Source organism: Moschus berezovskii, chromosome 4 (genome assembly GCF_049115385.1).
Source record: "Moschus berezovskii isolate FMDL1 chromosome 4, NW_MosBer_1.0, whole genome shotgun sequence".
In the NCBI taxonomy this organism is placed as follows: Eukaryota; Metazoa; Chordata; class Mammalia; order Artiodactyla; family Moschidae; genus Moschus; species Moschus berezovskii.
Window position 1 is genome coordinate 63,111,365 of NC_142463.1, and position 123,647 is coordinate 63,235,011.

Genomic DNA, 123,647 nt, shown 5'->3' on the forward strand with positions numbered 1-123,647 from the left:
GCCTAGGAAAGGAAAGAAAATGGCTTGTCCCAGATGTGTCTATTAGCAGAGTTATAAGAAAATATTGTTCAATAAAATCCAAATAGATAATAGAGTTGGCAAGGTAACAATTGTTTAAAATCTTTAAAAAGAGAGAAAACAATGTTTCCACAGACACAGGGTAACCTTGAAAAAAGATTTTTCTTCCTGAAAGTGTTTTGTTCAGCTGGAGGGAAAAGAAATAAAAGGAAACATGAAAGCCAATGAAAGAAAAACATGAGCATGGAAGACCATCATTAATCTTCAGATTGTATAAAAGGCATTAATAGCAATTCTGTTCAGAGATAAATGATGTACTGGGGATATATTTGGGGTGAATAAGTGATCTAATTGCACACTGATTCTGCATGGGGATGACCATAGAAACACAGGTTAAATAGTCTTTAATTGAAAAGTTGAATGTAACTCAACATTTTTTTTGTAAGTAAAGAAGTTTATAAGTAAAATGCTAAGTTTAGTAAAGTATTTTGTGTATAGACCCCAGCTGTGTCTGACTCTTTGTGACCCCATAGACTGTAGCCTGCCAGGCTCCTCTGTCCATGGAATTCTCCAGGTAAGGATACTGGAGTGGGTAGCTATTCCCTTCTCCAGGAGATCTTCCCAACCCAGGGATCGAACCCAGGTCTCTCACATTGCAGATTCTTTACTGTCTGAACCACCAGGGAAGCCCAATATTTCCATATGTTATGATAAAAATAAATTTATTTTGGAAAAAAATACCACCTTCCTTGCTTGACAAGGGTACATTCCCACCACAGTGGAATTCAGGTGTTAAAATGAGTGACCACTGCTGTTGTATAATGTCCACATGTCCTGGGTGTACAATCAACAAGGAGCACAAGTGACAAGGTGTCCAAATGACTTTGTTTCCAATTCTTCCCACTGACTTTACCAACAGTTTCTTCAGATCATTCTGAGAAGATCATAGGAAAACATAGGCCAAGAAATGTCCACTGCAAGAGGTCTTTTTGTTGATTTAAGTGTAAGCTTTACATGGCTTAACAGTTCTCCAGCGTTGAGCTTCTACATTGATATTGCAACCAGTTTCTGTTTTGTGCAGGCCATGGATTAATAAATGTCTTCTAACCCAAGAATCACTTTTAGGACAAACCCGTATTTGATGATAAACTCACATCTTTAAACGCATGGCCTCATTGTTTTACACACTCTGAAATAAGACAGCATAGTTTAAGAGAGCAAGACAGAATTTCACTGTCACTGCTCTATGACACTAATGCCCAGGAGGTGACTGTGGTCTGTTCTTCATCATTCAAGTTTATAAAAAGGCACTTTGGAACTTCAGTTCTATTCAGCCAGCTGACAGTCCTCTTTCCCCATCCACAATCGGTATTTTTGGAAGTGCTGGTCCACGCCGTTTGGGGCCCCTCTACATTGTCATTCAATATGGAGACCTGAAACTTGATCATCATCAGCAGGAGGATTTTAGTTAATAAGTATCAAGTGGTCATCACTTCTATTCCTGTAACAGAAAGGGGGAGAAGTAGAGAAAAGAGAGCAATAACTTAAAACTCTTTGAGATGGAACAGGAATACATGGTCTGTCATGTAGGCATACATAAGTTACTGACCTGCAGAGGGCAACATATAAGTGGAAGAAAACTTAAGGACAATTTACATTATTTGGGGTTTGACTAGATGCTTCTGGCAATTTTGAGGAGCTGTCCACCCTCCACCTCCATGGCTAGAATGGCAGATTTTCCTCCTTCACTATGGTAGAGAAGGGGAAAGATTAACTGCATTTTCTCAAACCAGCACACCCCTCCAGAGAACCGGACCAGAGGCATACCTCCCCACAGAACCAGAAGAGGATGCAGAGGCTACTTGTTCCACCCTGATGATACCACCGAGGGACCCAGAGGCTTAGAAAAGGTCATGGGACACATTCAGTAATTGGCAGGATCCAAAATGAAAACCCAGGTGTTCTGACCATCAGGCTAGAGGCTCTGTCAATTATTCAAGAGAGAATGAGTCTGCTTTGGTTGAAGAAGAGCAACCTGGCCATGCTCTGCGGGAGGCAGAGCTGTGATACTTGGGTTGCATGTCACGGGCACTGGAGAGGGGCCCAGACACCAACACTTGTGATGCCTTTATGATTCTTCTCCAACACGTACTCTCCAGTAATAAAATGAGTCCTAGACTCATAGAATTAAGTCATCTTCCTCAATTTTATTTCATTCTTAAGTTTCCAGCTGTTAAACACATCCAGGTGTATTTAATTTTCGATGATTTCAAAACCATCACTTGTTCCAAGGCCTCAGTACAACCCATTTCCTTCATTAGACCCTATGACCTTCATTGTTTCTGTGCAGGGTCCAGCCAGATCCCCCTGGATTCCAGGCTTTGATCTGATTATTCAGCTAAAACCGATGACTTCACCCATGGCCATCTTGGTAACAGCCACTTCTGTTCATCTTTTATATCTCCTCTTTTTTCAAAACTTTCAACATCCTGTTCTTCACTTGGTTTCCTTTGGTTGGCCCTCCTGTTCTATTAATTCTCTCATTGCTCACTATGAGCAGACTGTTCTTCACACCAGACACACCTTCTCCACAAGCCTTAGTTCATCTTAGGGAAAACTGCCTGCTGATGTTGCTCTGTTCTCACCAGCCAGACTCAATCTTATCAGTCAGTCCTGCAGTTCACCCTTTAAATCTTTCACTTGTTTCATATGGCTGCACGAGAAATAATCTAACAACCCTCTGGGGCTTTTTCTGGTACAAACCAAGGTCCAAAAATCAAGCACCAAAAGCCTATCCATTACTGTCCAGTGTTCACAACTATTTCACATTCTGAGATGATTTTTTTTTTTAATTTATGGTTAACTACATATTAGAAAAGCAACTTTCTAATTAGAAAAGGTACCTTATGTAAGGTACCCCTTAGGAGGCAGCTGCCTATTAAGAAAATTAATTTCCCTTTATCCCTGCTTCCATGGCAACACTTTAATGCTCTGAGAGGATAAAATGTGATTGTAAAAACTTAACTCTTCTCAGAAGATCTCATTTCATATTTACTAGACATTATTTAGAAGTGCTCCATCATACCATTTCAAATCCCAAGAGGCAGTATGAATTGATTAACGACAAATACATCCTGTGATTTTAAGAAGCAATTATGTTCTTCCTCTTCCTTCAGGACTCTGGTTTAGCGAATGCTTCTCAAAAGACATGAGTCGGGGATACTTCTAGCTAACAACCCCCATTCCTGACTTAAGATGAAAACAAACATGGGCACAGTTAAGATTATCCTCATGTGTCCCCCATTCTAGTCCCCAACCCACTGTGTGGAGGCTTTGCCACTGAGGTCCGGACTATTTATGTAAGTGCTCCGATGAATGGTGAGCAAAGAGCCATTGATCAACTGATTTGTGTTTGCAGCCAAGGACACACAGAGCCCCTCTCAAGCAGATTTTCTGCTCTGCTCAAAGAAGGTTACTTGTACCACCAATTGTGAAAAGGGGAAAACATCTTTAGACATTCCTGGAGCAACACCTATAAATGAAGGATTCTGGGACATAGTTCATGCCTCCTCATAACAGGCTTTAACATTCCCAAGAGATTTCAACCATGTCATGTACCTTTGTACCTTATTTTATAAGAAACAATAGATTTCTAAAGCCAAGTCCAGTGGGAGGAAAGAAAGGAGGGCTGCATTGTTTCCTCCAATCAGCTGATTTCTGAGTGCAGTGTTTGCCCTGGGAGGACTCTTTGTTAAGGCAACAGAGCATCTCATCCTGGGAGCATGGAGACCTGACTGGACACAATACTGACCTCCTCAGACAGCAGATGCTGGACAGGAAGGCTGGTGACTCTTCCTGACACTTCTCTTTGCTATTACACTCCTTCAGGAATTCCTGAAGATCCGTGGCAGGAAACCCATTCTGTTGGTATTTCTTTAAAAAGTACACAGTGTGGTTACCTTATTTATACAGCATGAGAAATTGCTCCCTTTGTCAACGAACCAAACCCACCTCTGCTAAAATAAAACTCTCCCACGTTGCAAGCTCGGATCTAAGAACTGATATTAACAATAATCAATCAATCTATGGGTCCTTTGAAAGCCAAGCCAGGACCACCGTGGGAACAGTGCACCATTCGGAGGAGAACTCCAGAAAGCAAGCCTTAGTGAGGAAAGGGTTGTTGTTGTTATGGTTCAGTCGCTAAGCTGTGTCTGACTCTTGTGACCCCATGGACTGTAGCCCGCCAGGCTCCTCTGTCCATGGGATTTCCCAGGCAAGAATACTGGAATGGGTTGCCATTTCTTTCTTCAGAAGATCTTTCTGACCCAGGGATCGAAACCCCATCTCCTGCACTGGCAGACGGATTCTTTACCATTGAGCCACCAAGGAAGCCTAGAGGCATGTTAATTAAAGGAGTGAAGGAAATAGCAGTCTAAAGCTTTTGTGTTCACTGCAAGCCCAGGAGAAACCTCCCTTTCCCCACACTGCCCATGTGGAGTTGGGCTGGGAAGTTTTATAGAAGCTGGTCGCTTAGCGAGGTAGAAAGTAGGTTCCTCCAAGCAGACACAGAGACTCTGAGAGACCCCTCCCCTCATGTTCAGTGAGATCATCCACCAGGTCACCAAGGCTTGCGGCCCTCACAGGGACACTGCCACATCCAAGGACAGCACCCACACTGAGCAGGCCTGGCTCCTCTCCCCAGGGCCAGCCCCCCTGTAGCCAACCATCTGTTCCTACAGGAACATTTGTCTCCTTCTGCACAAAATGCTCAGGGGTATTTCCAACAGACTGGCTTCTTCTGGGATAGTCTGAGAAGGTTCAAGAAGAGGACAACGCCACAGGACATGGACATGGAATCCCTGGTTGCTCAGATGCTGGCCCCAAACAGGGTGCTGGCTCCAAGCACGACCACCTGCTGTGGAGACACCACTGCCCAAGGCTACAGAACTTCCTTTATGCTACAGATCAGTTAAATGGACCCAGTCTGAAAGGACACGGGGTCCACTGAGTAGCTTAGGAAGGTAGGAAGCTAAACAGCCACAAAAGCCTTAGATTTTGTAACTTAAAGGAAACCTGCATCACATGAGTGGCATCCAGTGTTTGAGGTGTGCCCACATGTGGACAGTTGTCAGGAAGATGGTCACCCCTTATTACTGAAACTTAGCACTCAAAGTCGAAGTTCCAGGACAGGGAGCACTAAGATCCACAGCCCAACTACCTGATTTACCAATTCAGCCCATCCTTCTGGGCTTCCCCTGTGGCTCAGTGGTAAAGAATCTGCCTGCAATGCAGGAGACGGGGGTTCGATCCCTGGATTGGGAAGCTCCACAGAAGGAGGGTATGACAGCCCACTCCAGTATTCTTGCCTGGAGAATCCCATGGACAGAGGAGCCTGGCGGGTTATAGTCCATAGGGTCACTAAAAGTCAGACATGACTGAAGTGACTTAGCAGGCTTTCCCACTACACCTCCAAACCAGTCCACCCCAATCTGGGCACCAAGGACAATGTCCTAAATGCATATTTAAAATGAACCTCCAGCATCTAAAAAGTTTATTTTCTACAAAATCTCAAAAATCTAAGTAAAACTATAGTATTTTAAGTAAGTAAAAAACGATAGTATTTTCCTATGTTCCAATCTATATAGAATTTGCAATAGTTTTTGGTAGGAAATAATGATAACTGCTTACCTTAATGGTGTCATAAGAGTCTGTAATAAGTGCAATGAAAAGGCTGAGAATCATGTATATGAAAAGGCTGATGAAGGAATATAAATACAGGCGACTGAACAGCCACACCAAGTGGCTCTTCTGCTGGATGTGAGCAAAGGTCGCATACATGTCATCACCGTTGACCAGAGAAAACAGACATTCAGCAACCGTGTTCAGATTTTCAAACTGTGGAGGGGGGAGACCAAAAGCAGTCTGAGATATACTAGCCAACGAAGTAGAGACATATCTAGTTAGCTGGTTTTGTTGAAGACGTTGTTACTGCCATTGTTATCACGATTAACATTCATGTTAGGGCACCTGGAATACCATGCGTTGCAAACTGTTACTCAAAACTCCCCTCGACATTCACAAAGATAATTTCTTGACACCTCTCTCAGTTTTTTTCCTTTGCACTCTTTATGTTGTTGTTCAGATGTTGAGTCATGTTTGACTCTTTGCAACCCCATGGACCCACGCGTCCCTGTCCTCTGTCTCCCAGAGTTTGCTCAAACTCATGTCCATTGAGTCAATAGTGCCATCCAACCATCTCATCCTCTGTCGCCCCCTTCTCTTCCTGCCTTCAGTCTTTCCCAGCAGCAGGGTCTTTTCCCACGACTTTTTATATATTTGTCATGTCATGTCATCTAACAATTTTGGATCAGATTTTTCTTTCTTTTCTACTTAACATAGTCTTGTATTATTCATACCCAGAGATCATTTGTTGGAAATGTCAACTGTAACTATTTCCCTTTCACTGGACATCCTAATCATGTTTGCTATTGTAAAGAACAACGCAACACACATTTCTCGGCACTGAGTTTTTTCCTATTATTAGGTCTCAGTATTAACTTTTTTTTTGGCCATGTGTGCTCTTCACTGTTGCACTGGCTTTTCTCTAGTTGCAGTGAGCAGGGGCTACACTCTAGTTGCGATGTGCAGGCTTCTCATCGCAGTGGCTTCTCTTATTGTGGAGCAGGGGCTCAGTAGTTGCGGTGCATGTGCTTAGTTGCTCTGCAGCAGGGAAGGTCTTCCCAGATGAGGGATCGAACCAGTGTCTCCCGCATTGGCAGGCAGATTCTCTATCACTGAGCCACCAGGGAAGCCCACAATTAACATTTTAAGGCTAAAATCTGCTAAACTGCTTTCTGAAAGAACTGCAGAGCACCAGCAAAGGTGGAAGGGCCAGAGACAGAGGCTCAAGAAAATTGGTTTCTTTATGGCCTTTCCAACTATGGATTCAGATAATTTTCGAGCCTTAAAAGCTAAAGATTACCAGAGGTGGGAAAGTGCGTTTGGATGAATGATAATGGTGTGTCTTTTGAGGGCTCCCCAGCTAACAGTGGACTGGCCACTGCCAAGATACCTAACACCTGTGGCAGAGCTGGGTGGGCTGCCTAAGGAAAGTGGCCCTCAGAAGTCAGGCCTGAAAGCCGAGGTGCTCATCAGTGAGAGGAGGAAGAGAAATTTGCTCAGTGAATATGGGGGGAATGGATGCGGAGCCTAAGGAGTGGTTGGAGAGTGAGTGTGTGCTGTGCTCACAGAGCCTTGTCTGGGCTTCTAAACACTTCAGACTAATCCCACCTTCCCTGGAGAAGGGTGAAAACTTGGACAGAAGAGGGATAGGATATGCTCTCTGTTTCCATGGAACGTGAAGCTCTCCTAGAATGAGACAAGCTCAGGGGCCAGGATGTCAGTTGGACTGAGTGCAGGGGCCCAGGACTGCAAGGAATCCCGAGGAAAGTGGGGAGAAAGTAAGCCCAGGAGGGTGGGGGAGGAACCTCTGATGGACTCTGTTTCAGACAAAGCCAGTTTAAGGGGCGGGTAGAGGCAGTGACCGGAGAAGGCAATGGCAAGCCACTCCAGTACTCTTGCCTGGAAAATCCCATGGACGGAGAAGCCTGGTAGGCTGCAGTCCATGGGGTCGCTACGAGTCAGATATGACTGAGCGACTTCACTTTCACTTTTCACTTTCACACATTGGAGAAGGAAATGGCAACCCACTCCAGTGTTCTTGCCTGGAGAATCCCAGGGACAGGGGAGCCTGGTGGGCTTCCGTCTATGGGGTCACACAGAATCGGACACGACTGAAGTGACTTAGCAGCAGTAGCAGCAGAGGCAGTGACGGGAGGTAGTTAGCAAGAGGCTGACTGAACACCTGAAGCCCTGGGGGCAGAGCTGAGCAGCGGCTGGTGTGGAACGCCCCAGGAAGCTCGCAGCCCCCACCCGGCTTATGTGCTTGAGCACCAACTGCCATAGCCACAGAAAGTAAACAGCAAGTGCTTAATGAATGAAGTCTCTGAGGTCAGAGGGTTAAACATTAGATGAGTGTGAAAAGTTTCTATCTGAAGAATGATAATGACTTAATAGGCAAAAGGTGACACAGTTTTCAGAAATGCAGATACAACAGGTTGCTGCAAAGCTGTAACAGAGCCTATTTTGTCCTTAGCGGGAGAAGGGGCCAGTACCTCCATCAAGTCAGCGTGTGTGGCTGTGGGGACAAGTCCCTGTGAAAGTCTCTGGGACATTTCCAGTTGGGAGCTGTGTTATCAATATGGATTCACATCCAATACAATAATAGCTCCCACCACCTGAGCCCAGAAAATGGGCTTCCCTTCCAAATGTCTCTGTCTGCGATTCCAGCCTCCTACCAGAAAAAGATGACTCCAAAATAATCAAGTACTTAAAACTATGTGTTGTTTATATGTGAAATCTAAAATACAACACAAAAGAAAACTATCTGTGGAATAGAAACAGACTCACTGACACAGAGAACAGACTTGTGGTTGCCAAGAGGAGAGCGTTGGAGGAGGGCTGGAGTGGGAGGCTGGGGTTAGCAGATATAAGCAATTATATATAGAATGTATAAACAACAAAGTCTACTATAGAGCACAGGGAACCTCATTCAATATCCTGTGATAAACCACAATGTAAAAGAATATTTAAAGAAAGAATCTATATATATGTATAACAATCATGTTGCTGTACAGCAGCAATTAACTAACACTAAAAATCAACTATATTTCAATTAAAAAAAAAAGCAGTGTGTTGAATGAATTTATTTTCCCTGCTCTACTATCTAATAAGGATTGTCTGTTTGTATGGTGTTTCTCTAACCCACTCTTTCTACCCCTCTCTGATGTCACACTTAAATATTTATTACAGAAAACTCCAGGGAAGTCTTCCTCCCTCCAACCTCTTCAGCCTCCAGTCCAAGCTGCAGTAAAATCTAAACTTCAAAGAACATAGCCTTCAGATTGCTTCTCTTGCTTAGAATAATGCAAAGTCTGGAGGCAAAGTAAAAATCCAAACCAAGAACCCTGGAGTAAGTTCCTCGTTTATGGGGCCTCATGCCATCCCTTGAATGGCAGTGTCAAGATTGTGCATCTGCCTCCTCTCACAATACCTGGGCCACTTCTCTGTCTTTAAATCATGGGATTTATCCTCTTCATCCGGTACATCCATCATTGTCTCTGCCCGATGAAGCCAGTGTTGAAGGGCTATTTCAGTCTTACATCAAGACAGACTGCGCTGGCAGCTCTGGTTTATTCTCTACATCAGTAAGAACCGCAGAAGAAACTACTGGTTGGTCTTCTAATTGTTGTCTGCACACTTCTCTGTACCCCAACCAGCTAGCAAACTCCCAGTCCACAACAGACTCACGGGGTAAATTCTGTAACCAAGGGAGAGCATACAGACATACCCCAAATAAGAATCATGCCCATGGCTTTGCTACATCAGCAATAACTCTGAAGACCTGGACTAAGGTCACTCTCCACAGAGACCTGGAGGGAACATCCATTGGAGCAAATCACTTATTAACATGCAGATAAGCTGGGAGGGACTGGGGGCAGGAGGAGAAGGGGACGACAGAGAATGAGATGGCTCAATGGCCTCACTGACTCAATGGACATGAGTTTGAGTGAACTCGGGGAGTTGGTGATGGACAGGGAGGCCTGGGTGATTCATGGGGTCGCAAAGAGTCGGACATGACTGAGCGACTGAACTGAACTGAATTTAATAATAAGACAGGCAGTTCCCAGAGTAACTAGTTTCCACTCCACTACTAACCTTAAGACAATGTGGTTCAAGTTGGTTTCTATGAACATCAATTACAACTCTGATAGCACCATTAATAATCCATATTTCTCGGGACTTCCCTGGTGGCACAGTGGTTTAGAATCCACCTGTCAGTGCGGGGGACATGGGTTTGATCCCTGGTCTGGGAAGACTCCACATGCCAAGGAGCAACTAAGCCCACGTGGACAGCTACTGAAGCCTGTGTGCCCTAGGGGCCTCACAAGGCAACAAGAGACACCATCGCAATGAGAAGCCCGAGCATTGCAACGGAGAGTAGACCCCACTCACGACAACTAAAGAAAGTCCGCGAAAAGCAGTGAAGGTCGAGCACAACCAAAAATTAATTAAAAAAATTTTTTAATCCACATTTTTCAGTTTCTCTTGGAAACTGGCCAATTCCTTTCTTTAGTGTCAAGAACCTCCAGCACTTTGTGTTTCAAGTTCCAGAACTGCGAGTTGGTGGGCACAGGGCAAATTCATCCCTTAGTTTCCTGTGTAGTTACTTAGAATCAATTTGGACACAATATGCATCTCAGCATTAACATTATTTATCTCCCTCTTCCCTGGGCACGTGAGACTTATTTTAACCCACCAAAAAGTTAAACAGAGACCTAATAAGGTAAGTAAATGGTACATACTCTACCATTTCATACCATAAGAAGTGGCTGTGAGCTAGTTTCAGTGGCTGAGATCCACAGTATAAGTTAGCTTTAAAAATACCTAATGTGGAGAACAGTATGGAGGGGCCTTAAAAAACTAGAGTTACCATTTGATACAGAAACCCACTCCTGGGCATATATCCAGAGAAAACTCTAATTCAAAAAGATATATGCATTCCAATGTTTGTAGCATTTACAACAGCCAAGACATGGAAGCAACACAAATATCATCAACAGATGAATAGATAAAGAAGATATATATATATATATATATATATATATAATATTATTTGGCCATAAAAAGATGAAATAATGCAATTTCCAGCAACATGGATGGACTTAAGAGATTATCATACTAAGTAAGTTGGACAGAGAAAGACAAATATCACATGATATTACTTATATGTGGATTCCACTTACATGTGGAACCTAAAATACAATATAAATGATCTTATTTACAAAACAGAAATAGACTCATAGACATAGAAAATAGACTTATGGTTACCAAAGGGAAAAGGGGAAGAGGACAAATTAGGAAATTGGAATTAACATATACACACTGCTATATATAAATCAGATAAACAGCAAGGACCTACTATATAGCATAGGGAATGTATTCAATATACTGTGATAACCTGTGATGGAAAAGAATCTGAAAAAAAATACATATGTGTGTGTGTATGTATAACTGAGTTACTTTGCTATACACTTGAAACACTGTAAATCATTTATGTTGTTTAGTTGCTAAGTTGTGTCCAACTGTTTTACGACCCCATGGACTGTAACTCGCCAGGCTCCTCTGTCCGTGGGATTTCCCAGGCAAGAATACTGGAATGGGTTGCCATTTCCTTCTCCAAATCAACCATACTTCAATTTTTTAAAAATAGAGATTAAAAAAATACCCAAGGTAAAGAGAAATAAGGTCCTAATGGGCTTCCAGGCTACAAATGCATTCCTAGGAAATTGCTTTAGTTCTTGCAAGCTTATAAGTCCCCAGAAAGCAGGTACTGGTATGTCTCTGTTTCTTGTCATTCAGCAAACTTGCTGAGCCCTTACCATGTTCTATGTACCACACTCGATACGAGGAATGCAAAGAGCAATAATCCATGGTCCCTGTCCTCTAAGAATTTGGGCTAGAAGAATCTGACAGTGTTGGGGGCACAGTAGATGTTGAATAAATATCAAATGGATATCTCCATAAAGTCTCCACAGGCTCCAGGCTACCACAGTGAAAACCCAAGCATTTGTTCCACAAATGATCATTTTTCAATTGAGCCAAAAAGAACTTTCATGTGAATGAAAGCACAATTTGCAATGGCTTATTCTGCTTCATTGACTTCATTTGGCATTCATATGCCAAAGCCTTTAACTGTGTGGATCACAATAAACTGTGGAAAATTCTGAAAGAGATGGGAATACCAGACCACCTGACCTGTCCCTTGAGAAACCTGTATGCAGGTCAGGAAGCAACAGTAAGAATTGGACATGGAACAACAGACTGGTTCCAAATAGGAAAAGGAGTACATCAAGGTTGTATATTGTCATCCTGCTTATTTAACTTATATGCAGAGTACATCATGAGGAACGCTGGGCTGGAAGAAGCACAAGCTGGAATCAAGATTGCCGGGAGAAATGTCAATAACCTCAGATATGCAGATGACACTACCCTTATGTCAGAAAGTGAAGAGGAACTCAAAGGCCTCTTGATGAAAGTGAAAGAGGAGAGTGAAAAGGTTGGCTTGAAGCTCAACATTCAGAAAACAAAGATCATGGCATCTGGTCCCATCACTTCATGGGAAATAGATGGAAAAACAGTGGAAACAGTGGCAGACTTTATTTTTTTGGGCTCCAAAATCACTGCAGATGCTGATTGCAGCCATGAAATTAAAAGATGCTTACTCCATGGAAGGAAAGTTATGACCAACCTTGACAGTATGTTAAAAAGCAGAGACATCACTTTGCCAACAAAGGTCTGTCTAGTCAAGGCTATGGTTTTTCCAGTGGTCATGTATGGATGTGAGAGTTGGACTGTGAAGAAAGCTGATCGCCGAAGAATTGATGCTTTTGAACTGGGTGTTGGAGAAGACTCTTGAGAGTCCCTTGGACTGCAAGGAGATCCAACCAGTCCATTCTAAAGGAGATCAATCCTGGGTGTTCATTGGAAGGACTGATGCTAACGCTGAAACTGCAATACTTTGGCCACCTGATACGACGAGTTGACTCACTGGAAAAGACTCTGATGCTAGGAAAGGTTGGGGGGGGGAGGAGAAGGGGACGACAGAGAATGAGATGGCTGGATGGCATCACCAACTCTGTGGACATGAGTTTGAGTGAACTCCGGGAGTTGGTGATGGACAGGGAGGCCTGGCGTGCTGTGATTCATGGGGTCGCGGAGAGTCGGACACGACTGAGCGACTGAACTAAACTGACTGATGTCAGACAGTGACATAAAAATTTGATTCAAGAGTTGGTGCTAAGAGTCTCATGTAGCGTTCACATAAAATGTTTTAACAAGCTAATGGTTGTTTTGAATAAGAGAGGTGCTTGGCTAAAACCAGAGGCCTTGAAAGCAAGGTGTAACTCGGGTGCCACTAAACTTTTACCAATGGCGTCAGCCAAGACCAGTGATTTTTCAATGCTTTGTCTTTCATTTGCAAAATGGGAACAATAAATGCAAGACTGTGGTATATTCCTCAGAAAGTACTCTGGAAACGTCAAAGCCACGTTAGAGTTATGTTCTTCCAGTCCTCATCTTGAATTATTAAACAGCAACAGGCTCCAGCCTGCCATGCTCACACATTTTGAAAGGGTGTTGTTCCAATGTCCATTCAGTTCAGTTCAGTTCAGTCGCTCAGTCATGTCCAACTCTGCGACCCCATGAATCGCAGCACGTGAAGCCTCCCTGTCCATCGTCAACTCCCGGAGTTCATTCAAACTCATGTCCATCAAGTCAGTGATGCCATCCAGCCATCTCATCATCTGTCGTCCCCTTCTCCTCCTGCCCCCAATCCCTCCCAGCATCAGGGTTTTTTCCAATGAGTCAACTCGTCGCATGAGGTAGCCAAAATATTGGAGTTTCAGCTTTAGAATCAGTCCTTCCCATGAACACCCAGGACTGATCTCCTTTAGAATGGACTGGTTGGATCTCCTTGCAGTCCAAGGGACTCTCAAGAGTCTTCTCCAGCACCACAGTTCAAAAGCATCAATTCTTTGGCGATCAGCTTTCTTCACAGTCCAACTCTCACATCCATACATGACCACTGGAAAAACCATAGCCTTGACTAGATGGACCTTTGTTGGCAAAGTAATGTCTCTGCTTTTTAATATGCTAGGTTGGTCATAATTTTCTTTCCAGGGAGTAAGCGTCTTTTAATTCATGACTGCAGTCACCATCTGCAGTGATTTTGGAGCCCCCAAAATTAAAGTCTGACACTGTTTCCACTGTTTCCCCATCTATTTGCCAGGAAGTGATGGGACCAGAAGCCATGATCTTAGTTTTCTGAATGTTGAGCTTTAAACCAACTTTTTCACTCTCCTCTTTCACTTTCATCAAGAGGGCTTTTTAGTTCCTCTTCACTTTCTGCCATAAGGGTGGTGTCATCAGCAGACTTGTATTTTTATTCTCTTTCAGTTGAACCATTGAAATCTGATGTCTAACAGGAAACCCAGAAGCTAAAATGTGGGATTCCTGCTGCCAGCCAAGCAACAGGGTGAAATTCTGGTTTTTTTATACCTTCTCTTTAGAGTTTTTTGTCTGTTTGTTTAAATAGCCATTGAGCTTCTACACCCAAGCTAGCTGTGATTCTAGAAATTCTAGAAAATGCTCACTATGGTGCCGTCAAGCTTTCAGGCAATACTTGAAGGTCTTCTGACTCAACAGATAGTGACTGACTGGCAAAATCTGAAATTTTTGACCATTTGGATTGTTCTGGAAAGAGATGTGTGGGGGCAGTAAACAGTTCTAAATTTAGACTCAAGTAATATGGAGAAGAGAAAACAGAAGTCCAGAACCAAAGTGAAGGTTTTCTCTAACTATTGAGCAGTGCATCCACTGAATTAACTCTGTGTTTTCCAAATACATCAGCTTGGTTAGGAATGGGAGATAGAAGCCATAAACAGACCTGCTATACAACCCCAGAGATATCTTATCTCTCTATTCCTCCAGGGGAGAAGTGACAGACTGGCGTTAACTGAGAGACATAAACCAAGAAGTGGAACATCCACTGTGGCCACCACCAGCTCCGGGTGACTATGGAACATCTGATGAATAGCCAGTCCAGACTGAGATGTGCTGTCAGGACAAAATGCCCACCAGATCTCAAAGACTCAGTGCCTAAAAAAGGAATGTAAAATACCTCAACGTTTTATATTGAATACAGGCTGAAGTCATATTTTAAATATATTGGATTAAATGAAATGCATAATTAAAATCAATTTCATCCATTTCTAAAAAAATATTTAATGTAGCTACTAGAAAATTTTTTAAAGTATAGTCATGGCTCTCATTTGTAGCTCTCATATTTTTCTTGGATAGTGCTGATCCCCTGGACTCTTTGAAAGGACAGAACTGAAGATATGAAAATACAGTTAAGACTCACAAAGCAAAGAACACCATTTTTCACAAGGTAACCTTGACACATATTGAAAGAAATGAGACTGATGACTCGACTTTCCTCTCATGGTTGATCTCTTGAGTCGGACTGAATGCTCTTTTGTAATGATTTGTTTTAGGTAATGCCAAGAAAAGAAAAGAAGAAAAGCCTTCAGCTTATTGGTCAAAGGATGTGTATTAAGGTAAAGGTGACCTGGGTGTGAATCCTATCTCAGCCATTCACTAACTATTCAACCCCAGGCATCTAACATATTAAGATCCTTATTTTCTGTCAAAAGATAATAATATTTCCCACAGGGTTAATGGAAGGGCTAACAGAGAAAGGGAGGTAAAGAACATGGGCACCTTATCTATTTAGCACATAGCACTTGAGAATGATAGCTAGTTCAGTAAACTTAAACCAACATTTCTGAGCATCTTCCCGAACAATGATGGGATAGGGAAGATGTATGCTTGACTCTTTGCAACCCCATGGACTATAGCCTGCCAGGCTCCTCTGTCCATGGGGATTCTCCAGGCAAGAATACTGGAGTGGGTTGCCATCATACCCTTCTCCAGGGGATCTTCTGGACCCAGGGGTCGACCCCGCATCTCTTAAGTCTCCTGCACTGGCAGGCAGGTTGTTTACCACTAGCGCCACCAGGGAAGGTAGAGAGCCATTAATGGCCATAGGACCACTGGATAAATTCACCGGCCTTGGAAGAGCAGTATTTATTCCACATGGTGCAACACTGCCCTCTAGTGACAAAAATGTGGCAAAAGCAGTCAGACCACGAGGCAAGTAAGGAAGAAAAAAGTTAATTTTGAACTGAACTGAACTGAACTGAAGACAGTAAATCCTCCATATCAGAGAGATCATATCAAAGAACAATTTTTACTCATGAGTCACCTTTAAATCAGTGGGATAGAACTGGAAGAGCAGTAAGATGATCAAGATTTGCTAATAACCCAGAGTTGGTCACTTTGTTGACTATAGTTTCTCAAATAGGAAAACGGTAATTCACTTTGGACAAATTAAATGTAACGCTTAAAGAGGAGAAACTCTGGATAGATTCCAAGTTACTCGGATTTATTTTAGTAGGACAATACCAAAAGTTTGAGTTTTATGGATTGCTCAATTTTTGTGAAGAGTTTATAAACCAGATTTGATCATGGGTATTTTTAATGCAACTATCAAGGTCAAGACTTAAAGCTGAGCTGTATACCAGTGTCAATACAATCCTTTACATCTTTACTTTTCTCCTTGTAGGACACCTAAGTCAAGATGACCGTACCCTGGGCTGTTGACAAAATTAAATGAAAGAGAAGAGAGAAACACTTAGCATTGCCTCAAGTGTTAGCTGCTGTTATTTTTATTTTTGTTGTTTCTATTGTCCCAACTGCCAAAGGCCCGTGGGGAAAAAAGCTACAAGATGCAATCATTGCTTTTACTTTTTTGGTTTGAAAACAAAGCCTACCAAATTTCATTTCTTGCTATATCTTTGAATCAAACTTATCATTTTAAAACAAGAACATCTGGAGAAGGAAATGGCAACCCACTCCAGCACTCTTGCCTGGGATATCCCATGGACAGAGGAGCCTGGTGGGCTCCAGTCCGTGGGGTCACAAAGAGTTGGACACAACTGAGCGAGCATCCAGTCATTTTTAAGGGGAGGAAACAGTCTCAGGAAAGTTGAGACGCTTGCCAAAGGCCCCAGAGCTTTTGACGGCAGAGCCAGAACTATGGCTGAGGATTCCCAGCATCCTTCTTGATCCTGGCCTCTTTCACCAGAGATGCGTGTAGAAAACTAGAATCTAAAATATGCCCGAGAGCTTCCCTGGTGGCTCAGTGTTAAAGAATCCACCTGCCAATGCAAGAGATGCGAGTTCCATCCCTGGTCCGACAAGATCCCAACGTGCATTGGAGCAGCTAAGCTCCTGGGCCACAACTGCTGAGCCTGTGCTCTGGAGCCTGGGAGCTGCAACTCCTGGGCCCAGGTGCTGCAACAACTGAAGCCCGAGCATCCTAGAGCCCGTGGTCGGCAACAAGAAGCCACCACAGTGAGAAGCCCACACACAACTAGAGAGAAGCCCCTGCTCACTGCAACTACAGCAAAGCCCACACAGCACCGAAGACCCTGCACGGCTGTAAATAAATCAAATCATTTAAAAAGAAAAAACAAGAACATCTGAACATAACGTTGTTGTCCCTGAAATTATGATACTGACTGCAGCCCAGTAATAGTTAAGAATTCAGATACTGAACTTTAATAAGGCAGTAAGATGACTCTGAAATCAAAGCCCCCTGCAAAGGCAAGATGTGTCATCTTTCTAATCACAACTAACGTGGTCATTCCGGGCAGTCTTTATCCTCCTCCATCCTCCTCAATTTATCTGGATGAAAACTGTAACCCTTTGAGTTAGAAGGATTTTGAAATGCTTTTTCTTACTTAATTTTCATTTTTATTATAGTGCTCTCATGTATGTCCTAACACTTCTTATGTGGTGTCCAGCTGGGTTAACCTGTGACCCCGTAAGCCAGACCCAGACAACCATGAAATAAATGTGCTCTCTGGTTTCCTGCAGTTCTTGTTTCAATATCCTAAAGTCACTTCAACATCCAGGAAAGGGAAAGAAAAGGAAAACTAATGCAAAGATATGTGTTCACTGATGTCAAGCATATGCGCCGGAGAGAAGTGGGATGAAGGTCAATGCTAGAAACCCACTTTTTTAAAAAAAAGTTTTACTTATTCTTTTGGCCATGCTGTGCAGTACTGTGGGATCTTAGTTCCCTGACCAGGGATGCAACCCGAGTCCCCTGAAGTGGAAGTGTGGAGTCATAACCACTGGACTGCCAGGGAAGTCCTGAAACCTACTTTTAAGGGTCCCAAGTGCATTGTGTGCAGGAGGAAAAATTAGGCTACACACCTTGTTGTGATACGGTCCTAAGACAATCCAGCCGCAGAAGGTGTAACCCAGGTAGATCATACCAGCACATGCGCAGAAGCGAAGAACTTTGGGCAATGAGGCTTGCATTGTTAAAATGAGCACCTGAAAAAATAAAAAACAAAGCACAAAACGGCAGAATGGGAGTTACTGAAAAGTAGCTAATAGACCCGAAAGAAATGGACCTGAATCCCAGCGGTGCCGCCCAGGCCCCCACATCCTTACATTATATGCTTGGAAGTAACCCAAGTATCGGATGACGCCAACCCAGACAAAGAGCGTAGACGTTCCAAGCAAAATGCTGCACAGATTGTAGTTCGTGAGATTCTAGGAAATGAAAAAACAGACCTATCAGTAAAATATTCTATTCCACTCAGCTCAGGAACCTTGCTTGAAACTGACTGGAAAAGAATGGTCTGCCTGCCTCTGTCTACAGTGATCCTAAGAGTTTTTAAACTGAAGAAGAAAATTATAAGACTGCACAATTCCAAATGTCGTTCTCATTTCCTTTTAGTATTGCAATCTGTTGAACTAAATCTTTGTTCAAACAGTACTCTGAACTAGAGACTGCATTTACCACTGACTTAGGCATTAAAGCACATAAACTAATGATGTTTGCTAAATATCAAACAATGCTTTCCAGCTATTAACACTTTTAAAAGAAAGCCCCAGCATGATCTGCTAACAGTTCCTGCTCTCAAGGACTTCCAGGTCTAACTGACGCACAAGCACAATTCTAACATAATGTGCTATGTGCAGTGACAGACACAAGCCGGACTTGTCACATAGGCTCCCCCGGGCGTGACCCCAGAGTGCTGCCAGCCTGGTGGACGGGCTGGGAGAGCCTTGCAAGTCAACAGAGGCCGAACCAGGGCCTCAGGCTGGGAGCCCACAAAACAGGCCAGAGAAAGGAAGGGCGGGAGAGGGAAGGAGAGCTGGACGATGAGGACCCTGGAGACCACACTGAAGAAAGGCCACTTCATCTCAAAGGGGGTCTCTGAGGCAGAAAGGATCATCACTGCCAGACAGACACCAGAAAGATGACTCTGACGGCTGTGTGGATGGTCCAAGGGGTACAAGGCTGAAGGCAAAGCAACAAGAGGAGACCACTGTGGCGGGAGGAGGAGCTGCAACAATGAGAAGATCTAGACCAGACAGGAAGACAGCCTGGAGGAAGTGGAGAAGTTGCCATGGATGAGAGGGAGGTATTAGAGGTCAGGAGAGGAGGCCGGTAAGATCTGCTAACTGACGGCAGAGCATGGAAGGGAGGAGTCAAGACTTGGGAGACTAAATCAACCAAGTTACCCAAGGGCCAGGCACTAGAGGCACTCAAATCATCTTCAAATGAAACCTCTATCCTTCAGAACCCCCATCAGTCATGGGTGAGCACCACTGGCTCACGGCGTGATTGGATCAAGGGTCAGAGGCTGCTTTTTGCAACTTAAAAAACTAAATAAAGCCTGACCAAGCAATCAATCCTCTCACACTTCAATTCCTATTCTGAAGATGCTGCCAAGTTCCCGAGAGGACATTCATGGGAATATCACCTTTCACAGCACATCCACCTCCTCATTTTCCGCTCACAAAAAACCAGGTCAAAGAAGGCTTCAGTTTTATGGATGTGAGACAAGAGAAAACACGAGAATCACTGCATATCTTAAGAGCATGTGAGACCACCCAAAAGAATAGAAAAAACAAAAGACTTAAAATGGATTTCCCTCACCTTGGCTTTAATTTCCATTTTTAACACGGATCCACTTATTGTCAGGAGGTCGCTGATAATCACCAGGATATACCATTGGTTGATAAACTCCCTCTGGTCGGCATTACACACATGTCTCTTGTACTTCTCCAGGAAGAACTTTAGGAATCTCTGCAGCAAAAAAAAAAAAAAAAAAGCATTTCTAACAAACTGCACTGGCCTCTGGAAGGAAGATAGTGCAGAACAGAGCTCTCGCATGTCCGATGGCACGACACTGCCTTTTCCAACGTGATGGATTCTCATTTGGAGGCTACAGATAACAGCCCACACCCTCCCCCACCATCTATCCCAGCTGGAGATGAGCACGCCAGTGAACTGAGTGGACTGCAGCACCCAATGCCGTGCTCTCCCTCCAACAGACTCTTGTTGAAATAGCTAACACAGAGTCCATTCCAAACGCCTTACATATTCTCAGCACATTCAACCAGACAACAACCCTACGAACTAGGCACCATGGACCCTTCCTTCCAGAGGGAAGAACTGAGATGCAGGACAGCCGAGCCAGGACTTGAGTCCAGGCGGTCCAGCTCCTGGGTGTGGGCTCCCAGTGCACCCCCACTCTCATTGGCAGAACACAGAGCCTGGCACTGGATTTAGAATATCAAGGGACTTGGGGTGGGGGTGGGTGGGTGGGTAAGAGAACTGGGTATTCACAAAATAGATTGACACAGGTCAAGAAGTAGAAAATAGAATGAAGACTGTTTTCTTGCTCCACGTGTGGTATTCTGATGACTTCCTGCTTCCACTGACCCTAGTCTGTGTTTATACAAATGCTACACACCGGGATAAAATTTGTTCTAGAGTATATGGTCACAAGAGTCCTAAGGGTAAAAAGCTAAAAGGAACCTCAGGGGAGAATTTTAGAACTATTTTTAAAAATAGGATAAAGTATTTTATGCATCATTATAACCCATTTACCATGACTTCCTGTCAGAATGAACTCTGATCTGAAGACAAAAGATGAAACCCACACATGCTATTACCCTGTTCTTAAGATCACTCTTGAATTTAAAAGGGTCTCATTTATTTTAGAACATTCAAAATCTTGAGAAGTTCACTGCTGTGCATCTGTGCTTATTAGCTCAGGTTGAAGCAGGATAATTGTCTGATTCTACCTGACATGCCAGGAGCTTGGACTCACTCTCTGCACCCCAAGTTGATTAATGCCTTGTTGGAGGATAATCACTCAAAGGAATTTAATTTAGTCAAGGCCCCAGATAGGGCAGGATAACCCTTGGTCAAGGCCCCACTGTTTGGACAAGCTGAAGGCGAAGGTCAGGAAGGGAGGGAGGATATTCCAACACACATTTACCTTTCGTAACCTCAGCGCAAGAACAATGGATCTTGTGCACAGGATAAGAGATGCCAAGCAAATCACAATGACAAACGCATCAAATACCAGGACATACTGAGTGTTTTTCTGAACTGAGAAACAAAAACAGAGTTCAAACGTCAAACACACCTTACTTGGGAATAATTTCCAAACAAAATGGCACCTGGAAAATAAGATCAAACGATAAATGCTTCAACATCAGAAACAAATTACACTGCATTCATCCAGAGGTTCACAAACAAGGCAATCATTCCCTGATGTCAAATTATACACTGAAAAACATGTATATTCTTAACAGATATACTAAAATATATTTATAAATATTTACTGTAGAGTAGAATTCAATAGAAGGTGGTCCATTTGGACCCTATTCAAAAGAGGCAAAACTACTGACATACTTTTGAGTTCTCTCACACAAAATCAAAAACATAAGTTCTCCATTAATGAAGGAACAAATTTTTAAAGGACTTCCCTGGGTTGTGAAGATCCCCTGGAGGAGGACATGGCAATCCACTTCAGGATTCTTGCCTGGAGAATCCCCATGAACAGAGGGCTACAGTCCATGGGGTCACAAAGAGTCGGACATGACTGAGCAACTGACGAAGCACAGCACAAACATTTTAAAGCCGCCACTCAAAATCCCGTTTCTGCTTCTCGATCTTACTATGCACTTTCCCAGCAAAGAGTGACAATTCAATAAGCTCTTCTTACATATAGGAAAAACAACCACTTGGAATGAAAGTACAGAGAGTAGTAATCAGATTTGTGTCTCTGTTGTTTTGTAGTATAGTTGCTTTACAAACTGTACAGCAAAGTGAATCAGCTGTACATATACCTACATCCCCCTGTTTGTTTTTTTTTTAAGATTTCCTTCACATTTAGTCACCACAGAGCATTGAGATTTGGATCCTGGAACACACAGTAGCACAGGGAATGTACCAGAAGAAGACCAAACTGTAAGCTTAGCTTCTCTCAGACTTCGTGGTGTTGCCCCAAATGCCAACAATGGCTGTGGTCACTGGCAGCTTGCTGTTCTCTCCCAGCCCCCACCTCCTCCGTCCTGAGAGCACTCTGGTCTTCCTTCTTCCCTGCTCCTGCCAGGGGCTCACTCTCTCTCTCTCCCCCCGGCTCCCTTTCTCTCTCTGCAGGGACATTGCACCTCTGCCTGGAACAGCACCCTCCCCATCACACGAGGGGATTATTCAGCCTTGAGTATTTTCCTCCTCAGAACAGAATCCCCTCAATTCCCATCCCTACTAACCCTTCCCTCCAAACCCTATCATAGCTCTGTCCACAGGTATACACACCTATAGCTCCACTTACTCCCCTTTGCTTGATGGTCACTGAACTTGTGGTTGCATATTCAAAGACAGCACAGCACAGCGCACAGAGACAGTATAAAGTGAAAAAGGACAGTCTCTGGAGAATGAGACCAGACTCTGCACTTAGAAGTTGTGGAGTCCTGGGGAACTTGCCCCAGTTTCCTCATCCAAAACAATGGGTACAATGAAAAAAAAAACAAACCTATTTTATAGGGCTGTCATGAGGATCGAGTAAGTTCATATATGAAAGCACCTAGAACTGCCCCATACACATAGTAACAAACAGAGCAGTTTCTATACCATTCGATGTTCATCTTCCCCACTACATGATTGGTTCTGGGAAGCAGGGACTGGGTATATTTTTTTCAGCGCTACAGTGCCTGTGCTTAGCATAATGCATCAGCATGCTTACAGATAAGTACAGTGACCCCAGCAGAACCTAAGAAGACTACGATAATCTAAGTCGGAATCTGTGAAGGTTTGAGCAACGTCAGAGGCAGAGAAGACATAGAGGGATAAGGCACAAAGTAGCAAGAGATGCAAAAGAGAGATTCAGTGGGACTTAGGGAGGAAGGAAGGACTGATCAAGAATGACCTCTTTTCTGTCTTGGGTCCACTGGCTCGGTCTGGACATTCATGACCAGAGAGGATGACTTGGTGGCAACTGAAACCCTGGGTTTCAGCCAATCAGAGATGACAGACTGGAATGCAGACTAGGAAGGATGAGGGATGCGGGCGGCAGGGTGGCAACATCTGGGAATTAGGAGAGGAGACACACTCAGGAACCAGATGGAGAAAGGCCAGGGAAGCAGGAAGCAGGACTGGGGACAGGCAACCTTCAGGAACGTCTGACGTCAGGGTGCTCCAGAGACACCTCTGCAGAGAAGGCACTGAAGAGGAAGATGGCAGTGTGTCCACAGATTCAGATAATAACGGAGCCAGCAATCTCGGCACGTGTCTGAGAGCAGCTCACCCAGTGGGTTACGTGTGTCGCCAGCTAGTAAATATAACTCACTGAGCAAGCTGTCTAGCCTTGCTCAGCTTCGGGTGCCTTGGGTAACGGGAGCACAGCTGTGTCAGTTTCATGCACTGTTAGGAAATCAGGCAAACGATCCCTGTCAAGTGCTTGCTAGTGGCTCACATGGAGCACTTACCTCCCTCTTCAGCATTTTCCACTTCACAAGTTTAAGTTATCTCGAGACACTATCTAATAGGTAGGTAAGAGCACAACCTGACCAAAATCCAAGAACACAATTTTTTTTTTTTTTTTTGATCCATGAATGAGACAGAGAGAACAGGGGCAGTTCTTGGAAAGATGGGGCTGAAATCTTTAAAAACTGCAAGCACAGCATCTAGTACCTTCTTTTCTGACCTACAACTAGAATAAAATCTCTAAGACTGCTTGAATTGGGCCTTATTTACAGTTAGGAAAACTGAGGCCTGGAACTAAGAAGATAGATCATCCCTCGTAACAGAGAAACAAGTATTGTATTTTTAAAATTTGATTTATTGAGATTACTTTGACATGTTACAGAAAGTATTTTATAAATAACATGTGTGTGTTAGTAGCTTAATCATGTCCAACTCTTTGCAACCCCATGGACTGTAGCCCACCGGGCTCCTCTGTCCATGGAATTCTCCAGAATACTGGAGTGAGTTTCTATTTCCTTCTCCAGGGGATCTTCCTGACCCAGGGATCCAACCCAGGTCTCCTGAATTGTAGTTAGAGTCTTTACCATTTGAGCTACCAGGGAAGCCCAAATATCATAACTGCTTTCTTATTCTACTGACACTATACTATCCCACAAGAACAGTTCCCAAAACTGGGTTTGCAAAACTCTAGTCCAGAGAGTTGCTTCTGGCAACCTCATTAGGGAAATCCTACCCCACCACCCAGTCCTTCCAGGGCCCTGAGAAGTCCCCCCCATACTACCACTGCCACCTGTGTGACCCTGACTAACGCTTCACACACTTACTGAACCCCTTTCCTGGGATATTCATTTATATCACCTATTGATGGGGAGTCCTGTCTATCAGTACACATCCCCTCCAGCTCCCAGGCTCAAATGGCTACATTTACAAAATCAAGCTAACATGAAGGTTAGTGATGTACTGGGAATGGGTATTAGAAGTCATAAAAAGCAACTTTGAGTTTGTATGTGAAAATGGCCATCCTCTCTTTTTTTTGATATCCTCTTTTATTTCACCTTGAGATAACAATCAACGACAAAGCTACAGAAGTGTCAAGGGAAGGGTATGGATGTGAACGAATCTCAGAATGTTTTGCAAATAGCACAAGGACCCCACAAGATGTCACCCTTGCCTTTGTCCCCCTCCCCAAAAACCAGGGCAATCAATCCACCAGACAGCTTCCTACACAGAAGAAAAAAAATCCATTTTCTAAGCTGTTTTCCAAACTTCAGCTTTCTAAGACTTGTCACATTATTTTAAATTTGCTGTCTCCTGGTCACAGAATCTGGTTTTATAGGGTGCAGCTTTGGAAGAAGAATATGTAAATATTTCTAGCTGTGAGATTGTGTTTCTCCCCACTGGCCACAAGAGAGAGCTAGAGCCCCTCTCTTCTGAGTAAAGGCTCAGGGGAACTTCCCAGTGTGGTCAGGGTGCCCATGGGGAGGAAGGAAACCCGGCTCTGGCAAACCTGTTTAACTAACTTATTTGGTCAAATGACTATTCCAAACCACATTTCCTATACGACAAGGGTTAGCTTTGTTCACATAAAATAATTGCAGCCTACACTTGGACTTGGAAAATTCATATCTGATCTGTGCCTTTCTGTACTGAGAATGCTGAGGAGTAGTAACCACTTTTTAACAGAAACTAAAAGTGTGTATTGTGATCAGAGGTTGAATCAGCAAATGGAACTACAAAGCCAAAACTTCAGAATCATCAGCCCAGGTGGCATTATGGTAAAGAACCCACCTGCCAATGCAGGAGACACAAGACAGTGAGTTCGATCCCTCGGTGGGGAAGATCCCCTGGACGAGGAAATGGTAACTCACTCCAGTATTCTTGCCTGGAAAAATTCCATGGACAAAGGAATGCTGGACTACAGTCCATGGGATCACAAAGAGTTAGATATGATTGAGCGCGTGCACACACACACACACACACATATTATACAGCTGAAAAGTCACAAAATTAGTCTAATTTAAAACTAGCTTTTCCAGTAAGCAGCCTGCTGCTTCTGCTGCTGCTAAGTCGCTTCAGTCGTGTCTGACTCTGTGAGACCCCACAGACGGCAGCCCACCAGGCTTCCCCATCCCTGGGATTCTCCAGGCAAGAACACTGGAGTGGGTTGCCATTTCCTTCTCCAATGCATGAATGTGAAGAGTGAAAGTTAAGTCACTCAGTCGTGTCCAACTCTAAGCGGCCCCATGGACTGCAGCCTACCAGCCTCCTCCACCCATGGGATTTTTCAGGCAAGAGTACTGGAGTGGGTTGCTATTGCCTTAAGGTGATCCCCAAAATGGTGCGCTCTTCACTCGACCCAAAAAAACCCACAAAACCATGCAAATCAAGAGGTTCAAATCATCGTGTTCACTTTAAGAACACTCGTGAAACTGCCCAGGCCATAAAGGGTATCCCTATCTGAAAAGCCACCAAGTATCTGAAGGATGTCACTTTAATGAAGCAATGTGTGCCATTCCATCGCTACAAGGGTGGAGTTGGTAGGTTTGCACAGGCTAAACAGTGGGGCTGGATGCAGGGTCGGTGGCCCAAAAAGAGTGCTGAATTTTCACTACACATGCTCAAAAATCCAGAGAGTAATGCTGAACTTAAGGGCTTAGATGTAGATTCCCCAGTGATTGAGCACATCCAAGTGAACAAAGCCCCCAAGATGAGGCGCAGGACTTACAGAGCTCACGGTTGGATCAACCCCTACGTGAGCTCTCCCTGCCACACTGAGATGATCCTTACTGAAAAAGAACAGATTGTTCCTAAACCAGAAGAGGAGGTTTCACAGAAGAAAAAGATATCCCAGGAGAAACTGAAGAAACAAAAGCTAATAACCCAGGGATAAATGCCGCAAAAAATAAATGCAACTGAAAGTAAAATAAGTAAATAAAGTTAATACAAAATCATCAGGAATCACAAGTATTATACATTTTATTTTGTTCTAAGATTTGGTCAAAGGCAGGTTCAGTTAAACAAAACTTGTAAATGAAAAAACACTGACCACCCATCATTAACATCATCCAAACCCCTCAACGAGAAAGGGGTCTCAGGAGCCCACTTTAGCCTGTGGATCAAGAAGTGTTTTATGAGTAATGACTGAGTTACCAACACAGGTTTGTACAGGCTGCTCTCTGGGTTCTGAAGGCCTTGATCCTGCTTCATTGTCACAGGCTCAGGGCAAATTAGATCTTTTCCCAGAAGTGTTGCTCTGCTGCCCGTCAAAATGACCTTTGCTGTTTTGACCCTCATATCTTGTGCCTCCACCACTTCCTCTGATCCAGGACAAGCTAGAGATCTTCTAAGCATGCCAGTGTCCCTCACGAAGGTGTTTTCCTTCTTTCCCAGGGTGCTTGTAGTGACTGCCTGCCAACTCTGGCTCTCAGTGCCCGCTGTACATAGTCATTCACCTACACTCACCACCCTGGCAAGTAAGCACTACTGTTACTCTCACTTTCCAGAGAAAGCCACTGAGACGTGGAGAAGCAAAGGAATTTGTCCAAGATCACAGGCACAGGAACTAGAACCAAAACCCAAGCCCAGGCAGTCAGGCTCCAGAAACTGCTCCTAACTCCTGGGCAACACAGCCTCTCCTACGAAGTCTATAATCCACATTTGCTGAACTGAACAAAAATGCAAAGCTTCAGAGTATGTGTGACAGAAGCAAACATTCAAAGTGTGGTTTTCTGGAGCTCTTTCTTCTTATTATCATCCAAGTAAACCCTTTATATACCCCAAATCCCCAAATGAAGTGTTAAAGATCATTCACAATTCACAATGGGCAAGCATGTAACATACTTACTAGATCCAGAGATTTTCAAGTCTTTACATTCCTCGATTCTGGCATCACTGTTAAAATAGATTTTGATTTTGCCACTGTGAGCTTTATTGTCAAAGATAATCTAGAGACACAAACAGATGAAGAGGTTACAATCCAGCAGAAAGTATGATGCGTTAGATCAGTTCTGCTTAAAATATCAATGGCATCCAAACAGTGCGCTGATCCAAAAAGAATCAGACCAATGAAAACGTCCTCATCACATGATTCCTTCACAACTTCCTATTATTAATGAAAAACTGTGGTCCAAAGCAGGGGCCCCCATCCTCCAGGATCTAATGTCTGATGATCTGAGGTGGAGTTGATACAATCATAATAGAAATAAAGTGCACAATAAATGTAATGCACTGGAATCATCCCCAAACCATCCTTCCCAAGTGCTGCCTCCCCAGTCTGTGAAAAAATTGTTTCCCATGAAACTGGTGCCAAAAAGATGCTGGTTCAAGGGGTGCATACATGAAATTCTACTAAACCCTCATTCAGATTCAGAGAAACCCTAATGTAAAACAGCCAAATGGTCTGAGGAATGAAAGTGAGAATTCACCACCAATTTCTGACAAAAGAACACAAAGATGTCATTTATTACCCTGAGTGGAATTTATAAGCATTTGCTTCAATTTAGTCCTTTGGGTATGAGATTCTAGGCTTTTACTATGTTAGAGATTATTTTTCTATTTGCTTCAAGCACTACATATAATGTTTTCAGGAGTGTTACATACAATGCTTTCAGATGTGGCAAAGATTGCTCCAAGATTATGGGCTGAATTTAAGATTTCCAAATGCCCTCAGTCTTCCACATTATATATCAAGCATTTAAAGTGTATAAGTGACATATACAGAGTATGTTAGGACTTAAGAGAAGCATCTTCGGGGCCTTCCTGGAGGGAATGAGGCCTTGAATGCCAGGACTAGTGGAAGTTTAGTCCCAGCTCATAGGTATAGAAGTGAAGTTTGTATACCTTAATTCCCTAACCTCTGATTGGTCATAGAGATATTCTTGGATTACACTGAGAATGTGTAGCATGCATGTGGTTTGTGCTCAGAGATGCTCACTTGTTGGTTCAATCATAGATTTGATCATGGGTTCAATCATAGCTGAACCTACATGTTCAGCTCTCCAAGCTCTTCACCTTGGATTTCATAATGTGTTTTGCAATATGCGGGTCACCCCCAGGAGATAAATCATGCTACTTTCTGCTCCAGACATTCCTCCCTACTTACACATCACAATTTATAATTACTTTTATTTCTTTGTTGACCTGTTTTTCTATCTATCTTTCCCACTAGGGTATGAGCTTCCTTAGGGCCATGGTACCTCTAGAGCATGACAACCTGCCTGCTGCCTCACAGGGACTCATAGAGCACTTAGCAATTGTTGTTAAATGAAGCACACTTCTGAACTGCTAAAACAGCAACATCACATAACAGTCAGTTTAGCATTCAGTTTTGCCCATCACTAAGAGGAGAGTGAAAAGGTTGGCTTGAAGCTCAACATTCAGAAAACAAAGATCATGGCATCTGGTCCCATCACTTCATGGGAAATAGATGGAAAAACAGTGGAAACAGTGTCAGACTTTATTTTGGGGGGCTCCAAAATCACCGCAGATGCTGATTGCAGCCATGAAATTAAAAGACGCTTACTCCTTGGAAGGAAAGTTATGACCAACCTTGATAGTATATTAAAAAGCAGAGACATTCCTTTGCCAAGCAAGGTCCGTCTAGTCAAGGCTATGGTTTTTCCCGTGGTCATGTATGGATGTGAGAGTTGGACTGTGAAGAAGGCTGATCGCCGAAGAATTGATGCTTTTGAACTGTGGTGCTGGAGAAGACTCTTGAGAGTCCCTTGGACTGCAAGGAGACCCAACCAGTCCATTCTAAAGGAGATCAATCCTGGGTGTTCATTGTAAGGGCTGATGCTAAAGCTGAAACTGCAATACTTTGGCCACCTCATGCGACGAGTTGACTCACTGGAAAAGGCTCTGATGCTGGGAAAGGTTGGGGGCGGGAGGAGAAGGGGATGACAGAGAATGAGATGGCTGGATGGCATCACCGACTCTGTGGACATGAGTTTGAGTGAACTCCAGGAGTTGGTGATGGACAGAGAGGCCTGGCGTGCTGTGATTCATGGGGTCACAGAGAGTCGGACACGACTGAGCGACTGAACTGAACTGAACTGAAACATGAGAGAAGGAGGGGGAAAAGAGGGAGGGAGGAAGGAAGGAAGGGAGGGAAGAAAGAAAGTAGGAAGGAAGGATCCCATGGCACAGGACCACCGTCCAAAAATAAAAGCTGCAGCAATTGATGCTATGCAGATTGAACTTCAGATCAAGGGGGCAGTTTCTGCCTTGAGGTTGCTACAACATTTGCAAAGACCTTCCTTTGAAAGAAGGGAAAACATTACAGACACTCAAAGCACTGGCCATAAACTTAAAAAAAAAAAAAGAAGTATTAGGAGAGTAGGAAGTCAAAGTCTACTTTGAAAACTCCTCTTTTCAGCCCAGAAATCTAGTTTTAAAAAGTTGGAAAAGGCTTGCCTCATTTTTAGAAGTCACAGCCTCTGGACCAACGATGCTACAGCATGGCATTCAAACTGTTTTAAACACACTGTTGTCTAAAACATTTATAGGCAGATGCACTGTACACTCTGCACCAACAAAAGGAGTCGAGAAAAAGGATAAAAAGTGGCTTAGTGAAATAGATACTTGCCATATTCTGAAAGACGTAACAGTCTGGAAGCTCTCGGGAATGAATCGTCTGCAGGTCTATGCCTTTGAGTTGAAAGGAGATGTCAACTTGCAAGAGCCTGAATAAAAACATATTACAAGACATAAATTATCATAGTCTTCCTACCCTACTCTCCCTTCCCCATCCCTGTCTCCTGGGTCAGTTCAGTTCAGTTCAGTCGCTCAGTCGTGTCCGACTCTCCACGACCCCATGAACCACAGCACGCCAGGCCTCCCTGTCCATCACCAACTCCCGGAGTTCACTCAAACTCATGTCTACAGAGTCGGTGATGCCATCCAGCCATCTCATTCTCTGTCATCCCCATCTCCTCCTGCCCCCAATCCTTCCCAGCATCAGGGTCTTTTCCAGTGAGTCAACTCGTCACATGAGGTGGCCAAAGTATTGGAGTTTCAGCTTTAGCATCAGTCCTTCCAATGAGCACCAGGATTGATCTCCTTTAGAATGGACTGGTTGGATCTCCTTGCAGTCCAAGGGACTCTCAAGAGTCTTCTCCAGCACCACAGTTCAAAAGCATCAATTCTTCGGCGATCAGCCTTCTTCACAGTCCAACTCTCACATCCATACATGACCACTGGAAAAACCATAGCCTTGACTAGACGGACCTTGCTTGGCAAAGCAATGTCTCTGCTTTTTAATATACTATCTGGGTTGGTCATAATTTTCCTCCTAAGGAGTAAGCGTCTTTTAATTTCATGGCTGCAATCAGCATCTGCAGTGATTTTGGAGCCCCAAAAATAAAGTCTGACACTGTTTCCACTGTTTTCCCATCTATTTCCCATGAAGTGATGGGACCAGATGCCATGATCTTTGTTTTCTGAATGTTGAGCTTCAAGCCAACCTTTTCACTCTCCTCTTTTACTTTCATCAAGAGGCTTTTGAGTTCCTCTTCACTTTCTGCCATAAGGGTGGTGTCATCTGCATATCTGAGGTGATTGATATTTCTCCCAGCAATCTTGATTCCAGCTTGTGCTTCTTCCAGCCCAGCGTTGCTCATGATGTACTCTGCATAGAAGTTAAATAAGCAGGGTGACAATATACAACCTTGACGTACTCCTTTTCCTATTTGGAACCAGTCTGTTGTTCCATGTACAGTTCTGACTGTTACTTCCTGACCTGCATACAGGTTCCTCAAGAGGCAGGTCAGGTGGTCTGGTATTCCCGTCTCTTTCAGAATTTTCCACAGTTTATTGTGATCCACACAGTTAAAGGCTTTGGGTAATGAGACTTAAAAATGTATCTACTGGGGCTTCCCTGGTGGCTCAGTGGTAAAGAACCCACCTGCCAAATCAGGAGACAAGGGTTCAATCTGTGATCTGGGAAGATCCCACATGTCACAGAGCCTGAGCACCACAACTATTGAGCCTGTGCTCTCGAGTCCGGGAGCCACAAGTACTGAGCCCACATGCCACAACTACTGAAGCCCATGCGTTGCAGAGCCCGTGCTTTTCACTGCAATGAGAAGCCCTCACGCCACAACTAGAGAGTAACCCCCACGCATCACAACTAGAGAAAGCCCGCGCAGTGCTGAGCTTTCTCTAGTTGCTGTGTCTCAGGGAACTCAAACAGGGGCTCTGTATCAACCCAGAGGGGTGGGATGGGGAGGAAAATGGGAGGGAAGTTCAAGAGGGAGTGCTAAAGTTTGACAGAAAACAACAAAATTCTGTAAAGCAATGATCCTTCAATTAAAAAATAAATTTGAAAAGATTAATTAATTAAAAAAATGTATTTACCGATAAAATTCCAGTCTGAAGAATGATGAATTCTTCCAGTCCTGAGGGTCCTTGGAGAGTGCCTCGAGGTCTAGGTGAATGCAGTCTAGGGCCATGAAAGAACCACAGTGACTGTCAGGTAAGAATCAGATGCTAAAACCAGAAGGCCAAAGTGTGATGAGAAGCAGGAGGCTCACCAAGTTCCAAAGCATCTCAGATGTTTACTAATCACAACATAAGACCAGTAACTTTACAGTGGAGAACCTTGCAGGTCCCACCCTAGCCACATGATCAAAGTTAACATCATCAGGAATGAGATAAAGAGACATCATATGCCTCCTGAAATAATGTACCATCTGTGTGGCATTTCCACACCAAATACATAACCTCGATCCAGTCACAAAGAAACAGGAAAACTCAAGGGAGGGGCATTCTACTCCCTAAAATGTTAAGATCATAAAAAAAAAAAAGCAAAAACTTCATTTTTCTCTAGATTATAGGAGACTAAAGATACATGACACCTAAGTACGGTATGTAATGCTGGACCAGAAAGTTGGGTGTGGCTTTTGCTGTAGAGAATATTAGGGCAATTGATGAAATGTGAATAGGCTTTGTAGGTTATACTGTTGTATCCATGTTAACTAGTGTTTTTGAACACTGTACAGTTTGGGGAGAGGCATACAAGTATTTTGGGCTTCCCTGGTGCTTCAGATAGTAGAGTCTGCCTGAAATACAGAAGACCCAGTTTTGATCCCTGGGTCAGGAAGATCTCCTGGAGAAGGAAATGGCTACTCACACCAGTATTCTTGCCTAGAAAATCCCATGGACAGAGGGAGCCTAGTGGGCTACAGTCCATGGGGTCGCAAAGAGTAGGACACAAACGAGCAACTAACACTTTTCTTTCTTTATACAACTATTTGGAGGCAGAGATATCATGTCTGTCCCTTATTCTCATGTTTCAGGAGAAATTTTTACATGTAGGAAGAATGATAAAGTAAATGTGATAAAATTAACTTTTTTAGTTAAGTACCTTTGTTTAGCATTTGGGAAGGTTAGATGAAAGGTATACAAGGACATCTTTGTGCTAGCTGGCAAGCTTTCTGTTTGGTCCAATACTTTTTCCAAAGAAAAATATTAAGAGAGAAGAAAGGAACTTAGATTGTATTTAAATAAAAACAAATTAGGAGCTGTAAACTACATAAGAATGATTCCAAGACCTTCACATAAAAATTAATCTCATTGTTTTGTAGCCTAACACCTTGGCAGGAAACTTAGGGAGGCCTGGAGACAATGAACACCTTTCATGGTCAATGCCTTTCAAGGCCATCCAGCCCTGATGCCAGAACTGGTGTGAACCAGCCTGGCCGATTCTCATCCAAGCTGTTGCTACACCTTACCTCCACCTCGAAAATAGGAAAGTCAGGGCCTCCTGCAATGCCAGACACTAGTTAGGTGCTTGAGAATCTGGGTAAGGCCCATGGGTTGTTCTCTGAGAATCTTCTGCCACAATTTGACTCTTTATTTGCTTATCTATTCCCTCAACTAGAGGACAAGGTCTATGAGAGCAAGGGCATAACTGTTGTGGTTGTTAAACACTGCTTAGCATATAGGACACTCAAACTATGGAGGATTCACTTAAGCATTTTATGAAAATCAGGTATTCTGGTCCAAAACTGAGGACATGGAGCTGAATGGACAATTCAACAGCCACAATATTTAAGGGCAGGTGTCATAGGAGGTGTCTCCCTGTGTTTGGCGAATGGACCATTAGGGTCGAGAAGCAATTCAGTGTTGGTTTTCCTGACTGAGCCTTGATTGATACAGTGAGGATAGATAATCAAAAGAAACTCACTTTTTATAGAAAAAAACTCATGATGATGAAAATAGCAAACACATATGGGGCCTTACTCTCTGCCAGGCATTGTGCTTGGGGTTTTATATGTTCTCTTGTTTAATGCATCATCTTGTTTAATTCCTGAAGCAACCTTGTAAGATGGACACTATTGCTGTCATTTTACAGATGGACCAACCAAGGCACAGAGAGGCCAAGAAACTTCCTCAAGGTCACACAGCTAGCTGGTGGCCAACCAGAATTTAAGTCCACATGTGCTCAGTTCCAGAACCTGAGCTTTTCACCAATACACTGATGAGGCTGATCCCTGAGCTTCTATTTCAGAAACTCAAGAGGCCCAGGCTTTCTATCTGATGTTCAGTAAATATCTACTGAAAGCTTTCAGAGGCCAGGCACTGAAGACAGCAATGAACAAGACAGACAAGGTCCATATGGAGCTTACACTGTAGTGGGAGAGATAAACCAAGAATGAAAAATACACACAAGACGATCTCATAGTATGCACACTATTGCAAAGATAGAGTGAAGTGATGGGAGATCAGAGGGTGGGGGGCCCTGCCTGGGGAGAACTGCTGCGGAGGGGCTTTGAGGCACTGGGCTGTTTGAACTGACACCTGAAGGAGGAAGGACCCCCCCAGCTGAGCACAGATCCAAGGGGAGTGCTCCAGACAGAACAAGCCTTGTGGTACATATATACAATGGAATATTACTCAGCTATAAAAAAGAACTCATTTGAGTCAATATGAATGAAGTGGAACCAGTCTGTTGTTCCATGTACAGTTCTGACTGTTGCTTCCTGACCTGCATACAGGTTTCTCAAGAGGCAGGTCAGGTGGTCTGGTATTCCCAACTCTTTCAGAATTTTCCACAGCTTATTGTGATCCACACAGTCAAAGGCTTTGGCATAGTCAATGAAGCAGAAATAGATGTTTTTCTGGAACTCTCTTGCTTTCTCCATGATCCAGCGGATGTTGGCAATTTGATCTCTGATGCCTCTGCCTTTTCTAAAACCTGCTTGAACATCTGGGAGTTCATGGTTCACATATTGCTGAAGCCTGGCTTGGAGAATTTTGAGCCTGACTTTACTACCGTGTGAGATGAGTGCAATTGTGCGGTAGTTTGAGCATTCTTTGGCATTGCCTTTCTTTGGGATTGGAATGAAGACTGACCTTTTCCAGTCCTGTGGCCACTGCTGAGTTTTCCAAATTTGCTGGCATATTGAGTGCAGCACTTTCACAGCATCATCTTTCAAGATTTGAAATAGCTCAACTGGAATTCCATCACCTCCACTAGCTTTGTTAGTAGTGATGCTTTCTAAGGCCCACTTGACTTCACATTCTAAGATGTCTGGCTCTAGATCAGTGATCACGTTATCATGATTATCTTGGTCGTGAAGATCTTTTTTTTACAGTTCTTCTGTGTATTCTTGCCACCTCTTCTTAATATCTTCTGCTTCTGTTAGGTCCATACCATTTCTGTCCTTTATCGAGCCCATCTTTGCATGAAATGTTCCCTTGGAATCTCTAATTTTCTTGAAAAGATCTCTTGTTTTTCCTGTTCTGTTGTTTTCCTCTATTTCTTTGCATTGATCGCTGAGGAAGGCTTTCTTATCTCCTTGCTATGCTTTGGAACTCTGCAGTCAGATGCTTATATCTTTCCTTTTCTCCTTTGCTTTTCGCTTCTCTTCTTTTCACAGCTATTCGTAAGGCCTCTTCAGACAGCCATTTTGCTTTTTTGCATTTCTTTTCCATGGGGATGGTCTTGGTCCCTGTCTCCTGTACAATGTCATGAACCTCCATCCAGAGTTCATCAGGCACTCTATCTATCAGATCTAGTCCCTTAAATCTATTTCTCACTTCCACTGTATAATCATAAGGGATTTAATTTACATCATATCTGAATGGTCTAGTGGTTTTCCCTACTTTCTTCAATTTAAGTCTGAATTTGGCAATAAGGAGTTCATGATCTGAGCCACAGTCAGCTCCTGGTCTTGTTTTTGCTAACTGTATACAGCTTCTCCGTCTTTGGCTGCAAAGAATATAATCAATCTGATTTCGGTGTTGGTTCCAAATAGGAAAAGGAGTACGTCAAGGTTGTATATTGTCACCCTGCTTATTTAACTTATATGCAGAGTACATCATGAGGAACGCTGAGCTGGAAGAAGCACAAGCTGGTATCAAGATTGCTGGGAGAAATATCAATAACCTCAGATATGCAGATGATACCACCCTTATGGCAGAAAGTGAAGAGGAACTAAAAAGCCTCTTGAGGAAAGTGAAAGAGGAGAGTGAAAAGGTTGGCTTGAAGCTCAACATTCAGAAAACAAAGATCATGGCATCTAGTTCCATCACTTCATTGGAAATAGATGGAAAAACAGTGGAAACAGTGTCAGACTTTATTTTTTGGGCTCCAAAATCACTGTGGATGCTGATTGTAGCCAGGAAATTAAAAGACGCTTACTCCTTGAAAGGAAAGTTATGACGAACCAAGATAGTATATTAAAAAGCAGAGACATTACTTTCCAACAAAGGTCCGTCTAGTCAAGGCTATGGTTTTTCCCGTGGTCATGTATGGATGTGAGAGTTGGACTGTGAAGAAAGCTGATCGCCGAAGAATTGACGCTTTTGAACTGTGGTGCTGGAGAAGACTCTTGAGAGTCCCTTGGACTGCAAGGAGATCCAACCAGTTCATTCTAAAGGAGATCAATCCTGGGTGTTCATTGGAAGGACAGATGTTGAAGCTGAAACTCCAATATTTTGGCCACCTGATGCAAAGAACTGACTCATTTGAAAAGACCCTGATGTTGGGAAGGATTGGGGGCGGGAGGAGATGGGGACGACAGAGAATGAGATGGTTGGATGGCATCACCGACTCGATGGACATGAGTTTGAGTGAACTCCGGGAGTTGGTGATGGACAGGGAGGCCTGGCGTGCTGTGATTCATGGGGTTGCAAAGAGTTGGACACGACTGAGTGACTGAACTGAACTGAATGAAGTGGATGATCCTAGAGACTATTGTACAGAGTGCAGAAAGTCAGAAAGAGAAAAACATATGTATATGAAGGCATGTGTATGGAGTCTAGAAAGATGTTACTGATGAACCTCCACTGCAGGGCAGCAGTGGAGACGCAAACACAGAGAATGGACTTGTGGACACAGCTCGGGGAAGGAGAGGCTGGGATGAATTGAGAAAGTAGCATGGAAACATATACATTACCATATGTAAAACAGATAGCCAGTGGGAATTTGCTGGGTGATGCAGTGAGCTCAACCCAGCGCTCTGTGACAACCTAGAGAGCTGGGATAGGGTGGGAGACAGGAAGGAGGTTCAGGATGGAGAGGACATATGTATACCCACAGCTGATTCATGTTGATGGGTGGAAGAAACTATCACAATACTATAAAGCAATTATCCTCCAATTAAAAAAAAATTTTTTTTTTAAGTGAGCACTAAGATCCAGGCCAGAAAACTCTTGACTTGTTTGGGGGCTTGCCTGGTGGCTCAGACAGTAAAGAGTCTGCCTGCAGTGTGGGAGACCTGGGTTCAATCCCTGGGTCAGGAAGATCCCCTGGAGAAGGAAATGGCAACCCAATCCAGTGTTCTTGCCTGGAAAATCCCATGGATGGAGGAACCTAGCAGGCTATAGTCCATGGGGTCGTAAAGAGTCAGACATGACTGAGCGACACTAAGATCCAGGTCAGAAAGATCTTGACTTTAACAAGCAGCAAAAGGGTGGGAACAATGAACTAGGGGTGGGAATGAGGGCCTGAGGGGAGGCAGACGGTGGGCCAGTACTATAGGGACTTGGGGGTTTTATTCTAAACAGAACAGGAAGCCACTCACAGGTTTTGGGCCAAGGAATGATATGACTCCATTTCCCTAAGTTTTAAAAAAATATCATTCTGATTGCTGAGGGACAGGGCAAGCAAGAACAACAGAGGTTTGGAGTACAGAGGTGGCAATGGAAATGGAGAAATCAACACCTTCAGGTTCGGGGCTTGAGCAACTGGGAATATGATGGCATGATATGAAAATACTGCTTTCGTTTTCTGGGATGGGGAAGAGTAAGAAAGAAACAGGGTGGCAGGGGCAGAGCAGGGGAGGTTTGAAATGTTCTGTTTGAAAACAACAGGTTTGAAATCCTTAGTAGCTGAGTCCCAGTGGGGTGAATGGAGGAGGAGTCTGGAGTTCAGGGAGGAACTGAGCTCAGAGATGAGGGGTGTGACTTCTGAAAGCTGAAACAGGTGGGCCCTGGTGCCATGGGGGGGCCTTTGACTATGGCCTTACCTCTGTAACACCAGGCTGACAGGGAGTAGAGAGGGGCTGTGCCAGGAGGCTTGCAAATTATGGTGGCAGCATGAGTGTGTTCTGTTCTGGCCTGTTTCTCCAGGGGTATCAGAAGCTGGGGCCGTGGGTCTCACCAATGGAAGACCCTGGTGGTGGTTGGGAGGATCCAGGAGAGAAAGAAGTGAGAAAAGCAAGTGTCTGCCCAAGCAGCTTTTGTAAGGGCACATGCTGATGGGTGGGGCTTCCCTGTTGGCTCAGCTGGTAAAGAATCCGCCTTCAATGCAGGAAACCTGGGATCGATCCCTAGGCCTGGAAGATCCCCTGGAGGAGGGCATGGCAACCCACTCCAGTATTCTTGCCTGGAGAATCCCCATGGACAGAGGAGCCTGGAGGTCCATAGTGTCACAAAGAGTCAGACACGACTGAGAGAATAGCACAGCAGAGCATAGCATACTGACGGGCAGAGGTGTCCTAGAGTGTGCAGGGTGCACTGCAGGCTGATGGTGATGGACAGCAGAAAATGTATGACGTTGGTCAGAGAGAGATCTGTGCAAAGTCAAAGGCCTTCAGCTGGGGAGTACGGAGCCGGTACTTCCCAAGTTTAATGTGTGTTCAAATCATTCAGGGATCTTGTTAAGATGGAAATGGGGACTCAGCAGCTCTAAGGGCCCTGAGATTCTGCCTGTCTCACAAGCTCCCAGGTGAGCTCCATGTCACTGGTCTCGGAGAAGCAAAGACCCTTGGTCACTAAATCACAGCATCACCAAGTCTGACTGAGCCTCAGTTTCCTCAACTGTCAAGTGAAGTTCAAACTGAGGATATTTAAGGCCCTTTTACCTCTAACATTCTTTTTCTAAAGGAAGAGGAAAAAATAACATTTAAATTAAACTGATCTGAGTAAATGACAATATTCTGAAAGGAGGAGTAATATGTTAAAAATCTGTGTGCCAGATATGCTATCCTTGGTCTTTTTCTCCTGTATTTCATTCATTCTAAGACATTCACTTTTGTCACTTTCAATTGTTTCTAAAACCGATGAGTCTTCTTTAAAATTGATGACATCTTAGATTCAGAGAAATGTGGCAGTATATGTTAGTCAATGTTATACTATCTGTAAAGTTTGCTTTATAAAAGTCTACTTGATTATTCAGATTCTTTCTTTGTGATAATAGTTACACTTTATTCACACACACACTCAGAACTCTGGAATCTGTCTTACCTTATGCTAGAGTCACACACTTGGTGGCAGCAAAACCTAAGAACTGAGGTGCTTTTTTTTTTTAAGAATGACAAAAGCCCTAAGTAAAGAAAACATCAAACCTCAAACAGAATAAACTGGTATTGGAGGAGCAGCCTCATCATTCAAATGCCTCTCATTTACAGGGCAGAACACTCGAGCAGATGGAACAACCACCCTCCCAGAGACAAAGGGAGGGTGGAATGGATATGTTCTTAAAATGACAGGGGCTAATGACGAAGTGCTCATAACGTTTCATGCTAAGAACATGTGGAAAGGACAACTTAAGAAATTCAAAATTTGCAGTATAGAAAATGAAGCACCTTATGACACCCATCTAAATGTTGTAAAAAGAAGTTATTTTAACAGGGCTCACAACAGTCTCCAGTGAAGCTGAATTGTAAAGCAACATGTCTAGAGCAGACAGGGGTATATACCCTCAGCATAAATTAAGGGAAACCCTTAGTTTGAACTGTTCTATCAGTCACACAACTAAACATAAACCCATCGGGAAAGCAGGGCACAACAGATCTCTGCAGTCAGAACACTGAAGGATGCTCCGCTTAATTGGAAAGATACTGCAAAATTCATAAATAAGTCATCTAGGATAGCTTCTGCTAATTCACCAACTTAAACTATAACACCACACCAATAAAGTCAAACTCAATCCCTACTTATACTGTCTGCAGGCTTCCTCCAATGTGTCTAAGACCAGAAAACCTAAAACCCAGTAACAAGTGTTTTTAAGAATATTTTTACACCTTTTGAATAGATACATCAAAAAGTTCTCTTTGACAAGTTATTTTTAATAAGTTAAAAGATACAATCGGCTGGCTTCAGCGGTCTCTTAGAGTCAAATTAACAATCAACTTCTCTCTATTTGGTTAAAAATGGTCCATATGATAGAAAGGAAGTGACCAAGAACACCACTGTCTGATAGTCTGGGAATAAATCCTGCTTTCTGCGCTGTCTCACCTAGCCACTGATACCTACTTGGCCACATTTCTTTAATCATTTTTCCAAGAAAAATCAATTGAGGAAAAAAACATATATCAGTGGAAAACAGTCATATGATTCATCCAATTAAGTCTCACATTTTTAAAAGGACAAGTGGCTAGTAGTTTACTGTAAGCAGAGTGTCACTGGACAAGCTTTCAGCTCCCCCTCGCAGTTCTCTCATCACAGTTACAGGAACTGCCCAAGGTGGGGAGCACAGCTGACAGTTCAGGAAAAAGACTCAGGGTGAAACTGGATCAGCCCCTGCAGACTGACTACAAAACAGCTCTCAGGATAGAAGATCCTGTGCTGCTGCTGCTGTCGCTTCGGTCATGTCCGAGTCTGTGTGACCCCATGGACGGCAGCCCACCAGGCTCCTCTGTCCCTGGGATTCTCTAGGCAAGAATACTGGAGTGGGCTGCCATTTCCTTCTCCAAGAAGATCCTGTGAGGCAATAAGATAAAGCTGCTGGCCACAGAACTAGCTATTGATGGGTCTCTGGAAGCAACCTGACAGTGCTGGCTTGGGGCTGTTTGTTTTAGAGGCAAGAGGACTGGACACATTTACTCATTAAAGATTCTAAACAGCCTGCTGAAAAAAAGCATGAAAAAACCTTTGTTTTATACGGATGTCGCTCTATTATATTACCAAGACACCTTAAAATCGAGTTACAGGAAATATGGGCAAATGAACTATGAAGCTCTCTTTTTAATAAATCCACTCCAAATTTACACTGCTACTAGGACCCTGATTCCTGACCGGCTAGCTAATTGAGGAGCCTGAGGTGTGGAAACTGTGCACGAGAGGTTTGTTGAATGAATGACAAAACCTCCAGAGCCTCAAGTCAAATACTTTGCATTTATATACGGTATGTTTTTAAATCCTTAACAGCATGTCGCAAAACAATTCTACTCAATGAGATGTTAACTTTGGCCAAATGATCTCCAGAGAAAATGAGTTATTAATCACAATTCTCTTTTGAAGAGCGTTAATATATTTAACAAATGATCCACTTCAGTATTCTTGCCTGGAAAATCCTATGGACAGAGGAGACTGGAGGGCTACAGTCCATAGGATCTCAAAGAGTCAGACATGACTGAAGGACTAGGCATGAGTACATAGGCAAAACCAACCTTACCAAGCATTTTAACCCACAATATGTCATTTAACAAATACAGATCTCTTTTTTTTTTTCCCCAAAAGCTTAATCACCCCGTCATGGAGAGAAAAACTTAAACAGGAAACACCTGTGCATTTACCCTAAACCCAACAATCTTGAGTTGCACCAAAGATATCCACAAATGTTCCTGGTCCAATCATAGCAGACCCCGTTTTTCTGAGCCAAAGCCCTTGGTAGGCAAATGTTAAAGCCTCAAATAGATTAGCTGAGTGGTTTCATTTGGGTTGCCTGTGCACGAGGGTGTATTTCACTCTGAACACAGAAGATGATAAAGGCATAGAATGAAATTACCATTGCTTTACCTATTTCAATGTCGCTGTCAATATTCAGTGTCTCATTAGAAGGAAACATGGTCCCTTTTTTGTAATGCTGCTTACAGACTTTTAAAGCAATCCTGTTGTCTTCGCTTTCTCCATAACCAAGGGTTCCCAGAGATAAGTTCCTTAGCCGATGAAACTATTAAAAATAGTTAAATAAAAATATTTATGAGCCTAACAAGTTTCATCAGAAGTTAGAGCACATAGAATATACATTTAACTTTTGTTTGTTTGTTTGTCTCATATTCCTCAACAGAATTCCCCAAAAGTAAAATACCACAAGGTAATTTTCTTGGGTTGAGTGAAAACATACTGCCCCACAGTACCTGAAACTAAAGTAAACATGTGGACACAGGCTCTCAACTACTCAGAGTTAAAGACAAGGTCCTGCCTATCTCTCTGACCTCCTAACCCATTATGGGCCACTGGCTCCACTCACCACCTCCCAAGCCACGTGGGCCTCCAGGCAGTTCTTGGAACTCTCAGGGCACACTCCCGCCTGGGGCCTTTCATGTGTCCTTTGCCTAGAAACCCAGGTTATCTATCTGCAAGGTTCACTTCAGACCTTGATGCGTATATTATTGCCTCCAGGAGGCCTGTCCTTATCACCCAATGAAAATTATAAACATCTATCTCTGGTATACAGGCATCAACAGGCAGTCCAGTCTCCTCCCCTGCTTTATTCCAGTTATCATTTTTGACATACCTCTGAGGACCCAAGCCATCCACACCCACAGCTTACATTAACACAGCTTTCCCATTAGCCTATCTGCACTAACAGGGTTTTACTGGCTCCCATCTCACCAAAGAACTGGTGCTTTTGAATTGTAGTCTTGAAGAAGACTCTTGAGAGCCCTTGGACTACAAGGAGATCAAACCAGTCAACCCTGAATCAAGGAAATCAACCCTGAATATTCATTGGAAGGACTGATGCTGAAACTGAAGCTTCAGTACTTTGGCCACCTGATGCAAAGAGCTGACTCACTGGAAAAGACCCTGATGGTGAGAAAGATTGGGGCAGGAGGAGAAAGGGGTGACAAAGGACGAGATGGCATCACCGACTCAATGGACAAGAATCTGAGCAAACTCCAGGAGATAGGTGAAGGACAGGGAAGCCTGGGGTGCTGCAGTCCATGGGGTTGCAAAGAGTCACGCCCAACTTAGCGACTGAACAACAACTATCTTTATTAACATGGATTTATTATTCCAGGAAACTTTTCCCCAGGAACTTAAAAACAATAACTGTATTGTTTATTTCAGAAACATTGCAAAACCTCAAACAAATGACCGATTTGAAGATTCAGTCTAACAACTTCCAAGAATACCTCCCCAAACCCTCACAGGGGTTTGGGTATACAGAATTGCTATATCCACCAATCCTAAACTATTACATGAGGACCTTTACCCAATTCTTATCAAGCTCCCCTCACACTGAAAGACCTGCCTTAAACCAGACTGCAAAATCTGTATCTGGAGTTTGCACTCTGCACCCTACGGAAAACAGTCAAGGGGCTGTTAGCAGTGAGCTTAGTTTCGTTCTCAATATGTTTTGTTTAGTTTGTTAGTTTTTGGTGCGGTGGTGTTTTCAAGGAATCAGTATCTACTACTATTTTATTTCTTTTCATTTGCCTGGCTCTCCCCTCTAGAATTAAGTTCTATAAGGACACGGGTTTTGTCTCTTTTAGTCACAATGTATCCCCAGTGTGTTGAATAGTACCTGGTACATTCAGTTCAGTTCAGTTCAGTCGCTCAGTCGTGTCCGACTCTCCGCGACCCCATGAATCACAGCACGCCAGTACATAATAGGTACCAAAATATTTATGGATTGAGTAAATGGATGAATGAACGAATAAACAAGAAAGAATGAGTATTTCTCTCCTTTAAATACTTTCTTCAGGCCTACCAATCTGGTTTCTCAACACTGTCTAGATATGTCATATCCTACTCCATGTTGTTAGGGTCCAGCTAGGCTTATTAATGATAAAACACCAAAATTGAGACTTAGAATCTTAGATTTGGTCTCTCACTCATCAAACCTTCTGAGAATATAAGCCTGTTTTTAGCTATTTGGCTGTTTGATCTGGGATAAAGTAATCTCCCAATAGAAGTGGGTGGGAAGGGATAAATGCAAATATAAATCTTAAAAAATAAAAATTTAAATTGGCAAAATTTATTGTATGGAAATGTAGCTACAGAAATAGCAATAAACACTTTTTGGCAGACTATGCAAAATTTAAATCAGAATATGTTATATACCTTAATATGTTATATATACCAGAATACATGCATAATATTTTTTTGCTAAGACAAAAGGTCAAGGTCAAGATCAAGTATCAATATATTCAAGTTTAGGTATTAATAATTCACAACAAAAGACTTGCCTGATTAATAGCAAAAAAGATGCTGTCATATGTGTCCTCTTGGGTATACACACTGCAGCTGTAATCATCTTCATCTGAACCAGAATATCCTTTCAAAAACAGGTGCTTAAAAGCAGCAGTGTTTTCTTCTTTGAAAGCAACAACCAGCTGGTTACTTAAACCAAAACGAACAAGCTAGGAAAGAAAATCAAATAGAAATATATGTATTTTACCATTTTCCAAGGAAGGCAAATGCCTTCTTACTATCAATAACCCTCACCTATAAACATCAGCAAGAAAAATCTCACTGCTTTGGTTTTTATTAATTATATCAATGTCAAAAGACAAGAATTCTTCCCCCTAGAAACAACCTCATCAATCTACATTAGCAACTTGAAGTAGCATAAAATTAGAAGAGGTGACCACTCCCAATGACTTCCCTTACTGGCCTTTAATGACAGAGAAGGAGAAGAGAAAGGAGAAATTCAAAGTTAAGCCTGAATCCATTTTTCTTTTTTTTAAATAGATATGCTATTTTTTCTTTTTAAAATTTTTATTGAATACAATTGATTTACAGTGTTGTAATAGTTTCAGATGTACAGCAAAGTGATTCAATTATACATCTATATAAATATATACATTAATTTTTATATTCTCTTCCATTATAGGTTATTACAAGATATTGAGTATATTTTCCTATGACATATGGTAGGTCCTTGGTTATCTAATTTGAATCCATTTTTCTTATACTTGCATTTCAAATTAATGGTTTTCAAAATTGATATACATCTGCCCCTTGAACAATATAGGGGTTAATCTAAGTATGAACCCTCCACCCTGAGGGTTCAAGGACTTAACCGACTGTGGCTCACGGACTGTGTAGCACTGTTGTATTTACTACTGAAATAAATCTCTATCTGTAGAAGTGAATCTGTGTGGTTCAAGCCTGCTATTTTCAACCATACTTCAGTTCAGTTCAGTTCAGTCGCTTAGTTGTGTCTGACTCTTTGCGACCCCATGAATCACAGCACGCCAGGCCTCCCTGCCTATCACCAACTCCCAGAGTTCACTCAAACTCATGTCCATTGAGTCAGTGATGCCATCCAGCCATCTCATCCTCTGTCGTCCCCTTCTCCTCCCGCCCCCAACCTTTCCCAGCATCAGAGTCTTTTCCAGTGAGTCAACTCGTCGCATGAGGTGGCCAAAGTATTGGAGTTTCATACTTAGTAAACCACTAATTTTCATGCTTTACTGTTTGATAGTCAAATCTAAATGATCTGACATTCAGAAATTGCAAATATTTTTAAAAATCATAACTGTTTTGCATACAACTTTTTAAAAACATTTTTGAAAAGTGGCCTATATAATACTTCCTCCAGCTAAGAGGTAATTGTCAACAAAGGAATTCAATTCCTCTAGCTCTGCAAGAACTCACATAAGATTTACACCTAAGAGTTCCTGCCTCCAAGATCTACAGCATCAAAGCGCCACACAGAATAACAGGGCTCACTCTACCTCCATGATGTCAAAGCCACTCATTGTTACCAAGCACCCATTTTCTTGTGATAGAACTTCTACTTATTCCCCTTAAACTGTATCAGAGCACAGGGTTAGATGCCAAAGGCTCTCTTTACCAGGAATAAGTGTATTCTTTCTGCCTTCAAGTTTTCCTCTTAGAATTCAATAAGGAGGGGAATTTAGCAGGCACCAACTATTACCCCCAAACCCAAGACATTCCACACACAAATAGCCTCTCTCTCCACTCACACTCAAACGGACACTCTCTCATACTCTCTTGCACACTTGCTCTCACACTCTCATAAATACTATCTCACATACCCTGTTTCATACACACAGCTTCACAAGTGCTCTGCTTCTCTCTCTCATGCACACACACAGACATACATATGCAACTGTAGAAGTCAAACCTTTATAAACCCTGGCCCACACACTCTTCCCCATCTCCCCACTTTATCTCCTCATCTGCTTTCTAAGACAGTGAGAGTCCAGAAAATTTGCCCCAAACCTTCACCCTGCTAAAGTCACCAAAACAATTTGGGACTCTGCTGTCATGTGAAACCAGCAAATTCAACAAGATGACCTTGACATTTGTGTTACCTGCTGTCACTCCATGGTTTAATTACTAGACCTTTCCGATGAACAGATGTTAATTTGCACAGGCAAACTTACCTACTCTTTTTAGTGATTTATGTTTTTTAGTTTTCAAATTGTGTCTTTTTTAAAAGGCTAAATAATTTAAAATAGTTACCACTTTTCAGCAATTATCATCCTCCAGGCACTGTACTAACTGCTTTACCTGCACCATCACATTTACTAACACAACCATCCTAAGAAAATGTTACTTCTGTTACCCCCATTTTACATATGTAAAAACTGAGATTTAGTCTCATTACACTGCCCATGTCACCGAACTAGAACGAAAGCCATATCTAACTCCAAAGTCACTTCTATTATGCTGCATGATTTTCATCTGCAGAAAATTCTGATTTTGGGCCTCCCTTTCGAGGAAAGAATTTAGGTGCTAGCTTTCCAGAACTCCAACTGTTGTTGGAGAATGTACACAGATGACACTCTTTAGCATCTGAGCCTCACCAGATCACATTCCTCAAATACCAAGTCAAAAGATTGAGCGATTGCTAAACCCAGCTGTTCTAAGGATGATAGATAAGAAATCCCACAACATCCAATCTGTGCTGAAAATCAAGCAACCAAAGGCTAAAGGTTCTTTCAAGCACGTGATGTCTATCAATGGTGCCTGCAAGGAAATGCTAGAAAAGGAAAGGTTATATTGCTTTTCGAAAGCTAACGAAGTAAACCAGGGGACCAATATACACATGACTGGGGGTTTTATTATGTATTGATACACAAATGAATGGGCTTCCCAGGTGGTGCTAGTGGTAAAGAATCCACCTGGCAATGAAGGAGACACAGGAGACTCAGGTTCCAGCCCTGGGTCAGGAAGACCCCCTGGAGTAAGGAATGTAACCCACTCCAGTATTCTTGCCTGGAGAATTCCATGGAAAATTCCTGGTGGGTACAGTGCATGGGAGTCACAAAGAGTTGGACACAACTGAGCACACACACACATACACATATATTCAGGAACTGGAATAGTGGCCATCACAATGTCAAAGTCAAGTACTGAGTCTGTCCATCCCATTTTACACACTTGCAACCTGAAGTTGGGTACTTTTTCCATGTTGGAACATCTAGAAGTGTGACAGCAAGTCTGTTTGACTCACCTGTTAGTTCTCTTGACCACTTGGCCATACAACCTCTCAAACTGAAAATCTACCAACTTAACTCTAGAAGAGGGGACATGAGAGTCCCTCTTCCCACAATTATAGTTAGGCTAAAGAAACCCCCAAAGTGAATGGGGAGTGAATAACTTGACGGAGACAGCAGCATTCAATGTGAAATTTTCAGCTACCATCTTATTTCCCTGGAGTAGGAAGTGGCAACCCACCTCAGTATTCTTGCCTGGAGAATCTCACGGACGGAAGAGCCTGGCGGGCTATAGTCCACAGGGTTGCAAAGAGTCGGACACGACTGAGCAACTAACACCACCTTATTTAGATTCAAAGTCCATTACCTCAACTTTGGGAAGGAGAGAATATGGAGGTATAAACTCTGCTTGGACCCACCCCCATCTGGCATCAAGAACGAGAAATTCCCTCCATACTGTTGTTCATAGAACAAGCCAGGATCCACATGTATAGCCTCAAAACAGGTCCAGGTAGGATTCCCCAAGCATCTCAGTAGAGAGAAATCCTGGGGAGGAGATCCTGAGGTCTCCTTCCTACTACGGCAGAATGAAACATACGCTACAGAGCAAGAGTGAAGAGGTGATGGAGGGCTGGTCAAATGATTTTATTTTCAAGAGAGGAATGACCAAAATATTCATTCTAGCCCCATGAACTAAATTTTAAGATTTGCTGAGAGTATAAGACAGAAAAATAATCACACATTAAGTGCAGCCTGGCAAAGATTGTGAATTTAAGACCTCATTATGAAATCAATGGAGGAGAAAATATTCTGTGCCAGGTAAAAACAAGATATCACTCTAATAATATACAAAGAATACGGGAGGAAAAGAGCAGATCTAGCAAAAGAATGTAGACATCTCTCTCAAGATTATAAATTACTGCATAATGCAGAGTAGGAATGTCTTTTAAAAGATGTTTCTTTCCCATCAACCTTGATAAAACACTCCCCATTCCATTAGACTTGAGAATGGAGTGCTAAAAGAGACAGAAAAAGAGGAGGAGGGAAAAGTGGGATTTGAAGGAAAGAAAGATATTTGAGAATTCCATTCCACTTATATATCACCCAAGTAGCAAAATTTATTAGAATGACCCTACAGGGGAATACAAGTTTAACCACCTCAGTTTTATTAGGGGAGGTAGGGTTCAGGGTAGGGTAGACCCACCCAAAAAGTAAATGATCAAGTCCCAGAAATATTTTATTAAAAGTGAAATTAGTGATGTAGCCAGCTAGTTTGGCAAAAGAAGTAATTGGGGAACCAATTAAAATTAACCAAATGGCAAAAGGGGACATTATTTCTTCTTCCAAGTAATATTAACAATGCACTGCTTTATAGGCTGCCAAAATTAAAACTTCAAAATCAAGAGTTAAAATGAAAAAAATTTTTTAAGAAAAATATCTAAGCATGTGCATTTAAGAGTGACCCTGCCTCTCATCTTTGTTTCTTTGGAAGTAGCTTGCTTACCCTAAATTGTGATGAGCTGGTGTGGGATGTCATGCAGTAACAAGAACTCATTATGAATAAAGAATAAAGATTCAACTTTATTTATGGCAGGAACCACCTCTCTCATTTCTAAAGCATATGGAGCTATTTTTAAGAAGCTTTTTATTTTTTGTGTTCCAGAAATCACATCTTTAAAAACACTTTTACACTGATGACAGAATGATTATTTGCCCACGGAGCCTAATATTCCAAATCAGTACTGTTTTTTAAAGGACACACGTTTCAAATGTAATTACATACAGAGAAGACTCCCTAAAACTGGTTCAGGCCCAAAAACTAGATGACAGTTTGGGTGACTGTTGTGATATTGATAATAAAATACTTAACAATATCAATTTAAGCAAAAAGTCCCAATGAATGCAGCCTTTATACACTCCTGAGACACTCTTAAGTGCCTAAGCAAACACTCCCCACCTCACCCAGGCCTGCCTGGGGAGTTAGGTGGGGCACGGGTAAGGTTGGGGAGTGTTTACCTAAGCATTTAGCTTCTGATGAGAAGAAAACTTAGCATTAGCATTCTAAATCCAAAATCAAAACGGTCCAAAATGCAGACTTCAAAAGTATATTTAAATAAGATACATTTGAAGAAAGACGAAGGGTTTCAAGAACACAGATCACTCTGGACCAGGCAGCCTTCACCAGCCTGTGCCTCATTCAGATATGGAAACTCTACCCACTTCAGATCTAACACTATCTATATTTACAGAACCCGCGAGAGATGACCTCAGAGTCCCTTACTAAAGCAAAGTCGTCATCTAAACTGAACTTCAACCTACCATCTGCCTTCCAGAGTCAACATAATTTTAGAGGTTTATGAACATGAGTGTGTGGCCTTTTCAGGACAAAAGTCAAGTGGCAGAACATGGAAAAACAGTTTCAACCTGGGGTAAGAATAAAAAACAAATGAACTGGTAATATCATTTACCTGTGTGGTGACCATGACTATCTTCAAAATCTGCAAACCCATTTTCCATGGAATCTGTTGTCTGGCTCGGAATTTTTCACAAGGGTTCATGAAGTAAAACCTCAGGTCTTCTCTCAGACATTCTTCTTTCACCTCAGAATCAAGATGAGCCATTGCATCTCTGCCAAAGAAGGTCAATTTTTAAATACACTGAACAGCCTGAAATCTCCTGAAGACTACTTTCCATTCACATGTTTCACCCATTCTTTAAAGCAAAACTCTCTCCAACCAGTGAAATTCTTTTTACTTTAGAAATCTGAAAATGATTCAGGAGCTATCCATCTTGTTCCAAATGGCAGTATCAAAATAATAAAAATAGGATTTTATTTGCAAGACTTGTCAATTCCAATATCTTAATATGTACCATTCACGTTACTAGAGTATTAACAAAAACTAAATGGAATACTTTCATGATATTCTAGGTTTGAAATCCCAGAAATTTAGCAGATTACTAGAATTAAATTGTTATGGAAATAGAGAATCTCTGTCTTGTAACTCTGTTCTAAAATGATTGTGTATCTTGCATGATATATCAGTGATTATGGGGGCTTTCCAGATGGCACAGTGGAAAGAATCTGCTTGCCTTGGCAGGAGGGGCAAGAGATGCAGGTTCAATCTCTGAGTCGGAAAGATCTGCATACTTGGAGTAGGAAACGGCAACCCATTCCAATATTCTTGCCTGGAAAATTCCACGGAGAGAGGAGCCTCTGAACTCAGAAATGGGCACATGACTGAACCTAGGCCAAAAAGAACCAATGAGATGTGGACATAGGACTGTAATTATAATCAATGGAAGAGATATGGTCTTTCCACTAAGTAGTTCCTAAAGTGGGCTGTGCAAAACATCCACTGGGAGAACAGAAAACATTTAGTTCAGTTCAGTTCAGTCGCTCAGTCGTGTCCGACTCTTTGCGACCTCATGAATCACAGCACGCCAGGCCTCCCTGTCCATCACCAACTACCAGAGTTCACTCAAACTCATGTCCACAGAGTCAGTGATGCCATCCAGCCATCTCATTCTCTGTCGTCCCCTTCTCCTTCTGCCCCCAACCTTTCCCAGCATCAGAGTCTTTTCCAGTGAGTCAACTCGTCGCATCAGGTGGACAAAGTATTGCAGCTTCAGCTTTAGCATCAGTCCTTCCAATGAACACCCAGGATTGATTTCCTCTAGAATGGACTGGTTGGATCTCCTTGCAGTCCAAGGGACTCTCAAGAGTCTTCTCCAACACCACAGTTCTAAAGCATCCATTCTTCGGCAAGCAGCTTTCTTCACAGTCCAACTCTCACATCCATACATGACCACGGGAAAAACCATAGCCTTCACTAGATGGACCTTGGTTGGCAAAGTAATGTCTCTGCTTTTTAATATACTATCTAGGTTGGTCCTAACTTTCCTTCCAAGGAGTAAGCGTCTTTTAATTTCCTGGCTGCAATCAGCATCTGCAGTGATTTTGGAGCCCCCCAAAATAGTCTGACACTGTTTCCACTGTTTTTCCATCTATTTCCCATGAAGTGATGGGACCAGATGCCATGATCTTTGTTTTCTGAATGTTGAGCCTCAAGCCAACCTTTTCACTCTCCTCTTTCACTTTCATCAAGAGGCTTTACTTCTATTTTAGTCTTCATCTTAAAAATAAAAAAATTGAGCTCTACGGACAATATATAAAATATCAGTGGCAATATAGTAGCGTATATTATATTAATATAAACAAACATATACACATTGGGGATATGTGCTTAACTTTTACTGAATGCATAATCAGCAAAGTCTGGGGATCATAGACCTAAAGCATAGGCTGAGTTTAGAATTCGTAGAAGCCATGTTAGCCATCTCTCCTGGAAGCCATCATAGGAGAGCTTGCCAAGGAGTGGAGCTAACAAAGAACAGACAAGATTGCCTAATGACAATGTTTGAGTTCCTGAAGCCAGTTGTGCCTGAAGCCATCCAAGACTTTCAAATTGAGCCAACAAATTTGGGACTTAGGCCTGTTTAAGTTTAATTTCTGTTTCTTGAAACAAGAAATGTCTTGATGGCAAGTTTAATCAACATAAGTTTAGCCATCATTCAAGCTACTCATTTCTCAGAAACTTTTTATAACTGGGGGTCATTCTTGGGAATCTTTTCACCTGAAATATTGTAATGATATTTTATATTGACTTGTGACTTATGTAGTTTGACCAACAAATTTAAAAGAAACTTAAAAAAAAAGAGATGTTCAAATAAAAGACTATATTAAGAGCTATTTTAAGACTTTTTAAGGCTTCTACTCGATTGCTAATGATTTTCTATTTTTAAGTTGATTTTTAGACCTCCTATTTCCAGAATTAATAGGCCAGGTTATTTTGCTGGAAAGAAGAGGGGAAGAAGGAAGGAAGTTGGGAGGGAGGGGGGAGGGAAGGAGAGAGGAAGACAGAGAGGAGGGCAGGGACCCATACTGAGAAATGAGGGTCACAACCCAATCCTTCGAGCCTTGTGCCTGGGTGACCTAGGGTCAAACTGTCAGCTTGCTTGGTTCAGGGGACTTCAGACTGGAATTGCCCTCCCTCTCTTGGCAAACACATATAGACCTCTGTAGATGCTCACTGTGGGACTTGGGGAGCTCCAACAAATAGCTTATAAAACACATGGACCAACAGGTACTAAAACATACCAGGCCCACAAGGAAACCAAGCAGCAAGAAACACTCATCTGAGAAACAGCAGAAACAGAGCCAAGCATATCGGAATCAGACACAGGTTAAAAAACAACCATGCTTACCATATTTAAAAACACATATGGGTTAAAATATCTGTAAGAAAAACTTGGGAAAAATAAAAAAATAACTTTTAGAAATGAAAAATCAATGACCAAAATGAGTCTTCTTTCAAAAGAATGAGAAGACTTTTTAAATGTGTTTTCACTGCACCTGCTATAGTTACCTCCTGATTACATCTAACCAAATTACTGAGCACTTGCTGTGCTGAGTGACTGTACTGGGTGCTTAGGACATAAAGATAAATAGGTTCCCTGAAGCTCAGATGTTCAACATCCAATAGGAGAGAAAGACTTGTTAATACAAATGTGTAAGTGATCAATTAGCTCACTGAATGCTGTACCATATAGAATCTAGAAAAATGGTACTGATGAACTTATTTGCAGGACAGAAATAGAGATGCAGACACAGAGAACAGACTTTGGACACAGCAAGGTAGGAAAGCAGAGTGGGATGAACTGAGAGAATAGAATTGAAACATATATTAATACATTACCATGTGTAAAACAGATAGCCAATGGGAAGTTGCTCTACAACACAGGGAGCTCAGCCCAGTACTTTGTGACAACCTAGAGGGTGGGGTGGGGTGGGGGGCGGGTGGGGGAAGCTTCAAGAGGACATATATATACTTATGGCTGATTCACACTATTGTATGGCAGAAGCCAACACAGTATTGTAAAGCAATTATCCTCCAATTAAATAATAAATTTTTTAAAAAGAAAAAAAAAATTGTATCATGGAAGCAAGGGAGACAGATTCAGAAAACCAGAAAAGGAATCTCATTACATGTTCTAATACACAGAGCGGTAGATGCTACAGGCCTCTCGACAAGGAGCATTGAGAGAGGCATTTCTAAGGATAAGGTGGCATCTTCACTGTGCCTGACAGTCACAGCCTCCAACAGGAACCTTCAGACCCCTGAAAACACGCCTATGGAAGCCTTGTGGGCTTTAGTGTTAACCACCATCACTTCACGGGCTCCGTGCAGCTAATGTATTCATCCTGATGATTCACAATGTCTTTTCACTTAATAAAATGAAAAGGCCATTGGAAAAGTCATGATAGCACCCTGAGAATAAGGCCATGGAAACTCCTCCCTAGAACATACCCCCGGCCCCCAGTGTGAGAAACCCTGTACTGAAGAAAGAGGAGGTTGCTTTCTGGAAAACTGGTGGAAATACAGGGGCAGTAGGTCCAAGTGATTGGCAAATACCTGTTAGCCAAGCTCTGCCAGAGACATTTTCCTGCCTTCCAGGAGCTCAATCCAGTGGAAGGGAGAAATGTGAAGAGATAAGAGTACAATAAAAATGCATTAAGTGCTCAAACTGAAGTATGCATTGAGGGCCCTGGAACAGATGAAACTGATGCAGCCCAACTGCTCCAAGAGGCTTCAAGCAATTCTTCCAGCTGCTGGTTTCAATTAATATGGCCACTAAATGTTCAAGAAATGGTAATTGACATTAATATTAAACTAAGAAAACTAATTAAAGAAGATAAGTTTGGGGCAAGAAAAAAGGGCAAAGTACCAGATAACGATCATGGGGATCACGCGTGGTGTTAAATTATTCACACTCCTGTATCCTTCCCGACGTTTTTCACTGAGGTAGACAATAGGGCTTCCCTGATGGTTCAGCAGTCAAGAATCTGCCTGCCAGTGAAGGAGACGAGGGTTCAATCTCTGGGGAGGGGAAGATATCCTGGAGAAGGAAATGCAACCCACTGCAGTATTCTTGCCTGAAAAATCCTATGGATAGAGGAGGCTGGCAGGCTTTAGTCCTTGGGGTGGCAAAAGAGTTGGACACGACAGAGCAACTGAACACACATTTAGAGAATAACTGCCGTACTCCGAGCACTATGAAAAAGAAAAATGAAAAGGGCAACATGAAAACCTTTCCCCTCAAGCACACAGGAGCCAACAGTTGAAACACAGGATGTGCACAGAATGTACACTGGTAGAGGCACATGTATGCTTAGTCATGTCCCACTCTTTGCAACCCTGCCAGGCTCTTCTGTCCATGGGATTCTCCAGGCAAGAATACTGGAGTGAGTTGCCATTTCCTCCTCCAGATGGTCTTCCCAACTCAGAGATCGAACCCATGTCTTCTGCATCTCTTGCATTGGCAGGAGGATTCTTTACTACTGAGCCACCTGGGAAGCTAGTAGTATTAGTCAAATATGATCAACTAATGACAGAATGATAGAAATACAGAAAAGAATACTAATGATACTTAGGTTAAAAAATTCTGGTATCTCAAGGAAAATGCAAATGTGCAAGCTTTCTAAACTCTACATTTCTGAAGGTTCTTTCTTGCCCTGTTCTTCTCAATTTATGGATTTTCCCTAGTTCTCCAGTAGGTGAAGGGTTTTAAACATAGGGCATGCATGTGACCATATTTTAAGGCAATCATATGACCAAGGGCAATTCCAACTTTAGCAAATCAACAGCCAAAACAGTTGATGGAAACTTGAAGTTTTGAAAAATAACAAAACAGAACAAATTATCAGCAGTTCTTAACCTTGCTAGGATCGTAAACCCTCAAGGAACCTGTGAAGGTTTTGACCTTTGCCATGGAAAAATGCACAGATCAGTTTCAGTGATGGTACCTTGTTCCCACGAGCACAATTTGCTCAGTAAATATGCTAACCGACTCAGACTGCTACTTCTTTTCAGCTTGTAAGGCCCTTACCCTACTCAAAAAGAGGTATGAAAGCTTGCTTTCTACTGCAGTGACCTCCAAAGTGGGGTGCAGACACACAAGGCAGGTATGCAAGACTGTCCACTGGGATAATAGTAGAGAAGACAGGGCTAGGGCTTCTAACTGTATTAACCAAGCAAAGAGAAGTTAAGATTTACAAGTTTCAGTGCATGAATTATACGCCTAAGATACCCTCACATGGTCAGAAAGTTAGATGCATGCATTTCACTTAAGTACACGAGGCAATATGGGGGGAGAGTGCTGGTTCCCAGAGCCGGTGGCGCCCTAACTTGGTTGCAGCACATTCCCACCACTTAGGGTTTTTATGAGCCCACTTAAGCATTTGTTGGAGTATATTATCCACTTCAGTTAATCCTCATAAAATGAGCAAGGGAATAAAGATTCTTGTAAAACATCAGACTCCTTGTAAAACTAATGTAAATCTAAATTTACATCAAGAAAATGGGAGAGCTAACATTTCCCTAACACAACATTTGTTGGCCATGAGTTTAAAAAAAAAGATGAAATGAAAATCTGATCTGAAAAGAAGTTGGGAAATAAATAGATTTATCAAGACAGTATTTAAAATGCTAATAAAATCTACTATTGTTATGTGATGAATCTGGCCCTAAGCGTATATATTGTACCCTAAGACATTATATAATGATTTTGTGAATGATAATCATACCACGAAGTCACTGCACTTAGCAATTCTTTTTAACACCCTCATCAGTCGCATCCCTTAAAATGCTCGTTTTACCTGTCTTATATATGGTTTTCAGTTCAGTTTAGTTGAGTCGCTCAGTAGTGTCCAACTCTTTGCGACCCCATGGACTGCAGCACTCCAGGCTTCCCTGTTCATTACCAACTCCTGGAGCTTATTCAAACTCACGTCCATTGAGTCAGTGATATCATCAACCATCTCATCCTCTGTCGTCCCCTTCTCCTCCCACCTTTGATCTTTCCCAGCATCAGGGTCTTTTCAAATGAGTCAGTTCTTCACATCAGCTGGCCAAAGTATTGGAGTTTCAGCTTCAACATCAGTCCTTTCCATGAATATTCAGAACTGATTTCCTTTAGGATTGACTGGTTGGATCTCCATGCAGTCCAAGGGACTCAAAAATTTTACACATAATATATAAGTAAATATCCATTCAGAGAGAGTAGATGTTCTTTTAACTGATAGGGATAAGTTATCAAAAATATTTGGGAAGACTTCTCGAGTGTTTCAGAACTGCAGCCCCACTGAGATGTGGTTGCTCTTTTGTTATTCAGGCTGATGTTGAGAGAAATTGATGTTTATTCCTCTGGCTCCAACAAATAAATGGAAAATAACACTGACAGGTAACCCTTCTCTTATCATATCTATATAGATATCATGCATCATGCAGCAGTACGAGAAGAATGTTTTTGCTAATTCACAACTAGTACCTCTAGTCACAGAGGATAGGGCAGGGGAAGCAGGGTAAACCAGTTCCCAAATCTATCCTTCCTGCATCCTCATCACAGTGAACAATACTACCAGGCTGCCTTCCAGGACGGAGAAGGCAATGGCATCCCACTCCAGTACTCTTGCTTGGAAAATCCCATGGATGGAAGAGCCTGGTAGGCTACAGTCCATGGGGTCACTAAGAGTTGGACACGACTGAGCAACTTCACTTTCACTTTTCACTTTTATGCTTTGGAGAAGGAAATGGCAACCCACTCCAGTGTTCTTGCCTGGAGAATCCCAGGGACGGGGGAGCCTGGTGGGCTGCCGTCTATGGGATCGCACAGAGTTGGACACAACTGAAGCGACTTAGCAGCAGCAGCAGCCTTCTAGGAACTGACATCTCTGTAGCTCATTCCCCAGATCTATCCTTCTTCCTGCATCCTCATCACAGTGAAGAGTACTACCAGGATGCCTTCCAGGAACCAACACCTGGGTAGCTCTCCAGGATCTGGTCCCACTGTCATTTCCCCCCTCAACTTAATTGTGTACATAATTTTAAATGGACTACAATGAACCACATTCCTGGTTCTGCCCCTTAGGGACAACCACTTTTATTTGGGGTTTTGTTGTTTCTATTTACTTTAATATTGCTAAATAATATTATTCCATAATTTTTTTCTCTTTGGGATATTATCAATTTATATCTTACTGAGGGAAATAAGGATGTAGCTCTTATAGCTGCCCCCCACCAGGCAACATACACAGTTTACCTCCCCACTCATCTTCCCAACAACGTTTTAATAAAAATTTTGGATAAATTAACATTCAGAACTTATGAAGTGAATATGAAAATACTCTTTAGATTTGAGCCATCACAACACTGTGATTTCACATTCTCACAAAATTTTCCTTCTGGAGTTAATTGCCTTTTCCTCATTTGCTTAGTTTTCCACATACCAACCAGGGCTTTAGCATCAAATTCTGATGAATCTGCCAGCTCCTTTTCAGTACAGTCAACCAAGCTGGGCATCCTGTCAATTCTCTTCTCCCCCAGAGATATCATTCCTGTAGCCCTCATTCTCCTATTTCAACTACATGTGTTTTAGTTGCTCAGTTGTGTCTGACTCTTTGCAATGCCATGGACTGGGGCCCACCAGGCTCCTCTGTTCATGGGATTCTCCAGGTAAGAATACTGGAATGGGTTGCCATTCCCTTCTCCAGGGGATCTCCCAAACCAAGGAATTAAACCCAGGTGTCCTTCATTGCAGGCAATGTCTTTACCGTCTGAGCCACCAGGGAACCCCTCTAGCTACATGGGTTGCTTTCTAATTCCTTTTCAGGGGCCATCAGTTTGGAAATTCTCTTTGCCTCCTTCCCAAATGGATTCCACAGTTCCTGGCTTCCATCTCCACTCCTTCTTTACCCCCTCATTTTTGTGGAGAGCAGCCTTCAATCCCTTCCTTTGTGAGAAAGTCTGAGATCCCCCAGGACAAACACTGTTTGTTGCCATCCACTATCTCTTCTTTTCTCCCCTCTTTCTGATTTTGAGGGCATGAATGCATGTATACCGAGGACAGAATAATTCAGTATTAGAGCTAGATTATTGTTTTCACACCAAGTCACCTGGGGCACCTCAGAAGTACTGACACCCCATTTCTCCCCTCAGAGATTCTGGCCTGATTGGTGTGGATGCAGCCTGGGCACTGGGGCTTTTAAAAAGCTCCCCCAGTAATGCACCCAGTTTGAACTCCTTACCTTAGAGATTAGTTAGTCGCTCAGTCGTGGCCGACACTTTGCAACCCCATGGACTGCAGCCCACCAGGCTCCTCTGTCCATGAGATTTTCCAGGCAAGAATACTGGAGTGGGTTGCCTTTTCCTTCTCCAGGGGATCTTCCCAAACCAGGAATAGAACCCGGATCTCCTGCACTGCAGGCAGATTATTTACCACTAAGCTAAATGAGGCAACTAACATGCCCAAGGGTTGCAGTTGGCCTCCAGCTATAAAAATCCAATTTAGAATAAGAATCAGATCCAAGAATCCCAAAGAATCCCTGTCCAGTGTTCCTTCTTGATCCCTGAATTAGTATTTCTTAAAGAGCAATGGCCTATAAGACGGTCAGGAATGAAGGGGGAAAATGGCATATTCAAATAAACTAATGTTTCCAACATAATTTCTCTTATTTAAAAGTGTGACAGTTTGGCAGACCACAGCACCGTATGTGATAAATGTAGGAGACTTCTAAATGGTCATGTTATTGACATGAGAAGGGAAAAACAAATAAAGACATGTGATGGAATGAACCCAGCATTTAATGTTGTCAAGGTACTTTTGCGCTTCAGATTCTCTAGAGCAAACACTGGGTTTCCATTCTGAACCCGCTCAGAGGGAACCATCTCCTGCTGCTGATTCCATGGCCACTTCTCAGACCTCAGTTTGGTGGCTCAGCAGCACTTAATCCAGCTGACCACATGGAACAATCTCATCTCTCCACTTCTAGGACACCCCACTGCCCTAGTTTTCTCCCTCCGTTACTGAGCTTCTCTGAGTCTCCTGTACTGGCTTCTCTTCCTTCTGACTTCCAGATGCCAGAGTGCCTCAGGACACATAGTCCAGGGCTCTTCTATCCTCTCTTCCAGAAAAGTTCATGGAGTCCTGTGGCTTTAAATATTATCTACATGATGTGGATTTTCACATTCACATCTCCAGCAAATGTCTCTCCCAAACAGGCTCCCTTAGCCAATCTCTTCCTCGAAACTCCACCCACATGACTAATAGGTTCCTCGCACCAACCCTCCACCCTCATCTCCGCACACGTGCTCAATACCATGATTACATCCATCCATCCAGATGTTTCAGCTGCAAACCCTCATTCTGTCAGTGGTCCTCCACATTGGCTGCACCGTCATCATCTGGGGATTTTTTAAAGGTTTCAGTGCCAAGACATTCTGGTTTAATTGGCGACCAGGTATAAGCCAGGTGGAGCTAGTGGTAAAGAACCCACCTGCCAGTGCAGGAGACTTATGAGATGCAGGTACAATCCCTGGGTCGGGAACATCCCCTGGAGGAGGGTATGGCAACTCACTCCAGTATTCTTGCCGGGAGAATCCCATCCACAGAGGAGCCTAGCGGGTTACAGTACATAGGGTCGCAAAGAGTCGGACACGAATGAAGCAACTTAGCACACCCACAGGTAAAACTGGGTATGGAGATTTTGATAAGCTTTCCAGGCGATTCTAACATGCAGCAAAGTACATGAACTTTTGCTCCAGAGTCACGCTTTGATTTTTCCTCTTCTTCAACCCTCACACCTACTTGAGCAAGTCTTCCTTCAAAATACAACGTGGAGTGGCTCCCTTCTCTCTATACCCACTGTAGACTCCCTGGTCCCAGCATCATCATCCCTCACCAGAAAACTATGCCAGTTTCCCACTTTTCCACATAGCAGCCAGAGGAGTAAGTCTAAAAGTGTAAGGCAGATATCACTCCTCCACCCTGTAATGGCTTCCCCCTGCTCTCAGACTAAAATCCAGCCCTCTTGCCATGGCCTAAAAGTTCCCTGCCCATTTCTTCCCACACCCTCTCTTCCCCTTCCTCACCACCCACTACACCTCCCTCCCGGCTCTGGGCATGCGCACTTGCCACTTCACCTACCCTACTGCCATCCCTGCAACACGCCACACATCCAGATCCTTCTCACCTTCACTTCTTAGCTCAAGCGACACCTCTTCGGAGTGGGCTCCTTGATCACTTTGTTAAAATAGGACTTCTGCACAGCCTCTCTCATCACTTAATTTCCTTCATAACTGACTTTGAAATCTTCGTTTTGGTCTTCCCTACAAGACAACTTCATGAAGACCCAGTCTTGCTTATGACCATATACCCAGCCCACAGCAGACTGTGTAACACATGATAGATGCTCAGTGAACATTTTTTGGAAAAAAGAAATGAGTCAGTGAAAAAAGATAACAATCCTAATTGCGTGAACTTTTCCTTGGCCAGCACCCATTAAGATCAAATAATAATAACAATAATAAAATAACAACACATAAAATAAATAATATAATAGAAAATCTAAAATAAGACAGGCAAATTCGTGAAGCGTTCCATATTTTTAAGACAGGCTTCAGAATGGGAGAAAATAATAGCAAATGAAGCAACTGACAAAGAATTAATCTCAAAAATATACAAGCAACTCCTGCAGCTCAATTCCAGAAAAATAAATGACCCAATCAATAAATGGGCCAAAGAACTAAACAGACATTTCTCCAAAGAAGACACACAGATGGCTAACAAACACATGAAAAGATGCTCAACATCACTCATAATCAGAGAAATGCAAATTAAAACCACAATGAGGTACCGTTTCACGCCAGTCAGAATGGCTGCTATCCCAAAGTCTACATGCAATAAATGCTGGAGAGGGTGTGGAGAAAAGGGAACCCTCTTACACTGTTGGTGGGAATGCAAACTAGTACAGCCACTATGGAGAACAGTGTGGAGATTCCTTTAAAAACGGGAAATAGAACTGCCATATGACCCAGCAATCCCACTGCTGGCCATACACACCGAGGAAACCAGAATTGAAAGAGACACATGTACTCCAATGTTCATCGCAGCACTGTTTATAATAGCCAGGACATGGAAGCAACCTAGATGTCCATCTGCGGACGAATGGATAAGAAAGCCTTGGTACATATACACAATGGAGTATTACTCAGCAATTGAAAAGAATACATTTGAGTCAGTTCTAATGAGGTGGATGAAACTGGAGCCTATTATACAGAGTGAAGTAAGCCAGAAAGAAAAACACCAATACAGTATACTAACGCATATACATGGGATTTAGAAAGATGGTAACGATAACGCTGTATATGAGACAGCAAAACAGACACAGATGTATAGAACAGTCTTTTGGACTCTGTGGGAGAGGGCGAGGGTGGGATGATTTGGGAGAATGGCATTGAGACATGTATATTATCATATGTGAAAGGAATCGCCAGTCCAGGTTCGATGCATGATACAGGATGCTCAGGGCTGGTGCACTGGGATGACCCAGAGGGATGGTATGGGGAGGAAGGTGGGAGGGGGGTTCAAGATAGGGAACACATGTACACCCGGGGCAGATTCATGTCAATGTATGGCAAAACCAATACAATATTGTAAAGTAATTAGCCTCCAATTAGAATTTTAAAAATTTTTAAAAATTAAATTAAATTTAAAATATGCTGAAAATATGCCAAGAGGGTTATAGGTAGTTTAGTTGCTTGGTTTGCTGATAAAAAACCTATTTTTTTCAATTAATATTCCTGAAGTCTGTCCAAAGAATGAATTATTCAATGAATTGTCATGAAAACTTGTGATCCACTGGGGAGAGAGAAAGTTAGAGTCGTCCATCAAACCAAATGCAAAAATAAAACTTCAGTTCAGTTCAGTCGCTCAGTTCTGTCCGACTCTTTGCGACCCCATGAATCACAGCACGCCAGGCCTCCCTGTCCATCACCAACTCCCACAGTTCACTCAAACTCATGTCCATCGAGTCAGTGATGCCATCCAGCCATCTCATTCTCTGTCATCCCCTTCTCCTCCTGCCCGCAATCCCTCCCAGCATCAGAGTCTTTTCCAGTGAGTCAGCTCGTTGCATGAAGTGGCCAAAGTATTGGAGTTTCAGCTTTAGCATCAGTCCTTCCAATGAACACCCAGGATTGATCTCCTCTAGAATGGACTGGTTGGATCTCCTTGCAGTCCAAGGGACTCTCAAGAGACTTCTCCAACACCACAGTTCAAAAGCATCAATTCTTTGGCGCTCAGCTTTCTTCACAGTCCAACTCTCACATCCATACATGACCATGGGAAAAACCATAGCCTTGACTAGGCGGACCTTGGTTGGCAAAGTAATGTCTCTGCTTTTTAATATGCTATCTAGGTTGGTCAAAACTTTCCTTCCAAGGAGTAAGCGTCTTTTAATTTCATGGCTGCAATCAGCATCTGCAGTGATTTTGGAGCCCAGAAAAATAAAGTCTGACACCGTTTCCGCTGTTTCCCCATCTATTTGCCATGAAGTGATGGGACCAGATGCCATGATATTCGTTTTCTGAATGTTGAGCTTCCAAGCCAACCTTTACACTCTCCTCTTTCACTTTCATCAAGAGGCCTTTGAGTTCCTCTTCACTTTCTGCCATAAGGGTGGTGTCATCTCCATATCTGAGGTTATTGATATTTCTCCTGGCAATCTTGATTCCAGCTTGTGCTTCTTCCAGCCCAGGCTTCCTGATGATGTACTCTGCATATAAGTTAAATAAGCAGGGTGACAATATACAACCTTGACGTACTCCTTTCCTATTTGGAACCAGTCTGTTGTTCCATGTACAGTTCTAACTGTTGCTTCCTGACATGCATACAAGTTCCTCAAGAGGCAGGTCAGGTGGTCTGGTATTCCAATCTCTTTCAGAGTGTTCCACAGTTTATTGTGATCCACACAGTCAAAAGCTTTGGCATAGTCAATGAAGCAGAAACAGATGTTTTTCTGGAACTCTCTTGCTTTCTCCATGATCCAGCGGATGTTGGCAATTTGATCTCTGGTGCCTCTGCCTTTTCTAAAACCTGCTTGAACATCTGGAAGTTCACGGTTCACATACTGCTGAAGCCTGGCTTGGAGAATTTTGAGCATGACTTTAAGCGTGAGAGATGAGTGCAATTGTGCAGTAGTTTGAGCATTCTTTGGCATTGTCTTTCTTTGGGATTGGAATGAAGACTGACCTTTTCCAGTCCTGTGGCCACTGCTGAGTTTTCCAAATTTGCTGGCATATTGAGTGCAGCACTTTCACAGCATCATCTTTCAGGATTTGAAATAGCTCAACTGGAATTCCATCACCTCCACTAGCTTTGTTCGTAGTGATGCTCTCTAAGGCCCACTTGACTTCACATTCCAAGATGTCTGGCTCCAGGTGAGTGATCATGCCATCGTGATTATCTTCTTCATGAAGATCTTTTTTGTACAGTTCTTCTGTGTATTCTTGCCACCTCTTCTTAATATCTTCTACTTCTGTTAGGCCCATACCATTTCTGTCCTTTATCGAGCCCATCTTTGCATGAAATGTTCCCTTGGAATCTCTAATTTTCTTGAAAGGATCTCTTGTTTTTCCTATTCTGTTGTTTTCCTCTATTTCTTTGCATTGATCGCTGAGGAAGGCTTTCTTATCTCTCCTTGCTATTCTTTGGAACTCTGCATTCAGATGCTTATATCTTTCCTCTTCTCCTTTGCTTTTCACTTCTCTTCTTTTCACAGCTATTTGTAAGGCCTCCTCAGACAGCCACTTTGCTTTTTTGCATTTCTTTTCCATGGGGATGGTCTTTGTCCCTGTCTCCTGTACAATGTCACGAACCTCCGTCCAGAGTTCATCAGGAACTCTATCTATCAGATCTAGTCCCTTAAATCTATTTCTTACTTCCACTGTATAAGCATAAGGGATTTGATTTAGGTCATATCTGAATGGTCTAGTGGTTTTCCCTACTTTCTTCAATTTAAGTCCGAATTTGGCAATAAGGAGTTCATGATCTGAGCCACAGTCAGCTCCTGGTCTTGTTTTTGCTAACTGTATACAGCTTCTCCATCTTTGGCTGCAAAGAATATAATCAATCTGATTTCGGTGTTGACCATCTGGTGATGTCCATGTGTAGAGTCTTCTCTTGTGTTGTTGGAAGAGGGTGTTTGCTATGACCAGTGCGTTCTCTTGGCAAAACTCTATTAGCCTTTGCCCTGCTTCATTCCGTGCTCCAAGGCCAAATTTGCCTGTTACTCCAGGTGTTTCTTGACTTCCTACTTTTGCATTCCAGTCCCCTATAATGAAAAGGACATCTTTTTTGGGTGTTAGTTCTAAAAGGTCTTGTAGGTCTTCACAGAACCGTTCAACTTCGGCTTCTTCAGCATTACTGGTTGGGGCATAGACCTGGATTACTGTAATATTGAATGGTTTGCCTTGGAAACGAACAGAAATCATTCTGTTGTTTTTAAGATTGCATGCAAGTACTGCATTTCAGACTCTTTTGTTGACCATGATGGCTACTCCATTTCTTCTAAGGGATTCCTACCCACAGTAGTAGATATAATGGTCATCTGAGTTAAATTCACCCATTCCACATTTAAAAATAAAGTTGACAGAAGCATAAGATAAAATTTTTTAAAATATAATTTAACATGCCTAAATATGAGAAAGTTTAGTAGCCAGTGAAAATAACTGACAGATCTTAACACAAAAAGTTATGACTTTAAGAAATTAAAAAGACTAGGGGGGAAAATGTCTACATTATATTTAAACAGGAAAAGCTTACTATCCATTACCTGTAGAGAGCTCCAAATTATTAATAAGGGAAAGTCAACTCAACATTTATCCTGTTACATATAAAGGATTGGAACAGGCCAATGGTCATTTAACAACAAACTTACTAACAGTCACAGTGGTTAAAATCTATCTTCAATTTTATTTATCAATAACACACACACACAAACCATCTATTGCAAGGAAATGTAAAGAAGGACACTTGGCAGTAGAAGAGAATGAGATCAGAAGAGTTTCTGTGATCTTGGAATTAAAACTCTATGAATTTATATTACAAGTGTGTAAATAACTGGTCAAAAACATGGTTACAAAAAATGGTCACTGCAAACCTCTTTGTAACTCTGTATTGACTTAAAGATGTTTTCAACATACTGTTACATTTCTTCAAAGTTACACAATAAACATGTTGAGATCTCATTTTTCCAAAAATGTGGACATTTATTGCTATATGGAGACTTTTAAAAACTCTAAAAGTATGTAAACCAGAAAAAATTTAGTAATCTCTGTGAAGTAGTATCATAGGTAATCTTAATTTTCTTCAGGTTTTCCATATTTTCTTGATTTGGGGTGATTAACATGAATTCTCGAGTTATCATTCTGAGTTAAAATAAGCTATTTCACAGAGTCTAATAATACATATCAGATAATCCAATATTTCCCTGCCCTTAGTTTATGAGCAGTGGATAGGAGGAGGAGAATCAGGGGAAGTAAATGCAGACTAAAATTCAGGGTTTCTACAGCAATGATCATGCTGACCCTAGGGTGAATGTCCTAGGAAATCCGGCAGATGGAAGATTTTAGCCCAATCCCAAACTTCCACATGGGTTTGTTTGTTTGTTTGTTCACTCTAGTTCCTATAATGAACTTATTTTCTCAAGATTTGCTAACCTCAGAAGAGAGAAAAAGAGAAAGATGTCCAGATAGCTCAGGCTCTAAGGTAGTTGGACCCCAATTAAAGTAAGTTTTAAAAAAAAAAAAAAAGCCAAAGAAAGAAACTGTAGTTACCTTCTCAGCACAGCACTCAAAACAAAAATGACATGGTCATCCTAATTCTGAGAAATACCCGGAAAAAAGACTGGGGCTTTTCGTTTTCCTGTAGAGTCACCCATAAAAGATGAGCACGTTACAACTTTCAGGAATTTCCCTAAAGACAACTGTGCCACCAAGTTCCCATAAAATCATCTACCATCATCACTTTGCTGCCTCAGGTCAGCAGGAAAGCAGAACTAGGGCTTGGCATTTTCAAAGTGCTCGTTCTGAACATGTTCTCTGAAAACACAGCCTGAAGAATCAGCTCTCCATGTCAGAGAGAAAAGCAAAGCAAAACTCCATTTCTAAGCAATGAAAGTGAAAGTGAAGTTGCTCAGTCATGTCAGACTCTTTGTGTCCCCATGGACTGTAGCCTACCAGGCTCCTCAGTCCATGGAATTTTCCAGGCAAGAGTCCTGGAGTGGGTTGCCATTTCCTTCTCCAGGGGATCTTCCCAATCCAGGGATCGAACCGGGGTCTCCCACACTGCAGGTAGATGTTTTACCATCTGAGCCACCACAGGATTCCAAATGCAGTGAAAGTTGGAAAAGATGACTGCAATTACACTGTTGCCTACATTTTGCTTTCTCTAATATTTTCAGTAAGTGCTTGATATAACAGGGTCATGCTCATGACTCTCCCTAAGGAGAAGGAACATTAAAAGAAGTAATAAAGTTATAGCTAAAGTTATAATTGGGCTTCCTTGGTGGCTCAGAAGTAAAGAATCCACCTGCCAATGCAGGAGGCATAGGTTTGATCCCTGGGCTGGGAAGATCCCCTGGAGAAGGAAATGGCAAGCTACTCTAGTATTCTTGCCTGGGAAGTCCTGTGGACAGAGGAATCTGTTGGGCTACAGCCCATGGGGTCACAAAGAGTCGGACATAACGACTAAACAGCAACAACAACAAAGTTATAATTTATCATTTTTCCTCAAAAAATGGGATGAGTTTACCTTATCTTTGGACAAGCCCACCTCAGTGTCAGTTGAGGAGACCCTAGATTCACGCTATCTCTAGCAACTCCCTCTAGTTGCTATAGGTGATAGGATTTTTTTTTAAGCCCACCCTTTAAACTGTGGGTCTTCTGGGATTATACCAAGGACAATTTTCCAGAGTCTTTAGCCTCACTAGTCACTAACTCTTATCTGATAAATGTTTTAGGCTAAAATCACTAGATGTATTCAAGGGGAGATAACAAAACACAAGCTTCAAAGGAGAAAAAAGGAAGCAGTCTTCCCAGCTGAGGGGGAATAAATATCTATGGGCAACATATCCGCAAAGCTCTCCTCACACAGGGAAAAGGTGGTGGGGCCCAAGCTCAGAACAGAGTAAAACTCAGCTGCAGGCAAGCCAGGGAAAGTGGGAAGGAAAAACCCTGGATGACTGCCAAAGCAAACAAATAGGTAAACAAACCAAAACAAGGCTTTACACATTTGGTACTGAGAAGAATACTCCAGTTTGATAAAGAAAATGAAGTCTGGAAATAAAATTACTTTTCTCTATGAAGCTCAGAACACATGATGTGAAAACTCACTGAGGTGATCTCATTCTTAGGAACAGACACACGGGGCTTGGACTCCAAGCCTCAGCTAAAGAGAACAGCCCAGTCTCAAAGAAGATTCCACTTTTAACTTTCAGAGCCCAAAGGGTTTTCTTTGGCCACTAGAAAAATTGTAGCCACAAGAACCAACCTGTTTTTCCATTAAGTTTCAAGAATTATCTTATTCTAGGTTTCACTTCACGGATAGAGACCTAGTCAAAGAGATTAGCTGACATATATGATCACCCCTGACTTTCAGTTCTGTATTCTCTGCCACTTTGTACATTACTTGTCTCCCCATTCTTCCTACTTGCTTCATTAAGACATTTCACATGTATCATCTTAACTGTTAAAAACATTTTTGATATGTCCCTCCTTGGGAGAAAAGGAGGAGCATGTGGCCTCCTCAAACACTTCATCAGGATTTACCAGCTTTTATGTGCAGGAGAAATTTGCACTATTATGATGGCCTCTGCATGAAAATGGTCAGGAGATGTGTGGGAAATGTGCCTGTTTTTAAAGGATCCAAACCACAGGGCCTGATTTATGGCAGGTTTACTAAAGTGGGCTTCCCCAATGGCTCAGCAGGTAAAGAATCCACATGCAATGCAGGAGATGCAGAAGACTCGGGTTCAATCCCTGGAGTGAGAAGATCCCCCCAAGGATAAAATGGCAACCCACTCCAGTATTCTTGCCTGAAAAATCCCATGGACAGAGGAGCCTGGCAGGCCACAGTCCAAAGGGTGACAAAGAATCGGACATGACTGGGCGAATGAGCACAATACTAAAGTAGAAACGAGAGTTCACGGTAATGGGAGTTTAACTTCTCTTAAAGTATGAAGAGGAAGATGAGCTAAAACCTCAATCAGAAGGAGACACCAGGTTCCCCCAAACTTGTGCTATGTGGTTAGAGATGATGAGCATCTCTGTGGACACACACTTCTGACGTGTGAAGTTCACACCCCACCTCTGCAAGAACCATACAATTAATCCCCTCAACATAACACATCAGAATTTGCATCCTAACACCCATGGACAACCTTTCCTGCCTCTTTCTTACTGACTGCACCTTCCATTCTGTTTGAGATGAAACAAAATGCTCTGTGCCACTGGGACTGCACAACCGGACATATGCATATTTCAAGACATATGCATATTTTGAGAATCCCTTCAAAACCTATTTATGTGCACACCCACGTGTGTGTTCTCTAAGAGTGGGAGTTTCTGAAGATACTCACTGGACATGAGAAAACCATTTAATTCCTGAAGGAAATATGCTAAGAAAAAACTAAAGTGAACTTAAGAATTAAAGATTATACACAACATACCCATCATAAGCACAAGTCTGTTCATCAGCCCAAGCAAAAGATAGTAAAAAAACCCAGGATCAACTTGCTCCCTATGTTTACAACAGGGATTTTAGGGCTATGGTGGATGGAAGCAGTGTTTAATTTCTATCCACCTGCTTTATTAAAAATAAACACTCAACATTAAGAAAGACAGTTTATAAATTACATGTGTGCATGCAAAGTTGCTTTAGTTGTGTCCAACTGTTTGTGAACCTGTGGACTGTAGCCCACCAGACTCCTCTGTCCATGGGAATTCTTCTCAAGAATACTGGAGTGGGTTGCCATGCCCTCCTCCAGGGGATCCTCCCAACCCAGGGAGCAAACCTACCATTTTCTGCATTGGCAGGCCTGTTCTTAACCACTAGTACCACCTCGGAAGCCCCATAAATTACGTGATACTCAGTTATTTCGATGTGACATTCACAGGTATCAAGTTGTCAAGAAAAGCTGCACCAAAATTTTGTCATCTACTTCAAAATTGGTCTGTCAAAGTCTAAAAAAATACATACCAGAGTTACTTGGAATTAGGTAAATACTTATCTGGACAGCGACCAGAGATGAAGTAAATCCTCCCCACGAATTCTGGCTTTCCTTGCTAACATTAAGTTCATTTGTAATAATATGGAGAGCGCCACGCAGGACAGTCAGGAATGTCTCCGCACTATTTTAAGAAAATTTGACAACCTACCACTGTATTTGTTTTGCGATCATTAAAAGGGGAGCAAAGGCCTGTTTGTCCGCACCTCCCAGGCTCAGCTGCACGGCTGGGTGGTTGGAGCTCTGACCAAGAAGGTGGGGCCCCCTGGCAGAGCCACGGGTCTGAACTGTACGCCTTTTCATACAGGCAGAGGAACTGGGGTTAACCACACTATAACCCTCCCACCTGAGGAAAAGGCCTGTTTGTTCCGGAAGGCAAAGCCCAGCCTGGTTTAACTAACTGCAAGCAGTCACTTTAAGCAAGGCAGTAAGAAAGCTCTAGTCTAGAACGGGAAAGTCATCTACTTGATGAGGATTTCTTCAGAGTCCAGTATCTGGAAAGACACAGCTCAGGCGCCTTATCTGACGCTTAACCTGAAAACACCTGATCTTTCCTTTGGCTTCCTGGCCTGGGGAAAAGGACACGGCTGCCCGCCCATGCCTGCGCCTTCAAAACTTTGCACCGCTCTCGGGGTTTGGTGTAGGCGGAACAGTTCACTGCACGCATTTCGGCTCTGCGGGACCGCCTCCCCTGAAGCCAGACCCCTCCTAGGGGGCCGCCTCCTCTCTCTTAGCCCCTCTCTCTTACTGTTCCACCAGACGCCCCGTGCGCGCGGACCCGGGTGGGAGAGCAGACACACCGAGTGGCGGGGTCGCGCGGGCGGCGCCGGCGGCTGGGTCACCAGGCAGGTGGGCGCAGGCCTCGGGGAGAGGGGCGCGCGGCCAGGCGTCCGGCCCCGCCGCGAGTCCCCACCTCCGCCTGGTCTCCAAGCTCTCGGCTGGAGCACGCCCGGAGAGCGTCTCCGCTTGGTGTCCTGGAGCACTTTTTCCGCGCGAGCCGGCCTCTCCGAGCCCCCGGGCGCGAGGCTCGGGAGGTGAGAGAGAAAGCAGAGGTGCGCGCGCCAGGAGACCCCAGGAGGAGAGCAGCCCGGGGAGGGGGTGGTTGTGGACCCCCCGAAGAGCGACCGCAGGATGGAGGGGGTCCGCCGCGGCGATCGCCCCCAGGGTACTGACCTGCACTGGGGCCCCTGGGACGGACCTGAGGCCCTGCTCCACGCCGGCAGGTCCAGCGTCTCCACGTCGCGAGCCATGGTGCTGCCCCGAGCGGCGGGAGAAGGCGGCCTCCTGAGTGGCTGCCGGCCGGTAGTGCGGAGGAGAAGCGCCTTCAAAAGCGGCGCGGGCGGTGGAACGCTGGGCAGCCGCCGCGCCCTCCGCACCGCCCCCGGGCGGCCGAGCTGCGCACTCCCTGCCCTCCGGGGCGCCTGACTCAACCCTTCCTTGATTTCTGCATTCTTTTGATTCTGACATCCATCCTTTGACCATTTTAGAAGTCATTTGTATTTTGATGCATTCAAGACACGGGACACTTTCAACTGAATGCCAAGCCCAGGGCTGAGCACTGAGGACCCCTACATAAGACCACGTGCTGGTCTGCAGCCACTGTTGCTCTACCCTCCCAGAGCTTCTAAGGAGGACGCTTGTTGGAAAAGTGACATGAATCTTAGAAAGGAGGGTCACGGTCACTTACCCAAATGCCACTTTCAGCTGAGGGTTATGTTGACTTGGAAGTCCCAACCGGCCAATAGCTTCTTTTCCAAGGGGCCCTATTCCTATTGGTTGCCACAGGAGCGGCAAAGTCCGAGAGGTCCAGGCTGTTCGAATTAGTAACTGTTTAAAAGGTCTTTGGGTTTAACTTGGTCAAAGAATATTCTGCCAATATGCATCTCCAGATAGATTGTACTGCAAGGAGATCCAACCAGTCCATTTTAAAGGAGATCAATCCTGGGTGTTCATTGGAGGGACTGATGCTAAAGCTGAAATTGCAATACTTTGGCCACCTCATGCGACGAGTTGACTCACTGGAAAAGACTCTAATGCTGGGAAAGGTTGGGGGCAGGAGGAGAAGGGGACGACAGAGAATGAGATGGCTGGATGGCATCACTAACTCTATGGACATGAGTTTGAGTGAACTCCGGGAGTTGGTGATGGACAGGGAGGCCTGGCGTGCTGTGATTCATGGGGTCGCAGAGAGTCGGACACGACTGAGCGACTGAACTGAACTGAACACATATAAAGGGTCTTTCCGGTGGCTCAGCGGTAAAGAATCTGCCTGCAGTGCAAGAGAGGCAGGTTTGATCCCTGGATGGGGAAGATCCCCTGGAGAAGGAAATGGTAACCTACTCTAGTATTCTTGCCAGGAAATCTCATGGACAGAGGAGCCTGATGGACTACAGTCCATAGGGTTGCAGAGTCAGACACAACTGAAGTGACTGAACATACATAATGTATATAAAAGTATATGTAATTGACCCCCTTGTCCACGGAAAGAAAAGAACAGGACTCAAAAGTTGGGAGTTAAGTTTTGTTTGAGGACTTTACTGAGGACAATAGTCCAGAAAACAGCCCATCAGATATCTCTGAAGAGCTAAGGCATATGTGTATGCTCAGTCACCCAGTAGTGTCTGACTAATAGCGTGACCAAAAGTGGGGTCTGGTTGCTCACAGCTCAAAAGCCAATAAACAGGCCAGGATGGTGGAAAGTTTGCTTTATTTCCGATGCTGTGTTGGGTGGGGAAGGGAACGCCTGTCCAAAGGCCAGCTCCCCCAGCCCCACATAATCAGGGGCAAGAGCTTTTCCAGATAGAGTGAAAGGGGCTACATGCAAAAACAGTTCACTCAACTCTGAGAGTCATCTTGAAATTGGTCATCAGTGGTCTGACAACATCATCTTGATTGTTTTAGATACAGTTAATCTTCAGTTCCAGGGTGGGTTTGTTTTTACTTCTTTGAGGCCAGTTCTCTGAATTGTGGCAGCTTATGTCATGGATACAGTCTGGTCATCATGTAGGTAACTTCTTCCACCCGGAAGGAGTTTCAGTATCTATAAAACAGCTCACAGGCTATGGTTCAGAATATTATCTATAGCCCTTGAGAAGGAACTAAAGGTCCCCGACTATGCTTAATGGCTACATTATTAATATTTGAGTTTCCTTAGGACCGTGCTTCATTTCAATAGGAGGTAGGGGGAGAGCCAGAAAGTGCATGAATTTTTTGCTGGGGTGGGTGAACATCCAAAGATCACTGCTAATCATAAAGAACAAACAAGTTAATGATCTTAGAGCTTTTATATGTATGAGAAGAATCTGGGGTCACTGACATTTTCCCTTACATATGTATCTTAACTATCTAGGTGTATCCAAGCCCAGAAAAGAAAGCTATTTTCATCATCCTGAATTCCCCTCAAGGTACACTGTCCATGGCTTGATCCTTATAGAACTGAAATGGCAGGCAACACTGTTTCTTTACATGCCCTTTTAAAAGTCACTTTCAAAAGGCCATTGGGCAAAAGCCTTAGTTTAGAGCCTGTTTCATTAGAGGTGCCCACTGGGTATAGACAGACTTGGAAGATCCTGTTTGTGTACTCACAGTCCCTGCAGGTGGGTGCAGCAGTGGTGTGGTTCCTTTTTAGAAGAAAAGGAGAGCAAATGTTGCAGCACTGTTCTTGTGGGAAGAATGTGGACGCTGGTGTAAAGAGGCAGACTGTAGCTTGGCTGGAGAGTGTTGGAGGAAGTTTATGTTGTAAGAACTATTATATTTATACAGATATATATTTATATATATAATTTTTAAGTCTTTTTAATTAAAAACAAAAGCCACTATAGGCAGCCTGGATGGGAGGGGAGTTTGGGGGAGAATGGATATATATATATGGCTGAGTCCCTTCGCTGTTCACCTGAAACTATCACTTGTTAATCGGCTATACCCCAATACAAAATAAAAAGATTTAAAACAAACAAACAAAGCCACTATAAAAGGACAACCCTTCACTTCAAAATGTTAGGACTCCACTAGGAACTACAGTCCCTTTAGAAGGGGACCGTAAACTGGGATAACAGTTTTTTATATCAGCAAATTGATATAAACAGACTCTGAGTCAGTGAATCTGGAATAGGATTTGAGGGTCTGCATTTCTAACTAGAAGATGCTGCTGATACTGCTGGTCCACCCATCACTCCTTAAGTAGCAAGGTTCTAGGAAATGTTTTAACTGAGTGTTTGAGGGAATTGGGGATGGAGAAGAGGCAGGGAGTGTGAGACTGAAGGATTGTTGGAGCCAGATGGCCGAAAGCTATAATATTCACGGGGTCGCAAAGAGTCGGACACGACTGAGCAACTGAACTGAAGATATAAATTATTGTTTCGAGGCACCAAATCTTGACCATTCTACACTAGTTAATTCATTCACAATTGGCATTGTTTTTCACTGTCAAAAAGGAGCTGTTTATGGTAGAGATCTTGGCTCATTTCTCACTGTGCGCTAATAGTCTTTGTTTTGTGCTATTTTGTTCCTTTCAAGTGTCTGTGTTCTGTTCCGTATATGACAGTACAAAAAGTTCTGTGCCCTGATTCAAACTTATAATGACCAATAAATAAATAACATAAGATTGTTGCTCAATAACGTACTCTAACATAGAAGTTTAAATGTACAAAACTTTTTCTTGAATTTCTCTAGCAGCTTGCCTTCATGTATACCTATGGCTGATTCATGCTGAGGTTTGACAGAAAACAGCAAAATTCTGTAAAGCAATTATCCTTCAATAAAAAGTAAATAAATATATATATATATACCTTTAAACAAACAAAGACAACTTTCACTGACATTTACAATGTTAAAAGGGATTTAAGTAGTCTAGAAAACATGAGACAGCCTAATAGTAAAAGTTTTCTGGAATAGACAGACAAGAACAATATTCAGTGAAGCTTGTGTGGAAGAAACAATAAAATAGTGGGAAAGATTGGTGCTTTTTATTTACTGTTCACAGCCTTTCCAGTTTTTGTTGTTGTGCAAATAGTTTGTATATATTCTAGGTATCAATTCCTTGCCAGTTTTAGACATTTTTTTCCAGTCTTCACCTATCTTTAACTTTGTCCATGGTGTTCCTCCTTGGATGGAAGTGAACTTTGATCTTCTGAAACCAAGATTAGAATTTTTTTTTTTTACAATATTTTGGTGATTTTTGCCATACATCAACTATTAATCCTTATGGCTTGTGGTTTTACAATCTTAAGAGTTCTTTCTCTACCCATAGGTCACAAATATTCTCCTGCATTTTCTACAGCATTTTAGTTTTATCATATGAAAGTCCATCGTACTTCAAATTGACATATAGTGAGATGGAAGAAGGCAGCTCGGGTTTTCTACACCACAAAGTCAGTTTTCAGCAAGCTATCTTATGAATCAAGGGTTGGAAAACTTTTTCAGTAAAGGGCCAGACAGTCAATATTTGAGGCTTTAAAGGGTATGCTACTGTCTCTGTGGCAACTAGTAAGTTTTTCCCTTTTAAGGTGAAGGCAGTCACAGACAATACATAAACAAAAGGGCGGCTGTGTCCCTATGTCACGGAATATTCTTAATTTTAAAAAAATAAGACTTTATTTTTCAGAGCAGTTTGCGGTTCATAATAAAATTGAAGAGAAAGTATTGAGAATCCCACTTACTCCCTGCCCTGTCACAGGTACATCACACACCTACTAGCAACATCACACACCAGAGTGGTACATTGGTGAACTTACGCTGACACATCTTCACCCCAAGTCCATGCTTTATGTTAGGATTCACTCTTTTTGTGTTATCTCTGGGTTTTCACAAATGTAGAATGACGTGTATCCATCATTAGTTTTATACAGAATAGTTTCACTACCTGCTCTAGACTGAATGTTTGTGTTCCCCTAATATCTTACGTTCATTCCTAATGCCCAATGTGATGGCATGTGGAGATGAAGCCTTTGGGAAACGTTAGGTCCTAATGGGTCAGAAAGTCGGACACGACTGAGCGACTGAACTGAATGGTTGAGCTCTCATGAATGGGATCAATATCCTTATAAACTAAGGTTTCAGAGAGCTCCTTTGCCCCCTCTAACACATGAGGACACAGCAAAAACAACCAACCATAAAAGCTGTCTGTGAACCTGAAAGCAGGCTCGGGAACCAAATCTGTCAGCATCTTGGTCGTGGACTGCCTGGCCTCCAGAACTGTGAGAAATAAACTTCTGTTGCTTATAAACCACCATAAAAATTGTCTTCTACCATAGCAGCCCAAAAGGATAAAGGCACTGCTGTAATAATCCTCTGTATTCTGCCAATTTATTCTTCTCCTGCCACCCTCTAGCAGCCACTGATATTTTTACTATCGTCATAGCTTTGCCTTCTCCAGAATGTTGTGTAATTGGAATCACACAGTATATAGCCTTTTCAGATTGGCTTCATTCACTTAGTAATACACACTTAAATTTCCTCTATGTCATTTCAGGACTTATCTCAACACTGAGTGATAGTTTATTACTGAGTGTAGCACAGTTTATTTATCTATTTACCTACTTAAGGACGTCTTGATTGCTTCCAGGTTTTGGCAATTATGAATACAGTTGTTCTACACATCTACGTGCAGGTTTTTTAATGGAAAAAAGTTTTCAGCGCATTTTGATAAATACTAAGGAGCATAATTGCTGGGTTATATGGTAAGAGTAGTTTTATAAGAAAGTGTCAAAATTTTCTTCCAAAGCAGCTGTACCGTATTACATTCCCACTGGAAACAAATGAGAGTTCCTGTTGCTACACAGCTCACCAGCACTTGATATTGTCAAGGGTTTACATTTTGGCCATTCTGCTAGGTATATGGTGGTCTCACTGTTGTTTTCATTTGCCATTTCCTACAGACATATGATGCTGAGCACATTTTTATATACTTACTTGCTATCTGTTTATCTTCTTTAGAGAGATGCCTACTAAGGTCTTTGGCCCATTTTTCAGTCAAGTTTTTTGTTTTTTTAGTGTTGACTTTGAAGAATTCTTTGTATATTTTGTAAAGAAGTCCCTTATCACGTGTCGTTTGCAAACATTTTCTCCAAGTCTGTGGTTTATTTTCTCATTCTTTTGATGGTGTCTTTTGCAAAGCAGAAATTCTTATTTTAATTAAACCTAACATCAATTTTTCCTTTCATGGATTGTACCTTTGATGTTATATTCAGAAAGTTGCTACCAAACCCAAGGTCATCCAGATTTTTCTTCTTTTTTTTTTTTTTCAGGAATCTTACAGTTTACATTTTACATACACAACTGTGATCCATTTTGAGTTAACTTTTGTAACAGATGTAGTAAAGTCTATGTCAAGGTTCATTTTCTTGTATGTAAACATCCAGTTGTTCCATTTGTGAAAAAGACTCTTTGCTCAACTGTATTGCCTTTGCTCCTTGTTAAAGATCGGTTGACTATACTGATGTGGGTCTATTCCTGGCCTACAAGAAGAAATAGACAATCCAGTAGGCCTACATCTATTAAAGAAATTGAATCAATAATTAATAATCTTCTGAAGCAGAAAGCACCAATCTATACGGGTTCACTGGTAAATTCTACCAAACATTTAAGGAAGAAATTGTACCAGTTCTCTATAATCTCTTCCAGAAGACAGAAGCAGAGATCATACTTCCTAACTTTTTCTATGAAGCTAGCATTACCCTTATGACAAAAAAAAGATAAAGACGTTACAAACAAAAAAGCTACACACCAATATCTCTCATGAACATAGATGCAAAATTCTCAACAAAAAAGATTAGCAAATTAAATGCAACAATGTATAAAAATAATCAAACACCACAACCAACTGGGATTTATCCCAGGTATGCAAAGTTAGTTCAATATTCTAAACTCAAACTAATGTAATTTATCATATCAGTAAGCTCAAAAAAAAAAAACACACAATAATATCAATAGATGCAAATAATTCATTTGACGAAATCCAATACTCATTCATGACTTTAAAAATTGTCAGCAAACTAGGAACAGAGAGAAATATCTTCAACTCGATTAAGAACATCTGTGAAAAATCGACAGCCCATATCCTACCTAAATGGTGAGAAACTTAGCTTTCCAGCTAAGATCTTGAGGATGGTTACTAAAAATTGGGCCTTGGAGTTGATCATGGATTCCTGACAATAAGAAAGCTTGAACAATCACGAGAAAGGTGTGAAGGTGCCGAGTCATTGGCTGTATTTTCACAGGAGGAACATAGTGACTTCAGGGCAAAGCTAAACCTCAGAGGAGTAAGTCAGCGGTCTCACATTTCCACTGAACTATTACTGCTAATCCAAAAATGTCTCAAGGAGTAAAAAGAAGTATCTGTCAGATAATTAACACAATCTCAAAACTCAATGCATTCTAGCAAATTCCAAAAATGATTGTGACACAAATATTAGAACAAAGAAAAAAAAATTCACCTAGAGATTAGATTTCTAGTTTTTTAAAGTCACAGGTACTATAAAATAGCTTATATTCATTGCAGAATCTCACATTTTGATACCTAGAGTCCTTATTATGAATGTTATTGTGTTAAACAATAAGATTTCAGTGTCTCGAGGTTACCTTCATTTAGCCCTTAAAATAAAAAATTAACAAATCAATTTCCTTGAAAAAAAGAGCTTGCTTTCAGAAACCTTTATTGCACATCACATCATTGAATTAATTTGTTTGAATAAATAGTACACAAAACAAAGACTTATGTTGTGAAAATCCCTGAAGCTTCTAATCAGCAGTCTGCAAGGAGTGGAGACTTTGGTTTGTGTCTTTTTAAGGTATACAATTCCCATTTATTTTTAAATTTTGAACATAATTGTTTTCCAAAATATTTTTGATGTCAGTTATAGAACTTCTCCCCATGAAACCGCGATTAGTGACCCTGAGATGCTACTCTTTTCTGAGAGTGAATGTGCCCCCAAGGGACCTGGTGCATCATGAACTTTTCACAAGGCTGTGTAAGTACCAATAAATCAATCCTTGTGGGATTGAATATGCATTTGTTATGCACTTTAATTTTCACAGATATATAGAATACTCTTTGAACTTTGTCCTTTAATACTACAGGAAAGGAGAAAACCTATACGTGAGTACCAAAAAATCTGATCTCCCAAAATCAAAACAGTATCAAATAACAGTTGTCCTTCAGAACCAAATATGTGACTGTTAGCTGGTGACTTTTTTCTTTCTCCTCCTTTTTTTGAAAGTCAAAGTCACTCAGTCAAGTCCAACTCTTGCAACCCCATGGACTATAACCACCAGGCTCCTCTGTCCATGGGATTTTCCAGGCAAGAATACTGGACTGGGTTGCCATTTCCCACTCTAGGGCATCTTCCCCACCCAGGGATCAAACCTAGGTCTGCACTGCAGGCAGATTCTTTACCATCTGAGCCACCAATGATTACTGGATAGATAGCAACCATCCCGTCTCTCAGATGACCACTGAGAATGGTCCAGGTCAGGGTTAGTGACTTGGCTGACATCAGACCAGGCACTGTTTCTACTGATGACACAGTCAGCACAGTCAAAATAACTGGAAGCAAGAGTAAAGAAAGGTATGGAAAACATATTCTTAAACTATGGCAAAATAAACAAGACAAGAATCCAACAGCTTCCCTCAAAGTGGGTTTTTTTAAAATAAACCTAGCACAAAGCTATAGACATTAAATATTGCTTTAAAAATATAAAGAGTTCTTGATGAATTATAGTCATCAATTTGCTCAAAATTAGTAGTCTTCAGACATACTACATCTGATAATACCCATTTTTATCCCCCAATTCATTTACATAATATATTCCCTCCAGAGCACAGATTAGCCTAACAGCTACTTTTTACAACAGCAGAATATAGGTACTGGAGTGTCTTCTTCTAATCGGTACTTTCCAGAATTAGGCAGATCTTTGCACTCTGATATAAATATACGAAGTTCAGTCTCAGGAAAGCCATCTTGTTGGTAATGCTATATAAAATTAAAAAAAAAACTTTTCATTAGTAATTCCATTGAGAACAGCTTTATTTCAAATTTAGAGTGGATCATTTGGCTACAGGGGTGGGACGCATGCTAAGTCGCTTCAGTCATGTCCAACTCTGTACGACCCTATGGTCAGGCTCCTCTGTCCATGGGATTCTCCATGGAATACTGGAATGTATTGTCACGCCCTCCTCCAGAGGATCATCCCAACCCAGGGATTGAAATTGCATCTCTTACAACTACCTTCATTGGCAGGCAGGTTCTTTACCACTAGTGCCACCTGGGAAGCCCACAGGGATGGGTTAAGCAGGGATTTTTCTAAAGGGATAGTTCACTTGCTTCCCGTATTTTCATGGCAATGGAACCTCTAGAGCCACTCTTTTGTTTGGCTAAGGAAAAGTGGGTCTAAGATTCTGCAGTGCCCTCCTGGGCTCTTTTGTAGGTAATGGACATGTTGAATCTGAATCTGAGACCTCCTTCCAGGGAAAATCCAGCTTGCACACCCTTTTGGAGTCTCTCTTCCAGATGGACAGATTTATATAAGGGTCTAATATTTATTTCAGCTTAGGGATCTAAGATCCCGAGAATGGGCCCTGGGCCAGAAAGAATCAGAAAGGACTCGCCCATGTGACAAGTGCCCTGAGTCCGTGGAAAGAGATTAACATCTAAACTAAGAGTCTTAAGCTTGTGTCAAGAGCTGTCCGTTCACGTTACTCTTTGAGACCTCAGATATCATCACCCTTGAATAACAAATACCTTTCTACATGCAGAGGTGAAGGCAGTGAACTTTTAGACCACCATGGGAAGGAATTTGGACAGGTACAACTACATTCTTTCTAGTCTCCTTGGTGACTCTAAGCAAGTCGGTCAAGTGAGCATTGAGGACAGTCAGTTCTTAACATTTGATTCAGTAAGAATGAAGTTACAGCCCTGGTTGCCTGAACAAGGTATTTGTAATTACCAATATATAATCCATCAACTCTTGATCATCTTTCTCCTTATCTATTCACATGGCATCATGTTTCATTACCCCTCTCATGTTCAGAAATAGATGTGCCAAATGGAAGGGTCTATACCAATAATATACCTAATGTGCTACTGCTAATGTGTGTGTGCAGGCCAAGTTGCTTCAGTCGTGTCCGACTATTTGCAACCCCATGGACTGTAGCCCACCAGGCTCTTCTGTCCATAGGATTCTCCAGGCAAGAATACTGGAGTGGATTGCCATTTCCTTCCCCAGGGGAATCTTCCCAACCCAGGGATCGAAACCAAGTCTCCTACATCTCCTGCATTAGCAGATGGGTTCTTGAGCCACTAGTGCCATGTGGGAAGGTTATTAGAAATTTGAATACATATGGATATTTATTCTGCCTTTCCATATTTCAAAGGGCTCAAACTGATTTTTAAAATCCAGTGTGAATAACAGTATTAGTGATTGAGAGTTGGACACAACTGAGTGACTAAATAACAGCTTTTCAAATCATACTAATTGTGGAAAACATACATGGTTAGTTCTTGACCTATCAGTTCCTTGTTTTGGAGACCAAGCCTCTGGGGTGGTCCCAAGAAGGGCCTAGCAGAATGATGTGTTCAGTTACAGCACACTTCAAATAAAGAGGTCAATTTTTCTTCATGAAAATTGGATTTTATAAGCTCCCCACAAAATATTGACCATCTGAAATGCCATGTTTCACTCACCCAATACCTAATGATCCTTATAATGCTAATAAAAGATTAGAAAGCTTGTTTGAAAACACACAGTTACTCAAAGACAAAATTTTCAGCATTCTAGAAATTGTTTCTCGGGATCTAAAATTGAAGTCCTTTTTCTCTACTCGGAAGAAATTACCATTCCATTGATCTCCTCCCCATTAGGTACTGTATTTTATTGACTCTCTACAAGTTCTAGGTAAATGTTACTCCTCATGGTTCTTGGTGAACCTACCTTAATTGTTTCATATGTATCAGTGATCAGGGCAATGAAAAGACTTAAAATCATGTATATAAAAAGGCTGATGAATGAGTAGAGGTAAAGTCTGCTAAACAGCCAGACCAGGTAACTTTTTTGCTGCATTTTCGCAAATGTGGCAAACATATCATCTCCATTTATCAGCGAGAAAAGACACTCAGAGACCGTGTTCAGAGAGCGGAACTGCAAAAAACAAAAATTCATCTTATTTCATGTTCCCTCCCACTGGAGACTTTGATCATGACCCCACAATGAAAATAGTGGAACTAGATATCCCGTTACCCTTTCAAACAAATACCCTCAGGTAACTACAGGCATTTTTTTTTTTTTAAACAAGAGAAAATCAAACAAAAGTTTAATAACATGTACACAAATGGAGACAACCAGGAAAAGTCATTCCTATAGACATTTGTTTTGTGATCTACATAGTATGTACATGCCTACTGTTTTTCTTGGAACAAGGAGCTCCTTCTTGATGTTCTTCTTCATAGGAGGAGCCTGAACTGAAGAAGAAAAACACTGAAGGTACAGAACAGCTCCTCTGAGTCAAGCCTTTACCCTCTCCTTCACTCTTCTGTAGAAAGAGATCCTTGAAATACTTCTGCAGAGAATTCAGGTCTCGAACACAAACGTTCATGCTTCTGTTCTAAAGTTCATTCCATTTAAGATGATGGTATTATAGTCAAGACTATAACTCTAGTAACAAAATTTTCAAATATTTCTACAAGTTTCTCCCTATACTACTTTTAAAAATAAAGTCATATTTCAATAAAAATTACCTAAATAGCCCATCAATATATACTGATGAATCAAACTGTCAAACCTGGCTTCACTGATGGTTGCTGCTGCTGCTAAGTCACTTCAGTCGTGTCCGACTCTGTGTGACCCCATAGACGGAAGCCCACCAGGCTCCCCCGTCCCTGGGATTCTCCAGGCAAGAACACTGGAGTGGGTTGCCATTTCCTTCTCCAATGTGTGAAAGTGAAAAGTGAAAGTGAAGTCGCTCAGTCATGTCTGACTCCTAGCGACCCCATGGACTGCAGCCTACCAGGCTCCTCCATCCATGGGATTTTCTAGGCAAGAGTACTGGAGTGGCTTGCCATTGCCTTCTCCACTGATGGTAAGAAGGACTTAACTATCTGACACAGATCATAAAAGGAGCTGAGGCAACCAAGTGAATCAACCATCCTCTCAAGTTGGTCTTACCTTGTGTGTGTGCTTAGTCGCTTCAGTTGTGTCCAACTCTTTGCGACCCTATGGACTATAGCCCGCCAGGCTCCTCTGTCCATGGGATTCTCCAGGCAATAATACTGGAGTGGGTTGCCTTGCCCTCCTCCAGGGGATATTCCCAACCCAAGGACTGAACCCACATCTTTTACATGTCTTGCATTGGTAGGCAGGTTCTTTACCACTAGTGCCACCTGATCTTACTTCACCAGTTTAAAAACATGGCAACAGACACAATACCTTCAATGTTTAAGGCTGAGTCACAAAGTAAAAGGAGCTTATTTTAAAAGAATAACAAGCCACTGGTACTACCCTAAGAGCTTAATAGCAACAGAGAAAGTTATCAGTACCTTATCATGGTAAGGCCCCAGCACAATCCATCCACAGAAGCAATAGCCTAAATAAATCATGGCTGCACAGCAGCAGAACCTGATGACATTGGGCAGTGCCGCCTGGAGGGTGAGAATGAGGAGCTGGGAAAGTAAAAGAGGTCATTAGAATCCCTTTGTCCTTCAAACAAAGCAGTGCAGTAACTTTGAAAGAGAAATACCAACAGCTTGGAGATCTATGGAATTCCTTACATTGTATTTCTGAAAAAAACCAAAGTACCGGATAACTCCAAGCCACACAAGCATGGTAGAGGTCCCAAGAAGTATGCTACAGACATCATAACTTGTTACACTCTAAAACACAGTGGAAAAAAATTATCAGTTATATAGCAGAAATTCATTGGGGCAAAAATTATTTATTGAGTAGTAAAGAATTGGGCACCATTCTAGGTTCTAAGGACAAAGTAGTGAACAGACAAAACTCCCTGCCCTCATGAGGTTTACATTCTAGTGTGTGTAGAGAGAGATGATAGAAATTAATTAGCGAAACCCTTCATACATGAGCTGATGGTAAGTGGTCAGGAGAAAATTCAGGGGAGGGGACAAAGGATGGCTGTGCATTGCATTTCAAAAGGGTGATCAGGGAAGGTCTCACTGAAAAGGTGGCATTTGAGCAAATACACGAAGGAACTGAGGGAGCAAACCAAGTAAGAATCTAGGGGAAGAGCTTTCCAGGCAGAGGGACCAGTATCTGCAGAGGCCCAAAAGCAGGAGGGCGTCTGGCAAGATAGTGGGTCTGGCAAGAGAACGATAGGGGAGAGTAAGGAGTCACCGAGGTGAGGGAGCAGGTAGTTTAGAGTTTCACAAGTATAATTTAACAACTTTGCCTTTTACTCTGAATAGATGGGGGATATTGAGAGCTTTGAATAGGAGTGCTGTAATCCAGTGTTGGCTCTACGGTTGAGTGCAGACTGTTGGAAGAGAGAGATGGCTACTGCAATAATGCAGATGAGAGCTGATGGTGTTTTGGACCAGGCTGGGAATGGTGGAGGTGATGAGGTGATTTCTGAAAGTAGACAAACAGGATTTTCTCTTGGATGAGATATGGAGGAGAGGGAATTAGTGAAAGAGAGAAGTCAAGGGTTAATCTATGTTTTTTTTTCCTTGAACAACTGAAAAGAGCTGCCATTAACTGAAATTTGAAAGGCCATGGAGAAGTGAGTTTTGACTATGGAGGTGGAGCTGTTTTGTTGTTCAGTCACTCAGTTCAGTTCAGTTGCTCAGTCGTGTCCGACTCTTTGCGACCCCATGAATCACAGCACGCCAGGCTTCCCTGTCCATCACCAACTCCCGGAGTTCACTCAAACTCATGTCCATCGAGTCGTTGATACCATTCAGCCATCTCATTCTCTGTCGTCCCCATCTCCTCCCGCCCCAAATCCCTCCTAGCATCAGACTCTTTCCCACTGACTCAACTCATTCATGAGGTGGCCAAGGTATTGGAGTTTCAGCTTTAGCATCAGTCCCTCCAATGAACACCCAGGATTGATCTCCTCTAGAATGGACTGGTTGGATCTCCTTGCAGTCCAAGGGACTCTCAAGAGTCTTCTCCAGCACCACAGTTCAAAAGCATCAATGCTTCGGCGACCAGCTTTCTTCACGGTCCAATTCTCACATCCATACATGACCACTGGAAAAACCATAGCCTTGACTAGGCGGACCTTGGTTGGCAAAGTAATGTCTCTGCTTTTGAATATGCTATCTAGGTTGGTCATAACTTTCCTTCCAAGGAGTAAGCATCTTTTAATTTCATGGCTGCAATCAGCATCTGCAGTGATTTTGGAACCCCAAAAAATAAAGTCTGACATGGTTTCCACTGTTTTTCCATCTATTTCCCATGAAGTGATGGGACCGATGCCATGATCTTTGTTTTCTGAATGTTGAGCTTCAAGCCAAACTTTTCACTCTCCTCTTTCACTTTCATCAAGAGGCCTTTCAGTTCCTCTTCACTTTCTGCCATAAGGGTAGTGTCATCTGCATATCTGAGGTGATTGATATTTCTCCCAGCAATCTTGATTCCAGCTTGTGCTTCTTCCAGCCCAGCGTTCCTCATGATGTACTCTGCATATAAGTTAAATAAGCAAGGAGACAATATACAGCCTTGACGTACTCCTTTTCCTATTTGGAACCAGTCTGTTGTTCCATGTCCAGTTCTAACCATTGCTTCCTGACTTGCATACAGTTTTCTCAAGAGGCAGGTCAGGTGGTCTGGGATTCCCATCTCTTTCAGAATGTTCCAGTTTATTGTGATCCACAGTCAAAGGCTTTGGCATAGTCAATGAAGCAGAAATAGATGTTCTTCTGGAACTCTCTTGCTTTCTCCATGATCCAGCGGATGTTGGCAATTTGATCTCTGGTGCCTCTGCCTTTTCTAAAACCTGCTTGAACATCTGGAAGTTCACGGTTCACATACTGCTGAAGCCTGGCTTGGAGAATTTTGAGCATGACTTTACTAGCGTGTGAGATGAGTACAATTGTGTGGTAGTTTGAGCATTCTTTGGCATTGTCTTTCTTTGGGATTGGAATGAAGACTGACCTTTTTCCAGTCCTGTGGCCATTGCTGAGTTTTCCAAATTTGCTGGCATACTGAGTGCAGCAGGATTTGAAATAGCTCAATTGGAATTCCATCACCTCCACTAGCTTTGTTCGTAGTGATGCTCTCTAAGGCCCACTTGACTTCACATTCCAAGATGTCTGGTTCCAGGTGAGTGATCACGCCATCGTGATTATCTTCGTCATGAAGATCTTTTTTGTACAGTTCTTCTATGTATTCTTGCCACCTCTTCTTAATATCTTCTGCTTCTGTTAGGTCCATAGCATTTCTGTCCTTTATTGTGCCCATCTTTGCGTGAAATGTTCCCTTGGAATCTCTAATTTTCTTGAAGAGATCTCTTGTTTTTCCTATTCTGTTGTTTTCCTCTATTTCTTTGCATTGATTGCTGAGGAAGGCTTTCTTATCTCTCCTTGCTATTCTTTGGAACTCTGCATTCAGATGCTTATATCTTTTCCTTTCTCCTTTGCTTTTCACTTCTCTTCTTTTCACAGCTATTTGTAAGGCCTTCTCAGACAGCCATTTTGCTTTTTTGCATTTCTTTTCCATGGGGATGGTCTTGGTCCCTGTCTCCTGTACAATGTCACGAACCTCCATCCAGAGTTCATCAGGCACTCTATCTATCAGATCTAGTCCCTTAAATCTATTTCTCACTTCCACTGTATAATCATAAGGGATTTGATTTAGGTCATATCTGAATGGTCTAGTGGTTTTCCCTACTTCAATTTAAGTCTGAATTTGGCAATAAGGAGTTCATGATCTGAGCCACAGTCAGCTCCTGGTCTTGTTTTTGCTAACTGTATACAGCTTCTCCATCTTTGGCTGCAAAGAATATAATCAATCTGATTTCGGTGTTGACCATCTGGTGATGTCCATGTGTAGCGTCTTCTCTTGTGTTGTTGGAAGAGGGTGTTTGCTATGACCAGTGCGTTCTCTTGGCAAAACTCTATTAGCCTTTGCCCTGCTTCATTCCGTGCTCCAAGGCCAAATTTGCCTGTTACTCCAGGTGTTTCTTGACTTCCTACTTTTGCATTCCAGTCCCCTATAATGAAAAGGACATCTTTTTTGGGTGTTAGTTCTAAAAGGTCTTGTAGGTCTTCACAGAACTGTTCAACTTCGGCTTCTTCAGCATTACTGGTTGGGGCATAGACTTGGATTACTGTAATATTGAATGGTTTGCCTTGGAAACGAACAGAAATCATTCTGTCGTTTTTAAGATTGCATGCAAGTACTGCATTTCAGACTCTTTTGTTGACCATGATGACTACTCCATTTCTTCTAAGGGATTCCTGCCCACAGTAGTATATATAATGGTCATCTGAGTTAAATTCACCCATTCCAGTCCATTTTAGTTCACTGATTCCTAGAATGTCGACGTTCACTCTTGTCATCTCCTGTTTGACCACTTCCAATTTGCCTTGATTCATGGACCTATCATTTCAGGTTCCTATGCAATATTGCTCTTTACAGCATCGGACCTTGCTTCTATCACCAGTCACATCCACAACTGTGTATTTGTTTTGCTTTGGCTCCATCCCTTTATTCCTTCTAGAGTTATTTCTCCACTGATCTCCAGTAGCATACTGGGCACCTACCGACCTGGGGAATTCCTCATTCAGTATCCTATCATTTTGCCTTTTGATACTGTTCACGGGGTTCTCAAGGCAAGTATACTGAAGTGGTTTGTCATTCCCTTCTCCAGTGGACCACATTCTGTCAGATCTCTCCACCATGACCCGTTCAATCACTCAGTTGTTTCTGACTCTTTGCAACCCCGTGGACTGCAGCACACCAGGCTTCCCTGTCCATCACCAACTCCCAGAGTTTGCACAGACTCATGTCCATTGAGACGATGATTGTTTTAGGTATGTTAAATTTGTGAAGTTGAGTAGACATTCAGGCGAAGACGTGGAAGAAACAGTTGGATATTTGAGACTGGAGTTCAGGGAATAATTCCAAACTGGAGAAACAGATTTGAAAACCATTGGAAAATGGGTACTATTTAAGGCAACAGGATAAGATACGATCACAAAACAATGGCAGGAAAACGAGGTGTATAAGCACAGTGGCTTGAAGCTCTGTTACTTAAACAGCTTCGTGAAGTGAGAGGGAACAGCAAAGGGAAGTGAAGACCAGCCATGATTCAGGAGAAAAATTAGGTAAGTGACAGCCAGTGAAAAAGCTCATCAACAAAGAAAGTGCTTGCAGTGTTAAAAAGCTGCTAATGGGTCAAAATGAGGATAAATAACTGAATATTAGACATAGCAACAGTTACAGGTCATTGGAAAATACACTTTCCATGCAGCCTGATTAGAACAGATACAAGAGAGAATGGGATAAAGAGAGTCAAAGAGTATTAAATACTCTTTTGAGGTCTTCTGCTATGTAAAGGAGAGCAGAGAAATGGGGAATAGCTGGAGATAGAATAGGTTGAGATTTTGTATTTTTAGAAAGAAAAAAAAAAAAAACATGCTCATGGTAGAGAACAGGAAATTAAGGATGCATAAGAAACAGAGTAAGAATAGCTGGAACCATGCTCTGGAGCAATCAAGTAGGGACAGCATCTGATAGGCACGCGGAGGAGTTGGACCTGGATAGTAACGTAAACATTATATCCACAGTAAGAAAAAATGCAAAGTGTACGGGCATTGATGCTGATGGGTAGATAAATGAAGTGGGAATTTGTAGAACTTCAATTGTTTATTATTTTGTGAAACAGGAAGTGAGGTCATCAGCTGAAAGAAAGGATGGAAAAGAGGTATTAGAAGTTTCAAGCGAGAAAAAATATGAAATGATCAGCTAGAAAGCAGGGGGAATGCCTGGTCTAAAAAAATGTAAAAAGACTGTTGGACACCATCAACGGCTCACTGAAGTTATGGTAAGTGAGATGAGCAAAAATGAAGATTTGCTGCAAATCTCCCCCTACTTCTCTTTATTTGTTCCCTAAAGTTAAATACCTATTTCAATGATATATATTACCCTCGTACATAGTGAAAGCTGCTCCATGGCTTCTAAACTCACCCTCTCTTTCTGAGGTACATGCACAGGCTGTCTCCCTCAGCTCCCCTGCAGTCAGATGTGACTAAGTTTTCTCCAGCAGGACTGGACAGAATGAAGGCTGCCATTCTGAGCCAAGGCGTAAGACTGTAAGAGACCTACTACCTACCATACCAGGTTTTCCCTTCCATGGGCTGCAACCTGTTCATGAGACAATCCAGCATCAATCATGCAGTCTGGGTGAGCCTTCAATGGTCATCAGAGAAAAAGATGGGAGAAACTTAGATTCCTGAATGATTGTGTGAAGCTGAGTGACCAGGCTGGAAAACCTACCCTGACAATTACATGAGGGAGAAATAAGCTCTTATCATATCTGAGCTATTGCATTTGAGATCTCTGCCCAGGAATCTGAACCAAAACAGGCTCCCAATGTGGTTCATGCTGCTGCTAAGTCACTTCAGTCGTGTCCGACTCTGTGTGACCCCATAGACGAAAGCCCACCAGGCTCCCCCATCCCTGGGATTCTCCAGGCAAGAACACTGGAGTGGGCTGCCATTTCCTTCTCCAATGTGTGAAAGTGAAAAGTGAAAATGAAGTCACTCAGTCGTGTCCGACCCTTAGTGACCCCATGGACTGCAGCCTACCAGGCTCCTCCATCCATGGGATTTTCCAGGAAAGAGTACTGGAGTGGCTTGCCATTGCCTTCTCCGAATGCGGTTAATACTCATCCTTAATTTCAGTCGAGGACAGAAAAACATAAATCTGCCAAGATTAGTTCGAACAGTATTAGTTTTTTCTTTTTTTTTTTGCTTTGGGGGAGGGTTGATATACAAGCTGGATTAGTCCTAACTTAAAATGGAAAACCTTATAGTACATCAATGATAACAGTAAGAAAATGGGAATATTCTCAATTTGAATGGACAAAGGAACAACTGCACAATAGTACTTTGGCCTCACTCCCCATCTCCTGCCCGCAGTCCAAATCCTTCTATTGAAGATTCTGGCATTCCTTGTAAGAACAACAACAAAAAATCTTTTATCTTAGTTATCTTGGTGTGTGTATGACTTTCAGTGTGTGCAAGAATTCAGAGGCCCCAACCCCAGAGTTCACATTCAGTAGGTCTAACGTGGCGTATTTTATCAGATACACAAATGACCTTGATTCAGAGGACTGTAAATCACACTCTGAAAAATAGCCTAAAATATTTTCTGACTAGATTCTTACAAATTACTGTTATTTCAGGTTTACTCAATACAATGTTTGAAAAAAATCTTGTACTCTGTGAATCCTTACATTTTGGAAAAACAAATGACAGTTAAGGTAAATCTGATACTAACAATGACATAAATAGGAAAAAAAATTTTACCTTAGCTTGAATTTCCATTTTCAGAATTGACCCAATGATGGTCAATATGTCACTAATAATAATCATAATATACCATCCATTGACGAATTCCATTCGATCAGAAACAGAAACTTCCTTCTTATAATGAAGGAGGAAAAAATTGACAAATTCCTTTAGGGAAAAGAGGGGAGGCATGGTGAATTTCTGTCCGTCAAAAATGACCAGTGCATTCCTAGAAAGCAGTGACTCCTACCTGCTGAAGCTGAAGTCCTCTCACCACAGATCGAACACACAGGATTAACGAAGCCAAGCATGTCAGAATAATGAAGACATCAAAGATCATCATGTAATGAGTATTCTTCTGAACTGGAGGAAAGAAGGTTACCTGCTTATGTACTGGAACATCAATGTAGTGACATTTACTTCTACTTCTTTTTTCCCCCCATTTTTAGCCTCATTTATTTTAACAGCTGCATTGCATTATTTCAGGACAGATGTACAATACTTTATTTGTAAGTATGTTCAGGCTGTAATCTGGTTTTCACTACTCAATCCATTCTCCAGGTCCTCTTTGTACACAGGTTCAAGTGATTCTTTAGGTGGATGAATATCCAAAGATGGAATTGTTGGGTTACAGCATATGAATCTTTCTAAAAACAGATCTAAGAAATTGCTCTCCAAAAATATCAAGACAGTTTACACACCTATACGCATCACCACATCTTCATCATTGGACATCGGTATTCATTAATTTTTACCAATAAAAGGAGCAAATGATGTGAAATGCCATTTTTATCATGTACCAAATGGCTGTTGAATGTATTCAAGTACCATATTTTCCCCTTCCAACTTTTTTGTGTGTTTTAATGCCTACGAAAAATACATCTCATTACTTTCCTAGAATTTCTGCTGGCTAGTCTTGCTTGTTATTTTCCCATATTTCTTCAGGACCAAAATGTCAAATTCCAATAAAAATCTTACTGTTAATTTTTTGGGGGAATCATGCTGAATTTACAGATTAATCTAGGGAGAAGTGACATGTTCATGTTAAATCACTTGACTTAAAACATGGTGTCTTTTTTTTTTTCCATCCTTCAGAAACATTTTCAAGTTTTCTAAGGATCCTTCTTCACACTCATGCTTAGAATAATTTAAAAAATTCAAGCATTCTTTCCACAAAGATAACAAACAGAAAAAGCTCTGACACAGATTCTTCTGTTAGTATTTAAAGGTTAAAAGTCCTCAAAACCATGTATCCTGCCATCTTTTGTTCTTAATACAGTTAGGGTTCCTGCATATCCTATTTAAATATACTTATCTAGGTATAAGATACTCACTGAGCATCAGGTGTGTTTTCACATGCTGAGAATACAATGGTAAACAAGACAGATAAACGCCCCTGACCTTGTGGAACTTCTACTCCAGCGAGATAAGAGAAAAAAGTAAACACGTAAATGAGCAAAATACTTCCTGATAGGAGTAAGTGATAGGAAGAAAGTAAATCCAAACAGCTACTAAGTGTATTTCCTACTTGGCATAGTTTCAAGCATTTTTGAAGATTTAACTCATTTGCACCTCACAGTAACCCCACAAGGTAGGTGTGATTATCCCCACTGTGCAGGTGAGAAAACTGAAGCCCAGAGGGGTCACAGAACTTGCCTAAGATTCCATGGCCAGTAAGTGCAGAGTCAGTGTTCAAACCTTTGCAGTTTGTCTCCAGCATCCATCACTGTTAGTGGTCCTTGGCATCTCTTTGGAACTTATTAGAAATGACATCCTCCTGCCTTACCCTAGGCTTAGTAAATCAGAAACTGCTTTGCTAAGCTCTCCAGGTAACACTAAAATTTGAGCACCACTGCTGAGGGAGCTTTGGGAGAGGGAATGGGGAGAAGAAAGGTTGGTTTGTACCGCACAGTGAAGGAAGGCCTCCCCAGAGGCAGTGGCTTTTAGCTGAGGCTTGAATGACAAGGCAGAGCCACCCGCACAGAGATTCTGGGAATCAGTCTTCCCAGCAGAAGGACAGCTAGGTGAAGAGCAGAGGGTGGTCGTCACATGCTCTCTTACAGAGCTTGTCTTACTTAACAAGCTGGGCTGCTCTCTGCTGATGGAAAGAACTCAAGACTATACTGTAATGAAGCAACCCATAATTTTGTCAAGAGGCATCTAAATGTTATATGAAGGATTAAATCTACTTCAGAAAAACTTAAAATCCAAGAAACAAACATTTGAGAGAAAGCTTATGTCCCAGGCACCTTCATATGCTCTCATCATCCCTGTTCCCAAGTATGTGAAGTATTAAGATGTTTACAAATGACAAAACAGGCTTGTGTTTCAAATAAACAATTTTGTGACTGAAATTTTATAATTGAAGTTTGTTGAGTCCAGATCTTCATATATTTGAAGCTACCTATCAGTGAAAAGAATACTAAAATGAAGACATTTTATTTCATTTATTCATGCTATCTCATTACTATTTCTGAACTTTGTGAATCCATTAGTAGGGAACCCTAAAGTAATCATTATCCAAGTATGGTCTGAATAAGTATGGTCTGCACATTCCTGGGTCTCACCGCCAGACCTACTGACTGTCTTGTGTGAAGCTGGGAAAAGTGCATCTTAGCAGGTACTTGGAATGGTGCTTCTGCTCACTAGAATCCAAGACCCTCTGACCTAATCATTACAGTCAAGCACAACACACTATTACACACCACTACAAGGAACTAGGAAACGAGATCAATCGTCTAGTTCAGCTCCAAAATTCTCAGCGATACCCAGTTTATACTTGAGTTTGTGTCCATATTTCTAGGACTTTACTCTGTCCTTATTTCATCTACTTTTTGACCTGGATATAAGATAATTATAATGTGTGGGATATTTCAGGGTCAAATACTACCTGACTTCTCCCTGGATATAGGACCAAAGACACCAAAATTCACTTCTGGGCCTTAGTTTCTTCATCTGTAAAAATAAGGATGCTACCTATCTCAAAGATATTTTAAAACACTGAAGTAAGGAAAGTGTAGGTCAAAATACTTATGCAATAAACACTCAAAAAATACTCGTTTGAGTAGATGTGATTTTTTTGGTTGTCGTTGGAATTATAAGCACTTTTTTTTAGTAAGGATTAGCCAGTGAAGTTTCATGGAAAAGGCAAGAAAAACCATTTAAATTACTAATAATTTATGAATTACTTGGAACATTAGACAACTAAAATGAATTACGGACTTGGACATGATCCAATTATTTCATTTGATGTTCCACATATCCTTGGGACCAGTAATTTAATAACCATTTAATATTATTTAATAACCATTTTGAAAACTAGTAAAATTCATTACTTACTTGATCCAGATACATGCCAGTCTTTACATTCTCTGATGGAGATGTCATTATCTAAACTTATCTTAATTCTTCCACTGTGGGCTTTGTTGTCAAAAGTTATCTGTGAAGAATAGGAAAAGGGTCAAAAACATACCTACTACTTTTAAAGCCAAGGTGCCACTATTCATTAATTAGGAAACAATTCTCCCAAAGTTACAGGAAACCCAGACCCTCAACTCTCACCTGATGCTAACTCTGTTCAGCCTCAGGCAGCTCCCTTTTTCTGTGAGCTGAGAAAGCTGAGTTAGATCTTCCATAAAGAATGTTTAGTCTCTAAAAATCCTAAGTTTCTAGGATAGTAGTCAAGCCCTGAACCACTTGTAAAACAAGAGAACTTCCCCCTCCTCTCATTCTAAGCACCTCTAGATGTCCTCCTGATCAAGTACAAGCATGCTTTCCTCTTTCTTCCAGCAGAGCCTTGGTTAGGGATAGATTTTTAATATTGTTCTAAATAACACAGATGCTCATTATCTCCATCTTGAAACATTTCAGGTGGAGCTTTTTCAATTTTCCTTCTAAGATCCGTTTTCTTTGTCACTCTTTACAAAGGATGTGGTCACAGGGAACCAACAGTATGTCTGGCTTCAATGGTAACTGTTTTGGGACACCAGGCACCAACAGGACAGAGCCATGCCAGAACACCTTTCATAGCTCTCCCACTGTCTTCACCTTCAAGCTCCTCCCACCTTCTCCTTGCAGACACCTGGAAGGCAAACTAAGGAAATTAGTCTGGTTTGGGGGTTTTGTTTTAATTTTTGGCGCCTCTTCTCTCAAGTCCTAAAGTAAAAGGAAAGTTCTTTTCAAGTCTGCCATTTGTGGTGTTAGTCATTCAGTTGTGCCCGACTCTTTGTGACCCCATTGATTGAAGCCTGTCAGGCTCCTCTGTCCACAGAATTCTCCAGGCAAGAATTCTGGAGTGGGTTGCCATTCCCTTCTCCATTCCCTTCCCGACCCAGGGATAGAACTTGGATCTCCTACATTGCAGGCGGATTCCTTTAGATGAGTTTAATTGAAAATCTGCATGTGGTGTAATCAGATACTACTTCAGACAAAAGATTACAAATAAACTTAGTAAGACTAGTTACTCTGTTTCCCCTCATGTTAGAATGTAAGTTTCTTCCCATGACAAGCAACCAAGGATATTGATAATGAATGCCCATTTTTATCATTGCTGAGACCCAGCCTCACACAAGGAAGATGCTCAGTACTATTTGAAAGAGTCAGAAATCTTTGCCAAGAATAAACCACGCTTTGCCCACACAGAGACTCAGGGTCTTTCAAATAGTAGATGCTCATTCAGTTCAGTTCAGTCGCTCAGTCGTGTCCGACTCTTTGCGACCCCAAGAATCACAGCACACCAGGCCTCCCTGTCCATCACCAACTCCCAGAGTTCACCCAAACTCATGTCCGTCGAGTCGGTGATGCCATCCAGCCATCTCATCCTCTGTCGTCCCCTTCTCCTCCCGCCCCCAATTCCTCCCAGCATCGGAGTCTTTTCCACTGAGTCAATTCTTCTCATGAGGTGGCCAAAGTATTGGAGTTTCAGTTTTAGCATCAGTCCTTCCAATGAACACCCAGGAATGATCTCCTTTAGAATGGACTGGCTGGATCTCCTTGCAGTCCAAGAGACTCTCAAGAGTTTTCTCCAACACCACAGTTCAAAAGCATCAATTCTTTGGCGATCAGCTTTCTTCACAGTCCAACTCTCACATCCATACATGACCACTGGAAAAACCACAGCCTTGACTAGACGGACCTTTGTTGGCAAAGTAATGTCTTTGCTTTTTAATATGCTATCTAGGTTGGTCATAACTTTCCTTCCAAGGAGTAAGCGTCTTTTAATTTCATGGCTGCAATCAGCATCCGCAGTGATTTTGGAGCCCCAAAAAATAAAGTCTGACACTGTTTCCACTGTTTCCCCATCTATTTCCCATGAAGTGATGGGACCAGATGCCATGATCTTAGTTTTCTGAATGTTGAGCTTTAAATATCTAATAAACTCTGACTTATTATCACATCTAAGCAAGGTTTAGAAGAAACTGAATTCTTTAAATGAAAAAGAAAAAATACTAAGTGTAACTAATAACAGATTAGATAATACAGGTAAAAAGATTAGTGATTTGAAGTCACAGCAATAAAACTATTCAAAGTGAAGCACAGAGAAAATATTAGAAAATTAAATAAAAAAAAGAGGACAACTTCAAGTGCCCAAATATACATAATATTGGAATCTCTGAAAAGTAGGGGGAAAGAGAAAAATATTTGAAGAAATAACACTGAGTAAATGTCAAACATAATAAAAACTATAAACCCACAGATCCAAGATATTCAATGAACCCCAAATACAAGAAACATGAAGAAAACTACATAAAAGTATATCAGAATCAAGCCACTGAAATCAGAGATGAAGAGAATTTTAAAAGCACCGAGAAGGGGGGAAATACATCCCATACAGAAGAACAAAGATGAAGAAGACAGCAGATTTCTCATCAGAAACAATATAAACAAAAGAGCAAACTCTTTAAAGTTCCAGGGTAAAAACAGCCAGGCCTAGAAGTCTACACCTCATGAAACTACTTTTAAAAAATGAAGGTGAAATACTTTTTCAGATATACAGAAGCTGAAAGAACTTATTATAATGCAGCAGATCTGCATTATAAGAAATATTAAAGGAAGCCCTTTATGCAGAAAGAAAACTATGCCAGGTGGCTTTTATGTTATACATGTCCTGGCATACCATCACTTGAAAGTAGGCTGTAATAAGTTAAATATGTGTACTATAAACCATAAAATAACACAATAAAGAGTTATAGCTAATAAGCTAACATATGAGATAGACTGGAATCCTAAAAAAACAGTTAATCCAAAAGAAGGTAGAAAAAGAAAGAAACCATATTAATAATTTCATGCAATTTAAATGATATAAGCACCTTAATTAAAAGGTAGAGATTGTTAGGTTGGATTAAAAAAGCAAGACTCAACTATATGCTGTATAACAAGAAACCTACTTTAAATAAAAGATACAAATAGTTTAAAAGGATGAAAAAAGATATGCCATGCTAACACTAGTTATAAGAAAGTTGGAATGGTTATACTAACATCAAAGTAAATTTTAGAGCAAAGAATATGATAAGGGTTAAAAAGTGCCATTTCACAATGATAAAAAAGTCAGTTCAAGTGAACACAAAAAACCCTAGATGTCTATACACTTAATAAAGAGCTTCAAAATGCAAGTTGCAAGAATTTATCAAACTACTATGAATGAATGCTAATGCACTACTTTTATATTATGAACCCAACTGGGCACACACAAAATAACCTTAATAAATAGCTGTTGAATCAAACATCTACCACATACCAGATAATTTGGTAGGTCTTCCATATGTGCTATATTTTATCTTGACAACAGTTTTGTCAGGTAGGTGGGCATTCATTTGGTTTTACAAATGAGAAAACTGAGGCTCATGCCAATTAAATAATTTGCCTAAAATTACACAGCTACTAACTGGTAAGCTAACATTAAAATCTAGATTTGTCTGACTCCAAAGTCCTTGTATTTTACAACAGGGATATACTGCCACAGTTCATGTTTATTTATGGCAAAAGTCACACTAATGGCTTTTATTATCAAATTACCTGATAGGATATAGTCCCCACCACAGTTCTATGAGACGTACTGCTAAATACACAATGAACAGACATACCTGGGGATAATTCTCCAAGAATGGCAAAAATATAACATCTGCATGTGGCTAAAGGCCAGGATGCTTTTACATTGTAGTGTGTCATGGGAAAAGATCTATATTTCACTAATGTTTTGCTTGCTCATTCAACAAATATCTGAGTCATCTACTATATTTTCTGAGCGATGAGAAGATAAAACAGTTCCTGCCTTCAGGGAATGTTCATTCTAGTGAAGCTGATGATAAACATCTAGAAAAACTTAAAGGAGGAGGTGGTAAGACATACAATACAAAACAAAAACAAAATCTAGGGCTTCAGAGCACAGAATGTACTTCTAACTGAGCAATCACCAAAGAGGTCCATGAAGAAGGTCTCAGTTGACCAAAGCCTTAAAAGATTATAAGACTTTTTAAAAAGTATCATTTCTCTATAAGAGAGAGGCAGACAGACAGAGAAGACTGTGGATAACAACTCAATTTTTCAAAAATCATGTAATTTTAAGAATTCACAACTTGCTGCTTACTATTGGATCAAAATGTGTAGCCCAAATACAGTCTTACAGAATTAGTGTTTTTTCTTATTAAACAATATGCATAATTATTATACTATACTACATCCTAAAATATTTTTAATCTCAATTTCTGAAAACTTTACTTCTAACAGCCAATTAGTTGAGTATCGTGGACATAACTTTTGATACAAACTACTACTATAGTACTAGAAATCTTGACCATATGAAGGCAAGCCGTTATCAAATGCTGTCCTGCATATGCCTCTCGGCATTGCGTTACTGACTGTGATCCTTGTGAGGTGATGAACCAGCAAGAGAGGCATCTTGTGCTCTATAGAGAGAATCAAAGCTCCATCTGCAACTGGAATACAGAGAAGAGGAAACTAACCAGAACTTTCAGAGGCAGCATGCACTGTGAGCAATAACTTCCAGAGGCTGCAAATATCCTCAGTGAGGAAACTCAGCAGCAAGAACCCTTGGCAATGACCTTAAGCAGACTGCCACGAACTGCTGAGAGCTAACCATACAAACCTACAAACCTCTGCTCTTTTTGTATTTGCCAGGTGCTGTTCTTGGTCCTGAAGACTCAGCAGTGAACAAGACAAGGTCCCTGCCCTCAGAGAACTTACATTGAGGTATAGAAGACAGATGATTAACAACTGAACAAGTGGGTACAAGAGTCCCTCCCATTTATCCAAGATCCCCAGCGGATGCCTGAAATCACAGGTAATACCAAACTTCATATATAATATTTTTCCTATACATACACACCTTTGATCAAGTTTATAAATTAGGCACAGGAGAGTAAAAACAATTTCAAAAAATGGGCTTCTCTGGTGGCACAATGGTAAAGAATCCACCTGCAATGCAGGAGACGCAGGTTCAATCCCTGGGTTGGGAAGATCCCCTGGAGGAGGAAATGGCAACCCACTCCAGTATTCTTGCCTGGGAAATCCATGGACAGAGGAGCCTACAGTCCATGGGGCCACAAAAGAGTCAGACATGACTTAGCAACTAAACAACAAGAATAAAATAAGAAAATTATTAACATATACTATAATAAAAGTTACATGAATGTGGTCTCTCTAAGTATCTTGTACAAATTAAATGCCTTTTTCCATCTTAACTACACACTTATCACACTGTGGCCATAATTTTTGCAGTTTGAGCTGCAACAGTAAAACTAGCATGGATTTCTTTTTCCTTCTTCACAAGTCACCTATAGATTTCTTCCTGTACCTTAAGCAGTCTCAACATACAATTGGTTTTCTGTCTTCATTAAGTTAAGAGATTTCAGTTTTTCACCTGAAGAGATACTTTGGCATACTGGCATCACCGGCTTTGGGGCCATTCTTAAGTAAAATAAAGCTTGTTTGAACACAAGTACTGTGACAGGTAGATAACTGAGAGGCTTACTGAGTGACTAATGGATGGTACACACTGGACCAAAGGATGACTCATACTGTATTTCAGTTTAAAATACATGAAGGGCGTATTTCTGGAATTTTCCACTTAATATTTTCAGACAGAGGTTGACCATGATAACTAAAACCTCGGAAAGTGAAAATGCAGATAAGAAAGGACTAACAGAGCTAGCTGAGCCAATGTCTCCTCTGTGCATATCCAATTAGGACAAGAACACCCTATACATTTGATCAACCCTCAACACAAGTAGATGGAACACATAACTAGATAAAACCATTTTTCTCCAGACAGGAATCCAATTAGCCCAGCCCACACTCACAGTCAGAGTAAAGTCATAACAGTCCGGGAGCTCATGATGACGAATAGTCTGCAGGTTAATGGCCTTCAGTTTAAACTGCAGCTCCACTGTTATGAGTCTGGAAAACAGGAGACTTTAGTGCAGTGAAAACATGTACACACAAACAGGAGTTACCCTCCCACCTGCTTCCCTCACCTGTGAAAGTCCAGTGTTAAGTTGAGTTTATTTTCTTCTAATGTTCCAATGTGAAAAGGTTCATTTGGTTCCACAAATAAACATTCTGCCATAGAAAGGAACAAAACATAATATAGCACCTGAAATAAACATAGAAAACTGCATCCTGCAAGCATCATATAATGAAAACTGGATATTCAGATTCTGGTATTTTTGTGAATTAAGATTTTCAGATCTAAACATCCATACCACTTGGTTACAATGACTTTTGTAAGATGTGACTATATATTTCTTGAGTGGATGGAGGTAGAGAAAGATCTGAACTCTATATCACTAACCTTGTATAGAAGGCCATCTTCCTTTCTGTCTTTTTTAGCCTAAATTTTGAGGCCCCTCTCCCTTTTTGTATCCTATGCATACATCTGCCATCAAGCCATCTCATTCTCTGTTGTCCCCTTCTTCTCCTGCCCCCAATCCCTCCAAGCATCAGAGTCTTTTCCCATGAGTCAACTCTTCGCATGAGGTGGCCAATGTATTGGAGGTTCAGCTTTAGCATCAGCCCTTCCAATGAATACCCAGGACTGACCGACTCGATGGAGGTGGGTTTGAGTGAACTCCGGGAGTTGGTGATGGACAGGGAGAACTGGCGTGCTGTGATTCATGGGGTCGCAAAGAGTTGGACACGACTGAGCGACTGAACTGAACTGAACTGACAGTGTCTAAGATAAAATTTTATATGTTTAAAGTATCTATTTTAAAAAAACATTATGGGTTGACAATTTCCCCTCAATAAATACTTTTTTTAAAAAGGAAGACAGCCTCTTAGAAGGTTTTTACTAGTCAGTACTATGATCCTTTATTATTTTTCTCAAAGAAAAAGACCCAGCAGCTACTGCTGAAAGAACTTACTTTTTAACTCAATGACCTAAGTTAATGTTTTAGGGACAAATTGTAAATAGAACTTTGCTAATAGGAATAAATTATGCTGTTCTAAATTCTGGTTCTCACTGGTGGTGGTTTAGTTGCTAAGTTGTGTCTCTTTGCAACTCCATGGACTGTAGCCCACCAGGCTCCTCTGTTCATGGGATTTCCCAGGCAAGAATACTCGAGTGGGTTGCCATTTCCTTCTCCAGGGGATCTTCCTGACCTAGGAATTGAACCCAGGTCTCCTGAAGTGCAGGCATATCTCTAACCGACTGAGCTATGAGGGAATCTCATTACTCAACTTAGCCCCAAAGATACTGAATAGTGAAGTACTATTGAGGGGAGAAAGTTCTGTATATTATATATTCAAGAATTTGCAAACATTTGTTTTACAAGGGCAATATCTATCTATTAAACTGGCTTATCCAGAAGAGAGGTTGTGGAATAAAATGGCTAAGAGCACAGCCTGGGTCAAATTTCAGCACTATCTCTTACTAGGTCCACCTTGAGCAGATTACTAAACCTTCTGAGCCACACTTTAGTCTTCTGAAAAATGAGGATAATAATAAACTTGTCTTGTTGATTTTTTGTCTGTTTGTTTAAGAATCATGAGGTATAGTGAAGTACCTGGCATAATTGATACAGTTCTTACTATGACCTAATAGCACAGGCCAAATCAACATTTTCAGAGATGAAATTACTGACTTTAAATCAAGGAGTTAAAAATGGAAGTTCTAGCTTATAGAAGAATATCACCAGTTTCAATTTCTGGGTCAATGTCAAAGGTATCAATTCCAGGATAGATGTTTCCTTGCTTGTAGAAGTGCCAACAGACTGCCATGGCCGACTGCTCCGTGCCCTTGTTCTCAAATGCATGATTCCCAACTGAGACGTTGCATAGCTGCAAATACTTCAACCAAAAAGAGAAACAGAAAATGAGAGCACCCAGCCAGGCAGAAGTGAAGTCATGATCCCCCTCCCTCCCTGCCTTTGAAACGGTGTGTTCCCACCTCCTGTCCAGGTGGAGACTGGAAAGTAATTGACATGCTACTGTGCATTGGGATGGCAGAGGGCAAAGAGCACTTGTGAATTAGAGCTCTGGGTTCAAGTCTCATTTCTGTGATTGTGAGCAAGTCACAAACTTTATCGGCCTCTGCTTTCTTACCTGCAAAATTAAAGGCTGAATTTACCCTTAAATAACATTTCAAGTTCTTTCCTCCTTTAAAGAACTATGTTTAGGAAGTGACTTTTACATTTAATGTGAGTACAAACTTTATTTATCTTTGAACTATTTTCTATAGTCAAGAGTTCTGCTTTGCTATAATGAAGTGGGATAAAACTGTTCCAGACTAACCAGCAAAACTTTGTCTACAGATAATTTTTTTTTTAATCTTTATCTTTGCAAGAATACAGCTTAGCCAGTTTTAAGCAATATTCCACTACTGAAAGTCCTCCCATGATTTCCTGTGTCTCAGGATAAACTTAAAAGCTCTTTTCCAGGGCCTGGAAAGTCCTACTTCTGGCTCTTCCCTCACTCCTTTGCATACTTGCCTTAAACATACTAAATGTTTTCCAGCCTCCAGGGCCTTTGCTGTTGCCAGTCCTTCAGCCTGAAATATTCTTCCTCAGACTTCAAGTCCCCATAGAGGCCTTTTCTGACCATCTTGAGACCACTGTTCATGTTTTATGCCACCCAATTTTTTTTTCATAGCAGTCATCACTGTTGGAAATCAAATTATTTTGCTCAATTTGTTTAAAATCCATCTCTTCCATTAGAATCTAAGTTCCACAGGGCAAGGAACTAATCAAGCCCACTGCACTAACCTCAGCACTTAGAACCATATTGTAAGCAGATAGGCTGGGCAGGGGGTGGGTCCCTGGAGAAAGAGAATACATGTGACTTTGTCATAAGAGAAGACATTTTTGGCCTCAGCCTTTTTGGATCAAATGCTGGTCCTTAAACAGGTCTCAGTAATTAATAATATTAAGGGAACAAACGAATGTAGAAACAAATGACTGTTATCAGACAAGTAACAACAGCAGAGATAACACACCCATTGTAAAGATTCCCAGCTCTGTTTCAGTGGTAAAGATTAGCCCGTAACACTTAACCTTTCCTGACCCTCATGACTTCAATCAACTAAAACCTGGACTCTGTCGACTGCCCAAGCCCCTTCATAAATATGCAGGTGCCCTTAACTTACAAGTTTCCCAATTTTACTGTCCCAGGAGACACTGCTTTGAGAAAGATCCCTGGTGTTCTCCTTATTTGCTGCAAATAATAAATCCTTCCTTCTGATTTTTAGTTTGGTTGGGTCTTTTGGCTTGACATCCACCAAGAGGCAAACCCAGCTTTCAGGTAAGAGTACACAGAGTACATGCTCAAATATTTGTCAAGTTAACCAAAACTACTATAATATGAGAGAATCTTCATCCACTAGAGCTCATCTACATACAGTAGGGTGGTAAACTGCTAGGATAGGATTTGTTACGGCACCAACATTTCTCCTAGCACTGGGACTGGGAAAATGCGCCAGAAATCTACAGCAATATAATTAAGCTGTACAAATCATTAAATAGTATTATGTCCTGCATCTAGAGGAAATAGTCTAATGCTAGACATATTTAGTTTTGAGATATTTCCCATACAAGGAAATAAGTGCCTTAAGTCTTTCTAAAGCTACTCAGAGTCCAATTGGTAGTTTTATACTGGGGCATGGGAGAGTAGAGGAATACAATATATTAAGTGAAAAAAAGAAGTAAAAGATACTGAATGTGGTAAGGTTCCACGGAGACCAATATGCCTGAAATATGAGATACCTCCTGCCTGTGAAGTGAAGTCACTCTGTCGTGTCCGACTCTTTGAGACCCCGTGGACTGTAGCCTACCAGGCTCCTCCGTCTGTGGGATTCTCCAGGCAAGAGTACTGGAGTGGGTTGGGAGGTAAAGCCAGAAAGGCAGGCAGGGGTCCTGTATGGACCCCTGTAGCCCTTCTGAGTAGCCCACTCCCTGTGAAGCAGTCCAGACAGGAATTACTTAAAGATCTGAACCTCCTATCATAGAAACTTGTGTCTTAAACCTTACAAGATCTTGAAACAGAAAAGATCCAAGCTGTGGGCCTTCAGGTACACGCTATTTTTATAAATGATTCTACAGCCAGACTTGCTTGCTGTCTTAATAAGGCTACTTGTAGAGTCTGAGGGCTTCCAGCAGTAAAGAACCTGCCTGCCAATGTAAGAGACTCAGGTTCGATCCCTAGGTTGGGAAGATCCCCTGGAGGAGGAAATGGAAACCCACTCCAGAATTCTTGTCTGGAGAATCCCATGGACAGAGGAGCCTGGTGGGCTACTGTCCATAGGGTCACAAAGAATTGGATATGACTGAAGTGACTTAGCATGTGAGGTCTGAGCAGTTGCAGAGATGGATGGTGTGGACAAACAGTGTTGCCTGCCATTCCCATAAACAACAAGTGTTGCCAGTCATCAAGCCTTCAGCCACTATAGTGGTGCTGAGGGTATGCCCTGAGGGGAATTCAGGATGGAGGAAAACAGGATACTTGTCCTGGATGGCTAAGATGTATATCAAAGAAATAACTGCCATTAGGCCATATTCATCTTCCCAGAAAATCATTAGCTTGAGATATCTGGTTTTTTGTGATTAGCAGTAATCTTTTGATGTTCCACTACATGGTTCTTGTTTTGTTTTCTGCAAAAACGCTCTTTGGAATAGGCTCTCAGAGCTATCTGAGAGGCTACCTTCCTGGGCTACAGTCCTTGGTGATGTCCTCGAATAAAACATAATTCTCAACTTTTAGGTTATGCTTTTTATTTCCAGTCAACAATCGTCAGGGGCAAGTAGCAGAACTGTGGTCAGCTAAAGGGCCAATTTGGAGCCGGAGTCAGAAGACTCTGGGAGGGGAAGGTGGTATAAGACTATCATTGAAAGGCAGGTGCCCGGTAGGACTGACTAATGGGGCACCTAAGTGGCTATGACATCTGTCGGGCTCTAATGAGGCTGGCATCTCTCCCCACCTGCCTCTGCAGCTCCACCTTGAAAGAACTAGTTTTTCACATGGATTCATGGGTCCTAGGGCATGCTTTGGGAGACTATATAAAAATAGACTACATAAAAATCCCTACCTGAGAAATATGGCACCCAAAGTAAAGCAGATTCAATAGCTTGTTCCTTGATTACAGATGCATTTTTTTGTGTTCTCCCTGTGATTACCTGATCTGAACACAAGAATCTTTTGAGCTCATTCATTCACAAACATCTGAGTGCCTGATATGTACCTCCATCTTCATGAAATAAATATATCAATATCTGGCACTGAACACTATCATAAAATGAGGAATACCAAGCAGTCAAATCTGTGATTTCAGGTGAATCATTTAGAATAAACTGCCAGAAGTGGTAGGAAAGATGGGAGGGGAAAGAGGGTAACCAACTAGAAGTAGGGATTTATAGACTGTGTTTGAGCTGCAAAAAAGTAAGTGGTTCCAAGACCCTGAGACTTTAAATCTAAGCAATTGATCAGAAAGAGAAGCAGCTCTGACAAGTAGGTGGGAAGAGAATATGCATCTGCTTTGAACAGAGTGATTCTGAGGTCCTTGTGAGCTCTCTTCACACAACAGTGTGAGCAACTGTTTTGGAAACATCTGTCTTGGCATGGGTGACAGTGGGGGAAATTCTGCAGGAAAAGGACAGACCTTTGAAGACTGCCCTAAGTTAAGAGGCAGCCGAAAGAAGGAACCCAGTAAAGACAACCCAAACATGATTGATAAAAGCCAGGATATAGTATTAAAATAACTAGGTCTTTGACATTCCAATACATAAATAGACATACTAAACAAGAGTGATGCTGTTACAACCAGTGTTAAATCAGGATAAGCCTAGAGATTATTCAGTTAGATGACGTTTCAGAGATCCACTCTTTAGGAAAACTAGTCATGGAAATAACTCTAAGGGCTGAGAAGCTACTGTCTTTCCTGTCAGTTCTTGGTGACTATCACCTCAACTATCAAGGTATTTCCTTACAGCAGACAAAGATGTTTCTTTCATATCTGTCCATGTTTTCCCTATTCACTTCTCTGGAATAATGTAGAATAATGACCTTATTAACCACAAAAACTTTATTCACTAATATTGTGATTAAGATACTTTTTTACCTTCAGTTTAAAATGCATGATAGTGCTTGGAAGATGGTAGGGAGCCACTTGCCCAAGGTAAACTCTACCCCAAATGTATCTACCTATTTACTAGCACAAGGAATCTACCTACGTGCAATTCTATAAAGAAAAAAGAAATCTGATAAACAGAACTGCCTGAATGCCAAATACTATATCTTTAAGACTGCTTTTAACCTTCATAATAAAGGCAAAAATGTTTTAGGAAGAATTTATTGAATGGTTTATCTCTCACCTCTACCCACCCCTCCTGTCAAAAAGAAATTACTAATTTGCTTCAGAGTAATTCAGATAAACTTAGTAATCTTAAAACAAGAATCTCAAAACTTAATATCTCCAGAATTTTACTACTATTTGACCTTACAAATTGTAGGACATAATTCTATTTAACAACACACGTAGCTTACTTCTATTATTATAGATTTCTGGACAATTTTTGTAATCTGAATGCTATCAGAAAGCCTTAGTGTCACAAATATGTATTTTATCCCATAGTTTGTCTCTGGGAAAATGAAAAGCCCTAATTACACTATAACAATTTTTGAAGAAGAGTTATAATTTTTATATATACTGCAGTTAGTACTGCAGAAATGTTGTCTGCAGTACTTACTCAGGTTGGAAATGCTGACTTCAAGAAAGCTGCCAAAGATTCCTACAAAATAGCAGATTTTCAGACTTGAGAAAGTACTGTTTGTTTGTAGCAAAAACAAATTGATTAGAAACTCACAGTAGAAATTTGACCCACATGTATGAAAAACAAGCTTCCTTTTTGAAGCAGTTAATCAAATGTTACAATAAAACCATTGCCTTATGTGACATAAAGGCCTTTCTTATTTTTAAAATGAATTTCAGGTCTTGGTCACTCTACACTTTCTGCAAGGTTAATAATCTCATTATTTTTTAAGGGTCCCTGAACATATAAACTCTGAAACCTTAATGACTACTTACAACCAAGGTCATGGTTAATAATTTTAAATCTTTGAGGTTCTTATGCCAAGCCCTAGATCTGACTCTTTTAATTAAGTCTTTAAAGTTTCTGTCTCTCTGTTACTAAACAAAAGCTCTTCTCAACTGAGTTTTGTAAAAGTTTGTTGGCAAAGTTACAAAAATTAATGGTGTCATACATGACATTTATAATTTCATTAATAAATGCTCACTCTTGTACACCTGAATGTCAGCTTCTATTTTGCACACTGCTAACAATTCTCCAGTTTAATCTTTCTCCCAAGTAAAGAAATCATGTGCCTGACTTACCTGGTTCACTGCAAAGACGATCTGATCATACACATCTCTTTGTGTATACACTGCATATGTGTCATCCATTCTGTCTATATAGCCTTTTAGGAAGAGGTGCTTGAATGCTACAGTGTTCTCTTCCTTGAAAGCTACCACCATCTGGTTACTCAAGCCAAAAAAGATCAGCTTAAAAGAAAGAAAAAGAGGGTGAAATGGCAATGAAATAAAGGTTTCCACTAAATGATTAATTCATCTATTCAAGATTCAATACCTAATTAATTCCTAATATATTCTATAGAAATTAAACATTTGGCAGTTGGGAACTAATTTGTCCTTAAAGATAAGGTGGGTTTCTAGTTTTAAACTAAAAGAAACTGACTTTGCATACTTTCCACATTTATTTTCAAGTACGATCTCACTTATGACATTGTCCCCACCAATAAAAACTTTAGGAGCTCTGAGAAGTCCTTCAGGAGTTCTTTAGCTCAGAGGAGCAAGATAACTTTGACAAAGGAAGTTGGAAGGTTTCCCTAAGGGAAGAAAGAATAATAGAAACCCTGTAGTATGTGCCTAACTTGGGGCAGGGGACATTTGAGAAGCGTGTGGAGAAAGCGAAGAAGGTCAAGTTGAACTTAGCACTTTGAGGGGGACACTGAGGACACCAGCATAATTCAATTAGAGAAACAGTGAGGAAAAATGTGAGCAGAAACACTGAAGTCAGATGGTGCAGGAGCTTGAAGAGCAAGTAGAAGATTTCAAAATGAAGTCTTCAGGACATCAGGAAGGCTTGAGGCAGGTGTACAATAAAACCTAAGGAATATATAAGTTTAGGTCTTACAATCAAACTATATTTCTAGGACTGATTACCAAAACTGTGACAGTAAGACCAAAAGTAAAAATATTCTTTCAACTCATCTCTAAATTAAAGTACATTAACATATATTCTTAGGGCTTCCCTTATAGCTCAGTTGGTAAACAAATCTCCTGCAATGCAGGAGACCCCGGTTTGATCCCTGGGTTGGGAAGATCCCCTGGAGAAGGGAAAAGCTATCCACCCCAATATTCTGGCCTAGAGAATACCATGGACTATATAGTCCATGGGTTTGCAAAGAGTTGGACGTGACTGAGTGACTTTCACTTTCAGCTTTTAAACATATTCTTAATATTCATGTAGGACTGACCCCCAAGTTTTATATGAAATTCAGTTGTTCTCTCTGATGTGCACACACACACACACAGAGAGTAAGTTTAGAAGATATACTCTGACTTAGATCCCAAAGTGAGGGGATAACATATATTTTGCATAGAAAAGGGAACAACACTGAAAACCTATGTTCCATCCACTATTCCAGGTACTTTCTTCAATTCCAGGTACTTTCTTCACACCAATCCCACATTATAGTTCCTAATACACCCACTTCACAGATGCATAAAGACTCAAAGAAGTTGAATAATTTTTAACAGTAGCAAGTGTATAGTCAAAGTTCAAACCCAAGTCTAACAAACTAAATCTAAGCTCTAACTACACTATCATGCTACACAAAGTATGCAGGATCTGATCAGGGAAGAACAGAGATAGTTAGACCAATCCTTTCCCCTCTCACCTACCCTTGTAATGTATGCCTTGTCCCCACACATCATCACTCTCTGTCTAACTTGACTTTCATTTCTAAAGAGTCTCTTTGAACTGTGTCCTATTTAATCTCAGGAAGATGATGGCTTGATAGTCCAGGGATTTTACATCTGTTGAAACTGATGATTAAAAGATTCCAGAGAATTTCCAAAGATATTTTTACCAATTCATTCAAATATATGAGTACCGCCACAAGCCAGCACTGAGCCATGTCCTAAGCATCCAATGTGTAGACAGTCCCTGACCTCAAGGATCTATGGGCAGACAGAAGGGGCGCTGCAGAGAGAGAACTGCTATAAATCAGAGACTGGGTCAGGCAGTGGTAAAAGGGAAACTTTTCCTAGGCTACCTATCATCACAGACATCTTTCTTTTGCTGCTGCAGACACAAAATCTCCAACTTAACAGAAATGCCACCATCTTTTCCCTGAAAAGAGGAAATCTGTCATCAAGCCACCCTCTGTTGCTCAAAGTCTTTATGTAATATTTGCTTGATTGATCCAATGTAGATTAAGGAAACATTACTGTTAGGAAAAATCCTCAGTTACTTAAAAAAAAACAAAATACACTTACCTAAATGCCTTTTATATGCTTAATACTAACAGGCTTAACATCTTAAACTGTTAGTCAATTTTCCTCTTGACTGCCTTAGGAAACACAGGAAAGATAGAGGAGCTCCCTAAAAGATTTAGGAGTAATTAAGAACATCGGAGAAGGCAATGGCAACCCACTCCAGTACTCTTGCCTGGAAAATCCCATGGATGGAGGAGCCTGGTAGGCTGAAGTCCGTGGGGTCGCTAAGTCAAACATGACTGAGCGACTTCACTTTCACTTTCATGCATTGGAGAAGGAAATGGAAACCCACTCCAGTGTTCTTGCCTGGAGGATCCCAGGGACGGGGGAGCCTGGTGGGCTGCCGTCTATGGGGTCGCACAGAGTCGGACTTAGCAAGAACATAAGTCTTAGAATAGAAAATGAGTTTGAGTCTCAGTTCTACTCTTCTAGTTTCCTGACTATGACAGGTTATTTTACTTCACTAAACCTCAGTGTTCTCATCTGTATAGTGGGGATCCACTACCTACCTCTGATTTAAGAACTGAATATGATGACGTTTAGCGTGAAACACAGTAAACACAGAAGTGGTACTTATCATTACAAGTAGAAAATATTTATGTTCAACTGATACAGGCTTCCCCTCCGACTTATCAGAAACAACATAGAGAAATACTTTCACTATTGTGACATACATTATCACTTGGAAATTAAGAATTTCAATTCAAACTTGCCAAGTATATTGGGAATCAAACAACCATTTTTATGTCGATAATTAGAGCACATGTATCTAAAGTATTAATTCTGCCACTGGCCGTACTAGTCAGTACTCGTCATGTGGCATTCAAAAAACTTTATAAATATCAGCTCCTTATTCTGTAAACTGAAGGAGTCCAGTATTTATCCAATAGAAGTATTGCTGATATTAAAAAAAATAATGTCTTGGAACAAGATAATCACTCAAATGTCAGTTTCCTTTACACAACATCTAGCATCAGAAACTTAGGCAAGAATCTCATCAACTTCAATGAATGGAAAAAGTAACATCAACATATATACACTATCATGTTTAAAACAGATAGCTGGTGAGAAGTACACAACACGGAGTTCAGTCTGGCGCTCTGATGACCTAGAGGGGATGGGAGAGGGGAGGGAGGTTTAAGAGGGAGAGTATATATGTACAATTACGGTTCATCTGCATTGCTGTACGGCAGAAACCACCACAAAATTGTAAAGCAATTATCCTCCAATTAAAAAATAAATAAATAAAAGAATTTCACCAACTTCATATGATTGCCAGCTTCTAACAATCAAGAAGAATTTGTCCTCAATAATCAGTTAAGATGTGTAATTTCAGAGTTAAACAAATTCTCCTTAAACACCAGTCATTTATTTACATATGCATTTTTCACCAAATTAAGAAAAAATAAACCTATCACCTATTTTTCCTATTGAAATGTGCTTTTATTTTTGCTCTTTTGCTTTAAACAAGAGATAATTACTCTCACTAGCAGGAACATACCTTCACAAGAGTAAATTATAAATATATATAAAGAATCACAAAACATAATTTCCCCCCAAAATGTTAAGAGAAGCCAAGGAAATGAGATTCAGCATCTCCTAAAATGAAGTCTCGTATTTCACTACCTATGTTACTCCTTTTAATCAGCTCCACATTCTTCTACTTCAGGGCTCCCATGATCACAGGGATGTGAGAATCCAAATAATTATGAAGAGAGAAATTTTCAGGCAACTAACTAGGGAAAAAAGAAATCTCTAATTGGGCAACAGCTAGCTTCCCAAGTTGATTTAGAAACCTTCAGCTAAACTCCTTGACTGGAAGCAAAGTATTAAAATTTTCTTTTCCTGAAATCTAATTACACTATGTGAGTAAAAATACAATTTAATGAAAGATGAAAAGAAACAAGTTGGGGGGAAAAGTCTTCTTTCACAAATATGGAAGAGAGAGGATTTACGATTGTCTATCTCCTAATTTATTGTTATGAGGCATATAGTTAGAAAGTTATTTAAAAATAAAACAAAACACAGTCATCTTTGTTAGTAAAAGAAAACTTTGCTAAACTCTGATCTGAGGTGCCTACCTGTATAGTCACCATTGCAATTTTTAGAATTTGTATGGCAAGTTTCCAGGGTTTTCTACCTCGAGCCCAGAACTTCTCACAAGGATTCATGAAAAAAAATTTGAGCCTTCGTCTCATCTGGTCTTCTAATAGAAGTTCCTCAGAGGGAGATGTATGCTGGTTAAAAGTGCAGCGATTTTCCTCTTCATGAGAGCTGCAACTACTTACAGCAGCCTCAGGATTTGCCATCTCTAGGAGGAAAAACAAAAAACAAAACTGTAAGGAAAGGCAATATCTATGTTCTTTGTTTTTGGAGGATGGTTGATGGAGTTCAAAGAAAAGATCTGCTTTCAAATAAGCACCATTGTTCTAAACTGCACCTTTGAAGATCAAGGAACAGGACAGAAAGCCGAGAAGTAAACCCTATGGTCAATTAATCCACCACAAAGGAGGCAAGAATATACAATGGAGAAAAGACAGTCTCTTTAATAAGTGGTGCTAGGAAAACTGGATAGCTACCTATAAAAGAATGAAATTAGAACATTCTCTAACATGATATACAAAAATTAACTCAAAATGGATTGAAGACCTAAACGTAAGACTGCTGTGCTGCTAAGTCACTTCAGTCTTGTCCGACTCTGTGCGACCCCACAGTCGGCAGCCCACCAGGCTCCCCGTCTGTGGGATTCTCCAGGTAAGAACACTGGAGTGGGTTCCCATTTCCTTCTCCAATGCGTGAAAGTGAAGTCACTCAGTCGTATCCAACTCTTAGCGACCCCATGGACTGCAGCCTACCAGGCTCCTCCATCCATGGAATTTTCCAGGCAAGAGTACTGGAGTGGGTTGCCATTGCCTTCTCCGGAAGGTAAAACTGGATACTATTAAACTCTTAGAGGAAAACATAGGCAGAATACTCTTCAACACAAATCACTGCAGTTATCTTTTTTGATTTGTCTCTGAGAGTAATGGAAATAAAAATGAAAATAAACATATGAGACCTAATTAAACTCAAAAGCTTTTGCAAAGTAAACCACAAACAAAATGAAAAGACAACCCACGGACAAGTATTAAAAATATATAGGAGGAAATATTTGCAAACGATATGACTGACAAGGGATTAGTCTCCAAAATGTACAAGCAGCTCATGTAGCTCAATATAAAAAAACAAACAACCCCAATCAAAAACGGGCAAAAGACCTAAACAGACATTTCTCCAAAGACTTGCAGATGGTCAAGAGGCATGTGAAAAGAATCTCAACATCACTAATTATTAGAGAAATGAAAAGCAAAACTACAATGAGGTATCACCTCACATCAGTCAGAATGGCCATCATCAAAAAATCTACAAACATAAATGCTGGGTGTGAAGAAAAAGAAACCTCCTACACTACTGAAGGGAATGTAATTTGGCACAGTCACTATGGAGAACAGTATGGAGATACCTTAAAAAACTAAAAACAAAGCTACCATATGATCCAGTAATCCCAGTACTGGGCATATATCTGGAGAAAAAACATGATTAGAATGGATACATGCACCCCAATGTTCACTGCAGTGCTGTTTACAATACCCAAGACACAGAAGCAACCTAAACATCCAGCAACATACGAACAGGCAAAGAAGATGTGGTATGAATACATATATGGAATATTACTCAGCCATGAAAAAGAAAGTATTCCATTTGCAGCAACATGGATGGACCCACAGATGATCATGCTAAATGACATCAGAGAAAGACACATACCATGTGATATCATTTATATGTGGAACCTAAAAAAAAAAAAAGTCATACGATGAACTTATTTACAAAGCAGAAACAGACTTCCAGTCACAGAAAACAAACTTATGGTTACCAAAGGGGAAAGGTGAGAAAGAGTTTAATTAGGACACTGGGATTAACATGCATACTGCTACTGCTGCTGCCGCTTAGTCACTTTGTTCTACTCCATGCGACCCTATGGACTGTAGCTCACCAGGCTCCGCTTTCCATGGAATTCTGCAGGCAAGAGTACTGGAGTAGGTTGCCATTTCCTCCTCCAGGGGATCTCCCCAACTCAGGAATCAAACCAAACTCTCATGCATTGCAGGCAGATTTCACTGAGCTACCAGGGAAGCCCCAACATATATACACTGCTATATATAAAATAATAAACAAGGACCTACTGTAATAGCACAGGGAACTCCACTCAATATTCTGCAATAATGTATATGAGAAAAGAATCTGAAAAAGCAATAGATACATGGATATGTACGACAATTCACTGTGTATCTGGAACTAAAACAACATTTTAAGTCAACTATAATATAAAACAAATTTTTTTAAAATTTAAAAAAAAGAATGTGATTACGATTACAAAAAAATAAACTGCATTTTAGTGTTTACAGAATCAATTAGAACATAGCAAGTCATTTTTCTTTTTATTTCAGTCACTGAATGAATTTTTACCCAATTGAAAACAACCAAGTTCAAAGGGCTGCTGTTAATAGAAGATTATAGTACCAATATATAGTATGTATATGCTTTTTGCCTCATTCAATAACAGACATAGTTAGAGTAGGATGTCCTGAAAGCTCTGGAAAGGTTTCAGAAAGCAGGCTGGACTCTGAAATTATGTGCAAAATTTTGTATATATATGGATATGGGAAATTTTCCCGGGGAGATACAGTTTCATCAGATTATATAAAAAAAGTTTTTTTAAACCATTGAGTTAAAGGTAAAAAAAATGTGATGCAGAGAACAAGGATTCTGCTCTGTTTCTAATCCTGGTTCTACATTGAGACACTTCTGTGACCTTATGCAAGTCATTCAGCCTGTCTGAGCCTCAGTTTTCTCTTTGGCAAAATGGGAATAAGAATATCTATACCTTCATGTGTTTCTAGTGAGAAAATGAAAATAAAGCCCTTGCATAGGGTCTAACACTAAACCATCAGCCTTACTTTCCCTATAGCCCCAGCACACATAGCAGCTTCCTAAACAGCCAACAAAGTTCTTAAGAGGCAGTGTGAGCTTCAGGGGACTTAAAAAGGAGGTCTGCAAAGAACTCAGAATCTCAATTTAAGTCCAAATACCAGCCAGCAACATCACTTGCATTAAGCTTTTTACTGAGGGCATTTATATTTATATAGCACATTTTACTTTTCAAAGCACTTCATACCTTTTTTTGTCCCTTTGAAAGGGATAGGGCTGGTTTTATGTCTTCATAGTCAACTTATTCAAAGTGATAAAGAAGTCACTTTGTAAACTGGAACCTACCCTGGACTGTCCCTCAGACTAATCTTGATATTATGGAAACTTCTTCAAAATAAAATACCACAAACCACTATGGACAGTATTGTTCTTTTTTACAGAACAGAAAGGCTGCTTCTGTGTGATATTTTTACAGAAAATTCTACTCAGAGATTGGGATGTGGGGAAGAGTCAAAGTGTACTAATACAATATCTAACAAGTCACTGTTCGGGTGCTTTCTAAGTCTAGAATTCAACATTTGGTTCTGAGTCAAACATTGTCAGCAAACCCACCATCTCCAAATAGTAGATAGTGACTGTAAGATATATCCATGAGGAAGGTTTTTAAATTTTTGATGAATGAAAAGATTAATAAAGATACTGCTGAGGCAATAGAGCATACATATATTTTCAACAGTATATGCAGTGCTTTCAAACTGAAGTAATTATGAAGAATTCATTAAAGGATGGCTGCTGTGTGTGTTTAAATGCCTGTCAGTCTGAGTACAGTAACTCCTAGATAAAGACATAGGGAGAGAAGAAAGATAATCCATTAGGATTTTCACTCAAGAACATTTTATTTCCTTCTTCAAAAGGGTATATTAATATCTTCATCAGCATTTAAAGACACTGTATCTATGGGATTTATAAGGAAGCTGATTCATGCCAGTTCATGGAAACTCGCACATGACAGTAACAAAATAATGGAACTGTTAATAATATAGCCTCTGTCAGTGAATGACAGATTTGAGCTCACATTCAGACCTTTCTATTTTTGATACAAGGAAAATTAAACTATAAACAAACCAGCCACACGCTGTGTAATAGTAATCCATAGGAACAAAGTGAAAAAGAAGTCAACCACAATTAACTTACTCAGCACACCGCGCACCAAGCTTATGGAAAAGAAGCTATTTCACTCACAAGGACTGACCACTAAACTCGCTGCAAACCTTCGCTTTACTGTCACAGAAGCCCGTCTGAAGGTGCACTTTAAAAACTCGCCGCTGAAGGAGAGTCGCCCCAAACCCTGCACACCCACCCGGGCGCCGCGCAGGATGCAGGGTCCGTGGAGACGCGGGTCAGGAAGAGTCCATCCGCAATACTGGGTTTGCTCTTACAATCTGCAAACGAACACCCTGAGGTTCTTCATTCAGGGCGAGGAGAGGCTTAATTGCAGTGAACTGCAGAAAGTTAAAGCCGAAGAATACGTGTAAATAGTAACAGCCTCGCAGTTGATGACAAGGACGCGAGCTCCTTTCACGACCGACTGGGGACTGCTTTCTCCCCGCGCGGGGACGCCGGCTTTGGTCCCAAGTACATCCTCCCCCTTCCTTCTAATGAAACAGTACTCCGAGTCCGGAGAGGTCGGCTGTGCAACCAGCAGACGGCCACCGAGCCCGCAGCACCACGCGGAAGGCCGCCCCCTACCCAGGCCTCGCGGGGGAGGCCCGGCTTCCCGGGGGCGGCGCGCCGCAGCCCGAGTCCCCGCAAGTGCGGGGGCGCCACTGACCTTGTGCGCCGGGCTGCTGAGCAGCCGGGGGCCCGAACCGCTGCAGCTCGCACCCCGCTCCCTCCTGGGTCCCCTCCATAGCGCCGCCGTCGGACCCGACCCTCCCGCCGTGTATGGCTGGAGACGCGGCGGGCTCTCCGTTCGCGCCGCGGGCGCCGTTCCCACGACACCTGATGCCTCGGGGTGCGGCTGGGCTCGGCTCACCTGCGGCCGCGGCGCGGGAAGCGGGGCGCCAGAGAGGGCCGGTGGGGGGCCTACTTCTCCGGGCCGAGGCCGCGGCAGGTCAGCCGGCTCTAGACGCCTCTAAAGCCCAGCGCAGCCCGGGGTTCGACGTGAGCCGAGCGGCGGTGGCATCGTCCCCCCGCCGGCCGAGTGAACCCGTGACCCTCCTCCGCAGCTCCGCTCCCTTCCACGCCCCTTTCCGCAGCGGTCCGTCCGGACCCGGGGCGCAGGAGGCCGTCTCAACCAGCCCGGGGCCATCCGGGTGTCTGGGCGCCTCAGTCCCTTCGCGCCCCTCCCTGTCTGCTCGGGTTTCTCAGGGTGCTCCGGAGTTGCGCTGCCCGGGTGCGAGGGCGTGGGCTCCTGGCTTCCTCTTTCTACTTGGGGCTGCGGGGAAGGGTGGGTGCGTAAAAGAGCAGGATGTCAAATGACTGGAGGCATGTGAGTACCGAGTCCTCTCTAGCAGCCTTCTATTCTATTCTAATTTTTGTAGACAAAAGAAACCGGGAAGGGGAAGATCTTTCAAACTTGAGCCTTGTACCCTCTTCTAGGCCTTTCAGTTTGGGTGATTGCTATGAAATTAGTGGAGGTTGACTAGACGCTTCTAAACTGGATGTCGGGTCTGAAAGAGCCCTGAAAAGCTCTTAAAAGAAATGTGACTGGAAGTACTTGAAGTAAAGATGCTTTGCTTGGCCAGACTTCAGTCAGATTCCTGAAACCTCCTAGGTTAATCTGTGCACTTCCTTCTAAAATCCAGTTTTAGCAAGAACTTTACTAAGTCAGTTTAACTAGGAACACCCCCCTCCACCCCACTATCTAATGATCCTCAATATATGATCAGGTCCCTCATCTTCCACCATTCCCCAGGTGATGTCTGATCATCCTGGCTGTTTTTCAACAACAATCCTGCTAGGTTAATTTCGCCAGAACTCCCCTTAGCCCTATTTTCTCTTAGTAATTTTCCATCCACTGACCCCCTACCCTTCAAATTTCCACTGGCCCATGCTGTATTAGGAGCTGAGTTCCATTTCTCCCTCCACTGTAAAATCCCATTGCAGTTGTCCCTATAACTACCTGCGTGGACACTTTAATGTGTCATTGACAATTTTTTTGAGAATAGATCTCCAACCGTAACCTTTTTCTTCATGAATTCTTTTTTTTTAATTAAATTAAACTCATCAGGAATAATGAACCAGAAACTTAGATTACTTTTAATGACACCAATTTGGATTTCTTTTCATTGATTTCTTTCTTTTTTTGACTTTGAGCTAGTTTGTAAAGGTCACTGAATTTCCATAACAGGTCGTTCCTCAAATCATATCAAGAGCTTTTAGATATTTCACAAAAACTTTTCCAAATCCTAAACCAGAATAATTTGCATAGGTAGTTTATTAATGGGAATATCTTTTCTTGCAATGGGGTACAAGAATTTTATGCTGTTCGTGAACTCGAATTCCAAGTGCTGTGAACAAGATAGTCACAAGGGTATAATTGGCATACTCAATTCTCAAGCGCAATTTGGAAGACGTAATTTAATCTTTTATGCCCCTATGCCTCCACATTTTGCACTATCTCCACTATAACAGTGATGGTGGGAGTTTGAAATGCTTGATTATTCAGGAACAATCTGAACTTTAGAGGGTTTTGCAGCCCTAAGTGCTAGTCCTAGTTAGAGCTGAATTAAGTAGGCTGGTGAATAGAAAAAGCCAGGCTTTGGTGTCCGGCAGATGAAATGAAAAAAGTTAGTAAGTTATGTCTGACTCTCTGCGATCCCATGGACTATAGCCTGCCAGGATCCCCGTCCATGGAATTCTCCAGGCAAGAACCCTGGACTGGGTAGCCATTTCCTTCTCCAGGGGATCTTCCCACCAAAAGGATCAAACCTGGTGATAGGGTCTGCATGGGGGCCCATTGTTAAAATGGCTCATTGTGCTGACCTCACAAACAAAAGATAAAGTCCTAGTGACCCATGAAACTTACCACATTGCTTAAGCGACATCCTGTTTTCGCTGCTGGCACTTTCTCAACATTATGTGACCACCCTACCATGGTACACTTGAGGCTCTCTGAAGACTACATGATGGCCAGACTCCAGTTGCAGGCTAAACTAACCACTCCACTTCAGGGGATCTGATTTCCCATCTATGGGGTATAAGAGGGATCCACCAGATTGTGGGCTGCTGGTTCTTCTCAAGGGCCATTCTCCCTTTCATTCTCTTTAATAAATTTCCTTTTCTTTGCCTGACTGCTGGGCTCATTCTCTTTTTCTCCGCACTCACCTTACACTGGGGTGCCCTACATTGCAGGCACATTCTTTACCGACTGAGCCACCAGGGAAGCCCATGGTATCAGGCACCTAGGGACCCAAGTTCCCTTCTAAGCCACCTACTGCCTGGCCTCAGGGAATTGCTTAAGCTATCCACCTTCCCATTTCCTTCCATGTATAATTTGCCTACTAAAAGGAATAATGCATTTTAATTAATTTGATGCATACAAAGCACCCACTACTGTGCCTGACCTATTTTCAGTTCAGTTCAGTCGCTCAGTCGTGTCCGACTCTCCGCGACCCCATGAATCACAGCACGCCAGGCCTCCCTGTCCATCACCAACTCCCGGAGTACACTCAAACTCATGTCCACAGAGTCGGTGATGCCATCCAGCCATCTCATTCTCCGTCGTCCCCTTCTCCTCCCGCCCCCAACCTTTCCCAGCATCAGAGTCTTTTCCAGTGAGTCAACTCGTCTCATGAGGTGGCCAAAGTATTGGAGTTTCAGCTTTAGCATCAGTCCCTCCAATGAACATCCAGCATTGATCTCCTTTAGAATGGACTGGTTGGATCTCCTTGCAGTCCAAGGGACTCTCAAGAGTCTTCTCCAACACCACAGTTCAAAAGCATCGATTCTTCGGCGATCAGCTTTCTTCACAGTCCAACTCTCACATCCATACATGACCACGGGAAAAACCATTGCCTTGACTAGACGGACCTTGGTCGGCAAAGTAATGTCTCTGCTTTTTAATATACTATCAAGGTTGGTCATAACTTTCCTTCCAAGGAGCAAGCGTCTTTTAATTTCATGGCTGCAATCAGCATCTGCAGTGATTTTGGAGCCCAAAAAAACAAAGTCTGACACTGTTTCCACTGTTTTTCCATCTATTTCCCATGAAGTGATGGGACCAGATGCCATGATCTTTGTTTTCTGAATGTTGAGCTTCAAGCCAACCTTTTCACTCTCCTCTTTCACTTTCATCAAGAGGCTTTTGAGTTCCTCTTCACTTTCTGCCATAAGGGTAGTGTCATCTGCATATCTGAGGTTATTGATATTTCTCCCGGCAATCTTGATTCCAGCTTGTGCTTCTTCCAGCCCAGCGTTCCTCATGATGTACTCTGCATATAAGTTAAATAAGCAAGGTGACAATATACAACCTTGACGCACTCCTTTTCCTATTTGGAACCAGTCTGTTGTTCCATGACCGGTTCTAACTGTTGCTTCCTGACCTGCATACAGGTTTCTCAAGAGGCAGGTCAGGTGGTCTGGGATTCCCATCTCTTTCAGAATTGCAAATGTTAATCCTTTTTAAATTTTTATTTTTAAAAACTCTAAATTAGTGAAAAAATCAACTATGTTCGTAGATTGCAAGACTATTATTAAGATGTCAGTTTTCACCAGGTTCTTTGATAGATTTAATCCAATCTCAATCAAAATTTTATACAAACTGACAGGCTATTTCTAAAATTCATTGGAAATACAAAGAACCTAGAATAGCCAAAGCAATATATTAAAATAAGGGCAAAATTGGAAGACTTGCCTTACCTGATTTCAAGATTTATTATAAAGCTCTATAAGCATGACAGTTTGGAGTTTATGAAAAAAGACATATAAAAATAAAACAGAATGGAACAGACTATCAATCCCTACGCATATAGTCAATTGATTTTTAACAAAGGTACCAAAACAATGTAAAGGGGAAAATTAAGCTTTTGCAGTCAACATAGTGATATTATTGGCTCAGAGCAACATATGCTGCTGCTGCTGCTAAGTCACTTCAGTCGTGTCCGACTCTGTGTGACCCCATAGACAGAAGCCCACCAGGCTCCCCCGTCCCTGGGATTCTTCAGGCAAGAACACTGGAGTGGGTTGCCATTTCCTTCTCCAATATGTGATAGTGAAAAGTGAAAGTGAAGTCGCTCAGTCGTGTTCGACCCTTAGCGACCCCACGGACTGCAGCCTACCAGGCTCCTCCATCCATGGGATTTTTCAGGCAAGAGTACTGGAGTGGCTTGCCATTGCCTTCTCCGTAGAGCAACATATACAAAACAATATATACTGATGTTGGTGGTTTAGTCTCTTAAGACGTGTTTGATTCATGCTACCACGTGAACTGTAGCCCTCCAGGCTCCTCTGCCAGTGGGATTACCCAGGCAAGAATATTGGCTCATTTCCTGGTTCCTTCAGGGGATCTTCTCGACCCAGGGATCAAACCAGCATCTCTTGCATTGACAGGCTCATTCTTTACTGCCGAGCAAGCAGGAACAGTACTGACGTCAAGTCTAAAGGAAGACAGGAAATATTTACATACAGAGTCAAAAATTAAGGTCAACATTTTTGGAAGCATGTCAGGATCATATTAGAAAGGTTAATATCCAAGCAGTCTGTCTTGCTTGTAACTGTTGTCATATTTTAAACTGTATTCCTGGCTTTGCTGTTGAGCACTTCTTACAAATAACATAAATAGTAATATGCTTAATATATATATTATATAATTAATGTTTAATATATATAATTAATAGTTTATATATATAGAATACAAAAGTGTACTAATCCAGTGGATGGTATTTCGAGAAAGAACATTTTGCAAGCAAAATAACTTCATAAATTGGTGATTTCAACATAATTATATGTAATACTATTGCTCTCGCTAGAAAATCCCAGTGTTAATATTATCTGCTCATGTTTGCTGCATTTTTCAGAGTTTGAATATTCACTAAAAGATACAGTTCTTTGTAAAACAGACTACATATTTTCATAGTGAAAAAAGTAGTTGAGCTTATAAAAAGCAACAGATACTCTAATGCCCAATCTGATAATACTTTTGGAAGCACTTTTAACCTCTGAACCAACATCAAACACAGAGTTAAGAGGAATTTTCTCTCACCTAGAACATTTGTCGCAGAACAAAGATCAAATCTATTGGATAAGGCAATTAATGTTTATGTGTTTTAAGTTGTCATTTGAAGAATATGTTTTTGAATATTAAATTTTTTCACTTTTTATCTATAAAAATTATTTTTACTTAGAATTTATTTTGCATTAATGCTTATCTCTTTTAATGATTTTATTATGAAGTATCTATAACAGGTAGCATACAGCTGAAATATACCATCTTGTCCAATATATTGGTTCATCATAATAATAAATGACACTTTTATTATTATTTTTTTTAAACAGAAGGAAATCTCTGGAACTTTTAGCATAACCCTATCCCAGTAAAATAGTTGCTTATTGTCATGGTTACCATTATATGTTAAAAACATGTGAAAATGGGTTATGAAAAATATAAAATAGGTCATTATTTCAGGAGTTGTTTTTTTGCTGTTGTGTCTGAATCTCAAAGATTGATTTCTTTTGGGAATTTGGAAACACTACTGCAATAACCAGTGAATCACCTATAGTCTTCTTGGTAACTGACCCATGGAAAAGAGCTTTTTTCACAACTTTATCTTCTTCTCAAAAATCCTGTCTGTTTCAGAGTAACCTAGGTCAGCTGAGAGTCTTAGGAAGCATGAGTATTAAGTCATGCATAGTGAAGTGGAAGTAGCTCAGTTGTGTCCGACTCTTTACAACCCCATGGAGTATACGGCCCATGGGATTCTCCAGGCCAGAATAGTGGAGTGGGTAGCCGTCCCCTTCTCCAGTGGATCTTCCCAACCCAGGGATCCAACCCAGGTCTCCCGCCTTGTAGGTGGATTCTTTACCAGTTGAGCCACCAGGGAAGTCCAGGTCATGCATAGTCCATGCAAAATATTTCCTACCTTTCTTTTTATATCTGCTCCACTCATCTTATTTACCCCTTAGTGCCTTATCCTTTTTAAAATTAAAATGTTTATTTATACAATACATATATATTCAAGTATATCTTGAGAATCGCCTATATTCTAGTAAGAGTATTAGGTACTACGGATAGGAATATGAATAAAACATAGTTCCAGCTCTTAAAAATCTTGCAGTCTAAAAGATAGTTTTTTTTAATTGAGAAAAATTTAAATACAGTAAAGTACAAAAAAAACCACATTAATCTCACTCAGTAGTCGCAACCTCAAATGCAACAAATTTTACATTTTATTTCATTTCCAGTCTTTTTATCTAATGAGAAATAAAACATTATAAAATTAACAATCCCTCCCAAAATGGAACTTTCTGTCATGAATGGGTATGAATCATCTCAACAGTTCACTTGTAATATTTTTCTCACATACATGTGCCCATAATAAACAGAAATAGCTCATACATGTTTTTGTCAATAATGGCATTGTTCTGTACATAAGTCTTCAACATTCACCTCTCCATTTTGGCTCTGAGTTATATCCATGCAAGTTTATTTATTTTAGCAGTTTTATGGCAATTTATTAACTGTACCATAGCATTCGATCCATTTCCCTACTAATGGGCATTTAGGTTGTTTCCATCTTTTGCCATTACAAAAATTTTACAGTGAACGTATATGAACCATTTCCTCACGTGTAAGAATTCCTCTAGGGTAAATATCCAGGAGTGGAATTGCTGGATTATAGGATATATACATTTTCAGTTTTATTCAGTTCAGTTCAGTTTAGTTCATTTCAGTCGCTCAGTCGTGTCCGACTCTCCGCGACCCCATGAATCACAGCACACTAGGCCTCCCTGTCCATCACCAACTCCCGGAGTTCACTCAAACTCATGTCCACAGAGTCAGTGATGCCATCCAGCCATCTCATTCTCTGTCGTCCCCTTCTCCTCCCGCCCCCAACCTTTCCCAGCATCAGAGTCTTTTAGATACTGTCTTTTACTCCCCAAAGCGGTTGCTCCAGATCATTTAATGAATATTATATGGTGCACAAACAGATTCCAGCATTGGGGATGCAGCAGTAAAAAAGACAAAATCTTTGGCCCTTATAGAGTTCACAATTTAGTGGCAAAGAGAGGCAACAAGTATAATAATGAATTTATAGAGTGTCTTGAGTGCATGTGTGCTAGGTCACTTGAGTAGCGTCCAACTCTTTGCAACCCCATGGACTGTAGCCAGCCAGGCTCCTCTGTCCATGGGATTCTCCAGGCAAGAATACCAGAGTGGGTTGCCATGCACTCCTCCAGGGGATCTTCTCAACCCAGGGATCGAACCTGTGTCTCTATCTCCTGCATTGACACGCAGGTTCCTTACTACTACCACCACCTGGGAAGCCCATAGGGTGTTTTAGAAGGTGATAAATATTGTCATAAAAAAATCAAGCAGAGAATGGGGAGGGAAGAGTATTGAGAAGTTGCCATTTTAAATATGGTGGGCCCAATTGATGGAGAAGGAAATGGCAACCCACTCCAGTATTCTTGCCTG

General features: G+C 41.6%; 2 protein-coding genes across 6 annotated transcripts; both read right to left on the reverse strand.

Annotated features, from left to right (window-relative positions):
* Positions 1-404: 404 nt before the first annotated feature.
* Positions 405-70,906, reverse strand: MCOLN2 (mucolipin TRP cation channel 2). 3 transcript variants are annotated; one of them, XM_055403605.2, is made up of 14 exons: positions 70,733-70,906; positions 49,848-50,007; positions 44,155-44,328; positions 41,759-41,912; positions 31,925-32,009; positions 30,156-30,252; positions 27,414-27,513; positions 21,075-21,187; positions 19,724-19,873; positions 18,226-18,327; positions 17,983-18,105; positions 5,707-5,913; positions 3,830-3,951; positions 405-1,519 (listed from the first exon to the last, which is right to left on the reverse strand). In XM_055403605.2, the coding sequence occupies exons 1-14, from the start codon at positions 70,807-70,809 to the stop codon at positions 1,483-1,485; spliced, it is 1,701 nt and encodes a 566-aa protein (XP_055259580.1). In that variant the 5' UTR covers positions 70,810-70,906; the 3' UTR covers positions 405-1,482. The 3 variants fall into 3 exon arrangements, with proteins under 3 accessions (XP_055259580.1, XP_088691573.1, XP_088691574.1); XM_088835447.1 differs by lacking the exon at positions 70,733-70,906 and adding an exon at positions 69,711-69,825; XM_088835448.1 differs by lacking the exon at positions 70,733-70,906 and adding an exon at positions 69,532-69,620.
* A 7,281-nt stretch (positions 70,907-78,187) lies between these two features.
* MCOLN3 (mucolipin TRP cation channel 3) lies at positions 78,188-116,251 on the reverse strand. 3 transcript variants are annotated; one of them, XM_055403406.2, is made up of 13 exons: positions 116,046-116,251; positions 111,124-111,353; positions 106,856-107,023; positions 101,172-101,325; positions 99,513-99,597; positions 99,339-99,435; positions 93,361-93,460; positions 90,272-90,384; positions 90,040-90,189; positions 83,317-83,418; positions 83,086-83,208; positions 81,485-81,691; positions 78,188-79,527 (listed from the first exon to the last, which is right to left on the reverse strand). In XM_055403406.2, the coding sequence occupies exons 2-13, from the start codon at positions 111,349-111,351 to the stop codon at positions 79,393-79,395; spliced, it is 1,662 nt and encodes a 553-aa protein (XP_055259381.1). In that variant the 5' UTR covers positions 111,352-111,353; positions 116,046-116,251; the 3' UTR covers positions 78,188-79,392. The 3 variants fall into 3 exon arrangements, with proteins under 3 accessions (XP_055259381.1, XP_055259380.2, XP_055259384.2); XM_055403405.2 differs by lacking the exon at positions 116,046-116,251 and adding an exon at positions 115,842-116,000; XM_055403409.2 differs by lacking the exons at positions 83,317-83,418; positions 116,046-116,251 and adding an exon at positions 115,842-116,003.
* Between the last annotated feature and the right edge of the window lie 7,396 nt (positions 116,252-123,647).

Excerpts from the sequence above, each read along its gene's own strand:
- MCOLN2 (XM_055403605.2), bottom strand. The coding sequence starts at position 70,809 with ATGGCTCGCGACGTGGAGACGCTGGACCTGCCGGCGTGGAGCAGGGCC. Across the intron at positions 44,329-49,847 it reads TAGTCATGGTCACCACACAG|CTTGTTCGTTTTGGTTTAAG; the intron begins GTAAATGATATT and ends TTTCTTTCCTAG. Across the intron at positions 5,914-17,982 it reads TAGGACCGTATCACAACAAG|TTTGAAAATCTGAACACGGT; the intron begins GTGTGTAGCCTA and ends CCCCCTCCACAG.
- MCOLN3 (XM_055403405.2), bottom strand. The coding sequence starts at position 115,920 with ATGGAGGGGACCCAGGAGGGAGCGGGGTGCGAGCTGCAGCGGTTCGGG. Across the intron at positions 107,024-111,123 it reads TTGCAATGGTGACTATACAG|CTGATCTTTTTTGGCTTGAG; the intron begins GTAGGCACCTCA and ends CTTTCTTTTAAG. Across the intron at positions 83,419-90,039 it reads AAATGGAAATTCAAGCTAAG|AGTGTAACAAGTTATGATGT; the intron begins GTAAAATTTTTT and ends ACTGTGTTTTAG.